At 34.4% G+C, this 143,076-nt stretch overlaps 12 protein-coding genes and 2 pseudogenes across 22 annotated transcripts in view; 9 read left to right on the top strand and 5 right to left on the bottom strand.

Annotated features, from left to right (window-relative positions):
* Window positions 1-1,781, top strand: part of LOC133688091 (mitochondrial uncoupling protein 1-like) — a 3,575-nt gene extending 1,794 nt beyond the window's left edge. Inside the window, exons 6-10 of the mRNA XM_062107481.1 lie at window positions 1-84; window positions 171-275; window positions 537-611; window positions 1,130-1,216; window positions 1,472-1,781. The exon at window positions 1-84 is cut by the window's left edge and continues 15 nt beyond it. Coding sequence (XP_061963465.1) covers window positions 1-84; window positions 171-275; window positions 537-611; window positions 1,130-1,216; window positions 1,472-1,507 — 387 coding nt within the window. The 3' untranslated portion in view covers window positions 1,508-1,781. The remainder of the gene's footprint in view (window positions 85-170; window positions 276-536; window positions 612-1,129; window positions 1,217-1,471) is intronic.
* Window positions 1,782-3,200: 1,419 nt separating this feature from the next.
* LOC133689748 (E3 ubiquitin-protein ligase HAKAI homolog) lies at window positions 3,201-6,731 on the top strand. 2 transcript variants are annotated; one of them, XM_062109758.1, is made up of 3 exons: window positions 3,201-3,610; window positions 4,370-4,428; window positions 5,369-6,731. In XM_062109758.1, exons 1-3 carry the CDS (start codon window positions 3,332-3,334, stop codon window positions 6,525-6,527), a joined length of 1,497 nt encoding a protein of 498 aa, XP_061965742.1. In that variant the 5' UTR covers window positions 3,201-3,331; the 3' UTR covers window positions 6,528-6,731. The 2 variants fall into 2 exon arrangements, with proteins under 2 accessions (XP_061965742.1, XP_061965744.1); XM_062109760.1 differs by lacking the exons at window positions 3,201-3,610; window positions 4,370-4,428 and adding an exon at window positions 4,453-5,156.
* Window positions 6,732-8,067: 1,336 nt separating this feature from the next.
* LOC133689174 (ataxin-3 homolog) lies at window positions 8,068-11,799 on the bottom strand (annotated as a pseudogene).
* Window positions 11,800-14,943: 3,144 nt separating this feature from the next.
* On the top strand, window positions 14,944-20,611 carry LOC133689665 (acetyl-coenzyme A carboxylase carboxyl transferase subunit alpha, chloroplastic-like). 2 transcript variants are annotated; one of them, XM_062109627.1, is made up of 12 exons: window positions 14,944-15,178; window positions 15,349-15,770; window positions 15,866-15,940; window positions 16,585-16,692; window positions 16,818-16,978; window positions 17,142-17,256; window positions 17,338-17,492; window positions 18,168-18,219; window positions 18,314-18,382; window positions 18,735-18,812; window positions 18,891-20,044; window positions 20,416-20,611. In XM_062109627.1, the coding sequence occupies exons 2-11, from the start codon at window positions 15,441-15,443 to the stop codon at window positions 20,007-20,009; spliced, it is 2,262 nt and encodes a 753-aa protein (XP_061965611.1). In that variant the 5' UTR covers window positions 14,944-15,178; window positions 15,349-15,440; the 3' UTR covers window positions 20,010-20,044; window positions 20,416-20,611. The 2 variants fall into 2 exon arrangements, with proteins under 2 accessions (XP_061965611.1, XP_061965609.1); XM_062109625.1 differs by having other exon boundaries at window positions 20,408-20,611.
* A 14,366-nt stretch (window positions 20,612-34,977) lies between these two features.
* Window positions 34,978-47,626, top strand: LOC133689395 (uncharacterized). Of its 4 annotated transcripts, none has more exons than XM_062109254.1 (19): window positions 34,978-35,304; window positions 35,520-35,704; window positions 36,805-36,943; window positions 38,288-38,439; window positions 38,758-38,841; window positions 38,937-38,999; window positions 39,552-39,683; window positions 39,773-39,982; window positions 41,190-41,303; window positions 42,301-42,350; window positions 43,234-43,396; window positions 43,514-43,651; window positions 44,818-44,940; window positions 45,033-45,131; window positions 45,388-45,477; window positions 45,617-45,701; window positions 46,117-46,247; window positions 46,430-46,584; window positions 47,163-47,626. In XM_062109254.1, exons 2-18 carry the CDS (start codon window positions 35,576-35,578, stop codon window positions 46,571-46,573), a joined length of 2,046 nt encoding a protein of 681 aa, XP_061965238.1. In that variant the 5' UTR covers window positions 34,978-35,304; window positions 35,520-35,575; the 3' UTR covers window positions 46,574-46,584; window positions 47,163-47,626. The 4 variants fall into 4 exon arrangements, with proteins under 4 accessions (XP_061965238.1, XP_061965239.1, XP_061965240.1 ...); XM_062109255.1 differs by having other exon boundaries at window positions 47,158-47,626; XM_062109256.1 differs by lacking the exon at window positions 47,163-47,626 and having other exon boundaries at window positions 34,979-35,304; window positions 35,523-35,704; window positions 46,430-47,047.
* Window positions 47,627-51,957: 4,331 nt separating this feature from the next.
* Window positions 51,958-61,256, top strand: LOC133689642 (protein DEFECTIVE IN EXINE FORMATION 1-like). 3 transcript variants are annotated; one of them, XM_062109590.1, is made up of 13 exons: window positions 51,958-52,293; window positions 52,397-52,507; window positions 52,606-52,688; window positions 52,763-52,880; window positions 52,970-53,130; window positions 54,409-54,989; window positions 55,107-55,177; window positions 55,386-55,642; window positions 56,354-56,535; window positions 59,734-60,017; window positions 60,110-60,227; window positions 60,311-60,493; window positions 60,584-61,256. In XM_062109590.1, the coding sequence occupies exons 1-13, from the start codon at window positions 52,160-52,162 to the stop codon at window positions 60,899-60,901; spliced, it is 2,601 nt and encodes an 866-aa protein (XP_061965574.1). In that variant the 5' UTR covers window positions 51,958-52,159; the 3' UTR covers window positions 60,902-61,256. The 3 variants fall into 3 exon arrangements, with proteins under 3 accessions (XP_061965574.1, XP_061965573.1, XP_061965575.1); XM_062109589.1 differs by having other exon boundaries at window positions 54,403-54,989; XM_062109591.1 differs by having other exon boundaries at window positions 52,166-52,293; window positions 52,425-52,507; window positions 54,403-54,989.
* Window positions 61,257-61,772: 516 nt separating this feature from the next.
* On the bottom strand, window positions 61,773-62,611 carry LOC133689152 (uncharacterized). Its single transcript, XM_062108928.1, has one exon. The coding sequence runs from the start codon at window positions 62,275-62,277 to the stop codon at window positions 61,939-61,941; it is 339 nt and encodes a 112-aa protein (XP_061964912.1). The 5' UTR covers window positions 62,278-62,611; the 3' UTR covers window positions 61,773-61,938.
* Window positions 62,612-63,663: 1,052 nt separating this feature from the next.
* Window positions 63,664-66,448, bottom strand: LOC133689442 (probable anion transporter 3, chloroplastic; annotated as a pseudogene).
* A 7,114-nt stretch (window positions 66,449-73,562) lies between these two features.
* On the top strand, window positions 73,563-83,461 carry LOC133688743 (uncharacterized). 2 transcript variants are annotated; one of them, XM_062108342.1, is made up of 20 exons: window positions 73,563-73,711; window positions 73,803-74,021; window positions 74,335-74,443; window positions 74,562-74,927; window positions 75,013-75,068; window positions 75,418-75,664; window positions 75,748-75,803; window positions 75,996-76,245; window positions 76,411-76,574; window positions 76,718-76,860; window positions 76,935-77,036; window positions 77,263-77,401; window positions 77,638-77,724; window positions 77,800-77,961; window positions 78,690-79,046; window positions 79,628-79,812; window positions 79,903-80,021; window positions 81,164-81,468; window positions 81,783-82,001; window positions 82,392-83,461. In XM_062108342.1, exons 1-20 carry the CDS (start codon window positions 73,658-73,660, stop codon window positions 82,887-82,889), a joined length of 3,837 nt encoding a protein of 1,278 aa, XP_061964326.1. In that variant the 5' UTR covers window positions 73,563-73,657; the 3' UTR covers window positions 82,890-83,461. The 2 variants fall into 2 exon arrangements, with proteins under 2 accessions (XP_061964326.1, XP_061964327.1); XM_062108343.1 differs by lacking the exon at window positions 73,563-73,711 and having other exon boundaries at window positions 73,895-74,021; window positions 74,354-74,443.
* A 17,990-nt stretch (window positions 83,462-101,451) lies between these two features.
* LOC133690168 (protein OCTOPUS-like) lies at window positions 101,452-104,436 on the top strand. The gene is made up of 2 exons (XM_062110385.1): window positions 101,452-103,713; window positions 104,090-104,436. The coding sequence occupies exon 1, from the start codon at window positions 101,588-101,590 to the stop codon at window positions 103,694-103,696; it is 2,109 nt and encodes a 702-aa protein (XP_061966369.1). The 5' UTR covers window positions 101,452-101,587; the 3' UTR covers window positions 103,697-103,713; window positions 104,090-104,436.
* Window positions 104,437-107,583: 3,147 nt separating this feature from the next.
* LOC133688514 (pentatricopeptide repeat-containing protein At3g09060-like) lies at window positions 107,584-109,487 on the top strand. Its single transcript, XM_062108012.1, has one exon. It carries the CDS (start codon window positions 107,706-107,708, stop codon window positions 108,216-108,218), a length of 513 nt encoding a protein of 170 aa, XP_061963996.1. The 5' UTR covers window positions 107,584-107,705; the 3' UTR covers window positions 108,219-109,487.
* LOC133688513 (uncharacterized) lies at window positions 109,032-110,088 on the bottom strand. The gene is made up of 2 exons (XM_062108011.1): window positions 109,709-110,088; window positions 109,032-109,590 (listed from the first exon to the last, which is right to left on the bottom strand). Exons 1-2 carry the CDS (start codon window positions 110,033-110,035, stop codon window positions 109,150-109,152), a joined length of 768 nt encoding a protein of 255 aa, XP_061963995.1. The 5' UTR covers window positions 110,036-110,088; the 3' UTR covers window positions 109,032-109,149.
* Window positions 110,089-112,413: 2,325 nt separating this feature from the next.
* Window positions 112,414-122,359, bottom strand: LOC133688591 (protein NRT1/ PTR FAMILY 8.1-like). Of its 3 annotated transcripts, none has more exons than XM_062108122.1 (6): window positions 122,131-122,359; window positions 120,939-121,056; window positions 120,613-120,830; window positions 120,079-120,093; window positions 113,969-114,504; window positions 112,414-113,436 (listed from the first exon to the last, which is right to left on the bottom strand). In XM_062108122.1, exons 2-6 carry the CDS (start codon window positions 121,039-121,041, stop codon window positions 112,605-112,607), a joined length of 1,704 nt encoding a protein of 567 aa, XP_061964106.1. In that variant the 5' UTR covers window positions 121,042-121,056; window positions 122,131-122,359; the 3' UTR covers window positions 112,414-112,604. The 3 variants fall into 3 exon arrangements, with proteins under 3 accessions (XP_061964106.1, XP_061964107.1, XP_061964108.1); XM_062108123.1 differs by lacking the exon at window positions 122,131-122,359 and adding an exon at window positions 121,566-121,645; XM_062108124.1 differs by lacking the exon at window positions 122,131-122,359 and adding an exon at window positions 121,470-121,488.
* Window positions 122,360-134,294: 11,935 nt separating this feature from the next.
* LOC133688286 (laccase-4-like) lies at window positions 134,295-137,464 on the top strand. Its single transcript, XM_062107721.1, has 6 exons — window positions 134,295-134,468; window positions 135,187-135,338; window positions 135,427-135,671; window positions 135,808-135,936; window positions 136,043-136,969; window positions 137,071-137,464. Exons 1-6 carry the CDS (start codon window positions 134,376-134,378, stop codon window positions 137,199-137,201), a joined length of 1,677 nt encoding a protein of 558 aa, XP_061963705.1. The 5' UTR covers window positions 134,295-134,375; the 3' UTR covers window positions 137,202-137,464.
* The last annotated feature ends 5,612 nt before the right edge of the window (window positions 137,465-143,076 follow it).

The following is a 143,076-nucleotide window of genomic DNA, read 5'->3' as shown; positions in this document are numbered from 1 at the left end:
CTCTGGACTGGGATTGGACCCAATGTAGCAAGAAATGCTATTATAAATGCTGCCGAACTGGCCAGCTATGATCAAGTGAAGCAGGTGAACTCAATATGCAACAATTTGATGCCTTTTCCACAATTGCATAGGATATTATGTACTATTTCTAACTCTACTATTCAATGCAGACAATTTTGAAAATTCCTGGATTCACAGATAATATTGTCACTCATCTTTTTGCTGGTCTGGGAGCTGGTTTTTTCGCTGTTTGTATCGGTTCCCCAGTTGATGTGGTAAACTGTCTTTATCTGTATAAACACTAATATTTCATAAGGATATTATATGCAATATGTGCTCAAATTATAACTAGTTCAAAATTAACCAGCATCTACAATGCAGTTAGCAACTTTTGTTTATGAACTAGTCTGGTCATTTACATTCCCACTGGTCTTGGCCTCTTGGGTCAATGACCTGTTTATTATATTCCTGCCAAGTATATTTCAGTTGCATGCCTTGTTTTAATGCTTTTTGTTTTTTCAAATTTATTGTTTTAGGTCAAATCGAGAATGATGGGAGATTCTGCGTACAAAAGCACACTTGATTGTTTCATCAAGACTTTGAAGAATGATGTATGATTGATTACCTTTCAATTTATATATCTCTCTTCTGGAAAGGAAAACTAGTTCTCCATTCATTGACATGTTAATAAGTTTACTACTAATTATATCATAAGCTAAGTACAAGTACTTTATGTTAGATATTATTGCATCTTAGATTCTATTTAATCCAAAATAACATTTATGTTTCGAGTAATGCTAGAGATGCTAAAAGTTTGCAAATAATCATTTACTAATTGTCAGCACATAGGAAAGTTGATAAAATCATGATGACATGGCCCTATCATATTTGTTCCATACTTGCCATAATCAAAATTGATTATTAATTTATCATCTCTCAGATGTCACTTTAGTAGTTAATAAAAGAAATTTAGCAAACTAGGTTAGCATCTCTAGCATATGCTTATGCTTTTAACTTTAAGGGGAAGCATTTGTTTTGCATGAATATTCTAGGCCATTTTATGTTTTCAACATATCTACATGTGCAAGTAATTAGAGCGAATTACTATAGAATATGATGTTTTTTGCAGGGCCCGCTCGCTTTCTATAAGGGCTTTATTCCAAATTTTGGAAGGCTGGGATCTTGGAATGTGATAATGTTTCTAACTTTAGAGCAGGTACAAGTTGTAGAAATTCGTTCTCCAATTGGTATTTGTTTCTCCTTTTTAATAGCTTGGTTTCTTTCAATTTCTGCGGTGTTTTTAATAATCTGGCCTGCGCACTGGTTTTCAACTTCCTTCAGGTAGCGTGTGTCTCAAACATATTCGGTCATTTCTTTATGTAATTATTTTCAGCAGGCACACGTTTGGTTGTTTGTCTACTATTTACTTTTAGTGGCTTAACACTTTTTTTTATTTTCATTCCTATGTCAGGCAAAGAAATTTGTCAGAAACTTGGAATCATCTTGAGCTTCAACATGATGGCAAAGCTACAATGCATGGGGATGATGGAAGTAGTCCCTATAACAATAAGTTCCTCGTCTGTCTTTGTCATTTCTCTTCTTTAGATGAGGAGTCCTGCAAGGGAAATCATAGTAACTCAAAAAACCTTTGAAATAATTTTTTGGTACTCGATTTTTCCTACTTCTTGATTTGCCCTCTTGGGTCCTAATTGTTTCCTTTTCGTAAAAGGATCGAACTTGGAATTATCATAGAATGAACTTGTTACCAATTTTATTTTTTATCGCTAGAATTCTTTTTTTATGTTCAATTTTATTTTTCCAAAATTTACTGTTCTCCAGCTAGTTTGGGTTCGAGGCTTTGCTGTTCTTCCCTGATCCCTCTCAGGCCTCTGCAACACCAACTCAGTATGAACCATTCCTCCAAAGAAATCTCTCTATCCAAGGAGATTGCTTATTTTCCTCACATCTTGGATATAAATCATAAACATATCTTTATCATCAAGCTCTTTACAAATCAAGATAATGATATTAAAGTGTTTGGATTTTTTTATTTTTGCAATTGAACGCATCAACTTTAATTTTTATAAATCGAGTTGTTCCTCTATTAATAATAGCACAATCAAGTGCCTTGATGGATGTATATTAATTATTACGAATTTGTGGGTATATCTGTTAAATGATCCATTCATATCTGAAACAGCCCGTTATTTACATAAGTCTGGATTGTTATCAAGTCTAATCTGTAATTAAGTTTTGGCCCATTCTTCCTGACACAAGACTTTGTTTCTGCTTGATTAATTGGGTACAATAATATAATATTACAAGTATATTTAAAAATGTGATTGGGATTTGGGATTAATTTTTAAAATATATATATTTTTAGAAATATATTAAAATAATTTTTTTATTTTAAAAAAATTATTTTTAACATCAATATATTAAAATAATTTAAAAATACTAAAAAAATATTAATTTTTTAAAAAAATTTAAAAATCGTTCCTATAACATAAAAACACACTGATCATATCAATTATCCAAGAACAGATCGATTTCACTTTGCGATTTCTTTTCTCCTCTGCCATGAACACCAAATCTCACACCTCAACAACACTCAAAATCTCACAGAACTAAATCGCAGATTTAATAATCCCTATCCTTTGTGATCTTTCTGATTCGTGAAACCAGAGGACATTATTATCTCCAAAGTAGGCTTAAGTGAATGGTGGTCTTAAACAAAATTATAAATGTAGCTTTTTAAAATATTAAAGATTTTATTTTTAATTTTTATATATATCTAATAATTGGGACTTTAGGCGATGTTTATTTTGTACTTGGAGTTTTTTGTTTAGTGAGGGCATTTTTTATTTTATAAAATATGATTAATAAATATACTTTATTTATTTTTAGAATATTTTATTAAATAATTGCCTTGCACAAATTAAAAAATAAAAATAGCTTTAAAAACTCAAAAGTTTTGACCTTCAAAAGAGAGGTTTTTTCTGTCTTTGTATATTTTTTTTGGGTGTCTGACTGATTTTGATTCAGAATAAATATTCATGATTTCCATGACTTGTTATTAGTTGTATAATTAGGATTTGTGGATCCTCGTTTATTTTTATTTTTTTTATTATTAATGTAATAACTGTTTTAAATTCGTTTCATCACATGATAAGAGGATTTTTTTTACTAGCTTGGCAGACGACAAGTGGCTGCAACCTCTAAATCGACACGAGCCGTCGTTTACAATTACTCAAAAAAGAATACAAAGAGCCTTCCCTATTGAAGAAAAATCCCAGTTGTCATTTCAGATTGTTTAGGGTTTGGTGGAAAGATGCTGATTCGACTTAGCAAGCCATCATCAGAAACTGGTGGCGGCGGTGCTGCTGGTGGTGGAGGAGGGTCGGTCGTGAAACCCTTAACGGCAGAAACAGTGACGGTTGCTTGCCCAGACCACCTTGTACTTGCTGATCTTCCCGTAGCAAAAGGCATTGGGAGTGCAACCGCTGCTACCGTTGCCAAGACTGTGGGCCGCAGATCACGGCGTCAGATTGGCGAGCGAGTCCATTTTTGCGTCCGCTGTGATTTCCCAATTGCCATCTACGGTCGCCTGGTAAATTAATTTTGAGTGTTCCTGTTTTGTCTTATTTATTTATGTTTTTGGTGACATCAATAATTAAAAATTAACAATTTAATCGAAACTGAATGGAGAATTTAGATAAAGAAATGGTTGAATTTTATGGAAAGGGGAAAATTGAAGAAACATGGTAGGGGGTAATATAGTCTTAGAACATTTTCGAGATTCTTGGCTGCTAAATGGTGTTGATATTCACCCATCTGAATATACATTTCGGGTTTGTAGTATTGATAATGGTACCAGTCGGAGCAGAAGTGTTGGCTGACGGCTGCTGTGCTCTTCTTTTGTGTGTCCTGAAGCTTTTTTTTTTCTTATTAATGAAAAATTTAAAGGGACTATAAAACAAGTGCAGTGGAGATGGGAATGTTAAATGGATGTTTGAAAACTAAAAGCATTGTAGGTAGGTGGAGGTGGCAGTCATTGTTAATACGTTGAATGAAGAGCCACTCAAAATGGTTTGGCTACTATATTGAACCATGAATTTGAGAAGGTAGTGCTTCATATGTGTGAGTTTTGAAAATTTATACTGTGTTCCAGTACGAAGCACGGATTGTCAATGCTCCTTTCAGTGCAATCTGTGCCTCGGAACAAATGGTCACATCTGTTTGTGCATATTAATCCAAGATCCTCTGTTTAATGCTAGAAGTGTTATAATAGCTTGATAAGATACTTATGTGTGTTGTGTAGTTATTCTAAGAGCTTGATGTGGGAGCTAACAAAATTATGTTTATGCAGAGTCCTTGCGAGCATGCTTTCTGTCTTGATTGTGCTAGGAGCGATTCAATATGCTATCTGTAAGGAGATTTCTGATCTTTTGTATACTTGCAACAAAGTTACGAGTTGTATAGTGCCACTGAAATATATGATTTTCAATACTTGTAGTGCGAAGTTGTTTCTGTAGCTTTCCAGAATTTTGAAATGTGATTTTAAGCTTCTTTTCTCAGAGTGATGATCAATTAATTTCATGTGAGAAGCTGAGAAATAATTCCTGGAGGCTTCTAAGAATTTATGTTGAGACTCCTTGAATTCTTTAGTAACTAGGAGTGAATCATTACAAGATGTCAGTTTTTCATGCCTCTACCTTTTTCAACCACAATCGGAATTTATTGGAATTTATAGTGTCTTGTAAATCAGATTTATGTTGAGTTTCAGCCTTGAAAAAAATCCCTAACTGTTTTACTGAGCCAAAAATTAAGAGACAACCCTTTTCTCCAAAAAGAACAACACACACAAACAGAGAGAGAGAGACAGAGAGAGTGAGAAAATTTTATTTCTTATGCTTTAATTGTGAATTTGCAACTCTAGCAACTGCTAATATCTTTACTCGTACATGCTGCCATCAAAGGGCAGGTCCACTCAAGTTCCTCTTGCAGCAAACCTGAAGATATGCTTGGTGTTGTATAGTTGTGTCTTCATTTTATTTCAGCTACATGATGTGACTCTCGCTTGTATATAAAAAACATTGGAGGATGATAAAGTCTGTTGATGCTGGACTAGCTGCGAGTATCTCTGTTTCCTATTGGTATATCTATAATGACCTTAGTTTGGTTTGCCTGCTATTGTCTTGATGAGAATATAGAACTATGCTACTATAACTGTAGTTATGTGGGGTAGACTTAACAAAAGAGAGCAATTTTTCTAAGGTTCATTAATTCAATCTATATTCAAATTCTTACCTTATCTATGAATTGATAGTGAATTCACTATCTGTTTCTGATCTTTCATGGAACACAGTTGTGATGAACGTATTCAGAAGATTCAGACAATCAAAATGATGGAGGGGATCTTCATCTGTGCAGCTCCTCATTGTCTTAAATCTTTCCTGAAGAGTTCTGAGTTCGAAGCTCATATTCATGATAGCCATGCTGACCTTCTACAACCAAATGCAGTGAAAGATGAGGGCAACGAGTATGAAGTTCAGAGTACTAAACAACCAACAGCATCAGATTCCACTGTTCGAGCTCCTCCAAGGCCAGTTATTTCACCTGGTTCAAGTTCTCAGCTTCTTGATTTTGAAGACAAAGCTCGTCGGCAGCAGCCTAGAGAACCACTACAAAGGCCAATGATGTCAAAACCGCCATATTTTGGGCAAGCCCAAAATTACCTATCGGAGCCTCAGCTAAATAATAACCATCCTCCAGGGTTTGACCGACCTGTCCAACAGAGTCATTTTCAACAGATCACACAGGGTCATCCACAACAAGAATCCAGCCAGTTTGCAGACAAGCAACAGGGAATGGTATCTGAGACCCCCATGCCTGAATACCCGCCTATGCATTCCATTCAACCACCAAACTTTGTTGTGCCAATGAATTCGAATCCTCTATTAACTCCTCAATTTGGTCTTCCTCCTTTCCAAACTGAGGGAGCTCAGCCATTCTATGTTGCACCCTATGAGATGGGCCAGATGGCCAGGCCAGATTCAGCACCAGATGGTGGAGCAGAACAAGGGTCTTTGTTGGGCTTCCCACCAGGCCCAGCAAGTGGTATGAATTTCATGGCAAATTATTCTCAGCCCTGGAATTCTGGACCAGCACCAGGGAGCCAGGGAATTCCTGATGCTTTTGCAAACTCGTCAGATTCTCAGGGAAATATTGCATTTTATCAAGGAGACTATGGACGAAATCCAGGAATTCTACCAATGGTCCCTCCTCCCCCACCCACTGCCAACAAGGGGATGGAAGCTATACATGCTGGTAATATGGATCATCGAGATGGCAAAGGTATATTGGCACCACAGCCCTTTAAACATCCACCACCACCTCCGCCTCCCTTGCCTCATGCATCACAGTCCAAACGGGGTAAATATTATTCTGGGGATATGGGCCATGAGGGACCTGATTTTGGATGGCAGCATGAGAACCGTGATGGTTTTGGAAGTGGGCAGGAGTAGAGAAATTGCTTTGTTTTGCTGCTGTACCCTGTATTGAATTTTAGGGAACTCTTGCTTGGACCAGCTATATGCCTATATAGCCTACCAGATTTTGCTTCATTCCCCTGCCTGTATTTGTTTTTCTCTATTATGGGCATTATTTGTGTTTATTTTTCTCCCACGGGAACTTTAGTTAAAACTATTTACCTGGCCTCCTTCTCACAATTGGTTGGATCAAATTTATATATATATAAAATGTGCAATAGTTGTCAATGTGTTTTCTAACGGGAAGAAAAATTTTGATTGTGGATTTAAAACTTGGTTTACATTTAATAAAATTAATTAACGCTTCTATGCACTAATAAATATTAATATTATCAGAATGTTTTTTTAACCAATTTAAATATTATGGTTTAAATTGTGTAAGAGTTGAATTAATATGATGTTTTACTTAAAAAAAAATACTTTACACGTCATTGTTGCACCTAACATTATGGTGATCTAGGGAAAAAAATTGTGTTGTTTGGGGAATAATGTGTAACTTTTTGTGTTGCGAGGGGGAATAATGTGTAACTTATAAAAATGGAGAATACCGTGTAACTTATAAAAATAAATCACCATTTATATTATGATCATTAAAAACATGAAATGGTCTTTAAAGTTTTGAGATAAAAAATTGATTATGCTAAATATAAAATACTATTACTTAAAAACTTATATCTAAGATAAGTTACATTATTACTTTTCTTTTTTTTCTAATGGTCTTTGGTGATTAAAACTGATGATTTATCTACATGGATGAGAATAAGTCTACCATAATAAGTTATAAATGTATAAGTTTGAATCTATTCATTCTAAAGTCTAGGTTATTTTTGTGACTTCCAATTGCTTGGTGAATTGATATATTTATAATTATTTACTCCGAATCAACATTTATTGTCACTTCTAATTGCTTAATGAATTGATATATTTACAATCATTTACTCTGAATCAAGACCTATAACTATTAATAATCTATCAAGTCATGATGATGAATAACTGAATGAGCATGTGAAGTCAGTACAACATTACCACTAGCTAATTCAACCCAACCCTCATTTTAGAAAAAGTTATCGTTAAACATTTTGTTTATGCAATAATAACTTACAATCAATAACTTGTTCAAGTTCATTTATCATATAATATCAAAGTTCATTTATAATTTTTGTTGAATGAGATTTTTTTACCCCGATTTCTAAATATCTAAGCAATAACTATTATAAATTGATTTACTTAGAGATACCATTAAGTGACACGAATGTTTATGACTTGCTAAGAAAATTAATATCTTTGATTAACACTTAGGTTATTCATAGTAAAAGTCAAACTCAAGAGATATGTCAAGGTTGTTCAGAATATACCAACAAACAAATAAAATATTAATAGAATTAAATATGATTTTTTTTGTTAATGATATGTTAAATTTTAATTTAATATTTAATTTAATGATATTATGAAATGAAGCAGATTTATCAGTCTATAAATCTATCAATGGATAAATTTATTACCGCCATGCTATAAATTAACAACAATAATTTTTCCGACAGATTGTTTTAGTTCTTAAACCTGTCAGTAAAATAAGTACTAACAGAAAGTTTTATCAATAAAACTATTCAATCTAGTACTGAACATTATTTTCTAACCAAATGTAAATTAAATTCTTGCCTATTGTAACTCAAAACCTTTTTGTTTGAAAATGAGTTTTCATTGCAAATTAAATGCAAATGAATATTTCTTATTGTGTGTTTTTGTCTTTGCTATCTTCATTGCCATCTTCGGTATCTTCCTCGTCATTTTGAAGACTACTGGTTTCCACCCTAGCCACGGCGTTGGGAAGATTCCATCTTGCTGGCAGCTAATGCAGCTTTCAAGTTCTGGTCTTCTTTTTTTAACAGAGTTTCTTGATATGCCTGTTGAGTGGAATCGATTGTCTGTGGAGACTCTGTTGTGTTGCAGGATTTAGTAATCCTCTCAGCATCTTCAGGAGACAGCCACTGTCCATAACCGTTGGGAGCTTCAGAGGATGCAATGGGAAACTCTTTTGGGAAGTTTCCTATCACCAGGAAAATGCTCCAGCCAGAATCTTTAAGAGAATCCATGCAGGCTGCAAGGTAAAACTTGGATAAGTGTTGCGGAGCTGCCTAGAGGCTGTCAAAGTTATACCCCTCCCCATTCACTTTCCTAATGCAGAACCAATGATCATGCAAATGACAAATAAATGCATTTCCTAGATCAGGGTCAATCTGCGCATGCTCAGCAACTGGACTGTCAAAGGCAATGACCTGCAAATCCCACACCTCTAAAGCCTTTTGTAACACCTGCAAACAAGAATTCTCACAACAAGTTAAGTTTGTACAACTCCATAGACATACCAGGAAATAGTCACCAGCAAAACAAGGAGCATACTTTATATGCATTTAAGTTAATCTATGTAAGTACTAAGTATGATACCAGTTTGTGGCTCAGAAGGGATGCATCTATGTAAGTAGCACTGTTCAATAAGCCCATTTATATGATTACATAAAAAGTTTTCGACTAGTGAATGACAACATGGACCATGCATGGTTAGTAATTAATAATTCACCGGTAAAACAAAACTAGAGAACATGAATTTAATCTATGACCAGGACATGCCAGTTCAGTAATTTCTTAAGGGATCTAAAGAATAAAAAGTGAATGCTCATCATACATACTGAACGGATACTCACACACATAACATGAATTCTAAAGGTTGCATAGTTGAAAATGAGAATTAGTGCCTGAATGAATGGCAAAACCTACAATGAAACTTTACATGCTCAAGTTCCCAGTTAATCTGCACTGTATGGTGGGTGTTTCCACCCTCATCTAAACCTCCAACAAACTTCCATCACTGAAACAGTTTTCCGGTGAGTCTTTCCTCTATTTACTGGTCCATAATTACCAGAACCGTTTAACATTTTGGTTCTGGTACAAGTTTCAGAGATGGGATATGCACTTTGATTAATTTACAGTGCACAGGGGGTAGAATGGTACATTAGTTCAAATGCTGTACACTTGGAACATTTTTTCGGTTAGTTGATGGCACAAACGTTATGAGGTAATAGTATAAAGGAAGAAAACTTCAAACAAAAATGTTGTTTTCATTTCTAATAAATAAGAGAATAGAAAGAACTTTAGTTATTTCAAATAAATTGGATTAATAAAACAAAATAAAGTAGGTTTGGCAGAATATAATTAAAAACCAGACCTGAGTGTGAAAGAATATTGGGCCAAAGTAAAACTGAAGGTCCAAACTTGTCCTTTTTACCAAGGCCAAGACTTCTCTTGTTGTTAGGTTTAATTATCAACATCTCAGCTGTCTTAAAACTGTCTTTCTCAAAAGTCAAGCATGTTTCTTTGTTTCTCGCCACCAGATGATTTTTTTTTTCCTTCATTTTTTTGTTCTTTCTTCATGGCTTCTCTCTCAGCTCTTTGAGGAAAATCTAGCGAAGTCAGATTTTTTTTTTTCAATTTCTTTCCATTAATACAGATTTTTGTTACTAAAAATGGATCACCAATTTTCACAATCCATATCGCAAACCACCTCAATCCCGTACATGAATGTACTGCAATCCAAAAGGTGTGATCCAGATCACCAAACTCGGGGGTTTACACATTTCTGGTATATATGAGCTGATCTCATATCTTCACACCATGACATGCACTTCATAAAAGTCTATCGAAGAATTTATCCACAAACACTGACAATAACCATATTGTTTACTCTAAGAGATTTAAAATATGGCGAGTGCTAAATCACATAACTTTTCCAAAAATTTACCATCTTTCCATTTCCCACCTCAAGCCACGCATGCTTTATAAAAGTATACCAGCCACCTGATTATCCATAAATCAACAACAATGGTTCCACTAGCCATATGATATATTTCACCAATACTAGCTGAATGGTCATAGCATCAATCTGAATCCCTACTTTTATGCTCCAAAGTAAAATAATTTGCACACTAATAAACTAAATGATTCATTATACCCAGCTACATCTCTCAAAATGCCTCAAATTTTGAACCTCTGAGGAAGGACTATAAACGTGCTAATACTTCCCTTCTCTCTAAACCATTTTTCGTCCTCCTCACTAAACACAGAGTTATTGCTAAAATTTTGAAAAGGTCCATAATTGTCCACCCAGGACATGTGGTTTTCGTTTGCTCTGATGCAATAATAACAAAACCTGCCGCAACTCACTCAATTTGAGTTAACTTCGAAACAAGGCAGCATAATAATAATAAAAAAAAAAGTACCGTCTAACATCAAACTTCTTTTCTTAATTCCAGGTTTCTCAGCATGGATAAGAAAAAATTGCACAATCATGATTGGCTTCGACTATAGTAAGCAAACAATACGTTAACCAAAGGCGTCACTAATGAAAATTTCTGATTTTTTCATTCTTAAACAATTAATGACTCGAACTAGTTGATCCAATACCCTCATCTTTTGCTTTAATTTTTAGAGAAGAAAAAACGTACAGCTTTAATAATTGACAAGAAAAAAACGAAGGAAAGGAAGCGAACCTGGATACTAAAATCACCGCCTAAGGACACATTATGGGACTCGGCGGAGAGGTAATCACCAACGGATGAGGTGAAGAAGTTGCCCTCTTGCATCATCTGGCGTTCTTTTGAATCGAGATCGGAAGCAAGCGCCGCCAAATATAATTCTGAAAAGAAGGGTCCTTGTAACTCTGTGTTAAAGCAATGTACGGCGCATAGCTTGGCCTCTTGTACCTCGTGGTACAACATCCCCCCCATTGCTCACTCCTTCCATTTCCATTTTGATTGATCGAATTTCGCGAGATTGGAAACCCTAGAACTCTCCTCTGCGTTTTTTTATATGAGGTTTTTGGATTGTCAGTTGCAGTTATATTAAGCTATTTTCTCCCATTTTTCCACTTCGCCTGGAAGTTGAATTTATGAATGAAAGTGTTAATAGCACGCGCAAAAGAACTGACTAACACGTGTAAAAAAAATTGTCACTTGAATATGTTTGGTTATCATCTCCAAACAGAAGAGACGAGAAGATACAGTCGAGATTTCATAGTAGCCCGCGCGCCTGATGAAATTTTTTCTATTTTCATGTTTTAAATTTGGCTAATATAATAATAATAATAATATGATTATTAAAATATAAAAATAAAAATAAAAATAAATATTAATTAAAAAATAAATATTTATCAATATTAAAAAATATACTTTCTATATATTTTAAAAATCTCATTTGATATCAAAATAAAAATTAAATAAAAATAAAATAACCTTATAAAAATAAAATAAAGGGTTCAATCATCAGCAAATCAAATATTAAAAGATGAATTGAAAAAATATTATAAAAAATAAAAGAATTTGACTCGAGTTAGTATGTCTAATTCACAATCTGGTTGTAAAGTCGAAATAATTCTATATAAAAAAATTAAATAAAATATTAGAGTTCAACTCTAAACAAATTTAAAAAATAAAAGGTAAAATATAAAACAAAATTCAATAAAAAATTGATAAAAAAACCTCAAGTTAATATGGGTTAACTTGAATAATTGTAACTTGGGATATGAGAATGAAATAATTCTATTGAAATGATAAAACTGAAAAAAATTACTTTTAAAAATAACTAAAATAAATATCAAAGTCAAATCGAGTTAATATTTGAAATATGTATATCATATCATGAGACTAGATTACCCTATATAAGACAAATAAAAAAAATATCATGAAGCAAAACTCTCAATCATCCAAAATATATATATACAAAATAAAATAAATAACAATTAAAAGAATAAAGATCAAATTTGATATAAAAATTAAATAAAATAAAACAATGAATGATGAAATTAAAATATAAAATAAATCAAAAAAATTAAAAAATAGAAATTAAAAAGTTGTGAATCAATTCTCGTATAAAAAATAAATGAAATAACATAATGAGAGATAAAATTAAAAAAATAAAATAAACCAAGACAAGGAAAAAAAATAAAAAAAAATAATTAAAATAATAAGAACCAAATATGATAGATAAAAAAATTCAAAATAAAATTTAAAAAAATTAAAATTTCATAAATTATCTAAAATAAAATAAATAGTAATAAAAAAAATTTAAATCAAAATTTAAAAAAATAAATTAAATGATTATTTTAAAACAAATACAAGGAATTACATGGAAATCCAAACAAAGAGAAAAATAGATAAATAAAAAAAATTATCAACACCAAACCAAATATTTTTTTTTCCACACCAGTCACCATAGAATTGAGAGGCCATGAAGAGAAAATGGACGTCGCTAAAAATTAGTTGTGAACTAGGCATGCATGCCTAACTTGTTAGGCTTATTAGCACTTGATTTTAAAAAAATATTAATTTTTTTAATTTGATTTTTAATCAATAATAACTTTTTTATATTAATTTATTTTTTGAATTATTTTTATAATTTTATAATACTTTAAATATATAATTTTAATTTATCATTAATCCCCCCCCTCAAAAAAAAAATATTTGTTGTATTTGCATGATTTATTTATAGTAACAAATATAATGTCTATAAAAGAAAATGTATAAAATAAAAATAAAATTCAAGATAAAACATTTTGATGTTTTTATTTTTTCCTTTATCGGTTTAGATTTTTTATTTTTGGGTTTATATTTTCCTTTTCAATATCATTAGGCTTTTCTAATTTTTGTATTTAAAGGAAAAATTCTTCTATTTTTATTTTCTATTTAGTATTAATAAGTTTTATAAGGCATAAAAATTAAATATTTTAGATGTTTCCTTGTAGTTATGGTATTCTTGATCTTTGACAGTTTTGATTTATAACAAATCTCATTATTTTTCACTCATAAATATGTTTAGTGATATCAGAGCTCAATTCTTTTAATTTTTTATTTGAAAATAATATATTTTTTTGTTGTATTTTTCTACTAAGTATTAATAGAGTTATATTTAGTTTTTTCATATAAAGAGTTGTAATAATTTTTTTTTTTTGATAAGCGAGACTTGAGACTTGGATGAATGAATGAAAATTTTATATTTTAGATATCTCTCCATAATTAAGGTGTTTTTATTTTTATTTTTATTTTTAAAGGTTTTGTTCTATAACAATCCTTTTTTTGTACTATGTAAACACGTATATTTTTCTTTTACTTGTCAGTTTCATTACCTTTTTATTTCACATTAAAAATTAGCCTCACTAGTTTTGTTTCTAAGAGCCTGCATAGTGAGTCGAAAATAACGGAGTTGCAGACGAAGTAGAGGTATTAAACTTTATGTTCTAGAAAATATCCATTTGTGGAATAAGTATAGATGTTAAATTTTCTATTCTATCTACAGATTAAATAATATGTAGGGTGGGACAGTTATTTTCCCACAAGAATGGCGTTTTTTTTTTAAAAAAAAAAAACAATTATTGCCAAAAAAAAATTCAAAATCATTCTGACAATGTTTTGAAAATGAAAAGTATACTACTTATTTTTTCATGTAAAACTTTTAAATTTATAAAAATAAAGAATATAAAAAAATAGAATAAAATCATCTTAGGCAACATTTGTTTTTATGTTTTAAATTGTGATTGGTGTGTTTTAAAAGTATATTTATTCTGGAAAAAAATTAAATTAATATTTTTTAGTGTTTTTAATAGTTTTAATGTACTGAAGTTAAAAATAAAATAAAATATTTAAAAAAATACTTTAATATATTTATAAATAAGAAAAACAACCGTACCAAGAACACAATTAGATTTTTAAAAAAATTATTACGGTAAATATAAAAATTTGACAAAACAATACAATTTCAAAAAAATTAGTGAAATACTATAATTTAATAATGTTATATTTCAAAAAAAAAAAAACATGATACTATGAATAAATGCTCAACAACTTGCTCGGCCCAATAATATTAGATTATCATATTGTATTTGCCCTCTTAAACAAAAAAAAATCAAATATGCATTAATCCATCAATTAGCAACATAATTTGTCATATTGATGAAATTAAAATCATCTGTTTGAATTTTAACTGTTAAGATTTAATTTCTGAGAGTTAGGAACATAAACTACTAAATTAAAAATAATTAATTTTGAGGGATATAGTTGAATTAGTTAGGGTATAGATTTGCTTTTAAAAAATTACGAGTTTAAGTTTTATAAATTTTAAAATTATTAAGATTTATATAATTATTAATTTTAGAACATATAAAATTAACTGAGAGACGTTGAAATTAACTTTAATATTTATATTAATAATAATAATAATAAAAAAAGAGAGGATGATTAGCTATTTAAGTACTATTCAATAACTCTTGATAATGTAATTATTAATCAAAGAGTTTTAAAAGAACACAGGTACTGAGTTTATAATCAACTCGAGTACATGTCTCTCTGTTAAGTCTTAACATAAGAAGTATCGAACAGAAAACAAACCAAACCACACAAACAAAGGCCTTCTCCTCTCTTCTCTAACTCATTGACGATCTCTACGATGTTTCCCTCGTTTTCCTCTGCTTTAAATAAATATTAATCTCCCCTCTCATTTCTTTAGTTGTTTGCCAAACAACCCTCTCCTTCTCCTTAGACCCCCCTCCCTCCCTCCCTCTCTTCTCTAGAGAGATCTCATTGGTAACCAGACCTGTCCTTTTCTCTCCTCTGAGTAATGTATTTTTAGTCCATTTTGTGTATAAAGTTGTGGAAACTTTTAGCAGTTTGTTTTTATTCCAAAACTACTACTTCCACGTCTTCTGGAAAAAAAAAGATGAACTAATATGTTATTTTCTTTTCTGTTTTCACAGATTAAATTGAGTTTACACGAGTCTAAATTTGGAAATCTGAAGATCTAGATTGAGATTTTTTTGAGGGGCTGACAGCTCTGGAGATTTTTGTCATGGCTTCTATATCGAACTCGGCAGTTGCATTTACTGGAACGACAGCTTCTGATCTTCTTCGAAGCTCGAAGAGTGGTGGTGCTAATGGTATTCCTCTGAGAACCCTAGGAAAAGCGCGATTCAGTGTGAAAACCAGGGATTTATCGGTGGTTGCGAAGGTTAGAAAAGTTAAGAAGCATGAGTATCCATGGCCTGAGGATCCGGATCCGAATGTGAAAGGCGGGGTTTTAACTCATCTCTCGCATTTTAAGCCTCTTAAAGAGAAGCCTAAACCAGTTACATTGGATTTCGAGAAACCACTTGTTGCTCTGGAAAAGAAGATCATTGATGTAATTCACTTTAAGCTTTTGTCCTAGTTTGAATTTTCAAGTTGCTAGTTTGTTACTGGTTGGTTTAAATGTTGGTGCATTTTTGTTTGTTGTAGGTGCGGAAGATGGCGAATGAAACTGGTTTGGACTTCAGCCATCAGATTGCCTCGTTAGAGAATAAATATCAACAGGTTTGCGAAGGCTGATTAGTTGATTTCGATACTGATAATATGAAATCTTCTTATGCCGTATTTGTTATGTTGCGGTACAGTGATTATGAAAATTGTTGGATTGAGAGCAAGTGTAACATCATTAATCTGATCATAGTATCATTTTAAACATGATGTGATCACAGCCAGAATGAGTGTTGATGGTTTCTAATAGTTTTGGATTTCATCATTGTGGTCCTGACACGCCCTTTTTTGTTTGTCTAAATTTCTGTTTCCGTGCTTCTGCTACTTTCTAAGTGGATAAGGTTGCGAGAGTTGTGGATTTAGGAAATGTGAACTGAAAATGAAAGTGATAAGCTATCAAAATTCATTTGGATGAGCTAGTCCATTGTTCTCTGTGCATTATGGTGAGACCTGACAGTTTGTGATGCTTTCCCCCAGAATGATAAGAATGTATGATTAGGAGAAGGGACGGAAATTAATGATAGGGATGCACATATCTAATGCATTTCTGCCATCTGCAGAACCTCTTTTGAAAGCAGGGAAAAAAAACACAATTCATTCTGCTTAATGCTGTCAGAGTCTTAAGGTTTTAGGCCTGGGATAAATTGGTAATGGATTCTGTTGCTTTGAGTATTTTCATGATTTTCAACTATTGATTTCAGGCTCTTAAGGATTTATACACACATTTGACTCCTATACAACGTGTGAATATTGCACGCCATCCGAACAGGCCAACATTCCTTGATCACATATTTAGCATAACTGAAAAGGTTTGCTACTCACGAGCTCATTTAACTTTTAGATTTTCCTAATTGCACTTGTTCTTAATTCTGAAATTTTGTGTTGATACTATAGAACTATCTTAGTGAATATCTGTGTATGCTTAAATGTCCAGTTTGTAGAGCTTCATGGAGATCGAGCAGGCTATGATGATCCTGCTATTGTTACTGGAATAGGAACAATAGATGGTAGAAGATACATGTTCATGGGTCACCAAAAGGGAAGAAACACGAAAGAGAACATCATGCGTAACTTTGGGATGCCTACTCCTCATGGGTATGTTCAATTACACATGCATGCATGTATCTTTAATATACTTTGAAGTGAGTTTATGATTTCTATCCCACACATTATGCGCAATCCACTTGGAGAGTTAAATATTTAGTATCTGTCAATATTTAGTATCTGTCATGGACTGATAATGTCTGCTTTTTAACAGCTATCGGAAGGCTTTACGCATGATGTATTATGCGGATCACCATGGCTTCCCTATAGTTACTTTAATTGATACGCCTGGAGCATTTGCAGACCTTAAATCTGAGGAACTAGGCCAAGTATGTGGATAATCGTACAGGAAATTTTTCAAGGCTTTCTTTAAATAGATTTAGCTAATTTGTCTGCTATTTAATGCACAGGGTGAAGCCATTGCTCATAATTTGAGGACCATGTTCGGCCTAAAGGTTCCAATTGTTTCTATTGTTATTGGGGAGGGTGGCTCTGGTGGTGCTTTGGCGATTGGATGTGCCAATAAATTGTTAATGCTTGAAAATGCAGTTTTCTATGTGGCAAGGTAATTCTAGTTTTGTTTCGCTCCATTTATTCCAAACTCTTAATGTTTGTGCAAATTTACTGTTGGACATTTGCTTGTCTTGTTGAAAGAGGGGGCTCGTGTAATCAGCTGTAGAAATTATCACCCTGTACCCTATAACTTGTACAGAAGAAAAGGATTTAGGAAAATATGTTTGGCAAACTCCCTTTGGCTTTCACTGTTAGTTGAGAATATGGTGGCAAAATTACCCTTAAGTTGTTCTTTCATTTTCTGATGGTGCTGAGGTTTGGTGGTTTTTTTCTGAACGACTTTCTTTACTCTGTTGCTTATAGTGAATTGTCAATTTGGAGGATATAACAATTTGTTATTTGTGGCATTGTGCACATACAGTCACTGGTGAGATGACTGTCTATTTTAACGCAGTTCTCACTTCTTGTCATGATTCTCCTGTTGACTTAGATTAGAAGTTGTCTGGTTAAGCAAGATTATATTTCTGGCCTAGGCAAGGAAGTGTGATGATTAACAACTTTATTTTATTTTGAGGCTCCAACTTTGCAAGGCATCAACTGTTCTCCAGATTCTCTCTTTTATAAGGATATGTTGTTTTATGCTCCAAATTAATTTTTTATTTTTCACACCAATGTGCCGATCAATATTATATTTCTTAATATTTTTTAAACTTTTTTTGTGTTACAGTCCTGAAGCATGTGCAGCAATTTTATGGAAGACTGCCAAAGCTGCTCCAAAGGTTTATACAGTCTTCTGACTGTTGGACTTTGTCTGTTTTTGGACTTCTAATTGATTATAATACCCCCCCCCCCCTTTCTTTTCTTCTCCTGCAGGCAGCTGAGAAGCTTAAAATCACTGGTCCTGAGTTGTGCAAGCTGCAAGTTGCAGATGGAATCATACCTGTAATTATATTCTTTTTAAGATTTTCTTTTATAAAGCTGTGATAAGATGTTAATCCATGATGAAATGCATGTTTCACAAATGATAAAGTATGCTGCGGGATGGGAGGGGTCGGGTGGCTGAATCCAGGAAGCTATGCATGTACTTATAGAGACATTCTTATTGAACTTTAGTTCAAATTCATGATGCTGGGATGCTACTTGTAAAACAATATAGGACTGCCTCTCTAGATATTGTTACCTTTATAAATAACAGCTGCTTCACTTTTGTTTTTTTCAGCTTTTGGATCTTTATGTTAGTTTCTGTGACATCTTGAAGAATTCTGTTTTTTTTTTTAAAAAAAAAATTTAACAGGAGCCATTGGGAGGAGCACATGCAGATCCATCATGGACCTCACAACAGATAAAGAATGCAATTAATGAAGCTATGGATGTGAGTGCCACTTGCAATGCTTCTTTAAGAATAAAATTTTAAATATCATATCCTAAAATTAATCTTGGATTTTAACAGGAGCTCAACAAAATGGACACAGAAGCACTACTAAAACATCGCATGCTTAAGTTCCGAAAAATTGGTGGGTTTCAAGAAGGGGTCCCGGTTGATCCTATAAAAAAAGTCAACATGAAGAAGAAAGAAGAACCCGTTGCAGGAAAGACTCCAGTTATAGAATTGGAGTATGAGGTTGAAAAACTGAAACAGCAAATTTCAAAGGCCAAGGAGTCATCTAGCAAGCCCACGGAGTTGGCTTTAAATGAGATGATAGAGAAACTAAAGAAGGAGATTGATCTTGAATATTCTGCAGCTGTTGAAGCGATGGGCTTAAAGGACAGGTTTTTGAATTTGCGGGAAGAATGTTTAAAAGCAAATTCACAGGACCAACTCATGCATCCAGTTCTAATGGACAGGATTGAAAAACTCAGTGATGAATTTAACAAGGGCCTGCCAACTGCTCCTAATTATACCAGCCTGAAGTATAAGCTTGACATGTTGAAGGAGTTTTCTATAGCCAAAAGCAACTTGGAGAAGAAGGGCAAGGGTGAGGAACTGAAACTGGATATCAATAAGAAACTCAAAGAGGTTATGGATCAGCCTGAAATGAAGGAGAAGATGCAAGCTCTGAAGGCAGAAGTTCAGAAGTCAGGGGCTTCCAGTGCTGCAGATTTAGATGATGGCACAAAGGAGAGCATATCAAAGATGAAGAAAGAGATAGAGTTGGAATTGGCGAGTGTCCTAAAGTCCATGGATTTGAATGTTGAAATTGTAAGGGCTAAGGAACTCATTGACCAAGACTTGAAGGCTAAGGTAGAAAGTTTAGAGGAGGAAACTAACAAGAAAATTGAAAATCTAATAAAGTCATCGGATCTTAAAAACACTATCAAGTTACTGAAGTTGGAAGTGGCCAAGGCAGGGAAAACACCCGATGCTGCATTAAAAAATAAAATTGAGGCTTTAGAACAACAAATAAAGCGGAAGCTTTCAGCTGCCATTAGCTCCTCAGAAATAAAGGAGAAGCACGAAGAGCTGCAGGCAGAGATCAAAGCGCTAGAAGGTGATGGAGGATTAAATGGGAGTTTGAAAAATGATGATCTAAAGGAAGCAAGTTCCAAGTATGATGAATCCAGGGTATAAATTAATTTGGGTGCAAATCGCAGCTTCACTTAAGAGTGAGTTCTTTGATTCTTACGTCTCCTTGTTCTCTGATGGATAAAGTATACATATAGCTCTCTCTTGTAAGTTTTGTTTAAGGGTACATCCTCTAGGCCGAGGGTGTTAGTTTCTTGATCCAGCATGTATTTGTCCTCTCTTTGATGAAGAAAACCAGTGTTCTTTCTCGAGGTGGACTCGGTTCAATTTGCATAATTCAGCATGCCTTTCCTTTGCTATGGCATTGCAGAGTTCAATTTATTTCAAAGAGTTAATTTAGTAAATAAATAGACTGCTATGTATTTCTGGCACTGAAGGGAATATATTTAATTTGCATAAACAAGTTGAGTTATTGCATTCATTTCACGACTCTTTCCTTCTAGGTATGCAGCTGGTGAAGATGGCTTAGAAAGAAGAGATTACAGCCTTTCATCGTAGCAGTCAGAACTGTACCATGCTCTTCTTATCAGAAGGCCTAGCAGGTCAATTGCTTGCCTAGCTCAGCGGCCATGTGCACATGGGCTTGATTTTATTAATGCGTACATCGAATATTTTAAAAAAATGTTATGGTAGACGAATTGATAGCTTGCCTGTCTTGTGCTACAAGTCGAGTTGATTTTTTTGAAGCATAAAAACTGCAATCTGGGTTGATTTTCTTGAAATGTAAAAAAACGATATTTAAATGCTGTAAGTGTATTTCAAAAAAGAGTGTATTTCAAAAAAGAAAAAAAAAAATAACTACTCTGTATTATAGAAAGAGAACTGAAAAAAATAATGATTGTTACTTCTCAAGAATTAAATTAATGAAAGATAAAATCAAAAGAAAAATCAATGAAAAAAAAGTAAAAATAAGATATAAGCAAATCCATGTGATGAAAAAATTAAAAATAAACTAAAATTTGATAAAATAGCTAAGAATAAAAATTAAAGATCAAAACATTATGGATGAAAATCTCAATTAAATATTGAAATGAAGGGCAAAATTAAAAATTCTTAAGCCAACAAATTCACAAAAAAATCCAAAACAAAAATAAAAATCAAATGAGTGAGGACTAAATTTGAATTTTTTTTAAAAAAAATTAAAAATTAAAATACATCATTTGATGCTCAAAATGTTAAACCTGACGGGTTGGCTTGTAACCCGAGGAACCTAGGGCTTAAGTCGGCTTAGCCCATGTTTCAAAAGTAATTGGAACAAAGCACAAAAGACATTTGATGCTTATAGTTAATTCAAAAACAAAAACCCTCATAAAAAAACTAAATTGAACAAAGCTCGAAAAAAAGAGCTCTATATAAAGTGTTTTTTTCAAAATAAATGAAAATCCTGTAGAAAATGAGAAAAAGTAAGAAAACATTCAAGGATGAAACCGAAAAAAATGAGCTAATAAAAGGGGGGTAACCAAACAAATGTAGTTGAACTTTTTAAACCAAAGTTAATCTCTTAAAGTTGCAAACTATTAAATTCCAAATATAAACTCAACTAAGAATGTTAATATAAAACAAATTCAATACTGAAGGGTGCGATAAATTAATTTAATTACAAAAAAATCTTTTTCAAATAACAAGATCTAACCAAGAGCACCAAAAAATCAAGACAATGTCAGACCAAATTAATATTGAAGAATGAAATAAATAATTGAATCAAATTAAAAGTAAGTCCTTCTAAAAGAGGTAGATCTAGCAAAGACAAAAAAAAAAAACAAAACCCTCCAAAGCAACCCGTGTTACTATAAAAAATTCAAAAAAAAATCCATAAAAAATGAGAAAATACATTGGATGATAAAACAAAAAAAAAACTTTGAGTCAACCCAACTTAACTTTTAATAACATGCGACCTAGGATATGAGATAAAGATAACCTCACAAAAAAAAAAGCAGAACAAATCACAATGCTCAAGGTTCAATAAGTCAATGTCAAATTATGAAAATAAAAAAAAACTTTAATTTTTTTAAAAAGACCGAACTTAAACATGGTTAATCATCGAAACTCGTTGACCGAGTCATGATTGTAGAAGACAAACATGAAAAATAACGAAGCTAAATTCTCAATCATACAAAAATTGAAAATAAAAATAAAAATAATGAGAACTAAATCTTGCTCACAAAATAATTGAAAGAAAATAATCAGAGATTAAATTGAAAAACAAAATAAACGAAGAAAATGAAAAAAAAGCAATAAAAAAATAGGACCAGATAAAATTAAATTAAATTCTAAAGGACAAAAAATAATAATGATGTAAAGGATAAAAAAATAAAAATTAAAAGAATGAGAACCAAATTGGATAAAAACAATAAAATAAAATAAAATATTGAGGGATGAAATTAAAATGAAAAAAAACTTCAAGAAGCACTAAAATAAAAATAAATAGAAATTAAAAGAACGAGAACCATTTTAAAACAAATACAAATTGGAGGACACAATTGATTTTTTAAAGGCTCAGCACGAACACCAAAGCATATGAGAGAGAAAAATAAGGGGAGGAAAAACTTCCATTATCATCAAACTACCGCGAACCAAACCAAACACGCCACTCCAACAATTGCACCACCACCTAATGCTTTGGACGAAATGTCAATAAATAGATTTTGACCATCAAAAACACCTCATGTGCCTCTAGTTTGGCGCAAGGGGTGATGACACGCTGACGCGTGCATAGCACGTGTTAGCCTTTTATATTGATTTATTAATATTTAAATATTTCAAATTAATAAAAATCCCTTAAAGATATCTTAATATTACAAAAAAAAAAAACATGCAACAAAGATGAAAATGCCCTCCCAAGCCAGGGTTAGATTTTTTTCAAGTCAAAGGTTAGACATCTCATTGAACTGTACAAAAGATGTGTAAAGACAAAACACCCATCTTTACAAGGTCAATACTTTTGAGGTTTGAATGATATCATCGTTCTTTAACTATGTAAATGAAATTGAAAATACATAAAAGTACTTGGACAAAAATCATATTTTTTAGCTTTTAAGGGCGACAAAGTGATTTTAATGTATATAAAAAACATTAAATGACTAAATTATCCCTGATCAATTGACAAATGACATTTTGATTCCCTAGAAAAGACGACTTTACCCCCACTAGCAAGACATTGATTCAGTGCAGTAAAGGATAAAATGGTTAATACACTGTCTGAATCTACAATGTTTCTCCTCACATGCTACAGGAAATCACTAAGCCATATTCGTTTTTTTTTATTGTGTCGTTTATTGGTTCACTTTTCGACCACATACAATGCCTTGGAAGTCAGGCAAGACATCAATAAGCCTAAAAAAATCCATTTCTCTCATCAATTTTTAACCAGAAACACCAAATAAACACTCTAGAGACCTCATTAAACCCGTTTGTAGTTTTAAGTCATCATTTAATTAGTCCAAAAATGAAATATTAACCTAGATCCTAAAAACTTCTCGAGCGCCAAACTATTTTTTCAAGGAGTATGAAGGGCAAACAACATCTCAAAGTTTATAATACTTCTAACTTTCCCAATGTTATTGCCTCTACCAAATTTTAGGAGGTATATTAATATATTTTTATACCTTTAGTTTAACCTCATGATTATCCCTTTTAAGGGTTTAGTTGCATGATCAAAAGGTCACAACTAGTTTAGCCAAACTCCAATTAACTAATAATGACTTCTTCTAAATGTATGTCTTTTAATTAGAATTTAAACCTTTCCAATATTGATTTTAAAGGTTATCTGGCTAGATATGGAAATACAACCAATACAACTTGTCACAATAATATTGTAATAGTTATCATGACCATGCAAATTATGGTTGAATAACTCAATCAAATTTAAAACGAACTTACATATAGTTAATCAAGTATTTTTTGTCTAAATATATAAGGGCAAGTGTAACGATACACTACCATAACCAACACTTCAATAGAAATGTTTGAAAGTCCTCAACCTCATGTTAAGTATCATATGCATGTACAACAAGCATCACATCAGATTTAACCCAACATAGACATGATCACTTACAAGATATCATTCACACCACAAATATATAGGTTACCTCATGGTAATAACATGGCTTAACTACTTTATGTACAACTAATACAACCTGATGAGGTTATAAAAATTACAGGGAATATTCTGGGATGAATTATTCCTAGAAATTCTCATATATCATTTATGATGAATTCAATGACCTCCACTTCAAGACCACGTAGGCTTCTTCTTGGGCAAATCTCTCTCTTAAGGGATATAAAACTCTTCTGGAATAAATACCTGTACAAAGTCCCCTGATTTTAATTGCCTCATGCAACGTAGAAGGGTAGAAAAGTAATCTTGTATGATTAAAATAATATTGTCTTATTGCTTGAACCATCATATCTAATTAATGTAAGCATGGACTGTTTGTTCGTATTTAATGAGAATGTGATAAGCATCATAATTATTAATCCAGGCTCAAGGTATGAGAGGCTTAGTATAGAGTGACCCTTCAATTACGCACCAGGAGAAAACGGGTCTAGTTCGCAATTGCACCCATTAATGATTAGAGACAGTCGTGTCACTTCTCAACAGGGGATTGGGCCCCTCACCCAACACGAGGTTGGACACGTCTAAGCCCAACAGGGGGTTAGGCACGGTTTTGTCCAGACCCATCGTGGAGTCGAGCGAGGACACGTCCAGGCGGACGAGCCCTCACCCAACACGGGGTTGAACGCGAACGCATCCAGGTCTAACAAGGGGTTGGGCACAATCATCCCCTTTCCCAACTTAAAGTTGGGCACCGAGAAATATATAATCACATTTTGGGTTATGACTTTCGTTTGGGCGCGGTCACGTCCAGACCTATCATGGGGTCGGGAGCGGATGCGTCCAGGCCCAACAGAGGGGTTGGGCACAATTATCCCCTCCTCAACTTATAGTTGGTCACCGAGAAAGATATAATCCCATCTTGGGTTATGACTTTCGTGTGTTGTCTTTTTAAATGGGGTTGATTTAAGAAACCATGACCCATTAGTAGCCCTTCAAGTTTGCTCATTTTTAAAGAAATGGGGAGACTTAAGATTAAAGAGATTTTTGACTAACCTTAGTTGATTCATGACCTTAGTTAGGGTGTCCTTTATGCTCCCCCTTTTAGAGCCTTACTAGTAGGGATGGTGTTCTTAGAGAGTTTGTTGTTCAAATCTTCAAAATATATTCCTAGTCCTTTTTTTTAGAAGCATTGGATTGTCACTAATGCCCCAGAGAAGTGGGTCTTAGATGCCATAGGGGTGTATAACCCTGTTTGGACCAATAGGAGGCGCTCCTATAGAAGGGCTGGCTTTCGCACTTCTTGATGTTGTAGAGCCTGGTACCTGTGTTATCCAGGAGAAATATAGGTCCTAGACCACATATAAGGTGTGTAACCCGAGTTGGATAGACGAGGTGAGCCTGATAAAGCTGCTCAACACTCTTAAATGCCACAAAGATTGGTCCTATGTTGTCCAGAAAAAAATATGGGTCCCACACCGCACACATGGGTATGTAGCCTGTTTGGATAGACATGATGAACTTCATAAGGCCACTCCAGTACTCTTACTTCCAACTAAAAAGGTTAGACAGAAGGAAAGGAGGGGGAGTTGAAAGCCGCCCTGAAGAGTGAAGCATTGATCTCCTACTATTGCCCCAAAAAAGTGGGTCCTAAACGCCACATGGGTGTGAAACCCCGATTGGTGATAATAAAGGTTGATGCTCACTTTGGGCTTTGCTACCATCCTAGAGAAGTGGGCCTCGGATGCCACAGGGATGTGTAACCTCGATTGGATCGGTAGGAAGTATTCCTGAGAAAGAAACATAAAATTAAATAAGAACAAAAATGGTAAAACAAATATTCTTAATTCATGTATTTAATAATGATATAACTTAAGGTGGCCTGAGTGCCACGTATGAGGAAAATCAGCCTTGTGGATCTTGCAGATGATAGGTGTTAACTCTAATCACCTGTATCACCCTAAAAAAGCCATCTTATTTTGGAGCTAGTTTTCCTCTACTCTCTCTATTGCCTGTGGCTTCCTGATTTCCCTTCACCGCAGCTACTCCTTTATTAGTTGGGAATTTAGGGTAAGATACTTAGTGCTGATTACTGCACTGAGCTAATGGAGTAGTGGCCTCCCGATAATGGCATTGTATGAGGATGGGTATCAATTACCATAAAAGTTTTTTGGAGAGTCACACAACAAGGTGCAGTTCCCATAGTGACGATCAACCCTGCTGCTCCCTCCACGGGCACCGCTGACCCTTCTATCCGATGAGGGGTGTTGGCACTAGAGTCATTCTGAAGGCATCTATGCCCATCTTTGTCATAGCTTCGGCTGATAGGATGTTCATTGAGCTACCATTATCCACTAGTATCATATGAACACTGTGTCCCTCCATTATAGTGGAAAAAACCAAGGCATCTCCATACGGGTATTTAATCCTTTGTCCATCAGCAGGGGTGAATGTGATGAGTTTATGCCAAAACCTTTCTTGGCCCATTGTAACTAGGTCTTGATCCCCTAACCTTGTTTTCTTATTGTTGGCAACACCCACATTGGTTGATGAGCCCCTCGGTATGACAAGGACCTCTGGGAGCATTGGTCCCTGTTGTCTCGCTTTGTTTCCCTCCCCTTCTAGAGATGGATCCTTTTTTAAGCATTGTCTGAGGTATCCTTGTGCCAAGAGTCTCTCCATTTTTTTTTATAGAGCATAACAATTCTCGGTGTCATGTCCCCTCTTCCTATGAAATTGGCAATACTTTTTGAAGAACTCAAGGTTGAGATTAGGTTTTAAGAAAGGAGGACACTAGAGCAAGTTTAGACCCCTTAAGGTCATGTAGATCTCTTTATAACTGACATTTATATGGGTATAAACCCTTTCGGGCTTGTTGGGAGGTTCCCTACAGGGCCCTTTCTTCTTAACCTTTTGTCGTCTAATAGGGGAATGATTCTTGTTGGGGGATTCGTCACTGATCCCTCCTTTATGGACTTGAGTGGAGCTTCTATAAGCAGCCAAGGCTTTCTCTACTCTTATATGACTTTTAATCATCTGTTTCACCCTCATGAGAATTTTGTTCCATAGCAGGTGGAGTTATTTCCACAACTTTTCATTTCTGACCCCCTTAATTAAAGCCCCGCAGGCTATGGGCTCTAGAGATCCTCCACCTGGAGCATTTCTTCATTAAATCTCCTCAGATAGGTCCGAATGGACTCTTTCTAGTCTTGGATAACACCAAAAAATTCAGCGGAGCTTTTTTTCATAGGGATGTTGGTATTGAAACATGCTACCAGCTTAACACATAAATCCTGGAAACTTAGAATTGACCCTGATTTCAGGCAGTTATACCATGTTCTCATGTTCCCTCTAAAGGTAATAGGCAATATCTTGCACATCACGCCATTGTCATGGATCACCAGTTCAAGACTCCCCCTCACATTCTGGAGATGGTCCCGAGGGTCTGTAAGTTCATCATACGTATCTAGGCTCGTCTTCACATATAAATACTCCTTAAGTATTTTGGCTTTCAGATATCTAGCCTTATATGTGTTTATAAAATATAAAGATAGTGTCGTTGTTAAGGTCTTCATTAATAATGGTTTTGCACTTAATGTATTGCCTTATCATATCATGGGTTGCTTATAAATTGACTCATCCCATATCAAGCACAACCATATAATGACCTATGATTACAATGGCACCCTTTAACAAGTACTTGGAAAAATTAAAATTAATATGGATATTAAGTCTCATTAATTTCTAATCACTTTTTAAGTAATTGATATCCAATCAACATACAACATGTTACTTGAAAGGCTTTAGTTGATATTCAATCAACATACAACATGTTATTGGGAAAGCCTTTGTTGTACTTTGTTAGGGTAATGGCCATTTTATTACATTAAATGGTTAAATACATAGCTAAAAGGTAATTGGTGATTGTAAAAGTTGAAGAACATTTAACATTGTTAAGGAATACATATGTCCTCTATAAATAATATAAACATTGTTAAGGAATACCTATGTCCTCTATATATAATATAAAGGAACTCACAATGGTAATTTGTATTTTTTTTAAATTATCAACACCAATTTGATCCCTAAAAATAAATTTATAGAAAGGTCAAAATTATCTTAAGCTACGAGGATGACAATTAAATGCATGGTCTAGAGCAAGATGGAACTTGAATCTCCCGATAGAGATGATTTATTCAAATTCAAGCTAGAAATATATAATAATTATTATTATTGATTTGGCCTAGGATTCTGACCTTGTTGAAAATATTTTCAGAGGATAATGGAGAAAAGGAAGGATAGAATAATGGCTAAAATGGAGAGACGTGAACCCAATGATCTAAAGATGGTGATTCCATATATCCAAGATATATTTCCTTGTTTGAGTCATGTCATCCAGCCATGTAAAAAAAATCATGGGCTATACTTTATATATGAAAGAATTAAAGCTGCTAGAGAAAGCTCTAGAGTTGTTATGACGCCACTATTGACCATCAACACGGTAGAGGAAAGAGTTGAGGCTGATTCATTTGTCAAGAAGTTCACTCATAGAGAAAAGTTGGGCAAATGAGAGGAAGAAAAAAAGGTTCCAACAATCATCAAGATGAAGTGATTCATTATAGCATTTCCTTAATTTTTAGTATTAGGGTTAAAATGCTAAAAATAAATATTTTGTATTGAACCTAGCTTTAATTAGGTTATTCTTATTGTATGGATATATTGTTTAAGTTTTTAAGTTTTAATAAAAATGTTTTCATTTCTATTTTTCTATTTTAGAGATCTTAAAAATGATCACCATCAAATATTCACATTAAAAATGTTTGGCATCTTGAATAATTAATCATTATAAATGAAAATGATTTGGAGGATAAGACAATTGTAATTGAGAAATTCATTAAGTTTATAGAACATTTAGAACATGTTGTTTTATCATACTAAGATGAATTAATAATAGACATTGGCACCAAAGAGAATAAACAAGAACTTAAAATAAACATTTTAGTTTCAACATAAGAAAGAAAAGGTTGATTGATTTATTGAGTTGATATTCCAATGTTTTTGCAAGGTCCTGTACTAATATGCTAGGATTAGACATTGATATTATAATGCACAAGATTTCTTTGCTTGTAAATTCCGAACCTGTAAAGCATAAATTAAGGAGATTAAGACTAAAACTACCATTAAAATTTAAGGATGAAATTCATACACAATTGAGTGCAAGTTTTATTGAAGTTATAAAGTATTCGTTATGGGTATCCAACATTGTGTAAATAAGACAAAATGATGAAAGGATCAAGATGTGTATGAATTATCATAATATGAAGGATGTAAACCTATAAGATGATTTCTTGTTACAATACATAAACATCTTGGTAGACAATATGGATAAAAGTGCAACATACTCCTTTATGAATAGGTTTTATCGGTATAACCGAATCAAAATGGTAGAGGATAAAGAAAAAATTACCTTAATTACTTATAGGGGAACATTTTACAATAAAGTTATGTCATTTGAATTAAAGAATGTCAGAGCTATATATTAAAAGGCAATAGTAACTCTATTAATTGTATGATACACAAGAAGATCAAGATGTAATTTGATGACATAATTGCCAAATCAATAAAGGATTAAGATCACATGCAAGTGTTAAGTAAGTTGTTTAAAAGACTAAGGAGGTACAAATTAAAGCTCAATTCAACCAAGTGTTTATTTGGAGTCAAATCTTGAAAGTTTTTAGAATTTATAGTAAGAGAAAAAGGAAATAAAATATATCTATAAAAAATCAAAGATATCTAAGTTTTGTTTGTGCCTACTGTAGAGAAGGAGGTTTGAAGTTTCCTTGAAATGTTTAATTATATTGTTAGGTTTATTTCATAACTTATTGCTATATATGAGCCAATTTTCCGATTACTTTACAAGAAAAACCCTGGGACTTGGGATAAGAAATGTTAAAAAGTTTTTGAGAAGATAAAATAATACTTATAGAAGCCACTGATATTGGTACCAATCGTACCTAAAAGACCTAATTTTATACTTAATAGTTATAGATAATGTTGTGGGTTGTATGTTAAGTCAAATCGATGATTCTAAAAGAAAAAAACAAGTCATTTACTATTTGAGCAAAAAGTTTACTAAACGTGAATCCCGGTATAATACTGTAAAGAAGACTTATTATGCTTTAATGTAGAGGGTGTTTGGCAGTGTGGTAGCGGTTGCTTTTCAAATAACTTTTTGTGCCGAAATGCATGCCAATAATGTTTTTTTATTTTTTAAAAATCATTTTTAACATCAGCACATCAAAATGATCCAAAACATACAAACCATATTAAATAGCAAAAAAAATTAAAATTAAATTTACAAACATATTCGTAGTGTACAAAGTGTCTCAGACAATATATATTTTATTACACCATGAAATACCTTGTTGAAAAATCTTATTTATCCAATAAATTTGCATGTTGGCAGGTGTCCTTAACTGAATACAATATTGCTTATATAATTTGAAAAGAAATGAAATGTTATTATTGATCACTTAATAGATAATACGGGTGATGATTACAAGCCATTGAATTTTGAATTCATGTTAAAGATATTTTAGTGTTAAAACCTAAACAAGGGTTAAAAGTGATTTGTAAACAATGTATTTCAATGGAGCTGTTAGTGTATCTAGAAATAGTATTAGAGTAATCATCATCTCTCTTGATAAAAAAACAGTATCTAGTTGCAATCAAGCTACAATCACTTATATTAACAACATAACTATATATGAAGAATGTTTTAAGGGTTATAAACGACTTAAAAGCTAAAAGTGAAGAAGTTAAAAATGTACGAGGATTCCATTCTAATTATATATTAAGTTAAAGATGAATGAAAAACTAAAGATGAAGGGTTAGTTTTTTTTACCATAAATACCTCACCAAATTAGAAAAGGAATTTGAAGAAATTGGGTTCACACATTTGAGGAAGGAAAAGAATTAGTTTGTCAATGCTTCATAATTGTAGCTTTGATGGCTCAACTCAATGATGGAGGTCCAAGTACAACTTTTTTGCATCGAATTAAAGAATTTTCTAGTTATTGATTGCGTCCACATTGATAAGGAAACAAAGGAGGAACTTTAGTATCATGATATCAAAAATTTCCTTAAGAATCAATAATATCTTGATAAAGCTACCAAGATATATAGGAAAACTATGTGCTGGTTAGCCATAAATTTCGACTCAGATGGAGGGATTTTGTACAAAAAAAGGTTTGATAATACTTTTCTTAGATATTTAGATAAAGTAATAGAAAAAATTCATGAAGGTGTTTATGCTACGCATGCTAATAGGCATATGATGGCATGATAAATACAAAAATGGTTACTTTTGGATAACTATGGAAAATGATTGCATCAAACATATTTATAAATGCCACAAATGTCAGGTGTATAATGATAAAATCAATACTTTACATATGCCCATGTGTAATATGGTGTCACCATAGCCTTTCTCAATATAAGGGCTAGACAAAATTAGTCCTATCAATTCAAAGGCTAACAATGATCACTGTTTCATTTTAATGGCATTGACTACTTTACCAAGTGGATAAAAGCATATTTTTACACTAATATTACTCAACGAGTGGTTAGTTAATTAATAAAGAATAACATCATTTTATCGAAAAGGTGCTCCATCAACCATCATCACTAATAATGCTAAAAATTTAATGGTAAGATGATTTTAAATTTATGCACCTGGTAGAAGGTGAGAAACTCAAATTTCTCTTCTTATCATTCTAAGATGAATGACACGATAGAAAAAAATAACAAAAACATTAAGAAAATAATTGAAAAGATGGTGATTACCCATAGAGAATGACATAAACGCTTCCTTGTACCTTGTTATTCTACTAAACAATAATAAAGACATTCACGAGAGCAACCTCGTATTCTTTAACTTATGGGATGAAAGCAATTTTACCTTTAGAGGCTGAAATCTCATATTTGAGGATATCAAAAGAAGCATAACATGATGAATTAAAATGGGCTAGGGTCCGGTATGAATAATTGAATCTGATTAGTAGAAAGAGATTCATTACCATTTATCATGATTTGTTTTATAAAAAAAGATTACCAGAGCTTATAATAAAATGGTATGTATTAGAGAATTCCAACTTAGGGATTTTACGTTGAAAAAAGATTATACCACTTCTTAGAGAAGTAAAAAGTAAATGGTCACCTGAGTATAAAGACATAAATGTCGTGAGGAAAGTATTTTCAAACTTAGGCAAAACTAGTAAATTCAAACCCAGTTAAAAAAAATTATACCTAATATTGTAATTAGTTTTATCCAAAAGCAATAAAAAAAACTTTATACCATGTCCAACCATTTTGATATAAATATATTGGTAGATTTTGTTTCCTCAAATATGCTATTTTTAGTGTTTTTAAAAACAAGAATGAGTTGTTCAACTTGTGAACCAAAATTGCTTACATATGCGTTCGTATACTATAATAGTTTGGTTAAAGCTAACATTCTCATCATATTAAGGATTTGCTATAATGTTTTATTGAGTTTTACACGTGTAGGTCTCCTTTTCATTTTTTATTATTAAGTTGGGGTAAAAGGGTGTAAATAATGATGAATAATATGGTAAAAGATGTTAGATGCATAGTCATAACATGATTAAGCTTTTAAACCAAAGCATAAAGCAAACATGATGAAAAAACTCATATTTAAGGGCATTTAAGTACTACAATACAAGTTCTATAATTGCTAAAAGAAGCAAGACATGATAATGAAAATCATGAGATATTCAGAAATTAACAAGCATAGATTTTTTTAGCTAACTTTATTAGGTTAAGTAGTAAACAAATCTGGAGTAAGAGCACACAATCAAAATTGGCATAAGCAAAATTCTAGAAACTTTCATTTCAAAGACCAACACAACTTAAATCGAAAAACCAACAACCATATGGAATAACTGAGCAATCATGTCTTGCGAATCTATGCTAGAACCATCCTTCAGGGCAAACCAAATCGGAGGAAAAATACCAAATCCATGTAAAAAAACCTTTATTTTAAAGGTCAAGGAATAAGAAAATAATAATTGCATTCGAGATTTTATAAAAACATATATTTCAATTTGACATGGAAGCTTTAATGAATTAAAATAATTGTTTATAGAGGACCACCACCATGCCGAAAACCTAAACAAAATAGCACATCTATCTACCAACACATCCCACCTAAAGAAACACAAAATTTATAAGCAGATTGTTTCTTTCGTTAATGATAGAGAAGGTGGAAAAAGAAGAGGAAAAGAATAGATTATGTGGAACCATATAAACACGAAGAAAATCCTAAAACATAAGAAAAATAAAGAAAAATAAAACCAAAAGAGGTGAAAAGCACGAGGCAAACAAACAGAACTATGGACCTACTTCTCCATCCAAGGTCATGTTAACTAAATCTAAAGAGAGGCTGTAAAACATGTGGGTTGTGTTAGACGATGGATTTGTTACAATTCCATAACAACCATTGATGATACCTTTGTGGGTTGCCTTTGATTGTGAATCCATATATTTAAAACCTGGAATTGCGATTAAATTTGAAAGATGTTTTTTTTTGTGTTTTTTATTGTTGATGTGGAAAAAGAACCATAAGCATATAAAATCTGATCGAAGTAAACTTTTACTATCTTCTAAGATAAGAACAAAGGGATGGTGGCTATTAGGAGAAAAGAAAAAAAAAAGGAAAACATGTCACAACATTAGTAATTCTCATACACTAATGTGGATGAAACCTAAGTTAAGAAAATATGTATAAATAACAACACAATTGGGCAACATGTAAAAAAGAAAAGAAAAGATGAAGAGTTTTAAAAAATCACAAGAATGTTGTTTCTATAATGAATGTATATCTTGTTTTTAGTTTTTTTACTAGATCATTGGTTTGCACGATGTTGCAGGTCAAATTAATTTTTTTAACATAAAAAAATCAAAGCGTTGCTAACATGCTTTCTAATAAAAAAAATTAATCATGAACTCAAAACATAATGCATGTTGGACAACATCTTTTTTAAATATTGATACAATCACATATTGGATGACATTTGTTTTTCAAATATGGAGATGATGATATATTGAATTGACCTGGATTAATCTATCAAATCTACAACCCATGTAATAAGACAATGATAGCCTTGTAGAAAATAAATCAAAATAAATTATAAAGATCAATTCATGATTAACCCAATGTTGAAGGATATAATTGAAAAAAATATTAAATTAAAAAATGACAAAAAAATATTCAAATCAACCTGTGTTAACTTGCTAAACCCACAGTTCAGATCATGTGATTAGGATAATATCATAGAAAACAAATAAAAAAAATCACAAAACTCAATTTCTAACTAATCCAATATTAAAAAATAGAGTTGAAAAATAAGATCAAATAAAAAAAAATACCAATTCAAGTTAACCAGGGCTAACTTCATAAAAATTAAAAAAATAAATTATTAAACTCCATTTCTAATATTTTCAATGCTAAACGTTGAAATTAAAAAATAAAATCATAAGACCACAATAACTCTATACAAAATAAATTAAGAAAAATTATAAAATATAATTTTTAAAATAACATAATATTAAAGAATGAAAATAAAATAAATTAAATTAAATTAAAAAATTATATTGTTAAAGGGTAAAATTAAAAAAGAAAAAAATCTAAATAACAAAAAAACACTATTTCATGAGTGTGGCAATCCTTTCATTTGTTAATTAATATTAATAATTGTTAATATATAACTTTTGTGTTTTTCCATTGAAGCACGGCTGAATAATAAAATAATCCCAGTATTTTTCTATTTATTTATCCCCTTTAATACTTTAGCTCCGATTCGTGAATTTCGTCTCCTCTCTCACTCGTGATGTCTCTCTCGACATGGGTTTGATAATTAAATAAAAAAAAAGAGAGAGAAAACAATTTCGTCTCCTCTCTCTCTCTCTCTCTCTCTCTCTCTCTCGTGATCTCTCTCTCGACATGGGTTTGATAATTAAATAAAAAAAAGAGAGAACAAAACAAACACATCTTCACTTCGCCCTGTCTCTCTCTAAGCCAACAAACCCCACCCCTCTCTTTCTCTCTAGGGTTTCGAACCCGAAAAAGATTTCAAGCAGAAACGTACGCATACAACTCCTGCTCCATAATTCTAGGGTTTTGACCGGCCGAGACTCTGTGCCACACCTACTTAACCTGCACTGTCTAGTCCTTTAGACCCTGATTTCCTCGATTTCTTGATAATGGTGAGGTTCTGAACTCTTCTTCACTTCTCGCTTTCTACAAATCCTTTCCACTCTCTGATTTTATTATTTAGGGTGCAATCAGTTGGTTTAGAAAAAAAAATTATAATTACTCAAAAGGAGTTAGGTACTTTTGTTTTATTAGATTTTAGGTCAACCTCAAAACTTGATACTTAGTTTAATTGGTGATTAAATATGTTAATTTGGTTTTGCAACAGTAGGTGCTGCTGTTATAAGAAGAGAATTTGATATTTTTCATGCTGGTAAATGTTGAATGGTTGTTACCATGGATTTAAATGTGTCGCCGGTACCTGAAGGCGACGAAGATAATTCTGAAGGGCACGTAGAAGAATACAGTGCTGCTGGTGAACGGTCAGAGTCTGCTGTCGAAACTGCCCGCAGGGTATTTCTAAATTCTATTCTTGCTTTCTGTTTCCAGTATTTTGCATTAGAAGAATCGACTTTTGTTCCAAATTATGGCGTTACTTTGGTGAATGATAATAATCAGGAAAGATTTTATCAGAGCTTTGCTATTCTGGAAGAATGAAATATATTGCTGTGGTGTTTGTATCTGGTTTTTTTACATGATGGCTCCTTTTATGACTCCTAAGTGGTTTGGTTATATGTAAAGAATCATTCAGTAATCTGAACAGTCATTCCAACCTTGTGGCTGCTATATTTTATCAGGAAACAGGATTTGAACTTTGAAGTTGCCGTCGCCGCATGGAACTTTGGCATTGGGCCCCAATTTGTTATATTATAGCAACTGGATTAAGTATTTTGATTGAATCTGGAGATCATTTTAAGATTTTATGAAGTTATAAATCATATTTTTGTTGTTTTCTCTGGTGATTGGCACTTTAATACTGGGAATGGGTTTGTGCCGTAGGATGCATTACTTTTCTGCTTCAGTTGTTGTAAGTCTTTAACAGTTGCAGGAACTTGAGGATGAGGATCTTATAATGTAATCAATTTATCACTTTTTCCTGGTTAATATACAAATGCAATTATGCAAGCACATTAGGAACAAAGGTGTGGAAATTTAGCTTCATTATGGATATAATGGCTGTTTAATCTTAAAGCTTGGCAGATGGAGAGAAGAGTGTAAAGCTAGTAAACTTAACAATTAAAGACTTGTTTGTGATCATCGAGTCCCAAAGGAAAATAATGACTATTCTGTAGCTATAGAGTGCACACAAAACTTCCCTTCAACTAACATGTTGTCATTACTATCTTTAGTGCTGTGAAATGGAATGCCTTGAAGTTTTTGAATACTGAAGCATAGGCACTCTCTATTTGATTGGGGTTAAATGTTTTGAGTACCAACATATTTTGTGGACTTGTGTGTAAGATGACATTTTGTTTCCCTCCCTTGCTCATTCCCACATCTGGGTTCTCTTTTTTCCTTTTATGTTTTTTTGATGATTAATATAATGGCATTGGGGCATTTGTTTGTCTTCCATTTATATGCATGATTGTTGATCTTATGTTCATCTTGATTAGGAACGTGAAGAAAGACGTAAGCGTTTGAGAAATGAATGCTCGGATGACAGACCTGTACATGTGTCTCGGCAACCAGTGCACGATCAATTCTTTCCATCTAAACACTATAAATCATATGATAAAAGCAAACTTCCTCCTGGTAAGTTTCTTGTCTAATTGCTCCATGCAGAAATGGTTTATGTGGCTTGCATTATGATGGTTTTAAATGGTGTTTACTGAAACCATTGTTCTATGGAATTAGTTATCTATTAGAGGTGTATGATACTGCCTCACTACATTTCTGAATATCAATCTATTGTTGGATTGTTTGATGGTTAAATTCGTAACCTGGTGGATCTGGCTTGCTACTGAAAATGAAAAAAGGGCTATGAAACAATTGTCATTTTTCTTTTGATATTTATAAGCAGTGGGGTATTTGTGGGTACCTTTAGGCCACCACAACTATTCCTCCATTGTTTGGGATTGGCCGCAGGATGGGAGTCTCAGAGATCTTAATCATTAGCTCTTCACCAATTTTGATTTCCAAAATGCTTAGCAAGAAGGTGGTTTACATGCAACATTTGTAAGATTGCTCTTTAGTTACATGGTTGTTTAGAATCTTAGATGTTAGGCATATTATTTACTTAGGAGTTTGGCTTTATTTCCTATCACAGTAGTATTAATTCAAGAATTCATTTTTTTCCTATTCAGTATTGGTTGCTTCGATTTTCCTCTTCAGGAATTCTTATTTCTATTTGGTTTAGTTTTGGCATCCATATAAGAGCACATCCTATGTTTAAACGGAACTTATTTAGTGATTGACAATTAGCTGTTGACTATTGAAAGAACTTGACATTTTCTTCCTGCTCCTCTGTTTTATCACTTACATTTCTTTCCGTATCTCCTCCCTTACCTTCTATTCCCATCCTACATTACCAAGGTAATAACAAGACTGTGCTGTGCTTTTTTTTTTATTACTACTACAGACATTGATTTCTCAAAACTCGAAATTAATGAATTAAGTGTACTGGAGATGATTATGCTTATGAGCTATTCCCTGGAAGTCAGTCATAGTTTTGTCTTATATTACTGCGGTAATTCCCTTGGCTGAGGACCCTTTGTTAATAAAACATAGTTTTAGCCACAAATATTAGAAAACTAGTTGTCATCTTGTATTGTTGATACTAGTGAATGGTTCTGCTGATGGGTATTTGGCATGGTAGTATTCCTCATTGCAAAGCTGCAGTAGGGGAGGATTGGATATTGTCTTTGTTAGCTTAAGAACTCAGAGAAGGGGGGAAAAGAGAGTAAAAAGATATTATTGAATGGTTCTCTGAGCTGTGGTCTTCTTCCTTTATCCTTTTAACCCTTCACTATATCTCTAAGCATTTGATTAGTCTATGTTTCTGCAGTTTTTCATATGCTTTCCTTAGTTTAAGGACACTGTTTGTTTCATCTTAGGTATCATTACTTTCATTCAATAATTTGCTATCCATAACTGCAGGCTGGTTGGACTGTCCTGCGTTTGGCCAGGAAATAAATTGTATCGTTCCTTCTAAGGTTCCACTCGGTGAAGCTTACAATGACTGCATTCCTCCTGGTAAAAGATACTCCTTTAAACAAGTCATTCATCAACAAAGAGTTTTAGGAAGGAAAGTAAGTACTTTGAACTTAAAAGTCATTTTTACCTCCTTTGCTTCCTAGTAAATCTCTTCTACTACCAGTGAGAAAACTAGTCATGACCACACAATTAATTTCTCAATAACCTGGCATTTTCTGAATCATCTGTATCATCTATCTATAGAGCCAACTTAGAGGAAATGTTCCACAATTTAGCAGGGTTATGTTGCTACACAATTAAGGTTGCAATATTTGTAATTTGCTACCATAAGGAGTAATGAAGAATAAATTCTTCTCTGCAGGAAAAAAGAATATTATCTTGAATAATTCTAAGTTTATCCACTGATTTTTCAGCTTGGTCTGGTGATTGATTTGACAAATACTACTCGCTACTATTCAACAGTAGATTTGAAGAAAGAAGGTATCAAGCATGTCAAGGTGAATTGGCAATGACAATATTAATTTTCTCCAGTCTCCAATTTTATTGTAGAGTTGCTCACCTGATTATCAACTTCTTTTCTTTGATTTTCCAGATATATTGCAAGGGGCGTGATGCTGTACCAGAGAATACAGCTGTAAATACCTTTGTTTATGAGGTATGCTTCTTTTACAATACCTTCTCAGGTTTTTTCATGTTTTTTCCTCCCCCGGACCTTCTTGTAGCATATATGTATTTTCCCAAATTTTGTGTGCTGCACAGGCCATTAGCTTGGTTTCATGGTAGTTTTTAAGGTTTTATGTCTCTTTTATGCTATTAAGCTATCACTGCTTTGAACCTCTAGTTGTAGTAAACAATGCCAGGATAGAGCATCATATGCGAACCGAGAATCTCATATGTGAGCACAAGTTTGCTTTTGAACATGCCATGTGCATGTGTGTGCTTGCATGCCTATGCCTCATATGTCCATATGTGCACATGTTGCAAGCAATGGTTGCTTGTGATTCTTTCTTGTCACCAAGTCAAACCATCACCCTCTCCCTCCCTTCCCAACCAAACAGAATCAACAATACCCCAGTGAACTGGGGTATTTAGTGATCCATGTGAAGGCAGCATATCCTTATCTGAGGAACCATTCATACCTAAACACACAATGTTGAATGAGTGTAATATTGTACTCAACAGTCCTGCATGTGCATCATTTTTTCAGGTCATGCAATTCCTCTTGCGTCAGAAACATACAAAGAAGTATATTCTTGTTCATTGTACACATGGGCATAATCGTACAGGATATATGATAGCTCATTATTTAATGCGTTCACAACCAATGTCTGTCACTCAGGTAAGTTTCCAATGTCTCCTTTCACGTGTATCTCAGTTGGTTTTATTCTACAAGTCATTGTTTTTAAATTTCTTTTGCTAATTGCGCAGGCAATAGACATATTTGCTGAAGCACGTCCTCCAGGAATATACAAGCCAGATTATATTGATGCCTTGTACTCATTCTATCATGAAAGAAAGCCAATAACGGTTGTTTGCCCACCAACTCCAGAGTGGAAGAGGTCTTCTGAATTTGATCTCAATGGTGAGGCAGTGCCTGATGATGATGATGATGATGGAGGTTCAGCTACTAGCGTACATGTATGCAAATTCTTTGATGTAACATCTAGTTGTCATATTTTTCTGTGGTGGCATGATATAAACTGGTGTTGTTGTGGAGAGTTGTTTTGCGTGTATGTTGCTGTTTCTTCCTGAGAACTGATTTTGGAACTATTGCCTTCAGCATTAGGAGAACTATTATTATTTAGGCCCACAAAGAAAAATGCGGCAGCAGACATAGTGACAGATGTATTGTTGGTAATTGCTCAATTGTACTTGACTACATGTCAGTTTCAAACTCTCATTTGGAGTTGGTTCTCATTTGGAGTTGGTAACAAGTCAGGGAAAAAAAGGGCCTTAGTTATAGCGACTCTGAGTATCCTAATATGTGAAATTGATTCCAAAGCCTCTGTGTTGTGGAATATTTTTTTTTGCTTTGCTTTGAGTTTTACTAGCATTTAAGAGTTAAATGACATGTCTTAGGTTTCAAGTCGCATGGGGATGTTTTTCTTTACTTCATGTATTTTAAGGGAGGATAGCTTTTATGCCTGCCCGAAGGACTCTTGAATCTAGTGAACATTTTAAAATGAGGTGCTTTTATAGTTAGAAGGTTCTAGTTTGATGGGGTTTTTTTTTACATCAATAACATAATGGGTGTCTGATGATAGGCGAGTACATGTTATTCTTTATCGCATGCTTAAAGTTAAGAAATGGCAATGCTACATGTTATTGAACTATTTCCCATAATTTTTCCATGTGGTTTTTTGTATGTTCTGGATCTATATAGTAAGGATGATCAAAAAATTTTAAAAGAGTTCTTTTTTATTCATTTTTTTTTTCTTAAGAAAGCTCAGTTATTCCGTTTAGGAAGCTGTGAAGTGGATGTTCTTGCTCTATACTAACTTCATACTGGCAAGAAAATGTTTGGAGGTTGCAGGCATTAGAGACCGATGCTGAGTTTAGGTTGAAAGCTTTGTTGTTAATTATTTTTAGTTTTCTGTTGGTGTTATTCTTCCTTTAGAAGTCAAACATAAATGTTTCCAGCTGTAAAATGTGATCTAGATAATTTTTGAAATGAAATATGTGGTGGTAGTTTATTGCTATAATAAGTTGACAAGGGATTCATGTCTTTTTCTTTTTCTTTTGCTTCATGAATTCAGAAGTAATGCCTCTCATTTAGCTTAAATTTCCGTAGAAAATTGCAGTGTCCTGTTTGTTTAGATTTTGCACATGCCATTTGTCATTTCAGGGCAATCATGAGATGGCTGTCATAATGACAAATGACGATGTTCTGGGGGATGAAATACCTAATGACCAGCTGGATGCACTGCGGCAGTTTTGCTACCAAGCACTTAAGTTGAATGTAATATTTCTTTGCCTCTGTTCAAGCTTTGTTGTATGCTGCTGCTCGTTTATTTGTGATATCTTAGATTTGGTGTGGCACCCATGTTGTTTAACTCCTCCAGTTACATGTATGCACAAATGTATTGTCTTGATCATGACGTCCCAGAATTCATACGACATTTTGTTTCTCGATTTTTTTCTTTGTTCCAAACCATTCTTTAAATTCAAACTCTTTGTTCTTTGTTTTTTTTTCTTGATTGAGTTTCTTTATTCAATATTGAATTTAATTTACAGTTACGAATGAAACATAAGGGCTTTTATTGGAATCCCTATCCAGATTCTCAGTAATAGGTGTGCGGATTAGATATATCTTCACATATAACTATCCTAACATTACATTTATGCATTCCTTTCTTTCTTTAACATAAGCCAACCATTTGTATCTTGGATTCAGTCAGATTTTAAAATCATTTTTAGAAACATCTATAAAGGAAAGCTGACTTATAACGATTACATGTATTACATATACCTAGTTTGATCCCACACTTCTAAAGAAACCATTTTCTCCTGAATCTCAGGTTTTGTAAACCTTATCTTTTTTTTAACAAAAAAATTAGCATTATCCCAAATGGATACAATCAGTCAAAATGGGTGAATTCCGTAGTCGAAATTATTGCATAGAAATATAAGTCTTTGGTTCTTCTAAGTTCATGTAATTTATTCTTTATCAATATTTTCATTTGGTCATCTTTGAATTGAATAAAACTGACTGAAATGGGATTCGCTCTATTTTAGTTTTCTTTGTTTCACATCCTGCACTTCCTAGGTTTTATGTACAAATGCCATTAATTGTCTTTTAATGTTCACATAAAAAAGGTTCAAAATTTGATTTTGGAATGTGTCCAGATCACAAGTGAAAAAATATGTTGTTCATAGCTTTTTAATTGTTAAAATCCTGAACTTGAAATGTCTTCATTCAGACTTTAGTTTGTAGTGACTTTTTTCTTAAATTTCAGGGAAGAGGAAATTCACAATTCCCAGGATCACACCCTGTTTCTCTCAGCAGGTTAAACTGCATTTTCTTCAATCATTGTTATTTTGTGTTGTTTGTTATGCTTTGCTATATGTATTACGTAGAGGTGCTTCAGTTTGTTAAGTTAGGATCTCTACGACTTGGAATAAAGGTGCCTCAAATTGCTAGCTCTTAAGCTATGATTTAGATGTGCAAGGATATATATATAAAACCCTAATATCTATGCCTATGGTTTAGGTTAAAAACTTGAAACCATCAAATATGATAATTTTCCATGGTAGCTATAAATCTTATAGTAATGAAGAAGCGAAGCTAGAATGTTGTAGAGCAATTGAAGTCCTGGCATTACGATCAACAACTGAATAGGTTGCTCTCACTTGTATGTATTACAACAAGAATAATATTTAGGGGAAATAGATAATGAATGATCATTCATAACTCGGTTCACTTCATATATAAGATATATTTTTGTTTGCTTCCACTTTGGAGTGGCTTGAATATGTATCTATCATGGTGGAAAAATGTCTAAAGATACTGATGCTATATGATATCTGACCTTTTCTTTCAAGGGGGTGGGCAGTGGGAACTGCAAAAGTGGGCCGTGTAGACCTTTCCATGTGCTTAACTCAAAATGGCTGTTTATGTTGTGGTTGCGACAAGGAAATTTGTGTTTTTTTGGCTTTACCATGAATGCAGTGAAGCCTGAATTTTACAGCAGACTGATATTGAATTCAACAAATTTTTTTAATCTTTTTTGCCCTTTTCAAATTAGGAATTAATAGACATGGTTTTGTTCACCGGTCATTATAGTTTATTCCAATTCAGCTACAGTGCTCCTTGAGCTTATGGGCTGTTTAATCAATTTTCTTCTCAGTATCACTTCATAAGAATGGGATTTCAAATTTGTGGCATGCAGGGACAACTTACAGCTGTTAAGGCAGCGTTATTATTATGCAACATGGAAGGCTGATGGAACAAGATACATGATGTTAATTACAGTGGATGGGTGCTTTTTGATAGATAGGAATTTTAAATTCCGAAGGGTACAGATGAGATTTCCCTGTAGATACACCAATGAAGTATGTAACTATGCATTTCTTCTTCTAGGATGGTTTCTCGCTTCAAGACTCATCATTATAGTTGGCATCTTGTTCGGATGATCTTTGACATGACTCCTTGTGTCTTTTTTTGTTAAGGGTCCAGCTGATAAGATGCACCACTTTACATTACTTGATGGGGAGATGATTATTGATACTATGCCGGACTCACAGAAGCAGGAGAGAAGATACCTTATCTATGATATGATGGCAGTCAACCAAGTGTCTGTCATAGAGGTTAGATTTACAATGATATTTATGGAAATTAACATTATTTCTGCAGACAAAGTCATTTATTGTTTTGTTTTCATTCTTCCCTAAAGCAATGCACCATCACAGGCTTTTTGTGAGAGCTATTTATTTCTGTATTTTAAGTCAAGTGCTGGGAGCAATATTTGGTCATCTAACGAGGGCTAAAATCAATCTTTGATCTAGTGGTGAACTACATGAAAAATGGTGTAATTTGTGGGGGCAGTGGGGAATGTGGACTAATCTCCCCACTTTGGATCTGCCCCTGGTGGTGCAACCCTGATTGATATTGTGCAATCATGAAGTGCATTCATGTGCCGTTGGCAGAAATGCTTAATTATTTATACCTTTCTGTGGCAACCTTTTGTCAGTTCATTCTTGAACATCATCCCCATCTTTGGCTTACTTTTGGGGATGCACTGATATTTTTAGATCCAATATGGTATAAAGATATAGGTTTACTTGCCTGAAATTTAGGGATGATTTGAAGGGGAGAGGATTTTTCTATTTGTGTATTTTAACATTAAAATCAGCACAAAGCAGGGCTACATGAGGCTTTTGTTCAAAGCTGGCTGATGGAAATGGTTCTCACCCTGTTGCAGCTTTGTAATAAGCTTCATTTTGTTTGGAATGGCTTAAAAAAATAAATGCATACTTTTTTTTATCCTATCTAGACTAATTGGGTCGGATCTCTCGAGTGCTGATGCTAATCATTTGCTACAAGTGTAACAAGTGATAGGAAGCAGGTTAATTAACTACGTGGGCCCCTACCAAACAACACGAAGAATAACTGGGAATTTGGAGAAAGCTGTTTGTATGCTAGTCCTTTGATAACTTTTTTTAATTGATCAGCAAATGTTTGGCAATTAATTTTGTTTGCCAGGAGTAAAAAGGAGGAGCAAATCATACTCAAATGGCCTTTTCTGTTTTTATTTGGAATGATCTCTTCTGAATTATGTTTTACTGATTTTCAGCTATATATTTTGGAGTATTTTGAGTAATTAGAATCATACATTTAGATGAATATGCTGTGCCTGTTTCAGGAATACATACCACAGTATACTGTATACCAGCAATCTAATTAAATGCTTTTCCCCTAATGTTCTTCATTCCATCTACTAATTATGAGCTTCGTTGATCCATAATTTCTGCAGCGGCCCTTTCATGAACGATGGAAGATGCTTGAAAAAGAAGTGATTGAGCCCCGAAATACTGAACGCCAAAATATTTACCAGAGTCGAAATCCAAATTATAGATATGACCTGGAACCCTTCAGGGTATGAGAAGAAGATTTATTGAATTTGCAATATATGATGCTTTTCCTCTTTTATCTTATTACCTAATGATGTGTTTTTGAATTGTTTACCAGGTGAGAAGAAAGGATTTCTGGCTGCTTTCTACTGTTACCAAGGTCCTAAAGGAATTTATTCCAAGGCTTTCACATGATGCAGATGGTCTTATTTTTCAGGTGATTAGGATTGCTTGTGAACTTTTTGCACAACCCATCCACTGGAGATTTTCGTTCTAAAATATTTTTAGAATTTTGATCCAATATTGAAGCTCGTGGTCAATGATCTAACAAATATCATGTACAATCACCACCTGAAAATTGTGAACATTACACCTCTTACATATCATACAGGGAAAGACTTGTCATGTCATATGCTTTTATAGTGTAATTATTCTGGTGTGAACAAGAGATTACTCATGATATTGTGTGCCAGGGTTGGGATGATCCCTATGTTACTCGCACTCATGAAGGCCTTCTGAAGTGGAAATATCCTGAAATGAACTCAGTTGACTTTCTATTTGAGGTGTGTCTGTCAACCTCACCACCAACCTAGCTGTTTATCTTTGATGTTTTGGTGCTTTTCCATCTTCATCCCTTTGCCTTATTGACTGGAAATTCTCATTTAATGTTTTCATCCTGATGTGAAAATACATGTGTTGCAGGTTGATGATGATGATCGTCAGTTGCTTTATCTGCACGAGCGAGGGAAAAAGAAACTGATGGAAGGCCACCGAGTTTCCTTCAAAGGTTGGTGTGATTTTTCATGCCTCCAAACTTTCTTTTGATGTCATGTGTTTCATTCTACTATCAAAAATCATGAATATATGCAACCCTTGCATTAATACTGAAAACACTGGGATTTCAATTGCTAACCTAATTCAGCTGTTGCTAATCATATACTTGGTCTTATGTTTTTGGATAGTGGTAGTTTGCCATTCAGATTGGTAGTTACTGTATCTCTTGTTAATGCAAGCAATTTGTATTGGTGTCCGTTGCTTTGAGCTGAAATCCATTTTTCACATATTCTTGTATCTCTTCCTCTGTGCATGTTCCTGGCTCGCTATATGTTTCTACTTTTTCTTCTTTTCTTTTTTCTTGGTTTTTTCTACTGGCTTTCCATTTTTTGTTTTCATTCTTGATCTCAAGACTTAAAAACATGCAGATGCTCTAGATCCCTCTTCATACTCTGGGAAGATAGTTGAGTGTTCTTGGGATTCAGAGGAACGTGTGTGGGTCTGTATGCGGATCCGGACTGATAAATCAACACCAAATGATTTCAACACCTACAAGAAGGTCTGTTCTATCACCTTTATATGCGATCATGTCTGTATGTATAAATCAATTCTTATTTATGTATGTCTCATGTATTTGCCATGCTTTAACCTATATGCTAATATCATATCAATTTCACACTGATGCATTTGATGAATTCCTCAAGTGGACTAAATGAAGCTTCTTTCTGATGCACAACATAGGTGATGCGAAGCATCAATGACAATATAACAGAGGATGTGTTGTTGAATGAGATTTATGAGATCATTTGCCTGCCCATGTATGCTGATAGGATCAGGATTGAGAGTAAAGCTCAGCAGCATGCAAATGCAGCACGTCGTAAGTGATGGACAGAATGGTGAGTAGGCACTATGCTTAAAGTTGCTAGCAGAAGTAGAAGAACCCAATACTGGACCTTTGATGCTTGCTTGCTCTAGGTCTTTGCTGGTTTTACCTGGTTGAGTTTGGGTATGTACTGGAGCTTATCAACTAGAGGGTCACTGTGATGTTATGTAATTAGCTGTAGCTCTAATGGTAACCACCTAGTGGGTGCTGTGCTGGTGAGTTATATGATGCACTTAGTGCACTAGAATAGTTTTCAGCATCAGACCCAAATTATGTCTGTCATAGTTGCCCAGATCAGGAGAATTAGGATAATAGGATCTCCGTGTATATTCTTCTTTTTTTTTTTCTTTTTATGTAGTGATTAATAAGTTTTAAAAAGGTAGTCATTTTTTATTAGTAGAAACAAGTTCCCGGACATGGTTTTCACCTCTTCTCTTGATGTGAATATGTTTTGGAATGTGGCGATGGTTCTCTCACTTGTGCTATTTACCCCTTCATTTTGCTCTTTCCGAGCCTGAATGGTTGGCCGCAGTTATTCCTTTGTGTTTTTGGTAGGGCAGCTGATGTCGCTTTGTGTTTTTGGTAGGGCAGCTGATGTCGCTGTGCTAAAACAAGACATGACAAGCAGCTGCTACTCATGACACTACCATATTGGGTCATGAGGAAGATGGGCTGTCTTTCTGCCTCGCTCTCATCCCCGACCGTATGCCTTCATTCGAACCACAAATTTGATGGGGCCATTCAGGTGATCAATGTTGGGAGGAGGATTTGGGAGATCTTGGTTTTTGGACGCCGTGATTGGGAGGGCAAACAAAAGATCGGTTAGACAAGGGAGCAGGATATATAGGAAATCAAAACTCAAACCACCTTTTACATATTCTAGTTAGAAAAGAGGGGTGGAAAGAAGGGATAATATTAGAATTGAAAATTTTAGAGAAAACTCGCTAAAATTCACGTTTTTTTTAATATTTTATTTTCGGCTGACACTTTAACCGATTAAAATAAGTCGGATTGAAAAAGGAATTGCTTGAATGGGAAGACGCATGGATTTTCATCACCCTTATTCGGCTATATGTTGTACGCTCACGTGGCCAGTTGAGATGTGTCTTATATGCAGGGTTGTCTCCTCCAACTGGGGACTGATTCATAAACAGTTTGGATTACTGTGTTATTGATTAATTTAATAACAATAATTTCAACATAAAACCTAACTTCGGTTAAATTTTAGATTCTATCTAATCAGGATGAATTTAACAACTATGCTTATATGCCACTTTGTTCATCCTAGAATCTTTCAAGTGATATGAAATTTTCACAAACAAGAAATTTCCTTTAATTTTGTTAGAGATATACAAACCAAAATGATTGTAAAGTTGCAATCTCTTGATGTTATTGAAAATTTTGAAGAAAATCATTTTTACAGCGAAAATATCAACAATTTAGTTTTATCCTAGTTAAGTGCCGAGTTACATTGCAGATAAGATTTCAAGTTAATTTCTAAACCAAAAAAATAAGATATAGGTGCTGTGAGCATGTTTTTAATACCATAAGATTTTTTTAATTGAAAATTGTAAAGTTGATGTTTGCGTTTAGTAAAATAAATTGAAAAATATATCATACCAATAAATCATAAAAAAAAGAGTTGCTAATGCTAATTATATATATAAAAAAAAAGAGCTTAATGATGTATTGTGCTATGTAAGACGAAACATTGTGGATTCAAACATTATTTTTTTTTATATTAGCACATCAAAACGATTCAAAACATACAAATCATATTAAATTTTAGCAAAAAAAATTGAATTTTTTGGGAACGCGGTGAACACTGGATAAGTATTGAACACTTTTTTTCTTGCAAACACCAGGGACTGAATTGCAAGGGAAGGGGAGAAATTCAATCCTTTTTTTTTTTTTTTTTCAAGTTGATCCTTTTATATTGATTTTTTATTATTATTATTAGAATTGATAGTTTTTCTTTTTTTTTTCAGTTGCCTATACATAGGGATCCCATGATATGATGGAAAAATTCTAACATGTGTTTGATACTTTGATGCTCAATTTTGCAAAATACAATTTAATTTTATTAATTTAAAAAAACTAAGGCTTGAGGATTCAATTTGACACCAAAACAATTCCACATACTAAAAAGAATAGGTGTGACAAATTTTTCGGTGTGTGCAACGCACACGCTAATATGTGTGAAACTATTATACTCTAGCGGCATGTGCAACTTTGTCTAGTTGGAAATTGTGCACCAATCTTTTTAATTGTCTGACGTGGGTTGGTGATTGATTGGTCGCGAGACTCTAACAATCTTTTATTTCTTCTTCTTCTTATTTTATCTTTCCTTTGATTAGGATTCATGTTGGTTATAAAAATAAAAGGTGTCCGATCATTTTTTTTTTGCATCAAATTTTATACCTTTTTTTTTATTACTATTTATTTTGTTTTGAATCTTTTTTGAATTGATTTTTGTTTTCAATTTTATCGCTTGACATTTAGTTTCATTTAAAATTTATATCAAATTTAATTATCATTCTTTAAATTGCTATTTGTTTTGTTTTAGACCGTTTTCTTAATTGAGCTTTTTTTTCACCCCTTAACATTTGATTTTATTTTATTTTTATGTCAAATTCAACCCATATTTTTTTTATTGTTATTTGTTTATTTTTTTAATCTTTTTTTGATTTTTTTATTTCATCCATAAGTATTTGGTTGATTGAGAATTTATCATCATGATTTTTTTTAGTTTGTCTTTTAATGAGGTAATCATGGTCTTATGACCCAAATCATGGGCTTGAAAAATTAGCTCGAGTTGACTTCAATATTTTTTTTAAAGTTTTTAAAATTAATTTTTAAAATTTTATTCTTTAATATTGGATTAGTTGGGGAGTGAGCTCTGTCGTTTATTTCACTTTTCTTTTTTATAAAGTTACTTTGATCTCAAATCTTAGATTATGAGCTTGACGAGTTAGCTTGAGTTAACTCAAGTCTTATTTTTTTATTGCAATTTTTAAACAATGATTTCTTTTTAATTTCACCTTTTAAAATTAGGTTAAATTGAGAATTAAGCTTTGTAGTTTATTTAATTTACTTTCTACAAGTTTATCATGATTTCACGACCAAGTTACCGATTCGACAAACCAACTCAAGTGGACTAAGTGGAGTAAAAAATTGCTTTTTTTGTTGTTTATCTCGATTTATTTACCGTTGTTGTCTATTTTTTTAATCATATTATTAAATTAATTGAATTTATTGAACTCAGTGAAATCAAAAATTCAAGTCTTAGATTTTTCTTACTTCTTTGAAAATGCTAGCAATGCTTGAGCATCCTTAATGTTAGGAATAACTTGGCCTAGTCAACGACATAACAGGAGATGCCTATGGACATGCAAATATTTTATCTCATGCCATACATATTTTTTGTATTTTTTACTTAATTATATGATAATAAAAATTGATTTTTATAGGAAATGTAATGATTTAGATTCAGTATATAATATATATTTTTTAGTCTAAATTCTCCTTTTCTTGTTAATGTATTTTTTTAACAAAAAAACATATATTTTTTAGCAATGTGTTTATTGCATAGAAATTGAAAGCAATTAAAATAATTATATGAAAAAAAATCTCAATGATTTGAGATAAGGAGAAAATAAAAGTATTTTTTTAACCAAAATCCCTTTGTGCGTTCCTTTCACTTGACAAAATGTTCTTTTTATTTGAAATATTGTTTTCAAATGGAAACTTATCATGATTTTAAAAGAAAATTTTAATAAAAGATAAAAAAAATCTTGAATTGATAATTTTGATGCGAATGTATTTAAAATATAAGAATATAATTTTTTAAAAAAATATATAAAAGATTACAATAAAAAAATAACAAAATATGTTTCATGGCATTGAATATTTATGAGTAAATATTTTAGAAAACTATGCATATTAAGTTAGTATGTAATTATTTAGAAAGTAATATTTACTATAAAAATGCTAATATTATTTGAAAACATTTACTTAATAGAATAATTATCTATATATCATTTAAATTAAATTCTTTATAAAATGAAAAAAAATAAAAAATTAAATGGTCATTATAAAAAGGAGTGTTAGTCGCATGTGAGCTAGAAGAATAGGCCAGCGCATCTAACCCATCATTAAAAAAAACCCAAACATGCCTAGTATATTTTTTCTTAAATGACAAACAGCTATAAATTGCCTCTAATTTTTTTTAATTGAAATAGTAGTGTGTTGCTTGCTTGAAAAAATGAAGCATTGTCTTTTTTCAACTTTTGTTGGTTATCAGAGGTGAGTCTAGTTATTTTAAAAATCAAGATTAAAACTTTTAGACCCATACCTACTTTTTGGTTTTCTTTTTCACTCAATAGCATGAGAAAAAAATCTTGTAAATCTCTAAAACTCAATTTTCAATAACAAAACATATTTTAATTATCTTAAAAACTCAAAACCAAATCAAAATTTAAATTTTAATGAGCTACAATCTATTTTTTCGAGCATCATTACAGATGAAAACCACCCCTATTAAGATCATTTCTTAATATCAAATCCATAAACACTAATATTAAAGCTATTAGTAGACGAGAGCTTGCTTTTTTTTTTAACGATTCCGATGACTCTCTCTCTCTTCATTTAACCTTCAAGGATTGAAATATAAATAAAATTTAGGACCAAATCATAATAACATGGAGAGTAAGGATGTGATGTGAAAAAATTAAAACTTGAGGGACCAAATAAATAACTTTTGCGTGCCTTTTTGTGGGAAAGAGTTTTGTTTCCTCCAACATGTACATCTCTCAGTTCATTTTGAACAAAAACTAAAACTCTGTTTCGTAAAATTGGTCATGAATTTAATGCTAGATAATTTAACGAAACATCAATAAAAAAAATTAAAAACAAAATTCAGCACTCAAAACCTTGAAAACATAACTTCAAGATATGAAATTGAAAAGAAATAAAGTTCAGTAATTGAATTATAAACTGTGCAAAACTACAGGGATCAAGATGTAAGAAAGTGAAAAAAAAAATAGTGAATTAACAGTAAAATGGAGTGCGTGCAGTGGTTTTTGAACAGTTAATGCTCATCTAGTTGTTTTTGGTTAATTGTTGCTTTTCTCCTTTCACTATATTTGAGCTACAGAGTGGAGAACAACTCTCCGCCTCCGCCCTTTATTTTAAAAAAGCAAAAAATAAAATACTCTCAGAGACACTGTAGTAACGTAGCCGGGAGCATAAAAAATCAGTTGACCCCCAATCCTCTTAATTAAATTAAATACTACCTGCATATAATAATAGCAAAGTAATAATAATAATAATAATAGCAAAGTAATAATAATAATAATAATAATAATAATAATAATAATAATAACAACAACACAACAAAAAACCAAAGGGGCATTTCGAAAATAAACATTTAAATCTACTCTTCTCTTCTTCATCCTGAAAACTCATTAGATCCCACCCATAGAAGGAACCCTAACCAGGGCAAGGCGCAGGGCTTATCAATTCCTCATTTCTGCTTTCTGTTAAATCCAGAAATCGTACATTCATTGAAAAACCAAAAACACGATCACATGGAACCCGCAGCGCTCAGGGTTCTCTTGGTCTGCTTCTTATTATTCACCTCTTCCATCCATGGAGAGGAATCCAGCAAGAGTAAATTTCGAGACCGAGAAGCTACCGATGATGCCCTTGGTTACCCTCACTTGTGAGTTCACATTTCAATCCTTTTCTTTTTAATGAATTCTGCTAAACTGATGATAGGCAGATATACATATAATTTTGGTTAATTTGAATTCGTATGTGTTTAGAGATGAGGATGCTTTGTTGAATACGCAGTGCCCTAGAAATTTAGAGCTGAGGTGGCAAACTGAAGTGAGCTCTAGCGTTTACGCTACTCCGTTGATCGCCGATATCAATAGGTGATAAAAGCAACGCCCATCATTTTGTTTATTTATTTACTTTATCTTTTAAATTATTATTTGGATTTTAATGTTAATTTGTATGCATTTGTTTTTAGTGATGGGAAACTTGATATAGTGGTTCCTTCTTTTGTTCACTATCTTGAAGTTCTAGAAGGTTCCGATGGAGACAAAATGCCAGGTAAAGTTTCGTTTATCTTGGATTGGATCACTTTGATGCTATGAATAGGAGTTAAACTGCAACGTTTTCATCAGGTTGGCCTGCATTTCACCAGTCAACAGTGCACGCAAGTCCTCTCCTGTATGATATTGACAAGGATGGTGTGAGGGAGATTGCTTTGGCTACCTACAATGGAGAAGTTCTCTTTTTCAGGCATGTTTGTACTAATGCTATGTTAATGGCTTAGGAAATTTTGTTTTGGTGTGCTCGAGCTCACTTGTCATTTATGTTTTCTATTCTAGGGTGTCAGGATACATGATGACTGATAAACTGGAAGTACCTCGTAGGAGGGTTAAAAAGAATTGGCATGTGGGTCTGGATCTGGATCCTGTGGATCGTTCTCATCCAGATGTTCACGATGACCAACTTGTCTTGGAGGCTTCTGAGAAGAAATCCGAGTCTCGTAAGTTAAATGTTGGATTCATAACAGTTTGTGCCTCTGGTGCTGCTTATTTTATTTGCTTTAGCGTCAATCTTTTACTGGTCATCTGAGTAAGCTGCCTGCGGTCCCTGTTTTCTTTATCTTTTGAAGCTTTGCTGAGCTGGTTTGATCTTCCTTTATATATATATATATATATATATGGCACAGAGTCCATAAGGGATGCCAATGGTTTGAGCTTGGAATTTGAACTTGGAGGTCCTGAGTTCAAATCTTTTAAGGGGGGAGTGTGAGGGTTTATGGATGTGGGAAGGGCTGCTCCCCATTGCATGGCTAAAAACCCCACGGAATCTTGAAATGTACCTAAAGAAATGAGACAGCGTAGAATCACACTTCATGATTAATTAGAACCAAGACATTACATTCCATTTGTCTACAGGCACATTTGGTAACCTAGAATGATGGATAGGGAATCTGAATGCAAATGAGTGGCGTTAACGTGCATGGTGTGAAGAACTAGGAAGGAGATTAGAGCTACATGACATCAATAATGAATTTGACTGTATGATGGTAATGACAGCCTTAGGGAATAGGGGTATTGACCTCTAGGGTTGGGGTGGGGTAGGGGTGGTGGGAGTGGATGTTACAAGTGTAGTGGTGTGGATGTGTCATTGGCCTTGGTTTTAAAACCTGGATCCTGTCAGTGGTTATAAAATATGGAAGAATGTCTTTTCATTTCTTCTCTACTTCGCATGCCCATTTTACTATTGTGTACCTAGCACCAGGGATGTGAACGAATGAACTTTCCTATCTATTCTCATTGCTAGTCTTCATTCCAAGTTGACAAACAGGCCCCCCTTAAGGATGACAGTACTGAAGATGCTGAAATCATAATTGTACCAATTATGTTCTTATTAATTTGGAAGGCAAAGGAAAAACATAATCACATCGTTCAATCCGGTAGTAATCTAAGCATAGGAGGAACTAGAAAGCAGCAAAATATGGGTGATAATCTCCAATGTCTTCAACAGTTTACCAAGCTTCAATTGGCTCCTTATACACATTTAGGCCTGGATGCATATTGTGCTGCCATTTCTTGTATTGATTTTTATTTGAGCTTGGTTCAGGAGTGCAAGCAGAATATCAATTTTTCTTTTTCAAGGAAATTCTAACATCTATATGATAACCTGAACCCTGTCCAGGTGTATTTGAGTCTGATCTGGCATTTTATGATGGAAAAAATCCAAGAAACTTTGAGAAACTGACTTTGTTTGGTAAATGTTGACTGTTTTTAAGTTGCAGACACAACTGGAAGTACACATCAAAATACACCTGAAACAGACTCTTTGATTTCTACATCAACAGAGAATAGTCATCCAGCAAATGCATCCAGTGAGACTGAAAAGAAAATGAACGAGAATCAAACGGAACCAATTATCAAACTGCCTTTGCATGTGGATAACTCTTCTCTAGGTGCCAGGTCAAATGGAACCGATAAAGCTGTGAGTGGAACCAGTAATGCGCATAATGGAACCAATACGGTAGATAAGGGAACCAATAATGCAGAAAATAGAACAAACACTGGGAGAAGGCTTCTCGAAGATGAAAATTCAAAGGGTTCACAGGAAGGTGGCTCAGAATCTAAAGAGAATGACCATGAAAATGTTCATGCAGCAACTGTTGAAAATGATGAAGGGTTAGAAGCAGATGCTGATTCATCGTTCGAGTTATTCCGTGATAGTGATGAATTAACCGATGAGTACAGTTATGACTACAATGATTACGTAGATGAATCCATGTGGGGAGATGAAGAATGGACAGAAGGGCAACATGAGAAATTGGAGGATTATGTGAATATTGACTCACATATCTTGTGCACACCTGTGAGTCTAAAACCTAATAGCAGTAATGCATTGCAATAGATGAATTTTGTTCACAGATGCAAGTAAGATGTAGTTATAGCAATCAGATGACATTTTTCTCTCTCTTGTTTTCACCAGGTGATAGCTGACATTGATAGTGATGGAGTAGCTGAAATGATTGTTGCAGTTTCATATTTCTTTGATAACGAGTGAGTTCTCTTTATGGTGTCACCACTGTATATATTCTGTATTCTTATATAGTGAAAATCAGATATTAATCGTGCACTGGTTTTTTAAATGAACTTTAGCAACCTAATTGAATATTGGAACAATGACCAGCCTTTCGCTCTCAGTCAATGAAGTAATGTTGATTTTCAGTCAATGAAGTCCATGCGAATGGTTTTATTTGATTGACAGGTATTATGACAATCCAGAGCATTTGAAAGAACTCGGTGATATAGATGTTGGGAAATATGTTGCCAGTTCTATTGTTGTATTCAACCTTGATACAAAGCTAGTTAAGTGGACTCGAGAACTAGATTTAAGTACAAATACTGCAAACTTCCGTGCGTATATATACTCTTCACCTTCAGTGGTTGATTTGGATGGTGATGGGAATTTGGACATTCTTGTTGGGACTTCATTTGGCTTGTTCTATGTTCTGGATCATCACGGTAAACTCGAGTTTGTGTCCTTCATTTTCTTTATCATTTCCTCTTTGTATCATGTCATCCTATCTTCTACTAAATGAGCTTTCATTGATTTTTTATTTTTATCTTCCAGCTTTATCAGCTATGTTATTCTTCATACAAAATCACTTGAGTACAAATTTTCATGTGATATTTTCCTGTTCTAAATGCAACATAGGAATTGGCATCCAAACTCTCTTATCATGCCTATTTTTCTCTGGAATAGATTGTGCAACTCAGCTTCATAGGCATTTTATGATCGTTTTCACTTTTTTTCTGGTTGCTGAGTTGGAATGTGGTTGTTCAACTGATACATTCTTTTACTTGTCACTACATGGATCAATTTATTATTATTTTCCTGTTTTAGAGTTCTCTGAGGGAATTCAAAGTGGTTTGAAAGATGAACAAGAAAAATCTGTCTTATATCAACACTCTTTGCTTTTCAATTTAAATGCATGCAATCCAACTATTAATCTGTGCAGTATTTAGAGAACTATTAAATTTTACCTGATATTTTTTTAGAATGACATGAGAAGGGAATTTCTGATGTTTTTACTTTTGAGCTTCATGCCTTACAAACAAAATAATGTTTATGCAGAAATCTGAGAGTATTTTCTTCCATTTTAACTGGCTTATCAATTGTGGTGTTCCAATTCTCCAAATGAAGTTAGAATCTAAAGTTCGTCTTTTATTCAGGAAATATTAGGGAAAAATTCCCTCTTGAAATGGCTGAAATTCAAGGTGCTGTAGTTGCAGCTGATATCAATGATGATGGGAAAATTGAACTAGTGACCACTGATGTACATGGAAATGTTGCTGCGTGGACATCACAAGGAAAAGAAATTTGGGAAAGAAACCTTAAGAGTCTTATTCCCCAGGTCAGTTGGATCTCTATTTCTTACTTCCTTCTTCTTATGATGATGTCTGTATGAATTAAGTATGATCTCCTATATGTGATGTCCACTAACTGTATTTCATAGTTAATATTGGTCTACTGGTGGTACAATTGTAAGATTGAGCAATGGGTGCTTCATTGCTTGATCTGGAAGGGGTCTTGTCTTGTTCCAGATTTAGATTCTTGCAAAATCTGGCAAAAGTAAGGTACTTTGTTTCCACATATTACATATATAGAAACACACAAAATCACCGAAGAAATTGTTATTGTATTATGGGTGTAACTGTGCAAAAACAAGTGTCATGATGCTTTATTACTTGCGGTAGAGGATGTGAAATTCTAGAGCAATAGAAACTTCATTCCTTATCTTGTAGAAGCAAGTCATGCTCGTACAGGAATTTGTCATTCAATGCAAAAATTATGATTCTAATATTATTTGCATGGAGGATATGCTTGTTTGTCTCTCCTTTTTGTGTATGAGCATTGTCTAATATTATTCTAAAGTTATGATCCTAAAATCATGCTTGTACAATATAGATTGGAGTGGGGGTAGGGGTGGTGATGGCAATCATGCTTTTGACCTTAGGCTCGGCACAAGAAAAAAAATAATAATCAAACATTGTCTATACTTTGTAGATGGCATGGAGGTAGGTTTTGAACCCAAGACCTTGCCCCTCTTCTTTTGGAGAGCACTGCTAGGCATGACAACCATCACTATAATTGTCATGTCTACATTTATTCATGTAATTACATATCTTAGGATGATACTTTTTGTGTTTACAACGGTTTGAATGTGAAACTACGAACTGAATCCCAGCTTGTGTACGATCTTCTATTAAATTGACGTGACATGTAGCGTGAATACAAGCTAAGGTTCTCATGCCCTAAGGCTACAAACCTAAGCTGTAGAGAAATTTAGAGAAAACTCTTGTAATTTATAAAATCCGAATAATAATCTAAATCTCAATCTCAAAATAAATTAGATATCCTTATTTATACTAGTTATAGACCTAAAATCCTTTATAGGAAAAGATTTCTAATTAAAACTTACCTAACTAATATAATCCATCTGGCATTGGGATTTCTAAATAGTAAAATAATAATTAAACTAAAATTCCTAATTTAAATAGGAAAAAGAATCAAAATACAATAAGGTAAATAAAGACATTCCCTCATAGTAACTTCTAAGCCTTATTTGAAGGTCTTTTCGATCTCCGATCATCATGAAATTTTAATCTAATAGGAAACAGAGCTATCAGAATCTTCTGTTAAAATTTTAGCTTGATTCAATAGTCAGATTAAAAATCATGCTTGATTTACCATGGACTCTTAAACTTATCAAAACCTAAGAATCTTAACCATTAATGACAATGCAATGAACATTATTATGCCAAGAATAATGAAGAAATTTCTCTACGTCAGTCCCCTCTACTTCCAAAAAACTTGCCCTCGAGTGATTTGTCACGAATTGAACTCTTCCACTTCAAATAAACAAATACTTCGAATATAGCAATGAAGTCAACACGTTCATGAAGTAGCATGTCTTTGACTTGTGAACTCCAAAATTTAATTTATGATGTGTGTATGCAAAAGAAAAATCCATATTTAATGTTAATACTTTATGTTCCTATGGAGTCCGCTTGTAGTTCATTTCCACATTCTTTTACTTCAAACTTGAGTTCATCATCATCAATGACCTCTAATACTTTAACCTTTGTATCTAAAAAAACTTAAAGATAGTCTTTCATAATATCTTTAGAAGAATTGTCAGAAATTATCATATCCTCCATTTCCTTGTTTGCAAGATCTCTAGAATCACTACAAGATACTAATTTATGAGCTTTCTAGATTTATTCTTCACCATTAGTAGATGAAACATCAACAAGTAGAGTAGTATCTGTAGCAATGTTGTTGTCTCTATTGTGATGTTGAAACCGTCTACTTTGAAGATGACATCTCCTCCCTAATTTCCTTCCTTGCTATTTTAGAAGATTGAATAAAAGACAAATAATAACAATCGAATTGCTTATCTATTTTATGTAAAATCTCTTCATAATCATCCTATATAAATTCCAAAATTAATGATCGTCTCAAATCTTGTCAAGATGGGATTAAAAACATACCAATACGAGTTCTAAAGTCTAGAAATTCAAACCACCACAAGAAAGTTTGTGTGCGACAAGTCTTATCTTTTGATGATAAGGAACCTTGTTGAAATAAAAGTAAGCTTCCAACTCTGTCTCAGTTAATAAATCTTTTTATTTTTGAAAATCTCCCATCATAGAATGGAATATCATAAAGTTCATGAATAGGTTTGGGGTTTGGCCTGCCTTGAGGTAAGTCTCTAGGCAAATTCCTCTCTTCTTTTTCATGATCCCTATTTGTGCCTCCCATCATTCGAATGATATGTTCCAAATTAGTCAATATTGCCATTGTTGTTTGCTCAAAACAATCTAGTTTCTGCGATTGGTTCCTTGCCCTGCCTTCTGAGCCCTCAGATGACCTCCACTACTGCATCGCAGAATGGGTTGCTATTGTCTTTTTCCATCAAATAGACCAACTGCTCTAATACCAATTGACACGGCGTATAACGTGGATACAAGCTAGAGTTCTTAAGTCCTAAGGTTATAAATCCAAGTTGTAGAGAAAACTTTATAGTATTTTATAAAATCTGAATAATAGTAAGAAACTCAATATCAAAATAAATTAGACATCCTTGTTTATTCTAGTTTTACCTAAAATCTTTTATAGAAAAAGATTCATAATTAAAACATACACAACTAATATAATTCATTTGACATTAGGATCTCTAAATAGTAAAATATTAATTAAACTAAAAGTCCTAATCTAAACAGAAAAAAGGATCCAAATACAAGGTAAATAAAGATAATCCCGGACAGGAACTTCCGAGCCATATTTGAAGAAACCTAAAATTTTTAACCATTAATGAAACGATGTAATAAACATTATTATGCCAAGAATAATGAAGAAATTTCCCCAATTCATAAATGAAGATTTTAGCAAAAAAGTGCTCGAGTGTTTGATGATAAAGTTATATGACAAGACTGTTTGATTCTTGGAATGCATGCAACTTGTGTGCTATCTTCCTTTGTTTAAATAAGATTTAATTGCATGCGTGTTTGATAATGAGTGATCTAACATAGATTGCGACATTACTCAGGGTCCAACTATAGGTGATGTTGATGGGGATGGTCGTACTGATATTGTAGTTCCTACTCTATCAGGGAACATATACGTTCTTAGTGGCAAGGATGGTTCTATTGTTCGGCCTTACCCATATAGAACTCATGGGAGAGTGATGAATCAAGTTCTTCTCGTTGACTTGAGTAAACGTGGGGAGAAAAGCAAGGGACTCACACTTGTTACAACATCATTTGATGGTTATTTGTACCTTATAGACGGACCAACTTCTTGTGCTGATGTTGTTGATATTGGTGAAACTTCGTAAGATATGCTTGTATCCTTTTTAAGTTTTGGCTCTTCAATTTATTTATTGCACTATGTGATTTATCTTAAACATGTCTCTCTTTTCTCAGATACAGCATGGTCTTGGCAGATAATGTTGATGGTGGAGATGATCTAGATCTCATAGTCTCAACAATGAATGGGAATGTCTTTTGCTTTTCAACTCCTGTTCCACATCACCCTCTCAAGGCATGATAGTTGTGAATCTATATTTGTGGTGACTTCTTGTATGTTATATGCTTTAAGTATTAAGCATATTGTGCAATTCTCAGGCTTGGAGATCTTCTAATCAAGGAAGAAACAACGTGGTGAACCGCTACAACCGTGAAGGGGTTTATGTTACACCTTCATCAAGAAGTTTTCGTGATGAGGAGGGAAAGAGCTTCTGGGTGGAATTTGAGATTGTAGACAAGTATAGATTCCCATCTGGATCTCAAGCACCTTATAATGTCACTGTAAGTTGCTCCTTGTACATTTAAATTATGGTTTTCAACAGCAATCCAAAGAGCTCCTTAAAATTCCAATTTTCATTTGGAACAATGCAGACAACCCTTTTAGTTCCTGGCAATTATCAAGGTGAGAGACGAATAAAGCAAAGCCAAATCTTTGACCGTCCAGGAAATTATCGGGTAAAACTTCCAACAGTTGGAGTGAGGACTACTGGAACGGTTTTGGTGGAGATGGTTGATAAGAACGGACTCTATTTCTCAGACGACTTCTCCCTTACATTTCACATGCATTACTATAAACTGCTGAAGTGGCTCCTAGTCCTCCCAATGCTTGGAATGTTTTGTGTGCTTGTCATCCTTCGTCCACAAGAGGCCATGCCCTTACCATCATTTTCAAGGAATACTGACTTGTGATAATCATCTTCCACTCAATACCTGTAATGTGCCAAGTTGACCACAGGGGATGATAGTTTCAGCCGAACAAAGGCCAGAAACTAATGGTGGCCGAGAAAAAATAATTCATGACCATGAAAAAAGTTTTGGGGGCTTATATCACAGATTATTGGCTATGTTGAATATCAAAGGAAGTGAGTCTTGGTCTATAGGATGTTGGAACTTGTAACATACTTGAACTGAGTTGGTGAATTGAATTTCTTACACCAAAACCTGGAGAATGAACAAAAATGTTCTCTTCAAAATCAGATACGAGTTCTGAAGGGTCAGGTCACAATCCTTGAGGCAATCAATAGATTATTTACTTTTGAAGCTCCCTAGGTAATCGCTTTATTCTCTTTCCGGCATTGTATTACGTATTAGTTAACTGCATTACATTACGAGGGGTCGGAACATGCTGCCCACTATCCTGTTTTATCCTGTTTACGGTGGTGTGTAGCCCGTGATTTTTCATTTCCTTTGCCTAGCAGTAAACAAAATGAATCGCGGTGCCAGGATGCGAGTCCTTTACACGATGTGAACTAATGCTAGCCTGCATTCCCAACCATCACCAATATGCCAAGTAAAGGATGGCGGTTAAGAAAATATTGGCCAAACTGGATTAGCTAGCTACTTAGGCAGCGAGGAAGATGATTAATTTAGGCAACCAACAAAACAATGGGTATTGATAGAAAGATCGACTAGAAGCCCATCTTCAATATTGGCCACTGATGATGACGGTGGTGAATTGTAGGTACGGGAGTAACCGTACCGTGATTCAAAAACACCAAACTTGCATGAGAAGGTTTTCGCTTTTCATTCTCAAAAGACCGAAAAAATAAAAACAGAGGGGTTCGATTCTGCAATGTACACATTTCTATACTCAGAGCATGTAATTTAGACACATGTTTACATTAGAGAGAAACAAAGAAACAGTCAAAAGGCGGCAAGATTGGGAATGGAGAATTTCCATGCATGATTATTTCTTTGGTAAAACAGAAAAGGTGTTTACAACATAATCAAAATCCCTGCAAAATAGGCCTCTTTCCGAGCCTCTTGATTTCTCTATCCATCTGACCAGTAAGCATCAATCCAAACATCTTGCAATCACATCGAAAAGACCATACTGGATGCCCATAACTTGCAGGAACGTTCCCTTCCACAAAGAAATGGCTGTACCAAGCGAATCCATACCCAACCAGCGGCACAAAGAACAAAAACCACAAATTGAAAACAAGAGAGTAGAGCAATAACAGTATACTTGAAAGCGTGCCCACAAAATGCCAGCGTCTTGTTGATGGTTTTGAATGTTGAGTCACATAGAAAGACCAAAACTCTTCTAAGCTCCTGAAATTCATTATCTTCGACAAGCAACAAAACAAGGAGAACCAAGTTCACGAATCTTGATTGCTTTGACTTGTAGCTCAACTTCTTGATTGGTAGATGATCTTTGAAATCCAATTATGAAACACAGAAAGAATTCTATCTGGGCTTGGTGTGGCTACCAAGAGACAAAAGAGGGATGCAGCCTTGTGAGGTGCTGGGTAAAGGGTATAGGCTTCGAAGCAGAGACAATAATAGGAAGCAGAAAGCGAGGGATTTTTTTTGGCGGAGTTGACTGTAAATTCGAGCGAGAAAGTTTTCAAGATGGATTTTGGAGGAGTCTTTAACTCCCCACCTAGCTTATATATATATATATATATATATATATATATATATATATATATATATATATATATATATATATAATTGAAGATCCAACAACCAATAAACATAAGTTGAGTGGTTTTTTGAGTTTGAAGGGTGTATAGTTGCTGTCTGTCTCATTTTTATTAGTGGAGAAATCAAAGTTGGTTCGGTGCTCATTTGGGAAAAAATTATGTGATGGAGAAAATTTGGCATAAGATATCCAACCAAGATATAAGCAAAAAAAAAGGTAAAATAAAAGGAGCTAATGTTTGTCATCAACTACAAAAAGAGGGAGACGTTCTTCTGTTTGCTACAATATTGCCATTGGAGTGTTATTGTCAACATCTAACACTCCAAATCGATAAATTTTCTATTTACCGACGGTGTGAGATTCTATATTGACATGCTGTCTTCATCTTTTTGAAAAGCTTTAGATCGACTGATGGGTGGTGAATTACAGAATTATCACTGTAGTCTGACAGGTCTTCCAAAGACATGTAGGGCGAACATGAACGACCTTCAAGGATGAGAAGTTGGACTGAACTTCCTTGGTTCTCAGCCGTGAGCAATCTTGCATTCGAACCATGTTTGCTGAAATCAATTATTATGAAATTTATCCAGTAATGTTGTTAGGAATCGGCTCCATAGGCCTTCAAGGCACTCCAAAAACCGAAACGTTGGCTGTGCATAGCAGATTTTGAAATCGGAATCGAGCACTTGACTCTCCAGTCCAGTATAAACAAGAAGTTACAAAGATGATTATTTATGTTGCGTGACACTAATTTTGTCTTACAGTTTGATATTGTGTACACTAATTCCTTGTAGAAGTTCATTCTAATGGACATATCGAAGTGAAAACCAACCACTAAAGAGCACAAGGAATGCATTAATGCACGTAGTAAATAGACTATAATATAAGGAATAGCTCAATTGTTCAGGTTTTGGCACGAATTCGAGTACTCTTAGGACCATTGAAGGCTTAACTTCAGGGCCTGTGAAATTAGTCGAGGTATACACAAACTGATCCAGACATCCATGTTAACAAAAAAAAACAGACTATACACCACCAATTCCCTCCATTCTAAACATTTCATGCCTAGATTGATTTGACTTAAGATTTTAACCTGCATCAACTCATATTCTTCACCCTTTTACATAGATATTATTCCTAGTTCTAGACCTGAGCTGTTTCCAGAATAATGGAAACTTCACTTACACTCGAGTCTAGTCTAGAAAACTCGCTCTCCTGTAGCAAACAAGTTCCAAAAGATGGCTGTAACGAAATAGAGCCCTGCAGTGACTCTGAGGAACGCCTGAGAAGATCCTGACAACTCAACAAAATAACCTGTTCCAATCGCGCTGATTATTGTCATTAGAACAGCTGCAGCCACTGGTGTCTTGGCATAATTTAAGCAGAGCAATGAAACACCAGGTCCAAAGAATCCAATAGACTGCACATTTAAAAATTAATCAGCCTAGCAGTCATATGAAAAGGTGCCTGCCATATCAAGCGAGTTAAAATTTTACTTCAAAACCAATGTATAAGATCTGAACTTCCACGGTTTGGTCTTCCAAAAACATACCTAAGATAAGAGAGCTCACTAATACTGTGATTTAAAATCAATTCAGCTCCCCCTGCTCTCCTTTTCCTTTTTATTTATTTCTTTTTCTGGTTATTTTCCAATTAAAACAAGAATCACAGGCCAAGTATGTAAGGCACACTTTCCCTTGATGAGTAGAGGAATTACCTGCATGATCTTTCGGACTACCGTCAAAGAGTAGCCAGCCTTGATCAACGAATCGGATTATACCCCTGCAATGTAACCAGAAATCGCCATTATTCCCCATGGAACAGCGCTAAACCATGCCGCTTGCTTCAAATTCACATTAAATACCTGCATTCAAAAAGAAATTTGCGATTAACTAATCATACAAGTCTTAAATATGCTATTTACTGATTCAAAATAGCATATCGTCTCGTCAGAGCTTTTTTTAAGCACAAAGCTCTCACCATGATCCTTCGACGTTAATAAAATAAAAGATAAGAGGTAATAATAACTTACAGTGTTGAAATAAATAGGCATCCAAGATAGAAGAACAAAATATCCCTGTAACTTAGTGCGTTTGATAATAGGAGACGTAAGTGGAGGAAGCTGGCCACTATTATTTGCTGGAGAATCAGTTTTACCAGCTTGGATTAACCTCAGCTTTGATTTGCTAACAAAAGGGCCATCTCTTGGATCACTGGTGACCCCTTTCGCCCATCTTGTTAGCCATGGAGACGAGAAGAGAACAAAAGGGCCAGAAAATCCAATTGTGGGCAACATAATTGGAGTTAATAATAAGCCTACGACATTGCCACGATGAAATCCAGCCATTGAAATTCCGACTGCACTTGCTCGTTCATGGCTTGGGAACCACATAACCACAGATAGACAAGGACATAGTTAAGCATCACTGATTTTATTTGAATGGAACACATGTATGCAACACGCGCGGGTTACATACTAGAATGGCATTACCATGATGGCAAAGCAGCACCCTCAGTGAGTCCGAAAAATGCACGAATGGCCAAGAGGGCGACGGTGGAGTGGTTAGCAGCTCATGGAGTAAAAAAAACCTTTTTTTAAAAAAAAAAAACCATGAAAAGTGTTTTTTTTTTAAAAAAATTGAAAATACATGAAATAAAAAATAAAAAAACAAATAGGCTAGGCGTGTAAGCCTATCCATATACCTGGCTAATGAAAAGCTTGGCTCGTGTACCATTAACTATTCCTTTTCAACCAATAGCTATTTCATTGTGTGCCAACAGAAATACTTGATTCCAAAACTTGAAAGAAGCAGAAATAAAATATTTTACAACAAAAAATTTCATTTGACAAAAATAATGATGATTATCAGAAAAGATGAACACAACTAGAGGCGACTCTATTTGTTTGAATCCATCACATTAATGACAATAACTAAGCAATAATTTTAAGAACTCCACCACAAACCATGAGTATTAAAGGAAACAATTTCTTTATGATGAAAAATTAGCAAAGATGAACAAATATATACTCGTAATGCTCGTAGGGGCAAATAAAGCTTCAAACAAATACAGCATAAAAAACAAGGGGTCCCAAAATTAGATCGCTTAATTACTCATAAATTGAATTTAAGCAAAAAAAGTGAGCTTAATATCATTGTCAGTAATGTGATCTGAAACAACTATTTAAGGTGACGCGGGGAAGTTTGTGCATTTCATTGAGTTTTTCAGTCCGCCTGACATCACTTGCATGTGGTTAAAAAAACCCAACGAAAGATGATGGTGGTACGGAATAAACTTTTAAAGGAAAATAAATTTAGACAATTCATAACTTTTACCACAACTAAGCCTCGATTATTCAGAGCTTTAAATTACATTCCGAAATTCTAATTCTTGAATGACAACGGTGGTGGCGATGGGTAATCTGAGCTGCCTCTACTAGGCCCGGATGGAGGAATAGGAGTATATTTAGAGAGTTGTCCAAAGTTCCAACCCTTAAACAAGGAAGTGGGAGGTGGTGGTGGTGGATAATCTGAGCTTGTCGTACTAGGCCCGGATGGAGGAATAGGAGTATATTTAGGGAGTTGTCCAAAGCTCCAACCCTTAAGCAGTAGCCTTGGAGGTGGTGGTGGAAAATCTGAGCTGCCTCTGCTAGGCCCAGATGGAGGAATAGGAGTATGCTTGGGAAGTTCTCCAAAGTTCCAGCCCTTCAATGGCGATGATGAGTCCACTTCAGCAAGGCAAAATGCAAAGCTTATTGCAAATAAAAGGATGAAGGATATCCATGATGGATGTTGACAGAAAAACACCATCGTTTTTCCTATCGTTTTGGACGGAGTCTGTAACTTCTTTATCTCTCGTTTTACGGCCTCATGGTATTCTGATCAGTCCCTTTAAAGGGATGCCAGAAACTAAAATGGGCATACTTTATTTGGAAGTTTGATGCTATTTAAGAAAAACAATAATTATTCGAACCAGAAAGGGAAGCAAATCTTGTTTCCTCGTTTTCTTTTTCTCTTTCTATTTATTCACCTTGGTATTACTGCATATCCTTTCCTTGCACACGGTTTTAACATATATGAATGGGATCATTTAATTTCCATAAATAGCATTATTGAATTACGGTCATTTAATTTCCATAAATAGCATTATTGAATTACGGATCATGATTTGCTTAATTATTGAAATAGATATTTATCTATAAAATAATTGAAAATTTTAATTATATCAATCAATGCTAAGTTAGTATTTTCTTTTTACAGCCTGTTTCAAGATAGAAAAGACAAAACCAATAAAAATAAAAAGTACTATATTTTTCTATATTTATTGTTTTGAGATTTTTTTATCTATTTTTGAATTTCTTGTCAAGGTTAGTCATTTAACCATTTAAATATATTTTTAAATTTAAGGGTTAAGATTGATCACCTAATAATTTTGATTCTTTTTTAAATTTCACATAAATATTAGTCATTTAATATTTTTTGACTTGTTTTTTAAAAGTTAAAATTGATTATGAGATCGTGATAAACTCATAGTAAAAAAATTAAAAAAAAATACGAAACTTAATTTTTAATCAACCTAATGATAAATGATGAAGTTAAAAAAAAACAAAAAAAAAACAAGAAAATTACCTCAATTAACTCGAGTTAACTTACTAAACCTGAGTTATAAGACTAGAATAACTCAATAAAAAATAAACCGAAATAAATTATTAAATCTAATTCCTATTAAATCCAATATTAGAAATTAAAGTTAAAAAAAACATCAACTAAGTTTCAACTTAAAAATAAATAATAAAAAAACCTCAAAGGACTAAATTAAAAAAAAACAAAATCACTACTTTGTATTATCATGTATTCATGTTTTTAGGCTTTTAGCACGAGGAGTCAAATTGTTTAACTCCACATATTTGAGAGATGGCACAATAGCTCTTGAACTCTTCTTGTAGTGGTAATTAGGTCCTTGTTCGGGTTGTAATGGTAAATAAGTTCAATCCATCTCTTGTTCTGTTAATTATGAACCATTAATCTCCTGACTAGCTAACTACCGTTAATACTGAGTTGAGCACAATATGAAGGAGATGTTATTCTCAGTATAGGATAGAATATAACCTATCAATAAAACTTTTAATAAACATGAAGTGGGATTAACAATTCATAGAGTGAGAATAAAACCACCCTTTAAAAATTAATAGAAAGAGTGTATGTATTTTGTTTTGAGAAGTCTATATGTTTTTTCATCTTGAAATAATTCATTAATAAAATAAATTTCATTATGATTTCTTTTTAATATTCTACACGTAGTATTCAAGTTAAAGATAAAAAATTACATTGAGTCTGCTATAGTTTAATCAATTTTTCACTTTACCTCTATAATTTGTGAAATTACACTTTACATCCTTAATTTTAATATTTTATAACACTTTACATCCTCCAGCTTTGATGCTAAAAAAACATCAATAAAAAATATTAGAATAGTTACAAGCTTGTTATTATTTTAAACTTAATAACTAAAAAACTAATTTCACTTAAAAATAATAAAATTACCATCACGTGACCGCTGGCAAATATTTTGAAAAAATAGCCCTTTGACAATGACTTTATATTTATAAAAAGCCATTACGTTCATGTTTATAACAAAGTCAATTCCTTAACATTTCCAGTAAACACAAGTCATCAAATTAAAGAACACACCAATAAAATTTTCTAAATAGTTATTCACCATTTCAATTAAGTTACCCAACATCATTACAACACAAAATCCACCATTGTATTAGTGCAATCTAACTCCCAAAACTTAGTACACATATTGCCAACATAAAATTTAGCTCACTTACAACTAATAATAGCCCACAACACATATTGCCAAAATAAAATTTAGCTCATTTAGAACTAACGACAATCCAAAATGTACATCGTCAACAATAACCCAACATTTATAGCATATGTTGTTTAATACATGTCATCATATTCATCAAATGTTACTAGTCTATAAGTTTAAAACAACTTGGATTGATTAAAGTTCAATAATAGGAAGTGCAAATATATATATATATATATATATATATAATAATAATAATAATAATAATAATAATTGTCAGGATATCGAAATCAGATGCAAATAAAAACAAGTTATTCTACAAATATGATGATAAATCGTGTGACTATACATTCATTTCTTGATGCAAACCTATTAATGACAATGAATTAATTGTTAGAGTAAGAGAAGGTCCAAATGATATCAATAAAATACTAGATAAAATGAAGAAAATTAAAGATGAATTATATAGAGTTTTCATCAAGAATCACAATATGAAGACTATCTTTGTAATTATAAAGCTGTTATTGATAGTTAATTTAGTATGTTTAATTTTAATATTTCTAACTATGATACTATTCATTATGATCAAATGAAATGAATAACACTAGAAAATTTGTATTTGAGTTGCACTAAACATAAAGTAAAATCTAATGTTGGAACATTCTATGACATCAATAAATTCATAAAATATTATTCACAGTATCTAACTACAACCCAAGATAAAACCCATCAAATCTATATGTTCTTATACATACTTCAATCAATACACCTAGTCGGGTTAGTGTTGAGATGATAAAGCTCCAACGTAAAAATTCATCCTTGTCATTGCTTATTTTCCATTCATTCTTTGATTATCAAGCAGTATCAAACTTTTACCAAAACATAAATAACCTTTTAAACTATCAATTCATTCATTTTTTGTTTTGTTAGTAAATTTCAAATCCTTTCTCATCGGGTGGAATATAGTCATTATCTTCCTCCTCATCATCATCTTCCTTGTATACACTACAAGTAATATCAAGCCTTTCACTTCTTCCATTACTTAAATTGCCAACATCAATCCTTCCACTTTTTTTTTCAGTACCAAAACTGTCATCATTTATATTCATGCCAATATTATAAACATTTATAATGATGTCAACAACAACATCACCATTAAAATCCAAATCATTTGCATTAAATTTAAAAATAACTTTGTTTTCAACATCAACGTCCTTAAAGTAATTTTTTCTAGTTTTCTTACTATCATCAAACTTGCCTATGAAACACCTTGGCATCCTCATTGTTAGATAACCAACAACATGATGAACATCAATATAGATATAAATCTCATTTTTGCCTTTGTGAAAATTCAACATCTTTAACGTTGATGCATCATTAAATATTCAATTTCCTTTGTCATCCCTTATTTGAAAACCATACAAGTCTATGCCAAAGAATTGCTTGTACATGAACAATATGTCCATATAAGCAATATAGTCATAACATCAACTTTTTTTCAACATATAACAAGTTGTCATGGTGAGCAACAACATATGACATTTTGTATCCTAAAATGATAAACAATGTAAAATTACATATTGTTAAACAATGTTTAAAACATGCCTAATTATCTTAAACAATGGTTGAACATAGACTATAATAGGTTTTAACATCAAGTGAACAAATTATAATCACATATTATTCAATTAAGGTTTAATGAACAATAACCAATCACCTATAATTTGGGGATTTTTAAAGTTTTAGGGTTAAACTTACTTAATCAAGTTAAAAAATGAAAAAAAAATGTTATCTAATGATTAGATATCAATTAATCACATTTTGCATCAATATTTTAAAATTAGGGTTTGATGAACCAAGTGACCCACTAGCCTAAACATATTTTGTTTTCTCAATATTGTCATTATCCAAGAAAAAAACGAATTAATTATAGTTTATTAAAGGTTTAGTCTGTACTCATCAAATCCCTAGGCATTTTGCAATTTATGGTTAAATCAATTGAGAATAACACATGTATTAATCAAGTGACTATATTTAACATAAACAAAATACACATCTAACAGATTTTGATATCTCAATTTGGTTAAAAAAATTTGAACATACCTTTTAAATAATCTTAGACTTTAAGATGAGCTTCCAAACATCTTAAGAGACGACTTGTTCTTCTTCAACCACAAACATCGTGGGATTCTAAGAGATTTGATTAAAAAAAATCTAATTTGGTTAAACAATCCTTTTCGATTTAGGTTTTTTAGTTATATGGAGAGAGAGTGTCCTGGTGAGAGAGAGGGAGAGTTAAGAGTGAAAGTGAGTGTTTTGTCATTTTCTTAGGTTTGCAATATATTATTTACACGAGTAGTAATTTCATTTAACATGGTTTGAAATTTTAGTTTGACTAAGAATATGAAGTATAATTTTTCAAAATACAGATGCAAAGTGAAAAAACAATCAAACTATAAGAAACTCAATGTGATTTTTCCATTAAAAAATCATTTTGGTTATTTAATTTTTATTAAAAATTCTTCATTTCTCATCCAAAACCTTTCATTCCTAATAACCAAACAATAATAGAGTGTCAAAGTATACAATGAGCACATGATGAGTAAATTTCCCATTTAAAAATTATTTTGATTCTTTAATTTTCATTCAATTGTCTTAATTTCTCATCCAAAACCTTCCATGCTTGATAACCAAATCATATTAGAGTGCTTAGAGTGTATAATGCATATGATAGGTAAAGTTTCATCTAGATGGGCTGTTATTTTAAATCATCACCTTGCACTAGTAACTATGTATACTAGGAGAAAAAGAAAAATAAATATTATATTAGTTTTGTGTAAAAATATTCTTTCACTAAACATTTTCTTTAAACATTTGCTCACTTTGCTAATTAAGAAAAGTGAGGAAATAATTTATTCTTGAAGAAAAATATTGAACTTTTAAATTATGAGAATTTTAAAAAACAAAACTAATAGAGGTCGATCTTTCACCGTGTATCAAGACACATTGCATTATAGATTAGAATAGTATAATGACCATTTTACTTTTCAAAAAAACCAATGAACTAACTATTGATGGTAATGTGATCTTTTTACAAGGATCCATTAATCATTATCATATTAATAAGGGATAAATAAGTTTTTTTTTAACTTTTAAAAATACACTAAAATGACTAAATTATCCTTAAAATCATTTTTTAAACTAGTATCTAAGGGTTTTTTTTCATAATTTTATTTTTTAAAGTACAATGAAATGACTAAAAAGCCTTTAAAATCAAAATTTATTTACAAATAATTTTTTATTTTGTATTTTCATCATAGTTTTTTTTTTGTTATAATCAAGTTGAATTAGGGACAATTTTATATTTTAATAAATATAAATAATATTATTTAAAATGTGATTGATGTGTTGCACTCGTCAGAATGTAGGTTGTTGTCATGCCATTCGGGAAGCACATAAAGGGGTCTTCAACATACAAATAATGGTTTATGGGGCAACATTGGAATCGTCTCAATGGCCTCTCAATTCTTAGGCAACACGTGTGGCCAACTGACCTCCAGTTTGGCGCCAGTGACCTTTCTCCCCTTTCTTTTCTCTTTTATTCTTGATTTTTACACTTGACCTTTTAAATTTTCAAAATAACCATTCACTTTATTTTTTCAATGTTCTTTTGATTACTTGAAATAATATATAAACTTGGAATTGTTTTCTATTTTTTTTTTCTCAGATTTGATCCCTATTTTTTTATTGCTATTTGTTTTATTGAAGATATTTTTTTTATGATTTCATCATCCTTCAATTTTATTTCCTATCAGATTTGATCATATTCTTTCCATTGTTATTTTTTTCACCTTGATAAATTTTTTAAATTGTTTTTTTTCTAATTTCATCATTCAACATTAAATTAGTTGGGAATTGAGCTTTTTAATTGAGTCATGATCTAGGATTTCATGGGTTGTGAATTTGGAAGATTAACTTAGGTCTAGGAGATTCACTTGTGTTTGCTTTTTTCTTTACTTTCTTTTTTTAAACTAATGTTTTCTCAGTTTTAGCCCTCGACACTTATTTAATCAGAGATTGGACCTCGTTATTTGTTTTTTTTATTTTATAGATTTTCACTAGTTTTAAAAATGACTCAGGTTATATTGAGCCTTTTTATTTGCCGTTCTTTCTTAAATTTAGTTTTTTAAAAAGAAACCTTGTTTTTGAATTAAATTAAATTAAGTTAAGTATGACATGTCCACTTCATGATATTTTATTTGGTTTGCTTTTTAGGTCATTGCTTTAACGGTGCGTGCGTCTTTTTTTTGGTATCATCGCGCAGCCTTTCACGGTGGTGTTAGAACTATCTTAGTGAGCATTTTCTAGTGGTGGAGCGATGTCCACATCAAAGAGATTATGAGTTTCCAATGAGTTTTTTTTTCTTCTCATCCTGATATGATATTAATAACTTATTTTTTATTGTTAATTATTGTAAAAAAAAATTTTCTTGCTTTATTTACTATTAATGATTTTTTTTATCATATTATTAATTTAATCGAATTTATTGAACTCAACCAAGTCAATGACTAGAGTTATAGATTTTTCTAGTTTCTTTAAAAATACTGGCATTGATTAAACATAATTGTTTTATGTTGAAAAAAAAAAAACTCAACCATGAGATAATGTGAACTTTCTATATAGTACTTTCTATATTGAATGAGAACACAAAATATAATAGAATGATTATTTATTATGACAATAAATATACATGTAATAAGAAATGTTAAATATTTAGAAAAATCTAGAAGAAATTACAGTACTAATCTAATAATTTATACATATTCTTAATTGTTTTTTAATATTTATACCTGCTCATACGTAATATTTGTATATTCTTATACATTATCTTTTTTTCATTTACTTGTTATAAAAAAAACTTATTTTTCATACAAAATAAACATCAAAAAAGAATTTCCAATCATTTTCTGAAAAAAATTCTATCTCCAACAAACAAACGCAATTTTCCTGAAATATGTAACGCATAATTTAATAAAAACTCCTCTCATTTACAATTTTGAAGAGAATTCCCGCTTCATTCCTCTTCAAAAAGCCTAACGGCTACGGCCTACCCTGTAAAATCTCTCTAGTCGTCAAAAAATCTCTCTCTCTCTCCCTCTCTCGCATCACGATTTTCTTTTTCTGAAAATAATATAATAAAAATGAAAATCAACAATCGCAAACTCAAGAAATCAGAAACATCGTCATCTTCAAAGGTAAGAACCATTACTAATATTATAAAGATTCCCTCATAATCCCCAACTTTTTTTATAAACCCTAATTCTGGCGTTTTTCAAAAATTTTCAGCTAGTTTTGGAAGAAATTATTGGATTAACAACGAAGAATGCTAACGGACTAGCTTCAAATACATCAACGGCAAGATTTGCTTATGTTGCAGGATGTGTTGTGGTTGTTTACAATGTGGATTTAACTACTCAATCGCATCTCTTGGTGTCTCACAGACCGCCCAAACCCTTGACTTGTGTTGCCATGTCACGTGATGGCCGGTTCATAGCTGCTGGAGAGGTATAGAAATTTGATTTTTTAATTTGAATAGTTTATGTTATTTGTTTAATTATCTTGTAATGGATTACAACCAATTAGACGTGATTGCGAATTGAATTCGAATTTTTATGATAGTAGGAGGAGCTTTCGTGATTTTGAATGAAAATTAAGTGATCATAATGGTATAAATTGGTGATTAAAAGTCCGGGTTGTAATCGGATAAAATATTATGTTTAATTCAAGATATATGTGTTTAACAAGTTTTTCAAAGAAGTTAGGTTGTGATTTAAGAAAGGTGTTTTTCTATCTGTATGCATCTGATATGATTTTGCAGTCTGGGAATCAACCTGCAGTGTTAGTGTGGGACTGTTCGACCATGAGTTTTGTATCTGAACTGAAGGGTCATCTTTATGGAGTTGAATGTATTGCTTTCTCACCCAACGGTTAGTTCCAATCAATCAATTTGATGCTTTTGTTTCTCAGTGGTTCCTGTCACAGACTCACAGCTTATTATAAATTTTATCCATACGTGTTTCTTGTTTTTTTTTTGGGTATTTCAAGGAGAACATGTTGTTTCGGTTGGAGGATACATATATCTTTGGGATTGGAGAAGTGGGATTTTGGTGACCAAGCTTAAAGCAAGTTCATCTTGTTCTGCTGTTACATCTGTGAGCTTCTCGTCCGATGCGAAATTCATTGTAACTGCTGGAAAAAAGCACTTGAAATTCTGGACAGTTGGATCTTCTCCAGGGACTCGCTTAAGTAATGGGACAGGATCACTTGCAATGCATGGAAAACCTGTTAATCTTGGACCTCAGAAAGGAAGTTCATTCATTTCTGTCACATCTGCAATCAGGATGAATAATAGTCCTGCCACAGCTGAACAAGTTGGTGATTTGTTTCCCATTTATGTGTTGACGGATGAAGGTTGGATTTCCTATACCATCACTCTATGATGTTTAATGCACTGGAGTTCTTGATGTTAGTCCAATTCTGCTTCTTTTATTTACAGGTACTTTATGCCTTGTGGATTCTGGGCTGTCAGTAAGAAAGACGGTGGACTTAAAGGTGTGCTTACATAATTATCTCATACATTCATGATGGGTTCTAGATATCACCTTCTGTCTTAGCAAAGGTAGATTGTGATTTGATTCCCCAGGAGTTGATTCTGATTGTATAGAAGCACAGGGGTCACAACCTAATAAATTCTTCATAGACCTAATTTCAATTTTTCTATTCTGAATGCTGTGTTGTGACCCATAAATTACAATGGCTGGATTGATGGTACTTTAAGTTTTGTATTGATAGATTAAAGCTTTCTGAATGGGAAAGAATCAAAATTGCACAATGTCTGTTAAATACATCATTCTTTCTGATTTCAGCTCTTTGTTTTACAATTTTAAATCTTAAATTGCAGGTAGAACAAGGCTATGCACTATCTGCATCCGATAAGCTCATTGCTTGTGCTTGTTGTAATGGAATTGTAAAACTCTTTACTAGTGAGACACTCAATCATGCCGGAACTCTGCTATATTCAAATGCCAAAAGTTTCCAGGGGGACACTAATTTTAATTTTCAGACGACAGAAGCTGAAAAGGATTCTCAACTTGTGCCTGCTCTGCCTGATGCAATTGCTTGTCAATTCTCTACCTCAGAAAAGTTGGGTAAGCGTTTAAGTGTTTATTTTCTTGTTAGTGTGAATCCACCTTGATTGCAACTTAAAATAACCACTCTTTGTGCTTTGTAGTGGTTGTTTATGGAGATCATACTCTCTATATATGGAATATTCATGATATGAAAGAGGTAATTGCTTAATGTATATTCTTGGTTCTTGTAGTTCTTGTTTATTTGCTTGAAAAGCTTATACATTTCATTTATTTTCTGTTCCATGCATGTTGATTGCTTCTTGCTCAAGTTCGGCTTCCAAAGTTATTTTAATGGAACTTGTACATAGATTGCCAGCTCATTGCAACCTAACCTTTCTTATCCTTCCAGGCAACGAGGTGCTATGCATTAGTTTCACACTCTGCATGCATTTGGGATGTCAAGAATCTTTGTTGTGAAAACATGCACGATCCATCTCTAGCATGTGTTGCAAGAGGTTGTTCTGGTGGAGTTTCATTTGCAACATGCTCGGCAGATGGTACTATTAGGTTGTGGGATCTTACTTTGCAATCCAATTTGGTAGAGGATGATGCAGATCATCAATCCTTGAAGGCCAAACAAATGGGCGGCACACGTTTAGGTAAATTTCCAAGATTGCAATGCCCATCACACTTCTTTAAAAATGTATATGCACAGATGCATGAACAATGTTAAGATCATGTGGCAAGCCTTATACTAGTTACTTGTTGAACTCATCTTGGTGTTTTTGCCTGGACAACTGTCTCCATTGTCCTTGTTGATGCAGTAAGTTCTGGGATTTTGGAGCGAGACACTGCAGAGGCAGGAGTTGACACTCAAGGGTTTCGGTCAATGGCTGCTAGTTCAGATGGAAAGTACCTTGTTGCTGGTGATTGCGAGGGAAATCTTCACATATATAACCTACTAACTTCTGATTATGCATGTTTTCAGGTAAAAATTAGGCACCTAACTATCATTTTGGAATGCTTACTTCAAGAAATTAATCAATATAAGCCAATAAGTTATGTCTTCGCATGAGAGGAAGTTTAAGTACAGTATGACTTAGGATGAATAAATATGGGCTATTCTGGCAGGGCATTCATGATGCAGAGATCCTCTCATTGAGCTTCAGCTTGTCAAGCAAGAAACATGTTATTTCTGGAGATGTGGTGGATAGCAATTGCTTCCTCGCATCAGGGGGGCGAGATCGAATTATCCATCTTTATGATGTCGAAAGGTTAACTTTACTTAGTTCATGATCTTTTCAGCCTGTTTGTTCTCTTGGTTGATTAGGTTTCCTCTACTTTTCAGGAATTTTGATCTCATTGGAAATATTGATGACCATTCAGCCGCCGTGACATCTGTAAAACTCACTTTCCATGGTCATAAGATTCTCAGTTGCAGTGCTGATAGGTAGGCCGCTACATATTCACTTTTTTATATGCACTAAGAAACCTTTGAAACTTTAATTTTCATGAGAGCTTGCAAAAAAAAAAAATGGAATGAAATCAATCTATTTTGGCATTTGAAATTAACTTTTTTTTTCATGCATTAGGTCAGTTTTAAGACAAATTATGACTGCTATTACATTTTTTAGCTGGTGCTCTTTCATAGTTGACCTTGTTGTTTCTTTCAATAGGTCACTGGTGTTCCGAGATGTTTGTGTTGCGGAGAGCTGTTGTAAGATCTCTCGACGTCATCATCAAATGGCGTCTCATGGAACCGTGTATGACATGGCTTTGGATCCAGCAATGGAGTTTGTTGTTACAGTTGGGCAGGTAACTAACATTAAAAGTTTCCTAAACAGAAGTGAATTATTTTATGATGAGTGGGAAGTGGAACTTCCAGTGTCCACTACCGGTTTAAGTGCACCCAATCAAACTGCTCCCCATGTGTTTACATTATGCAAACAAAGCATCTGTTGATTTAGCAGCCTATGACTCAAGTAGCAAAGTCCTCTAATTTTTGGATGCCAGAACTTGCATGGTTATTGATTTAGTTGATCTCCTAACAGGATAAGAAGATAAACACATTCGACATTGCTTCTGGGAAGCTAACTAGATCATTCAAGCAGGATAAAGATTTTGGAGACCCAATAAAGGTGAGTTACATTAATGATTAGCTTGGCAATGCAGCATCATCATGTTCAGAAGCTGAGAGTAATCATGTTTTACAGGTCTCAATGGACCCAAGCTGCAGTTATTTGGCATGCTCCTACTCTAACAAGTCTTTGTGCATGTATGATGCAATCAGTGGAGAGTTGGTCACACGAGCTGTGGGACATGGTGAAGTAATAACTGGTGTGATCTTTTTGCCTGACTGCAAGCATGTGGTATCTGTGAGTCCTTATCATGCCTATTAGTTGTTGATTAACATGCATCATGTCTATGGAATCTTCTGTACTCAACCAACTCATAATTATGCATATATTTGTAGCTTCATCACCATGAGTCATCAGGCTTCTATAATCTAATGATGCAGAATACTGCCTCTCTCAACATAAATCAGTTCAAATTATAATCATATGACACTTTTCTGGTTCATGTTAGAGGTTTACCTGATTTGAAAAGCATCTATATTGGATCGTCATTGATTGAATAATCATATGACACTTTTCTGGTTCATGTTAGAGGTTTACCTGATTTGAAAAGCATCTATATTGGATCGTCATTGATTGAATAATCATATGACACTTTTCTGGTTCATGTTAGAGGTTTACCTGATTTGAAAAGCATCTATATTGGATCGTCATTGATTGAATAACATAGCATGAGGATAAATAGGAACCGTTCCTTCTGAACTTTTCTCATTACTTGCACATAGGTAGAGATCTAAGGGTAGACAGGAAAATTCATTCATGTTGGTATGGCAAGACGTGTGGGCTTGCATGCATGCGATTCGTTAGCTGAAGACCTTTTTGACAGCACCATCCAATGATCCCCTTTAAGATCACTGATTTTTATTTTTCTGATTAGCAAAAATAATTTTTTTTTTTTTTTTTTAACATGGCTTTTGCATAGCCTTTCCTTTCTCATATGATGCACGCATCCCTAACTTTGTTGTCAGGTTGGGGGCGATAGTTGTATTTTTGTGTGGAAACTACCGAGTCGTATGTCTTCCAGGATGCTGCAGCGAATGAAGGAAAATGCTGTTCCCTTGTCCCCAAAAGACCTGGGCCCACCATCTGCTTTTAATCAAATCGTGTTCTCTGAAGCAGAAGACCAGCAATGCACATACAATGCTGAAAAAATACTTTTGCCTGAAAACTCCAATCAATTTGGAGAAAAAAAGTTTTATCAAGGAGAGCGGTCTCCACGGATCTCAATGTTTAGATTTAGCATTTCGAGACTTCCAAGATGGGCACAAGCTAAAGTTGAAGGCTCTAATAGTGTTTCAAAAAATCCAGATTTCACTTCATTTCAGGTAATTTTATAGGACCTCAACATACAAATATGAAAACATGTGTTGTTAGGTTTTTTGTTTGTTAATAAAATCAAATTTCATATTCCTTTTCGCACCTTTGCTTGCATTATAATATTTCACTTCAGGATTTTTATCCCAACATGTTTCATTTTAGCACACTTTTAAGCGAGACTTTTGAACTTCATTAATCTCCAGAAATAATTTTTTTATATATAGAATTTAAGAATGTACTGGATAACGGATATCTGTGCTGGTTTGAGATGTTTAAGAAAACAATGGACCATACTTGTTATGGCATCAGTAGTAACTCACAACATTATAAACATTAGGACTTCATATACCATGTATATTCAGTTAAGTTGTTCATCAATCAAATGCTGTTGATTCCGCTAAATAAAAACTCTTAAACTTTCAGTTGGAATTATTTTCCAAAAGTAAATCCCTTACTTTATCTGTTCAAGAAGTTTGTACTCATTCTTCTAGCTCTATAGCAAGTTTCATGAAGTGTAGATATTCTGTACATTTTTTATTCTGATTGCTATCTTCTCCTTGATGGTTCCTACTGTTGATGCCTACCACAGCAGCAACCAGAACTAAAAACTTGCCCTCCGGATGTTGACGGTGGGGAAGGTGGTGCATTGTGCCCAGAAGTTCAAAGTCCACTCGGTACTGTTGTGGGAAGCAGGGATTCATACATCAGTAGCTTATCTGGAAGTTCTGCTAGTGAAAACAACCAAAGCTCACCAACGCCTCTAGATACTCTTAGGTAAGCATGCAGTAGTGATGTCAATTAACTATTTGTTGGAAATAGTAGGCACTCTATTCTCTCCTTCTCATTGCCACATTTGTGCTTCAGTTGCTTTGCCATGGACAAACGTTGGCTCAACGTTTATACTGTATGTTTGGATCCACTCAATTCTCCGGAGATGCCTCATTTAGCAGATCCGAACATGCTAGTTGCCTCACCAAATTCGAGTAAGGCTGATCTTATTCTCCCACATGACATCTTAGTCACTTTTCTTGATGAACAAAGCTGGCACAGAGGATAAATATGACAGTTTTCAAACCAAGCCTACCGTAACTTCTCTAGGAAATATTATGTTGACCAGAGGGGATACAGATATCAAGTAGCACACTTTTATGACCTTAAGTTGCTTTATGCATCACCTTGTCATGAATTCACGTGGTTGTGTCAACATTCCTTCACTGTCTCCTACTCAGTGCTTGTCAGTAAATGTGATTTCCCAACCCATTAGGATAGTTATTTTTATAAGAACCGCAATATTATGGAGCACACTGGTACTAGTTATTAAGTACTCCAGCAGGCTACACAATGACTTTGGAGGAAGCATATTTATCCGGTTTGTCTCGAAACACTGATAAACTCAATGGGTGCTAGCTAGGTGACATCATTGTCTGCAAATTGAGCCATTGTGTCATCGCTGGTTTAATTTACAGTAGCAATTCTTTCGATCATTAATTGAAGTAAAATTCTATCTGGTGTATTGATGAAGTTGGTTTGATAGACCTTTTGCCTAAATAATCAAATTTGTCTGTGTTATGATCCTTGTGATTGTGGAAAAAAGGTTCTAGGTGCAGAGAGAGCTATTTTTATTGCCCCCACTTTTGCATTTCTATCACATTGTTCTCTCTTTCGTTGCTACCTGTCTGTGTCATGACCCTTGTGGTTGTGGAAAATACTAGCTATACTTGCTTGAATCATGTGCTAGGGGATTTCATTTTAAGCTTGATATTGCTGTTTGTTGGAACATTTGTCTGGTAAATACTGGCCATCCTTTTGTGTTGCTGACATGGAAAAAGGATTGGCTCGGAGTTTATACCTTTTAATTTGAGGTAGATCAGTTCCCCCTCTTGTTTGTGATTTAATATTTTGTTTTCATTTTAGCTTTCTCACAGAATCTACTAAATTAAGCTAAATGGTGGTGCTGTGATTATAATATGATACGCATCTCCTGACTAGGTGTTTTGCCAAGCATCTATTGAAGGCCAAGTTTATAGAACATTAAAAGTCCATGATTAGAGATTGTAAGTCATTCCTGTTTTAAAATGACTTTCTTCTTCTTATAACTGGTTTGTTGTATGAAAAAATTCAACAGAAATACCAAGTAATGGTGAGTGCTCTTCCACGCAAGCTAACCTTGCTGTAAAAGAGGAGCGCAAAGCTAGTTCAAAAAGACATGCCTGTTCCAATAATTATGGCTTTCTTGGTGAAAATTTATCTGGCATCCACAGTACAAGTAAATGCCATAAGGCAGTTGCTGGTCATGTGACAGAGCAGTTGCATTCACATAAATCGGGATGCCAAATTCAAGAAGCAATGGAAGTCGAAGCTGATCATATGAAGTCAGAAGGAAGTGATTTTTTCAAGCATTATTTTGGCAGTTTATCAACCACGTGCAAGGTTGGTACTATTTTTTGCAGTATATGTGGAAAATATTTCTACTTATTTTGGGGACTGGGCAGGGGTTTTGGTATGCACAAATGTTACAAACTGCTACATGATAAGGAACAGAGATATTTTGACCACTTTTTTTGAGAATTGGATTGTGAGAAATTAAACTGATAGGTATTTATCCAAATAGAGTTCGATGACATACTAAAATAACAGGACAGAGGAAATATAATACAATACCACTGTTTCGTTGACCCAAATAATTAGGACGTGAAGCTTTACAGATTTACAGTGATATTCACCATGTAATATCTTGTTTACAGGTGGACGGAAGTAACCCTTTTGTTCGAAGAAGGTACTCTGCAAAATATGTGGTGCGCCAGGACTATGCTGGAGGAGGCAAGAGCCTGTTTGACACACCTGTTCAAAATCTTCACAGTAAAATCTCGACCTACAAGGCAGAATCTGTCCCGCATATTACCTTAGAGGATCCAATGACCCAGAATCCGGAAGAACAGAAAGAGAGAAAATCTTCTAAACAGGTCTGTCTTTCAATTTGTTTCAAATCCTCATGGTTCATGTTCTTTTGTTGTACTTAAATTAACAGACCTTGGAAAAAGTGAAAACTAGAAAGTAGAAGGTAAAGGTTTTGATGATTACGTGTGGGGTTTTGTTTTATTATATCTAAGAAACAATATTTGCGTTTTTTTTTTCTATGGATAATTCAAGTACGATGTGTTGAAGATGGATATGTTTCTTTTGGTTCAATGTATTATCCAGACAAATTATGAAGCACTTAATCAATCATATGAAAAGAAATTTCGACGTTTCAAGAACAGCTTCAAGGAATTAATGTGTTCTTACTTCCTACAAAGAAAAGACAACCCCAGATCGCTACATTGAATTGTTTTGACTGTTTATGCCTCTTGCAGGACATAAAGAACTCAACACAGGGCTTGCTGATCTCAACTCATGCTCTCTCACAAGGTGAATTAACTAACTGCGATCTCGCAGAAGATTCTTTAAACATGAAATTAACAGAGGCCATGGATCAAAAGGAACGCACTCCTGAAGCTGAAGGAAACAATCTGCAACAAAGACTAACTGCATGCTGGGAAGCATTAATAAATTTGGACAATGCAGCTGACAATGCAGTCCATTTATTTTCAGAATTAGGAACTATGGTCTCCACAGAAGAAATATCAAACAGTCCCGGAGCTAAGTTATATGGCGACGCAGGGAAGCTACTTCCATCAATCGCCAATAAGCTCAATGCAATTGCTGAACTGGTGCAATGTGGGAGCCACATTTCATGCAAGAGTAGGGTTGAAGTTTCAGGACTGGAACCTTTGTTAGGAACATTTGCTGAGAGTCTATCCGAAAGGGTAGTTGAGATACTGAAGAAGAACCTAACCAAGAGCAAGGATTAACTTTTTCATCCTTCAACGTCGCAAAAGTAAAGGTTCTAGACCCCACAACTTGAGGAGAGAGCCCATGTAAAAGACGAAGGGTTCAAATTGCGGACCAACTGCCAACTCGGCTCAAAGAAGAGGTGGGCCTGCTAATGCTTTGTCTGGCCCATTGACAGCCTCATTGCCACAAGTTTTGTGAATCCATGATCTTGTTGCACTGGAATCAGCAAGCCGAGATCCATCTAAAAGGAATGGTGAAAGATTTTGGATCTTTCTTGCTTGTACATTTCATGTACATGCTTTTGTGCATATTTCATGGGCCTCAAGACTTTAAAATAAAAAAAGAAAAAGGGCAAAAGCAAGGATCATCTTTACCTTTTTCCTATCTCTCACCCTTGAGAATTAGTTCTGCTTGTGATTTTTCGTGCGATTTTAATATTAAACTACACGACTTGGCCACCTTTCTTGTAAGTTTCAAGGCATGTCAGTCAATAATGTAGCTCTCCTAGCACTAGCGATAACACTAGCAGAGATATGTTGGAATATTTGTAAATCCCTATGAAGGTATGCCTGGAAAATATGTTCTTGTACGTGTGTATGACTTTGTCTTGCTTTAGTAACATGCCAAACTCGCAATTCTTTCTTGGGATTCCTTCACTCCACATGAATAATTACCACAGGTTTTTCGAACCTATGATTGCTAGAAGTTTAAGGATTAGAAACTGTGTTCATGTACATCTAATCCCTAAAGATTAGGTTAATCATGGCCATTTTAGACTCTATAAAGAGGCCCGTAGGAACGGCCGATACTATAACTCATGTACAAGCCCAAAAAACAAATCCCAGAATAAAGTACCGTGAAACAGATTGACGAGACAGGTCTGTACTGGGAAGGCATCAAGGATAGAGCCATCCCTGTATTTCTATGGGGAAGATGCTGCACGGAGTAAATTGCGTCCTTGTCCTCCCTGAATAAATCAAGATTAAACCCTAGTGATGGGCAAAATGTGAAGAGAGTGTTGCACTGGCACTGGTAGGCATGCGGGGTCCAAAACAGAGGCATTGTTTAAAGTGGACTATCATTTGTTACATTGTTTTTAAACTGGGAAAATAAAAAAGGCTCTGAATAAATATGAGCTGTATGTCTGTGTGGGGTAAAGGGCTCTCAATTAGACTGTCCTTTTTGCGTTCATATTTCTTTTGTAATGATGTGCTTATTACCTTTTGCTCTTTTATTCACAGTTGAATGTGGTATTTATTTGCAAACCCATTTTCTTTTCAATCCTCCTCTCCTAAAAGACGAAGAGGAAATCGGTTCAAGTAATTATGGACTATCATGTTTTAAGCCTTCCAGTAAGACAACATTATTGAATATAATGGCTTTGGCGAGATTTGTGGAATCTATTGGGTGCGCACGTTTATCTTTGCATTATTTGACAGGAGATGTGCCAAGCTAAAGCCACTCTTCATGTCCATGATTTTAAAGGCGAGCTCCACAGCTCCAAAGCCTGCTATCCATTAAAATAACCTAGTTCTACATGGAAAAACACTGTAGCTCCTTATCTGGATACACTGTTAAACTGTTAACTGAAACAGTATAGTAATAGTTTTATCTCTCCACTAGAAAAATAACAATAACTTTCAACGGTATTAAAGTTTTTTCACATGATTATTAGCCCGTATCAAATTGACCGGGAATAGATAAGTATTTCCGTATTTTAATTTCACGGTGAAGTAATTAAAATTGATCTCAACAGGTATTTTTATATTTTTAAAATAGTTTTTTCATTATTATAATGTTAGTCGAGGGACAATTTGGTATTTTATCAAATATAAAAAATAATAAACAATTAAAAATCACAGTAAAACGATTAAAATATCATTAAAAGCAAAAATCTTAAAACTAGAGTTAAGATGTTTTTTAATCTTTTCACAATGGTTTTTTCGTTATTATTAAGTAAATTCAGTGATAATTTGATATTTAGCTAAATTAAAAAAAATTAAAAAGGATAGACAAGTGTACAACACTAGAAGGCGCGTGGGAGGCACCCAAGTATTTGGAGCGGTGCATGTGGCACCTCTTGGCATCCAAAAATGCCCTTGTAATGAAATTTTTTTCCTTCAATTTTTATCCTTTAATATTTGATTAATTGAAAATTAGATTTCATGATTTTATCAAATAGGATGTTTTAGGTTTAATGACTTGGATCATGAATTTGAAAAGTTAACATAACTTTATATGTGTGTGTGTGTGTGTAATGTTTTATAATTCTCTTTAATTTTTTATCAGGTTATTTCAATTTCATGATTTGAGTGGTGAGTTTTGCGAGATATCTTGGTTAGCTCGATTCTAATTACTAAAATTACAGGTTTGTCATTATAACTTGGGTTAACCAGGATCGGTTTTTTTGTGTTTTTTTCTTTTCTCATTTCGTTCTTTTTTATTTAATAATCTATGAATTGTGATACATCGTTTATTCTCTTATCTTTTTAAATTTAATTTATTTATTGTTTTTTTTTATCTAATTGAAATAAATTAATCTCGTTTATTCAATTCAGTTAAGTCTCTAATTCAAGTCACATATTTTTTTTATATAAAAAAAACATTTATAATAGTTGAACATCATTTTTTGCGGAAAAAAAGTTTAGCCCCGCAATGAATGCACCAAGACAAGTCTCTTCCTATTTAATTTTTGATACATTTTTTTTTATTGAAAAATCACCGGGCGTTTTCTATAGCTTTGACATCATTATATTAAATCCATCTTAAAACAAATGAAAATTGATATACATTTTTTTCAATTCAAATGCACTTGAAAAATATTTTCATACACAGTCGCAGGCTCGCAGCCTTATTATAGTTCCAAAAGTAAAACTTGAAATGAATGAACCATAAGAATCAGATACTCCATTTAATCATATGTATAGCAGCCCCTATAAAGAGCAAGAACTGTACATAGACGATCGAGGGATGATGAATTAATCAATGGTGTTACAGTAGAAGCACTATATATATATATAGTGTCATCATAATTTCGAGTAATGTAAGTAGCATCACCCCTCGGTGCATGCTAAAATGGATCATACTGTGGTTGTGAAGGATGCTTATGATCATTATTAAGGTTCTGTGTGCAAGAGGGATAATGAATTAATGATGTAAGGGAAGATCCACAGCATAATTATTGTACGTAGAATCCCAGACTCGAGTGATTTCCAGTAAGGTAGTGATGCCCCCACAATAGACCTTGTCATGTGTGTGTTTTTTATAAGGTTTTGCAGTGCTATATTTTGTTGAGGTTTGATTTTGCATTTCATTTAGAAAAATAGCAAAAGAAAAAAAAATTAATAAAGAAAAAACAATTCTCACTGCATAAAAGCCTGGGAGAGGCAGGATTATAGTAGTCTGACTGCAGAATCTTCAGTTCTCACAAAAGAACAGAGAACAAACTTAAAAAATTTGTCTTCCGAAATCCAAAGGTGCATGTTTCGGATCCTCCTAATCTTCCGTTTGCATGCTTGGACAGTACTAATCAGCTCCTTTCCATGTCATCTCAAGGAAAAACGCGACACCATGTACAGAAGAGAAACTGCCCTTTCATCAGACGTGAACCCTCCAGTGCATGGCTTAACCTGCTCTCTATCTCCCATACCCACGCGAGCCAAGGCACCATATCGATCGCTAGCTATACTACTCCATTAATTTTGGCATCTGATACTGCGTTGTAATTATGCGCAATGTTGCAGGGGAAGTACAGATTAAACAAAGACGACATTGTTCTTGTTGCAATGACAATAATAATACACTAACATATGTCCATACTGGACATCAACTGGTGAAGATTAAGCGACAACAAGAATATATCAAGTAATAGATGCAATAATGCAAACAATATTTCCAACGACCATAGCATATAACACAATGATTGATTGGAGAGAGACAGGCCGATTGCCAAGTTGTCTAATATACATAACTTTTGGTGGGGGCTATGTTGGACTACAACATGAACTAGCTACGCAGATTAGAAAACACATACACATCATACATGGATAAAGCTATTTGAAAAAATAGCTACAGCTCTTCTTCTTTTTTTGGGGGGGAGGAAAATGACTTTGAAAATGGGTGATGGGATCATATGGGCATGGGGCCACAAGCCACTAGGGAGAGAATTCTTGTCCCAAATCTTTTTATTCCCACTTAAAAACTTTCTTGGCACATGTCCACTTCGATACATGAACAAACAAAACCCTAAAAAGACAAACCCCTAAAGAGGATAACAAAGAGAGACAAACCCTTAACCCTTGTTGTTCTTTAGATTAATAAATCGGTTGTGTTGAGAAAACACGAGGATAAAGGTAGAGGACAGGGTTTCGCTTTACGAATCATTCCACGCACAAATTAATACAATTCCTATATGTTTGGCCTAGCTAGATCCCCACCACCGCCATCACCAACAACAAATTGCATGGACCTCTCCCACATGCTTTGCTCACTTTTCATACTCATATCATATCCCATCAATCCTTTATATAGACATTGGAGGTGCTTGCTTGCATTATTGTCATCAATTAAAATCTACTTAATAAATATATAATTTCGTTGTAATTAAACATGATGTAAGTTTCAATCACTTATTATGCCGCTTACAAGCATTTCTTTATATAGGAAAAATTATACAGAGAATAGTGTACTGTAGAAACATAAATCCTCCTAAAATATCATAACACCACCATGGAAGCCTCAGAAAATGTTGCGGCTGTATATAGTTTTTTGGGTTTCTCCTCATTAATTGCAAGTGCCAGGGTTTGTTTCTGGGACCCTCGTGATGTGCAACCGAAAGAGGCTGGCGAATGGACCCATAAGGGAGACATGTCCACTTGCTAAGTGAAGTAGATAGCTGGAAGCTGGAGCTCTACTTAATAAATAAAGTTGCCGGGCTTATCTCGTGACTCAGCGGCGGGTCGCATCACCTTCAAGGCTTCAAGCCCCCCGCGCATGCATGTCCTTCCATTGAAGATGCATCTACATTAATCGTTCGTTATGTTTTACGAGAAGTTAACACTGATACTTGTATACTGCACTAATGATATTGGTGAATCAGTCTTTCTGCTGCTTCTTTTTTTCCTCCTTCTGTTTTTAGAACGATGGTGAATATCATTCTTGAACATTCTTCAATCAATATTGATGGTTCTAATCAGTAATTAAATCTTAAAAGATTGTGATTAACTAGAGTGAATATATATAGCCTAGTGCTTAAGGGAACCTTCCCACCTATTCTTGTTAGGATCATAGCGTGGAATGCTGCCATTGATGGCACATTGAAGCAAAAGAAATCAAAGAGTGCATGCAACAGCGGTATCCTGCTCCCTGTGAGTTGAGTTAAATGGATCTGTCAAATTGTCTGTTGTTAATTGTATAGAACCGAGATATTAAAGGAACTTTTTCAGACCCTAGTTTTCCTACAATATGTAGGTAATGGTTTTGTATTCGATTTTCATGTAATCGATCTTACTTTGATTCATGTTTTTGTGGTAGGATAAACTCCAGTTTTCTTTTGATCAATCAAAGCTAATTCATTTATCAAAAGAAAAGGAAAAAAAAAAAAGTCTCGCGGTTAAGGGTTGGTTTTCTTTCCTTTTTCTTCAAGTTTTTTTTTTAATTATTAACCATTTGTTAAATTTAGGTTTTTGAAAAATAATTTTTTATATGGTTGCAAAGACATATATATTTTCGTCCAAAAAAGAGACAAAAGAATATACAAAAGAAAATATGAATATATAAAGATATAGGAGAGTAGTACTGGAAAATAATTTAAAATGCTTATAAAAGAATTTTGAGTAATTAATATATAAGAGTAGATGTATCAATTAACCCTTAGATTTGAAAATCCTACTAGCACATCTTGTTGGGTTGTTGCCATTGCATGTGCAGCAAATGGTTGGCACCAACCATTGACTATTGGCAGCCACCATTGTTGAATGAGCTGGAGTTTGGCAGCCACCATTGTTGAATGAGCTGGAGTTTGGCAGCCACCAATGTTGACAACAAAGTAAGAAGAGCTGCCATGAAATGCCTATAAATAGAGGCATTATGTGAGAGCAAAATGTGAGAGTTGGGAGAACATGAAGAGAAGAGAAGAAGAGAGAAAGAGGGGCTGCAATGGCAGCAGCCTTGCTGCCATTGCAGCAGCTGCAAATGCAGCAAGAGAGTTGATGAGTTGAGTAGAGAGGATGTAATCCTCCTCCTCTACATGTATTTATTGTATCCTTTCTCTATCTCTAATAAAATAGACCTCTCCCGTGGATGTAGGCGGATTTGCCGAACCACGTAAAATATTGTGTCAGTGTGCTTAAGCCTCCGATGAGCAAATATCAGAACATCACCGGTCGGAATTCCCAACAATTGGTATCAGAGCTGATGGTTTAAGTGGTGTTTGATTTTTGCTCAAAAATGAAAGTTGTCAAAATTGTGTTTTGACCATACCACTGTGTAGAGGAGGCTGAGACGAAGCCACTGGTGAAAACGGCGTCAAAATCGGACGTCGGAAAACGGCCGCACGGGCCGACAAAGAGACTGCCCAGTCAGCGTGCCACGTCAGCGCCAGTCAACAGACACGTCAGCGCCCGTCAACAGACACGTCAGCGAAAGTCAGCAGACACTTCAGCGACGGTCAACAGACACATCATCGACCAGTCAGCAGACACGTCAGTAACGTGGGACCCACCTGCCACGTCATCAGCCGAGCCGAATTGGAGCCGAGCAGAGCCGCGAGCCGAGGGACAGGATCCAGTGTAGCTGATCCTACGTGCAACCGGATCTGAGATTGAATCTGAGCCGTTGATCAGGCCAGAATTGTTTTGATCAAAGCTTAGCCGTCTGAAGTGCGATTTGGACGATTTCAGACTTATTTCCAGCTAATTTGATCATTCCGGATGCAATGGTATGGTCCGATCATTGAGATTTGAGACCGAAAGTGGTGGTGGTGAATTATTAAAGAGAGATTGCCCGATCAGGAGGCATCTGAAGGTCATCATGGTGGTCGTTGAAGAGAAGAAGAAGAAGGTGCACATGTTTACCCAATTACATGTGCTAAACTGCTAAGTGGGGAGAATTTTAACTGCCTTGAGGGAAGGCAAAATTGGGACACTTTGGACACCCGGTTATGTGGACAATTTGAGGTGAAGAGTGAAAATTGACGAAGACCAATCTTGACGAATCTAAGAACTAGTAGTCTCGCTAGATGTTGAGAAATCATGTATTAAACCATTATATTCCAGATCACTTGTAAAGGAAAGCCGCAACAAAGCTAGCAAATGGTTGTATATACGGAAAGACAGTACGATGGATAGATATGGCCTGAGAAGTTCTGTCTAGGAGATTGGGTTTTAAGCGGGACCAGTGTGACCCCTCCAATCTTTCCTGGGAACTTGCTTGGTGGAAGGATTATCCATACGGTACTATTTTTGTATATATAGCAGTTTGTAATGAAACGGTTGAAGACTAGCAGGATAACGGCACAAGGGAACAGTTGGGTTCCGAAGGTTCAAGGATCTGATGAAGTGGTGATTTCTCCAAAGAAGTTAGATTCGGTGACTGTGATTTCTCGAGGGGAGAATTGATGAAGACCCTAATAATGGAAGAGAAATACAGCAAGGGGATAAAGATTGGCACCCTATTTTGACTTGGACAGGTGTTGTGATAGGATGAGCTGCTGTCAAACATAAGCAAGGAATACGGAGAAATCTGGAGAACAGAAATTGCACGAGGGCACGCAGAGATTGTGCACGAGTACCCGTAGGATCCAACGAGGTACTATTTTTGAGACAACAGGTGCAAGGAGAAGAAGTGTTCCCAGATGAAGCTCAGAGCAGAGACTGTTAAAGTTTGTACAACAGGAAGTCTCTTATGCTCTTGATGAAGACAACAAGCGAAGACATTTCCAATGCATGCAAGGATGGAAAGAGAGCTGTTGCAGAGGCACCTAATTGAGGGGGTGCAAACGCCTGTGATAAAAGGCGACCGCCTATGACGAAAGGCGAAGACACCAAAGAGAGTTGGTGTAGGTGGAGCTGTCAAGCAGAAAGGCATAGAAGCTCCAAACATAGAAATCGAGGTGGAGGATTGCAAGGAGTATACCGCAAGTTTCTCTTTCTATGTGATTAGTGGCAGCTATCTCTCCCATAGTGCACATGGTGGTAGAGAATTCTGGAGCCACTTTGAAGCATCTCAGCTGAAGGAGGATGCGACCACCTATGAAAGGTGAAGACACCTTAGATGGAAGGTGTGTGAGGGCCGTGATAGAAGCCTCAGTTTAGACCGCCGCATGACGACGAGCGGAGACACCTAAGGAGAAGGTGTGTGGGCCACAATGTAAGCCTAGTTCAGAACGCCCCAGAGCCAATGTGATGGCTAGATATGAGTGGACAGGTATATAGCCAATGAAGTGGCTATGATGAGTATGGAGACAAATGCAGGATTGACTTTCATGGATATTGCCCCCATGCTAAAGATCAATGAGCTAGAAGACATTTGCCTTGGACAATAAGTGTGTGACTTGTGGAGCACTAAGACGCGGCTGCTATGAAGAAGCAGAAGGGCATGCGCAGGTTCCGGGAACGAGTTGACTCTTGTCAAGGTGGTGAGCTCGGTAACGGCATTGTAATACTCAGAGTATGAAGACAGATATGGATCAACCTTTAATGGGCTGCCCCCATAGGTGAAGGTGGAGAGCTACCTGGACTCTTACGACTAAGAGCGAGAGACTCACGGAGAAGTAAGGCGTGGTTCCTAGGGTGGAACAGAGGGCAGACGCAACTCCTGGATGAGTAGACTCTTGGAAGAGTGGTGAGCTCGTGATCATATTGAGATACTCAGATAATGACTGTCGCACTTGGAAATAGAAATTTCTGTTTGAGGGGGTGTTGTAAGCCTTGATGTAAGGCTTGATGAATCATTCCGAACCGAGCATGGTTGATACGCTCGAAGGGGAATGTTGTGTTCCAGAGACAAGCGTTAACACTCTTCAGATGTGATGTGGGAGACCATCTGGTTGTAGTGATCCTTTTGTGTGAGAAAAGGTGTGCTTTGGTGACTCTGATGAATGAAAGGTTTGGCGAGTACCTGTAAACTCGGCCAAAGACGCTCTCAAAATGGTAAGCTTGGAAGAGCTGCAAGATGCAAGCCTGTGCTGAAGAAGCAAGAGGACAGTTGCCCCACATGAATGGCAAAGGGGGTGATTGTTGGGTTGTTGCCATTGCATGTGCAGCAAATGGTTGGCACCAACCATTGACTATTGGCAGCCACCATTGTTGAATGAGCTGGAGTTTGGCAGCCACCATTGTTGAATGAGCTGGAGTTTGGCAGCCACCAATGTTGACAACAAAGTAAGAAGAGCTTCCATGAAATGCCTATAAATAGAGGCATTATGTGAGAGCAAAATGTGAGAGTTGGGAGAACATGAAGAGAAGAGAAGAAGAGAGAAAGAGGGGCTGCAATGGCAGCAGCCTTGCTGCCATTGCAGCAGCTGCAAATGCAGCAAGAGAGTTGATGAGTTGAGTAGAGAGGATGTAATCCTCCTCCTCTACATGTATTTATTGTATCCTTTCTCTATCTCTAATAAAATAGACCTCTCCCGTGGATGTAGGCGGATTTGCCGAACCACGTAAAATATTGTGTCAGTGTGCTTAAGCCTCCGATGAGCAAATATCAGAACATCACCGGTCGGAATTCCCAACACATCTTAGGTTCAAGCCTTTGGAGGGATTGAGTGTGATACAGGGACGTGGGGGTGTAATTTCTACCACTATATGCATGATGATACTGGTTTTTACGGTGATATTGAGTTTTTTAAAAAAAAATTAAATTTTTTTAAATTAAATTTTTTTTAATATTTTTAAATTATTTTGATATGTTGATACCAATCACTACTATATAGTCAAAATACACTCAATGAGCTTTCAATGAATTAAAAAGAAAAATAAACCAGCAAAAAATGGGGAAGTTCCTACTGACATTAAGGAAATAATTAAATATATGATGTCTAAATCTTTTAATTTCTCAATTTAAATTTACGAACATAAAAAAAAATCTAATAAAGTGATTGTGTTAAAATCTATATGTTATATGCTGATAAGGCCATTAAAAATTGAAGTATAGCATGTTAACATGGTGCATTATGCATGGATTTTTCAATTTATTTCTAATTCAGTGTGCATTAATTATTTTTATTTTTTCTATTTAATTTAATGGTGCATTTTTTCCATCAAGTTTAGATTTAGGTATAGTTTAGAGGAAAGAATTTTTTCCATCAAGTTCAAGGCTAGTGCGAACATTTCCCATTAATAACTTTTTGGTACGTAGTAAAATATAAATTGTTTTTGAATTTAATTATCTTTCTATTATTTATATTTTTCTACATGAAGAATTTGCAATAGTAAAAAATTAAACCAGCAAATACTAAATAAAAGATTTATTCAAATTAAAAAATAAAAATAATAGCCAACTCGTAGTTAATTAAAAAAAAATTCATTAATTCGATTTTTATTTTTTTGAACAAATTAGCCACACAAATCTTCACAACTGATATAATTAAAGGAATATACCATGATTAATTAATTATTCTCATAAAACCAATAACTCTAGTATATAGTATATACAAATCTATATGAAGATTCATTGAAGAAAAACTCACCATTCCATTAATGTTTTTTTGCTTATGTCGCATCATCAAGACCAACATCTTATTCAAGAAAGTAAAATCATAGCAATCAAATCCAGTAAAATCTTTATTATAATTATTTTTATTTTTCTACGTAGTCAAAAATGACGGGTTCAGGTGAACATGGATGGATACAGTACTCTCAGCAATCGAGGCAATGTTATTAGGGGTGGTTTGATTAGGGGAAATTAATGATGGCTTTAATTTTCTGTTTTGGTGCTAATCCTGGCATATATCTTCTCCTCTATGCAAGTTGAGTTATGGGATTTCTTAATTATGCCTGGCAACCACTAGCTAGGCTATCAGAAGGTCAGGTTGATTCGGTAGTGGTAGCCACCGGTTTGTTTGCTGCAGTCTGCAGAGGAGGTGTTGATGGTTGATACCGTCGCATGAGATGATCTTAAAAAGGGATGGGGATGTCTCTGTAATCTTCATGAAGGCGATTGTTTAGCGGCCGGACTGGCTTGCTAATGACGCTCGTGGCTTGGAGTTAGGAGTTTATTCTTTTACTAACTACCAAAGGGTCTCTCCTCTTTACTTTTAGTTCATCATACTAGTTAGTTTGTCCGCGTTAAGAGCTCGTCTGGTTTTTTTGAAAAAAAAAATTTAACGGCTACACATCTGAGTAAACGAACAGAAAAATATAGTGATAGTTAATTCCTAGAAATCCAAATGATAAAAAATAAAATTAAAAAAATCAATAAATAAAAAAACTAGAAAATCAAGGTGATGAAATTGAAAAATAAAATCAAGATTATGAGTCCAATGATAAAGTAAAAAAAAATTAAAATTTGATAAAGGTGTCAAGAATAATTTTTAAAGGATAATTGAAAGATAATAATTAGGGATTAAATTGAAAAAAATAAATGAAAAAAATATTTTAAAAAAAGTAATAAAAAAATGAGGACCAAAATTGGAAACAAAAAAAATTAAATTAAATTCTAAAGGACAAAATAAAAATAATAATGTAAATGATCAATAAATAGCAATCAAAAGAATGAAGACCAAATTAGATATAAAACTTCTATGAAATAAAATACAGAAGGATGAAATTGAAAAAAAAAACATTTAAGAAGCCTTAAAATAAAAACAAATATAATCAAAAGAATGAGGACCAAGTTTAAAACAAATACAAACTGAAGGACACATCTGAATTTTTAAAGGCTCGGCATGAAAACCAAAGCACATGAGAGAGAAAAGACGGGGAGGAGAAAAAACTTCCATTGCCACCGAATCGCCACCAATCACGCCACACCAACAGCTATGACGCCATCTGACGTGTTGGATGACACGGTGGTTGGTAGATTTTAGCCATTGTAATATGTCTCATGCACCTCTTGTTTAGCGGGAGATGATGACATGTCGACGAGTGCGCAGCACACATCAACCTTGTATATTGATCTATTAATATTTTAATAATTAAAATTACTAAAAATCCTCCAAGGGCATCCTAATATTACAAAAAAAAAAACATGGCAAAGATAAAAACACCATCCCTTACCGGGCTTAAATTTTTAAAAGTCAAATGTTATACATGTTATTTTACTGTAGAAAAAAATAAACAAAGACAAAAAAAATCTCTCTGCAATGCCAAAATTTATGAGCTTTTAAGGATATTATTGTCCTTTAATTATGCAAATAAATTTAAAAATACACAAAAATCCCTGGATAAAAAGCTTATTTTTATAGTTTTTAAAGGTAACAAAGTAATTTCATTGCATATATAAAAATATAAATTTACTATATTTACCTCATTAATTATAGGTGAAATAATGATAAAAAAATGCCCTCATAATAAATGAAAAAAAAAACCATTAATAGAAAGGTTGTGCTTCTAACATGCACAGAGAATTTATATGCGTGAAGGTGTGCATCAGTCGGTGGTGCGCAATGCTCGCTTTGGTTTCTTGAAACCAAAGCGATTCGTAAGGTGTATGCTCGGAACATAGTATTGAATCGCTTGTGTGATGAGTCGTTGCGGGTTGAATTGTGCAGGCGACAACTAGGATTTCTTGTCACCTAGGCCACACCCGAACGACTACAATGTCATGTCGTTCGTGTCTGGCCTGGAGCGATGGTTTATCCCGCTAGACGGCGTCGTGTCCTTTGCCACACGTGAGAATACTATAATACAACTTTCAAATCACATGCATCTGCATAGCTTTCAAAATATATAGATAGATGGATAATTGCCCCTGCCATCAAGCAGGTGAGTATATTATGTGGGCCTATGTTTTATGGTGTTTGGATACGGAGACGTGACTACCACACGCTCTGTATAAATACTCCGTGATCCTAATCGATCTATCTCAATCTGGAATGACAAGAATAACTTATACTATACAAAATAGTATACTCCTCTATTTTAAAATACCACTCCTGCTGCTCTGCAATATGCGTAGACAAATGTACCCTCTTATTTGCTTATTATTCTTTCTATATACGGTATTTTCTTGCCCAAACTTTACTGCCAGCGCACCGTTCCAGCAGGATTCTTGTCGGATTTTTTTTCCACTGAGTTTTGCTTGTCTGGATACTACGTAGTACATATATATAAATGTACAACCATAGAAATTTTTTTGTTTGAACATGTTTTTGTTACTTATTCATATAGAGTTTCCTTCCTTCCGCACAACACATTTTCATTTTTTAGTTTTAATAGATTGATTTGATAATTAAGAAGAATTTTTATATATATAATAAGGCTGATCTCTCATCTATATATTCTAAAAAAAAAACAAGAAAAATATATATCATTAGCAATCAAGCACATATCATTTCTTGCACTTCACTAAGTGTTATCCATATAACTAAAAGAATTAGGGTTTTACTAGTAAGTGAGCTAGGAAACCTTTTTTTTTTCCTCTAATTTCCTCTTCCTTTTTTTTATTGATCTTTTTTAGTTTTTAACAATTTTATTCTTTAGTATTTGGTTGATTTTGAATTGATCTTTATAATTTATTAAACATGCACTTCTTATGAGATTATTGTAGTTTCAAACAAACATCTCAATATTTAGTTGGTTAATTAATTTTATGAACGTCTATTTTTGTTATCATATCATTAATTAAAAAATAATTTTAAAAATAAGGATTATTATCAAACGAGGTATGAAATGCACTCACAAAAATCAGTTATTTCTTTAGAGATATATGCCTCAACAAGTTGCGGACACAACACAAAGAGAGGCTCGAAATGAATATCATCCAAATAATCCGTAAGCTTGACATGATATTCCCTCTATCTTTCTTAGACTTAATAAAACATCTACCAATACATATACCGTTCGAGGTAAAAATTAGAAGTGCAATCTAATATAGATGGATGTTAATTTGGTTAGTTTATTAATATTAATGGATTTTTCTTTTACAAATTTTAACTACAAGGAAACAATTTGAATGAGATAGAGCTGACAACGTTATTGGAATGAGGATTTGAGAGAATCACACTGCAACTAAGTAAGATTGGAATCAAGATAAAAAAATTTAATCATTTTATTCAATTTTATTTTTCATTTATTAACAAATAATTCATTTGTGTCATATATGTTGCGTGATTTTTAGTATGAGATGCAAAAAAAAAAAAAAAGCAAAACAAATACGCAAAACAAATATAGCTTCCAGGCTATAAGGAGATGGTCGTTTGAAAGGATTTCAGACCGCAGTACGTCTTGGAGGCCGTGTAGGCGGAATATATTCAACACATGATGTATGAACATTTCATGCAATGATCACACTCTGGTGCAGACAATTGAAACTAGTGTGTTCTCGGTTCTCTTACCACGCATACTAGTGGATCCGTTTTGTTCGTTTTGTATGTGAAGTGAATTATAAGATTATTTTTTAATCACATCCATTTTTTATTTGTTTTTTTATAAATGTATTTAACCAACAATAATTTTCTCTTGTAGACTATGATTCTTGGACGTGAGTCAAGCCCGATTGAGTTATTTGTGGAAACACATGTTCGGATTGATGACCGTAAAAAAGGGGTGTAGCGGCTCATGGATAGCCAAGCTCATCACTTTGTGGTATATTGGTTTTCAACAATTTTTTCTTAAGTTATTATTTTTTTGAATTTGCTGACTTATCTTTATAGGATACATGGAACACCCGAATGAATGAGAGATACGGTGATGATCCTTTGACCAATCCGGATCTCAATATGAATTTATGGTTGGAGGCAAGATTGTCTGGTGGACTCGAAGAAATCTGGTGTGCGGTCTTTAACACTACAGTCGAGGACTTGCGAACAACTCATAATGTTTCAACTAGTCGATGCTCACAATCGATTCCGAGTACTTAAATTTCAGAGTTCGAGGTGATTTTAGACTAGTGAGTTCAAGCTAGGACAACTCATCTTGCTCCTGATTATGAACGACTTAGTGTGAAGACGACTAGATAGTTATATGTCACAACCATTGTTTACTCACCAACAGAATATATAACAGACGATCTATTTGATGGATATATGCCAAATTCATTAAAGGAAATACTAATGGACAAAAAAAAAACCCGATGGAATGACATACAGTTTTGCTGTTGATTATATATTATATTTTTCAATGGAAATACTGACGGAATAAAGCAAGTAAATTTTTTTATGTGCTTTTTCCATCATTAAATCCATTGATAAATTTATTACCGACAAACTACAAATCACCGACGAGAGTTTTCTGACGGATTATTTTTGTCCGTGAGACCGTTGGGAAAATTTGTGCCGATGAACTGTGAAAATAAATATCAATAAAAAATTATGTTGGTAAATCAAAAAATTCTGGTAATGCAATATGTTGTTGTCTCAGTATTAAAAAAAATCATCTTAATTTTTTTTTTAAAGTCAAACCATGCTTTTTATTAGTTCTTAAGGTTATTTTTGAACTCGTCAAGTTGACTAAGTCACATTAAGACAACTCTTATATAAGTTAATTTTAAACCGGACTAGATAAGAAGTTGAGTTAAGAGGTTTTGATCGATTCGATCGAGTTTAATAACAATACCAAAAAGTTCATAGACAGTTTTTTACATTAAAAAAAGTTAATTCGACCCGTAACATGGTGTGGTAACATAGCGTGAAACAATATACTTATCATAATGTATAATATAAATTGTGCTAAAATTATAATAAAAAAGTATAAAACTTACTAAAAAAATGACGAGTACCACTACATATCTCAAAAGATCGTATTAATATGATGTGTGTCAAAAATCATGTGAATTAAGATCTAAGTGATCAGAATATAAAATGAATACATATTTAATAGAAAATCTAGTTCTTTAAATATTATTCTAGCTAGGTGTACGTACTCACTAAAACAGTGAATCCAACCAAATTAATCAACAAACCAAAGTTGTTTTATAAAATCAATTGAAAACGTTTTCTTTTTAAAACTAAATCTAACCATAAAATATATGTGCAACGAGTTAATTATTTAGCATATGAAAAACACGATTAAAAAAGAAGAAGGAAAGTGATCAAGAAGCGACAGAAGCAGTGTAAGAATGGCATAACATTGACATCAAGAAATTAGATTTTCGTGAGATGTATGTTTATTCTTCACATTTCAGCTCTTTATTGGATTATCTGAATGTCAGGAATTTTAGTTTTAGGCGTTCCTCTTGTAATGTACTGAAATTAATAGATAATTTTTTTCCCCTTCTTCCCAGATCTCAATTGTTCCTATCTAGAACGGAGCCCCAGAGCCGGTAAGCTGGCTTAGAAATTGGCACTTTTTTTTTTCTTCTCCCTTTAGTAAAAGGAGGAAGACACCTAGTAAAATATACAAGCTTTTGTTTGCCTGCGAAAATGAAGTTATCAGCCACAAATGTTGATTCCATCGTCGCTCTCTTTAATTGACTTTACAGATCCTAAAGAGAAGCAAGAATTAATCAATTATTATATATTTTCCTCAATTAATTAATTAATAGGATTTACTCAATCATGCATGCATGCCAAGTTGTTGTTTTTAGAAGAGTCACAGGACGGGCCGGATTTGATTGGAATTATATATTTTCCTTCCGGAAAAAGGAGTGCTTGTTTTGGAAAGGCAAGTTTCCCACTGGAAGAAACGGGCTGGGGAGCCTGAACGTAGCTCTCGCCTAGCATGCTGTCATTCCTTATTCGTGTATTTGATGGAGCCCTTGTACGTAAGAAGATGCACCATTTATGAATCCTTTTTACCGAATACAAGCTCAGAGTGATCAAAGCCAAGCTCAAAAGCTTCATTTCTCCAACGAAACCAGTATGGAAATCGAGAGGAAAAAAAAGGGGGGGCAAAACTACATCTATTTACGTACGTACATGGTTTGAATAATGGAAGGTCCAAATGCCAAAGGAACTCTGTTTTGGTTCTTGAGACTGACCATCCTCCTGTCTTGGTGTCTCTTTCGTGTAAGAGCATGACAAGGAGAGTACATAATTCGTGCACGCACCCAATGGTGAAACATACAGGTTGGTGGCACGAAATAAATCCGAGTGGGAAAACCATAAGAAAAAACAGATTTATCAGCATGTCTGGGAGAAAAAGAAAGCAGCAAAAACAAAAAGAGCCACAGACAGGGAAAAAAGAAAAAGTGAAGATGGAAAAAAAAGAGAGAAAAAAAAGAAAGCGAAATATGAGAGAGAGAGAGAGAGAGAGAGAGAGAACACACACACACACAGAGGCCACAGCCTCTCTCTCTTTTTCACCACCTCCCTCTAGTGATGGCGTGGTTTGCTTTTGCTTTTTCTCTCGACAGGAATCTTTGAAAATCGAAAGGCATCCTTTAAGTAAAAAAAAAAAAAAAGGGGGGGAAATATCCCGATAAAAGAAAAAAAAAGAAAGAGTTAAAGAAATTGAGAATCGAAAGACATGATCCCGTTCATGGTACTATGTTTGATCGATCAAGCATCCGAAATCATGATGGGTTGTTCATTGATTTTCTGAAAGCTTGCAAAATGGAAATTCAAGAAGGGTTGCTATGATACTGACCTGATCTACAAGTATATTTAGATATTGAATTTTGATTTAATTAATCATTTCTTTTACTATTTTAATCACATTTATTGGTTTAACAAGCACCCACTTACATGAATCTTCTCTTAAATTTTTATCTCAAAGTTCCCTAAACAAAGTGTATATTTTGTGTGATTATGGTTTTTGCTGTTTTTTTAAAATATTTTTTTACTTAAAAATATATTAATTTTTTTATTTTTTATATTAATATATCAAAATTATTAGGAAAATTAAAAATACCATCAATTAAATACCTTTTAAAGCCAAAAAAAAAACTTTTAAAAAATACTAAAAAACATAAGCAGAAACACTTCAAAAAAAGAAAAAAGAAGAAGAAAGAATGATAGCAAATTGAACTAGAATTAGAAATATCATGCTCAGAAACCCCTTATTTTTCATCAATAATTATTACAAATTGAACTAGAATTCAAACCTAAAACTTGATATTAACAAGGTTGCATTATCTAAAAGAAGGATGATGGACGGTCCTAGAGCTCCGAAATGATGAGTAATGAATAGAATTTGGGCATGCATATGAGCTAGCTAGTCCCTGTGATATAGACACGGTGATCAGGAATGGAATGCTCTAAAGCTTGATTAAGAAAAGAGGTTATCCAGGATTTAACACTATCAGAACCAGTTGTCAAACAAAACTGAACCTGGACATCTAGACAGACTGACATGAAATTAAGGATATAGAGTAATAATAGCCCCAAAATAGTCCTTTCACAATCGAGTGCCCCTAGGCTAGAGAATTTAGAAAAAATAAAATATAAATAAAATATAAAAAAAGACTGTCTGAGTGGGGCATTCTAAATTCGTCGCGTCGATTTTCTTTTTCTTTTTCTTAGCATTTCTTTATTTTTCCCGTTGATTCCATCATTTTTTCTCACTCTCCCCCCCCCCTAACTGTCCGTTGGAACCAAACAGAAAATCCCCCCCTCGCTCTCTCTTTCTCTCTTTCATTCTAATATGAGCAGAGGGTGCATTACACACCACCACCGGTTATGAATACCACCACTGAACCACCACAACTTCAGCCACCCCAACCACCGCAACCCCACCGTCATTCCACTTCTTGTGACCGTCACCCAGAAGAACATTTCACTGGTTTTTGCCCTTCATGCCTCTGCGAGCGTCTTGCCGTGCTCGATCCCAACACCTCCTCCGCCGCTTCTTCTTCCTCTTCCCGCAAACCCACTGCCACCGCCGCCCTTAAAGCCATCTTCAAGCCTTCTCAACTGTCTAGCTCCAGTAATAATAATAATAATAATAACAATAACAAGTCGTCTTCATTTTTTCCTGAGCTCCGCCGTACTAAATCCTTTTCTGCCTCTAAAAACGAAGGGTTTTCCGGGGTTTTTGAGCCTCAAAGAAAATCTTGTGACGTTCGAGAGAGATATACTCTTTGGTCTCTCTTCACTCAGGACGACGAGAGAAACCCATCTGTTAAAAAAGAGCCCTTTAAAGGAGGACCTGAAATTGAGGCTGTTGAGCCCAGAATTTCTTGTTCTAGTGTTCGAGGTCCGGTTTTTGAGTCTAAAGAAGAAGAAGAAATCGAAAGCGAAACCGACACTGAAAATGAGAATGCGAATACCAGCGTCAATGTTAATATTGGTGGAGATATTTTGGTTAATGGGGTTTTAGAGGAGTCTAATTTGACTGCGAGAAATTCGAATGCAAACCCAATTGATGAAATTATAGAGGAAGAGGAAGACGAAGACGAAGACGAGGACGAAGAAGAAGGGATTATTATAGAGCCAGAGCCAGTTCACGAAACAGTTTTGGAGGAGCTTAAGACTATGAAGGACCATATAGATCTTGATTCGCAGTCTAAAAAAACCTCAGGGAGGGACTTGAAAGAGATTGCTGGTAGTTTCTGGTCTGCTGCATCGGTTTTCAGCAAGAAATTGCAGAAATGGAGGCAAAAGCAGAAGCTTAAGAAGCAGAGAAATGGCGGTCCTGGTTCAGCTACGTTGCCTGTAGAGAAGCCAATTGGGAGGCAGTATAGGGAGACTCAGTCGGAGATTGCTGATTATGGGTTTGGTAGAAGGTCTTGTGACACGGATCCGAGGTTCTCTCTTGATGCTGGGAGGATTTCTTTTGATGATCCTAGGTATTCTTTCGACGAGCCTCGTGCTTCTTGGGATGGATATCTGATTGGAAGGACATTTCCAAGAATGCCTACAATGGTATCTGTTGTTGAGGATGCTCCTGTTAACGTTGTTAATGTTGTTTCAAGGTCTGATACTCAAATCCCAGTTGAGGAACCGCCGCGAATATCTATGAATTCAATCAATGAAGATGATGAAGATGAGACTGTCCCTGGTGGGTCTGTCCAAACTAGGGATTATTACTCTGATTCTTCATCGAGGAGGAGGAAGAGTCTTGACAGGTCTAATTCTATTAGGAAGACTGCTGCGGCTGTGGTGGCTGAGATTGATGAGTTGAAGGCTGTTTCCAATGCTAAAGTGACACCAGCAACTGTGGATTATATCCATGGACCTAAGCTGGTGGTTCCTGATAGGGATTTTAGGGATTCGAACTCGAATTCTTTGAGGGATGATTGCTCTGAGACTTTTGACATGGGGTTCAGAGACAATGCATCTGTGGTGGGGAATGGTGAAAGGAAAGGGGTCAAGAAACCTCGGAGATGGAGCAAGGCGTGGAATATTTGGGGTTTTATACACAGACGAAGTGTTAACAAAGATGAGGATGAGGATAGGTATAGCAGAGCAAATGGGGTAGAGAGGTCCTTTTCAGAGTCTTGGCCAGAATTGAGAGGGGAACGAAATGGAGATGTAAGGGGGGGTTTTAATCCGAAGATGTTGAGGAGCAACAGCAGTGTTAGTTGGAGAAATTCACATAATTTTGGCGGTGGATCTTTTAGCAGTGCAAGGAAGAGCAGTGTTGAGACTAATGGGAATGGGAGAAAGAAGAGGGATGAGTTTGTGTTGGAGAGGAACAGGAGTGCAAGGTATTCACCAAACAACATGGATAATGGACTGTTAAGGTTCTACCTGACGCCGTTGAGGAACAGTCGTCGAAATGGTTGGGGGAAGAGTAAGTCCAGTCATGCACAATCCATTGCAAGGAGCGTATTGCGATTATACTGAATCGGCAAGTCCATAAGGTGTTTCTTTGGTTTAATGTTAATTTTGATGCATTTGTTGTGTAAGCGCACATGCCTAATGTATTCTTCATCTGTTGGTTGATTGGTTGGATAAAAAGCACCCCTAAATTTGTTGCCTTTACTGTGAATTGCATTGCTTCTTTTCAATTATTCTAATAACAAGAGATTTTTAGTGTTTTTTTCTCAGTGTCTCCAGTCACGCTCTTGTTAATTGCTGAATTCTTTTTCCCGTCTCGCGTTTTGTTATGCTGATTTGTCTTTTTACCAGAACTGGTTAGGACAGAGAATATGCGTGCCTCTGCCTATTTGTGCAGATGTTCTTGCGCTTGAATTTAATTGGTTTTTTCCTTCTTCTTTTCATCCTTGTCCTACATAGCAAAGATTTTGCTGATGGACTGTGCGAAGGCTGCGAGGCTGTTTCAGACATCTTACTCAAATATTTGGCATAGTACATATTCTTTGGGACAAAAGAGTTTCATGATGTGGGCTCATGCTCCCTTTTGTCACTGTTTCCAAATCAACCATGTACTGCCAATTCATTCAGTATTGACTAACCAGGCAACTTTTTGTAATTTCAGTAAGGTTTCTCTGATTTCTTTGTTATGATCCTGGAGCTTCAATGGTCCTCTGCGCTGATAATACATTTGCATGAATGGATAGAAGATTATGTCAACATTTATTAAAAACATTTGTTGTTTCTTTCTTCGTTTCTTATTTTTTTCCCTTATATTTGAAGTCTATTCCTTCTGTGCTAAACGTCATATCCAATTCAACTGACATGACCATCTTTTATATCCTGTGATTTTGTTAAATTATCCCCCCATTGGTGGTTGAGTCGGAACTTAGGATCCCTTGGGGTTTGTCAAAAGATAGCAGATTTTCCTGTAATGTAAGTGCATGAACTTGTTGTGAAGTCATTACAGTGTTTTTTCTCTCCCGTGGAAAGCTGTACTCACAGTTTAGCTTGTGGTTTTGCTGTCTACCATGGTGGATGAGTTCCAAACAAGTATGCCTTGCACAAGCGTAGGAGTTTATCTAATTACACTGCGCAGTTTTTTATTCCATTCTTTTTCTGGCGGTGGCTGTTCCTTTCTGAAGTTGGAATTGTTCCTTAACAAAGCCATGGAGAGAGCTTTAAGTTTCTGTGGTATTCCCTTTTTCCTGCAATTTTACATGTGGTTTTACTTTTACCATCTGCATTATGTGAATGTCAACCAACCGTCAATCCAAAGCCTAAACTTGCAAAATGAAGACAAGGAAAGAGCTTAATAGCCCTTTAAATTCTCTGTGAAGTATTGCCAAATAATCCAGCCATAACGTTTACTAGTGGTGGGCTACACAACATGCCCCTTGAACATCAGTAGGGCTCAAATCCCATTACCAGAACAGAAATCAAGCTAAGCAATAATTATTTCATATGATTTACAAGATTTTTGTTCTCGTATTTGGACATCAAACGGTCTACCCGATCAAATCAAATAAGATTGAGATCATGCTTTTCTGCTTTTTTCTCTACATCCGCAAAAGCTCCATGATCAACAAATTTGCCTCTAAAGTCAAAAGGTAACTAGAAAAACATCCCAGCATGTTCTCCTTCATGGATGATATAAAGAAAGAAAGAGAAAAGAAGGGAATGGCTCGAAACCCAATGAAATATCAAGTTATTACTTCCCCATTGAGGCTTAAGTTTGAAGTGGGCAGTGACACTCGTAATTTTTATATATTGCTTCTCAAGAATTGTGGGCTGTAATGGGTAGTAGGTCATTTTGTCAACGGTTTTATACAGCCATTATTGTATAATTTTAACGCAAAAACATGCACTTTATTTTTCGTTTTCTTGTGATGTTTTTCTTCAACTGGAATTCGGCTTTTTTTTTTGTTTTTAGTGTACTTTTAAAAAGATATTAACAAAATAATACAGTTGATTTTTTTTTAATAAAATAGCACAATTTATACTTATTATAATTAAAAAAATATAATTTTTATAGCTATCGCTATTTAGAATAATCATATTTTTTAAAAAAATATTAAATGACAAGAAAAAAAGAAAAGAAAAAAAAAAGATCTCAACAACAAATTCAAACTCTAATAGCGATATCATTGATATCATTAAAAAGATCTTGATAAAACAGGTCCAACAACACTAAGAAAGTCATTAATGGTGACTTGAGTGGGTCACACTTGCCACAAAAAACAAGTTTGTCCCTCTCATGTTATCGTTATTTAATATCACTAAATTCATCTTGTTGAGATTTTTTTAATGGTAATGGAGGTGTTGTAATATGAGATTCGGTGTATTTTTGTTTTTTCCCTCTCTTCTCTTTTACTTATTTAATATTTTTTTAAAAAGATATTACTATTATAAATAGCAACAAGTTATAAAAATCATGTTTTCTAATCCTAACATGTACAAACCATGTTATTTCATAATTTTTTTTTTATGTGTGGTCTTCCATCAATATTTTTAATTAACTGGACTTTATTTCTAGTTTTATTGATACAAAATTGAAAAAAAAATAAGTTTGAGAAAATTTAAAGTTAGTATTTCTTACAACTCGTTTTGTTAATTTTTCTATAATACAAAATTTTAAAAAATAATTAATTAAACCAATGTTATGTTGAGTTTTGAAGAGTTAAAAGTACTCATATTCTTATATATGATTTAGAGTTTTTCAATTCTCGATTACCAGTAGCATGCAATACGATGAAGTAATTGGATGGATTATCTCGACTCACCTTTTTGTGAAAAATAATTAATAAATAAAATTATAATGTCAAATAAATACACGTCCTGAAATGGGCTCAGCTCACTGGCAAAAGCATCTTATCTGCAATGGATTTATTTGGCATGTCAAGCCCATCTAGCATCTTTCACACGATCTCTGAGGACAGAACGTTGAGATAGCAAAGAATGCCGTAGGGGTTAACTGGGCAAAGCTCATCATGAAGCATGCTCCCATAAATTATTTGAGATTCGCCATAAAATAATTATGGCACTCATCATTTTAGATGATACTAGAGGTTGCTATTTCTGAAGAGGATAAACAAAGATACCGACCAAGAAAGGGTAGAATTGCCACGAGTTAGATCTTCATATATTAGAGTAAAATATATTTTTTATATTTTATTCTATCTTGAAAAATACAGTTATTTTGTCGACCAAACAAACGCTACTAAAAGCTTATGCAAAAAACAAGATGCCAAACCAAGCCTTATATTGCTTTAAGAAATTGGAGGAGATTTTTGGGCGCAAGCATGGAATAAGATCTTACAATGCTTTTATCAAAGTCAATCAGTTAGAAAAAGCAGTTTTTTTTTCCGATTATTTTGAAACAGTGGGTATCTTGCCTAATTTGCAAACATATAATATTTTGATCAAGATTTCTGTTAAGAAGAGACAATTCGTCAAGGCATGGATTGGATGTGGGGTAAAGATTTAAAGCCTGATGTGTATAGCTATAGCACTATGATTTATGAGATGGTTTAAAATGAGGGTTTGGTGCGTGCACTTGAGGTGTGTGATGAAATGTTTGAAAGGGGCTTAGTTCCTGATGTGATGTGTTGTATTATAATGAATAATGATTGATCGGTTTTTCAAAAGATGAGAATATGTCAAGGGGAAAGAGATTTGGGAAAGGTTGGTTAAAGGGTCCTGTGTTTATTCAAATGTGGTTACGTATATTGTTATGATTTATTGGGTTGTGTAAAATGAGGAGGATTGATGAGAGCTTGGAAATGTGGGAGAGGATGAAGACGAATGGATTCGTTTCAGTATAGCAGTTTGAAATGTGGGTTATGTGAGGCGGGAAATTTTGATGGAGCTGTGAAGATTTATAAAGAAATTGGGGGGGGGGGGGGGGGTGTCTACTTTTCAAAAGAAAACAACTTTGAAGAGTACTCTATAAGGAGAGTTTTGAGTTGTGGGTTATAACGAGGAAGGAGAATTGTCGCAATGTTTAGTTACAACATATTTCTTAGAGGATTGTCTGAATATGGGAAGGTTGAAGAAGGGGAGTGGAGCTGATTCTACTACTTATGGAGTTTTGATTCATGGGTTGTGTAAGAATGGTCATTTGAATAAGGCGTTGACAATATTGAAAGAGGCAGAAGATGAAAGAGATAAGCTGGATGCTCTTGCACATTCTTCGATGGTTGATGGGTTAAGCAAACAAGGAAGAGTAGATGAAGCTTTGGGCATAGTGCATCAGATGGATAATCATGGCTGTAAGTTGAGTCCTCATGTTTGCAATCTATTGATTAATGGGTTTGTCCGAGCTTCCAAACTTGAGCAGGAAATTCACTTTTTCAGGGAAATGGAATCCAAAGGTTGTTCTCCTCCTCTTGTCGTCTATAACACTCTTATAAATGGTCTGTGCAAGGCAGAAAGATTTTGCCATGCATATTCTTTTGTAAAGGAAATGCTAAAAAGAGACTGGAAGCCAGACTCGATCACTTATAGCTTATTGATAATGGCCCTCAACTTGTGGCGCCAAGCTCTTGACTAGGGTTTGGAGCCTTATGTAACATTTTGATGCATGGCCTTGCTCTGCTGGGAAAATTGGAGATGCTTTGCTGTTCTATTCAAATATGAAGCAGTCGAATTGAACTGCCTTCCCAATCTTGTTACCCATAACACACTTTTGGACGGGATTTAAAAGGCCAGCGAGTGTGAAAAGGCATCAGTGATGTGGGCTTGCATGTTCAAATATGGGTTTCAGCTGGACATAGGCACTATGATTACTTTAATTGCAGGTGATGTTGTTTTCGTGTTGTCATGGCAATACTTGCAGATGTGATTGGATCTTCCTCGTGACAAACCTGAACACAACCTTCAACCATCTGTTAGGCAAACAGCGAGCATCCACGGCCCAGATAGCCTATCTAGCCCTTCAACGTTTAGTTTTTGCTTGATCATTTTAATTCAGGGCCCATAAATCTTCCTTTTCATTATGGATGAGTAACGTTCAGTATCGAACATTTTGACTCCTAGAAGTCCCAAGTATGTTATCTTTCTCCTAGACCTTTGAATTCTTATGCTTCTTTTCTCTGCTTTGCTCAGCATATATATATAAACAATTAAAGCAATTTCACGAAAGTGCTTAGCCAGAAAGATAGCTGTACAGCAAAAAGTATTTGAAGATGATTATAAAAATTTCTCAGAAAATGGTCACAACAACGTGAGTACTACGGCTTTTTGGCTGTTTGGATACAGTGATAGGAAAGTTAGCAAAGCATCAAAACCCAGTTACTTGGATATTGGTGATGCAGTAATATCACCAAGATCAGATGTAGATGATGCAAAAGAAAATAGCTTGATGTATCAAATCCAAGTTGGAAGTTTTCACTTGGGGTTATTTTATCATGCTATATTCATTCAAAATGGCATGTCTAAGATTTCACACTATAAATTCCTTATACTGAGAAAAAAGGAGGACTTTACTTTTCTTTGTCTGTCTGTTCCTTTTCTGCTCTTTCTATGTCTGATGCTAATCTCTGCTCGTAGCTGAACTGAGTGATCAAACCCACTAAAATTGCTCCGAGAACTGCAACTTTTCGCCAATCAGGTGCAGAAGAGAGGAAGGAATCAGCAATTACTATGGCTAGTACACCCATTAAAGCAAGGTAAATGTTCTTCCTGGTTTTTGACCCTGCTTTTGCGTTAGTCAGATCTTTAATCTTCTGTGCTTCCTCCTTAGCTTTGGTTTTATCAACTGGTGCTTTCTGGCCAAGGCTCTTGAAGAACATCCCCTCATTCCGGTCGTTTTCCATTTGAACTTCAAAATCTGCTACCTTATTATCGTTCTTCTCAATTTCCGTTCTGTTCAATTCTGCAGATTCCTCAAAAGCTTGCATCTGGCTCTCTATGTTCTCCATTATCTGCTAAGCATAAATAACGAATAAGAAGCAGGTTATCAACAGAGGTGCTAAGCAACACCATTTTGTTGTTCCTTTAGCATTTCATAATTTGCATTGAGAATGAAGGAGTTGAACAGACCCTGGCACCTGCGTCATCAAGTCCTTTTAGAGCATCCTCTCCAATTTTATCAAACTCAGCATTGGCTTCTTCAGCAAATTGAGTTAGATAAGCTGATCTCTCGTCCAAGTAATCAGTGAGACGGACCTTTTGAGCTTGAAGCATGGCTATCTTCGCAAGCAGTTCTTGTTTTTTAGTATCACCTTCAGGTGGGGGAGCCTCAGAGTCGGAATCATTTGACTTGCAAAGGAACAGGATGGAGTTCTTTGTGTTGGATGGCTTTCTAGTGTGGAAAAAACCATGATTTGTAGGAGCAAATGAGGTGTTGATGGCTTTGAGGGAAAACATTTTTCTTTCGACTTCAGAGGGGGAGAGATAGAGAGAGCAGGAAAGGGGAGGGACGTTATATGGGCAGTTGGTTTATTTTGGGCCTTTCGTTGGGTGGACATTATCCCTTATTTACGAGTATAATATTTGTTCAAGTTTGCCCATTGACTTTCGAAGTTGTCATTGCAATCTGGATTTCTTTTTTAAATTAACAGTTAAAAAAAAGGAAAAATAACAAAATAAAAAAATAATTTAGAAAAATAATATAGATCGATAAATCACATGTAACATCTATAAACTTGTCAATGGATGAAACTATTTTTCTAGTGTCTAAACTCCCCGCCATAAAAAAACCAATCCAACAATTCTTAATCCAACACTTATCATAATTAAAAAATCAATACACTTCTCGATTCACATTTTATTAAAATTCATAATTCATAATTACATACAATTCACAATTCATTTTATAAATTTAAACTATATTCATAATTTTTATAACATTAAAGCATATAATCTAATTATATTTAAGAATTATCATAACTTATGAATAAATTTGCATCATTTTAACTCTTCCAACTCATTGATAGGTTTGAAGCATTCGTGAAAAGATCAATACTAAAATCACCCCAGCTTATAAACAGGTTTGGAATGCTCATGAATAAACCTATGAAGGACCTACCTACCTAACTAAGTGTTCTTGTTAAAAAAAAAAAAAACCAATCTCATTATTCACTAATGCCATTTCGAGAAGCTCTGCCTTCCCAGCTTTCTAAAGTGCACTACAACACAAATTGATGATATTATTGGCAGGACACATACCATCTTATCTACTTCTTCTCCCCGAGCCTTCCATATTAAATAATACATTTAATACATACATAAAGAAAATTAGAAATCATCATCTATATATAATAATACGAACCAAAGGGCTTAGTCCAGAAACACGAACAAGCTAGCTCCCTTGAAGTTAAAACAGTTAAAATAAAACAAACTTAATTATAATATAAAAACTGCCAACAATTGCATAGCTCAAAGCACACATCATTTTTTAGCTGGTCAATCTGCTTTTAGCAATATGAAGAACTCAAATAATTAATAACATCAGCTTCAGAATTGTGATTAGCCTACTTTAATATTCTAGTAGAAAGTGTGTTGAGCTTAATTAGCAAGCCAGTACTTAAATAAAACTACGTTTTGATATATGCGCGCCAAGGCACCCAAATGAGATTGTGCTAGTCCACTTTACTCCTCTATTCCTGACATAATCCCATGCACTTCTTAATGGTAACGTATAATCAACAGGGAGCTTTCTGATAACTTCATCATTTGCATCAGGAAAAAGAAAAATTATTCCTCATGAAGTCGGAATAACTTTGAATTAGATCTAGGTCTTTCTATGTCTCGATGGGTTGACGTGGTGATTGGATTTGGCCACTAGTTTATGAGTCGATGCTATCTTGCAGAAAAAAGTCTTCTATCATAATGAAAAACGTCCCTCCGATTAGTAGATGTAACAGTAAAATAATGTATAAGATGATAGTGTGAGGAGCATAAGTACGGGATCAGGAGAGTGTGAGGAGTAGGGGAGGAGCATGATAATGTGGGGAGAGGAACGTGGGTTGCTTTGCTTTGTGTTATTCTCTGTTGCCTTGTGTAGGTGGCATTAGGTATTTATATCCATGGCTTTTGAGACCAAGTGGTCTCCCGGACGAAGGAGTCGGGGATCGAGAAGAGATACCATTTTTGCACAGCTGGTAATCGTAAAATGAGTTGATGAGTGTAGGCGTCACTCACTAGACATGGTAGGCATTGTACTTACTATTAATGGTAGTTATAGGCAAGACATATAGGCTGGTGATGGTAGCTTTTCGTGAGACTGGTAGGTCTGTGATTGCCATTGGCGAAAAAGGTAAGTGCCGCATTGACCTTGTATGCATTGGTAGGTCTGTGGGTGGTGCATGGCACTGTTTTGACTTTTTAGAACTCGTAATCTGAATTGTGATCTGTGTTAATTGTTGGGCCATGATATTGGGTCGAGGCCCAAATGAAATATTTGTTCTTAGGTTGGGTTGAAACAAGCCCTTTGGGTTGGCCTAAACAGATTGGCTTTTTTTTTAAAAAATAAAATAATATATTGGTATCATCATTCCATCTCCTTCTTGCTCCTCGTCAACTCCAATCACCACCTTGAATGACCTCATGAATTCTGGCATCAAGAGAGGACCGTGAATTTGAATGCCATATCTCTTAAATAAAGGACCATGTGGGTGCCAGCAATCCCGCCACAAATTAGTATTTGTCCCTTGACCATTTTGTATACTTGATGAGATCTCAAGCAATTTCTTTCCACCGCACAAGTTTCCTCCAGTCATTTGGAGTTTTGACGAGAAAATAAATTCCGTCAACTTATTCCTCACGATTCCAGCAAACATGGGAAAGTAAAAAGTATTTTTTCAGGAAACCACTTCCTCACAAACAAACAAATAAGCCTAGGTCATGGACAACAACAGGCCATCCATCTATGATGTTGCAAAGAGATGTAACAAATTGAAATGTGATTCCTGCACTGTCCACCAACCATTCTGTCTCAATGAGGACGCTCTGTAGATTTCTTGTAGGCATACCACTTTGAAATCCAGAGATACGCAGTGAAGTTCAGGAAGCTGGGAATTGCCAAGAGCCAGTAGAAGTAATCAAGATGGCCCCTATTCAAATTATCAGGGATCCAACCAAGCTTCCCACCTCTCGTTGTAACTTTAGTAACAATGGTAACAAGCAGAGTGCTCAGGTAATTTCCTAATGCGACAGTAGTAAGAGAGAGAGCTGAGCACAAACTTCTCACAGCATCAGGTGCCTGGTCATAGAAAAACTCCAACTGTCCAATGAAGGTAAAAACTTCTGCACATCCTATGAGAAAGTACTGCGGTACTTGCCAGAAAATGGTCATTGGGATGTACTCAAGATCATAGTAATTGTTCTCTCGGACAAACTTTAGTCGAACAACCTCCAATACCCCAGCAACGATCATGGAGACAATTGATATGACGAGGCCAATGCCCATACGTTGGAGCTGAGTAAAGCCTCGTTCATGACCGGTGAACTTCCTTGCGTATGGGACAATGATACGATCATATACAGGAGCCCAGAAGATGACACTGAGGGTATCAAAGAGGGAGAGCGATGCTGATGGAATCTTGAAATGAGGACCCATATGTTGGTCCATAGTATTTCCTTGCAAAACGAACATGGTGCTCATTTGACTGTATACAGTTGCAAAGACTATTCCAGATGCCCATACTGGGAGCAACCTGATAATGGACTTGAGCTCTTCAACTTGAGTTACTGTGCAGAGTCTCCATGGGTTTGATAAGCCCTTGATATTGTCAGTTTGGGTTTCCACAGCAGCCTTGTCAAAGAACCTGAAACTTAACAAATTTCGATTAGATCAAGGATAGATAATGAGAATCAGCCTAGGAGTATTTCAAAGAAAGGTTTGCATTTGGGAAATGCAAGTGTAAAAGAAGATAAAAAGTTGCTCTTTATGCTTGTAGGCTAATTAGCACAAGTGTAACTCTGACTGGGAATATGGGTGAAGATTCCCGTTAGTTACTTTTGTTGCAAAATACAGCCTTCTCCATTCATGGTGCAAAGTATTAACAACGTTGCCTGGTTTCTTGGTCATATTCAGAAAAAACACTTCTTAAGTACCCCAAACATCCGTTGTCTGGATATATGGATTGCAACATAAGATTTATTGACATGCTTATTCTTACTATAAACTTGTACGAGCCAATTGATGAAGGAATTTCTTGAGCTAGGAATAAAATCAACATGGACAATTTTGTGGATCGAAAAAAGAAACAGAAAAATTCAGAAGTGACTAAACTTGGACCTCTGGATTCAATCAACTTGCGTTGTAAATCTTAAAATTATTGGCTTCAGGGAACTTACTTGAATTTATCCGTGTGTTCAAGCTTACGACTTCCTTGGATTTGACTTTCCTCTTCTGCAGTCTCATAAAGAAGAGATTTATCAGCAGGAACTTGAACATGGTACTTTCTGAAGGATGCAACTATAACCTGGACAATCCTTGTAATGGGACTCCCACCAGGTTTTTGAATTCGGTATAGCTTACTTCCCAAGAAGAAAAACACAACTGCTACAGCCATCGCAACTGCAGGGATTCCAAATCCCCACCCCCAACCAACATTCATTTGTATCCAGACCAAAACAGAAGATGCAACAAGTGCACCTATGTTGATTGAAAGGTAAAACCAATTAAAAAAGGAGCTCTTCTTTTTCCTCTCTGTCTCATCTGTTTCATCAAATTGATCGGCTCCAAAAGATGAAACACATGGTTTGATTCCTCCAGTTCCAAGAGCAATAAAGTAAAGTGCTACAAAGAATGCTGCAGTTTGTCCTGTGGTCGGGTGGCAAGAATCCTTGTCACAAGATGGCTCTAACCCAGGGACTGAAGCAGACAATGTTAAGAGTTGTTGTGCATACTGGATCGAAAGCAAACACAAAAATAACACAAAACAAGCAAATTTACGTGGTTCCCCAAAACCGGGTACGTCCACGGAGGCAGCAGATTGTATATTAATGGAGGAATGATACAAACACTCAACTCAACCCAGTACAATCCCACAAAACCCAGTGTTTCACTCTTCACTCGGTGTTTCTCTCAAATCTACACTTGCACTCTCTCTCAAAGTTGCACTGTCTTCTTCTCTCTGCACTTCACTACACACACTGCACTCTCTTGCACTCTCTTTATAGGTGAATGGAGAAGCATTGGCAGCAACCCATGTGCAGAACCAACTACTACAATGACAAAAGTCATGGTGGTTGGAGAAAGGTTGACAAAAATGTTGACAATTGCTACAAATCTCCACCTTGGCAAGATTTTTCCATGCAATCCTCGTGATCAATCAATGCTGCCTCTAACGCGCCATATGGCGCTGCACCCTGAAGGTGCTCAACACCGAGAGATGTTGACCAAGTCCAAACAATGTTGGAACTTGATCCCTGAGACACATTTTGTGAGCATGTCAGCTGGATTATCTGCGGTACCAATCTTCTGTAGCAGAATATCCCCTTCATCCATAATTTCTCGAACAAAATGAAATCGAACATCGATGTGCTTGGTGCGGGAATGATGAACCTGATTCTTTGCAAGACAAATAGCACTTTGACTATCACAATGGACATCCACGTGCTCTTGAACAATTCCCAAATCTTCAATCAACCCATGTAACCAAATAGCTTCCTTGAAAGCTTCCGTTACTGCCATGTACTCTGCCTCAGTTGTTGACAAAGCTACTGTTGATTGTAACGTTGACCTCCAACTTACAGGCCCTTTAGCAAGTGTAAACACATAGCCTGTTGTGGAACGACGCTTGTCTAAGTCACCAGCATAGTCTGAGTCCACATAACCAACTAAATTTTGTCCGAGTCTATCATCCCTCTCAAACTTCAAACCAATATCAGTTGTGCCATGAATGTACCGTAGAATCCACTTAACTGCCTGCCAGTGACCCTTTCCCGGATCATGCATATATCTGCTCACCATACTGACAGCATGTGAAATATCTGGTCTCGTACAAACCATTGCATACATTAATGCACCAACTGCATTTGCATAAGGAATTTGAGCCATCTGTTTGCGCTCTTCCTCTGTGTGTGGAGACATTGAAGCACTTAGCTTAAAATGAGGAGCTAAAGGTGTGCTTACAGGCTTGGTCTTACCGTCTACCCCAAATCTCTGTAGAATTTTCTTCAAGTATTGGGTCTGTGTCAAACAGACTGTGCCTTTTCTTCTGTCTCTCTGAATCTCCATGCCAAGAATCTTCTTAGCTTCTCCAAGGTCCTTCATTTCAAACTCAGTTCTCAGTTGAGCTTTCAGTCTATCAATCTCCACCTTGCTCTTCGATGCGATCAACATATCATCCACATATAAGAGCAAATAGATGAAAGAACCATCAAGAAGTTTGAGAAAATATACACAGTGATCAAACTGACTCCGTGTGTATCCATGTTCTGCCATGAACTTATCAAATCGCTTATACCACTGGCGAGGAGATTGTTTCAATCCATACAATGACTTCTTCAGTTTACAAGCCCAATTCTCTTTCCCAGTGACTTTGAAACCATCTGGCTGAGACATGTAAATTTCCTCTTCCAAATCTCCATGTAGGAAGGCAGTTTTCACATCAAGTTGGGCTAACTCCAAATCAAACTGTGCAACCAAGGCTAACAGAATACGAATTGATGAATGCTTAACAACTGGAGAGAATACCTCATTATAATCTATCCCCTCCTTCTGAGCATAGCCTTTTGCTACCAATCTTGCTTTGAATCGAATGTTGTCTTTTCCAGGATTACCTTCCTTTTTAGCATATACCCACTTGCAACCAATTGTCTTCTTTCCTTTAGGGAGTTGTACCAAATCCCAAGTCTGATTCTTATGGAGAGATTTCATCTCTTCATCCATTGCCTCTTTCCATTTTGCACTTTCTACACTCTGTACTGCTTCTTTGTAGGTGTAGGGGATTCCATCATCAATCACCGGAAGTGCATAAGCCACCATGTTACAATACCGAGCAGGTTTCTTAATAACTCTTTTCGGTTTACTCGTTGCAATGGATTCTTGTTATGTGGTTGCTGGAGTTGTTGCATCCTCTTCATCTGAACTTTCATCTGGATCTCCTTCAATAGGGATTGTCTGAACAGTCTTTACAGGAATGACTGAAGTCTCCAACTCCACCTGTTGTGCATCACCAGACTGTTTTTCCTTCTCCTGTGATTTCTCTTGCTGTAACATGCCAGACTCATCAAAAGTGACATCTCTACTCAAAATCACTTTCTTTGATTCAGAACACCAGAGTCTGTAGCCTTTCACTCCTCCACTAAAGCCCAAAAATATAGCTTTCTTGGCTCTAGGATCTAGCTTAGACTCAGTAACATGATAATATGCTGAGCAACCAAATATACGCATAGAGTCATAATCATTTGCAGGAGAGCCTGACCATACCTCTAAGGGGGTTCTTCCATTTAATGCTGCTGAAGGTAGCCGGTTAACAATATGACGAGCATAGTTTAATGCCTCGCCCCAGAACACTTTGCTTAGTCCCGAATGTGATAGCATACATCGGACTTTCTCCACCAATGTGCGGTTCATGCGTTCTGCTACTCCATTCTGCTGTGGTGTTTTGCGAACAGTAAAATGTCGCTTGATCCCTTCATTCTGACAAACTTCAAAGAAAGGATCTGAAGTGTACTCGCCACCATTATCTGACCGAAGAGTCTTAACTCTCCTTCCAGTTTGAGTCTCCACCATTTTCTTCCATTTCAGAAAGATATCAAGGACCTCATCCTTGTGTTTCATCATGTACACCCATACTCGTCTTGAGAAATCATCAATAAAAGTAACAAACCAACGATTACCTCCAATAGATTCATTCTTTGAAGGTCCCCATACGTCTGTGTGAACATAATCTAGGATCCCTTTTGTGTTGTGTACTGCAGTGCCAAACTTGACCCTTGTTTGTTTTTCAAGAACACAATGCTCGCAGAACCCATGCTTCCCAGTCTTGGCGCCTTTTAACAGACCTTGCTTGACTAATCCTTGCAAAGCCTTTTCACCAGCATGCCCTAAACGCATGTGCCAAAGTCTGGAATTATCTGCTTCATCATCTTCTATGCTTTTGGAGACAGCTGCTGTACCAGTAACTGTAGATCCATCCAGGAAATATAAGTTTCCTTTCCTCGTGCCTCTTAAGACAACTAATGCACCACGGATTGCTCTTAAGACTCCACCATGCATGATAATCTTATAACCACTGGATTCTAGGACTCCAAGTGAGAAGAGATTTTTCTTCAAATCAGGTACATACCGTACATCTGTTAGTGTCTTGACTACCCCATTATGCATCTTCAGATGGATAGTCCCAATCCCTTTGATCTCACTAACATCATCATTACCCATCAACACAACTCCTCCATCGAACTCCTCGAGTCTCGAGAATAAGTGCTTGTTAGGGCACATGTGATAGGAACATGCAGAATCAAGAATCCATTCACCATAATGGTTTTCTGGTGATGAGACCATGAATGCAGAGTCTCGTTCATCCTCATCTCGTGCAACGTTCACAGTTGGTTCATCTTTTTCCTTGTTGCCCTTAATTGGACAATCTTTCTTCCAATGCCCTTTTTTGTGACAAAAGGCACACTCATCTTTTGCAAGATATCGTCTGTTTGATGATTCTTCTTTGGATTTTGAGCGAGATCTCCCTCGCCCTCGAAATCTTCTGGGGTTTGTTCTGCCTCTAACTGTCAATGCTTCTGACGTTGACTCCTTGTGAACAATCTGGTCCTTCTTCCGATACTCATTGTTCACCAAAGCATTGGACACATCAATGAATTTAATCTTTTCTTTACCATACAGTAAAGTGGTGACAAGATGTTCATATGTGTCAGGCAGTGAATTTAATAACAGTAGAGCTTTATCTTCATCATCAATTTCCACATCTAAATTCTTCAAATCAGCTATCATTTTATTGAAATCATTCAGATGCTCATTCATAGAAGTACCTTTCTTATGCTGAAACCGGAAGATCCTTTTCTTCAAGTAGAGACGATTCTCTATACTCTTCTTCATAAACTTGTCCTCCAATGCTTGCCATAATTCCTTTGCAGAGTTTTGTTCTGAAAAGGCGTACTTCTGATCCTTTACAAGACAAAGTCGGATGGAACTGCAAGCCAACCGATTTATCCTTTCCCAGCTTTTATCATCCAGATCCTCTGGTTTATCTTCTAGAGTGAAATCTAAATTCATTTGGACAAGCATATCCATGACTTCACATTTCCACATGCCAAAATTACCTTTCCCATCAAACTTCTCCACCTCAAATTTGGTATTCGATACCGGGATGTATTGTGGAGGTATACTAGCATTCCCCACTGATTTTTCTTCTGGAATATCAGCCATTATGACGTCTTTGGATTACAAATGGAATCCCGAACTTGTTAAAACACACACTTTTATGCTCAAAAGTGCCAAAACAGTAACTTCGGTATGCTGTTTAACAAAACGGACACCACGGTTGCGTCCGGAATGGTTGAAAATGCTAGGAACCAACTTGACTCGGCCAAAAACGGGTCAAAAAATCACTGAGTTGGCCAAAAAACCAATCTGACCGAGTTGACTCAGGAAAGGAATATTCTGTCTCTGATAAAGAATATTCTGTCACAGGAATATTCTCTTACTGTTAACGGAATATTCTTCTTCTGTCAAGAGAATATTCTGTCACTGTTGGATGACGTGGCTGATGACGTGGCCGATGACGTGGCGATGTGGACCCTCTGTTGATGACGTGGATGCTGACTCAGCGCCTACGTGTCGGATGACGAGGCTGTCTTCTCAGGCGAGAATTCCGGCACTGACTGGTTTTTCCGGCAGTTTTCCGGCGAAACTTCGGCGAGCTCTACAGGGCTCGTTTCAACTCCGATTTCGACGATCTTTATATCGCCGGACTCGTGTCGACGAGAGGAATCTCCGCAGCTGGTCAAAAGCAAGATCCGAGAACTTTGAAAATTCTGCAACTTTGAACAGAGAGCTGAAAAACGTGTTTTTTCAGTGTTTAAGCTTCCCTAATGCTCTGATACCAATTTGTTGTGCATACTGGATCGAAAGCAAACACAAAAATAACACAAAACAAGCAAATTTACGTGGTTCCCCAAAACCGGGTACGTCCACGGAGGCAGCAGATTGTATATTAATGGAGGAATGATACAAACACTCAACTCAACCCAGTACAATCCCACAAAACCCAGTGTTTCACTCTTCACTCGGTGTTTCTCTCAAATCTACACTTGCACTCTCTCTCAAAGTTGCACTGTCTTCTTCTTTCTGCACTTCACTACACACACTGCACTCTCTTGCACTCTCTTTATAGGTGAATGGAGAAGCATTGGCAGCAACCCATGTGCAGAACCAACTACTACAATGACAAAAGTCATGGTGGTTGGAGAAAGGTTGACAAAAATGTTGACAATTGCTACAAGAGTGTCATTCCCTACAAGAAGAGTTCATTATTTCCACATATACATAGTTTCGAAAGAAAGTTCACGATATATGACCAAATTTCTAGGATGGCTTAAGACCGTCAATCTACTTTTAGAAACAAAGAGAAAATCTCAAGAAAAATAAAACCAAGCTTGAGAATATTCTCTTAAAATATCCAAAAGAGACAGAAGCAGGAAGTGTTTATGGTGGCAAAGGTACAAGAAAAATTAAGATTTTTTCAACCAAAAATCTTTGCAAAAATGCTGTTAGAAAATCAATTTTGTGGAACCAAGTTCTGAGAAATTAACAAATAAGTATTCCATTGACTATAAAATGTCTTGATAATGTGCAGACCAAGTCAAACTTTTTGCAGAGATGACATTTTAGAATGGCTCAAAATGAAGAGCATAAACAGAAATGAAACCCTTGATGCAAACTGACATAAAAAAAAACATTGATCAAAGACATGGGAAAACTCAGTTTCTTTTAATTTACAGGTCAGATGGAACTTGCTCTAAAGCAAACTTACAATAATATAGATGACTACAAAACTCGCAATTGTCCAGTATCTTCCCAAGTATGAATCGGCTAGAAAAGCTCCAATCAGTGGTGTGATATAGCAAGTTCCAGACCAATTGGTAACATTGTTTGATGCAGCGACATTTCCCTGGTTGAGACGGTCCTCAAGATAATTCACTAGATTGGTACTCATCCCATAGTATGCCAACCTCTCACAGCATTCATTTCCTGCAAGGAAATTATAAACAATTTTAGTGTATGGATACAGCAGGGAAACCTGAAGTCAGATACGATACAAGGAATTTGGCCTAGAAAAGATACGACAAAATATCATACCAAGAATAAAGCGGCAAGCCTTCCAGTTTCCAGTTTTCTTTTTATTTGCTGGATTTCCTTTGATATCCACCGTCCCATCGTTTGAGTAATCATCTTGTGCCATAATTTTTTTGGTGACCTGCATCACGCTTGCTTAGGTTAGACTTGATATTTAATATAAAATTAGTAGATCGTCCTTAAAATCAAACATGAGAAATTAAGACAATATTCTAATGCTTAAAATACATTGCAGGATTGTAATTATTTCTAACTCCAATTAAGACAGTGAATACTAGCTCAGCCATTTCAATAAAATGCACTCATACATTCATAAACCAAATCTTTTTTTCCCCTGACTTCACAAACAGAGAACATAATCTGCAGATTTCACTTGCTATATATTCAGAATTATAAATTCATTCATCACACATAACTAGTAATATTTTTCTTTTCCTTCTTGCCAAGTAAACTAATTCAGAGCTAATTCTTCAGTTTACTACTGAGAATCTGATTCACAGGAACTCTAGTTGAGAATAAAAATAAAAATTGTACTCGTAGTCGTAGATTTAGCACACATCTCAGAAATCATCCTTATATAAAAGAAAAGAAAAGAAAAGAAACAACAAGAAGAAGAGATCAGAAAATAACCAAACCCAATTAAACCAAATCCCATTCCATTATAATTGGATAAAAAAAAAGAATTTCTTTTATTTTTAGACAGATAAAAAAGAATAATGAAGGGTCATCTTTATCTGATAGATAGCACTAGAAAACAACAAAGAGATAACCATAAATCACCATAGAATCCAGGAATAATTACCTTTACATAAAATAAAAAACAAGAGAGATACACAAATACAAAAAGTTGCTTTAAACCATGCCAAAAGCAATTGGAGAATTTTTATTTCAATGTAAAGAGCAAAACCCATCTGGCAAATGGAAAGACTAGATGAGGTGATGACTCTCAGAAACCAAAATCCCAAAGTTAACATAAAAAACAAAAATATCATAGCAAAAAAATAGAAAAAGTCCTCTTGTTTCTTTTATGAGAATCATAGAAAAAAAAAGTCCTCAAATTTACCACACAGACTCTCAAGAAAGCAGAAAAGGATCAGTCGTCATTAATACAAAAACAAAAACAATGAAAAAGATTCTAACAAGACTACGCTGAAAAAACTACATGCATTGGATGCATGCAGAAGAAATAACTTACCAGAGAGAGAGAGAGAGTGCTGATCAGTGCATGAGGAGGGAACAAAGTTTTCTGGAGAGAAATCTATCACCTCTCTTTTGTCACTGGTCGTTGCAGGTAAGGTAAGATGATTCGGGTGGTAATGGGAATATAAAAACACACACACACACATAAAAGGCAAATCAGAAAGAGATTCGACACAAAATAAGAAACAAGGTCCGATTCCAACTCGTTTTTGCACCTGTACAAAAGAGAGGAGTTGGATGAATCTCTTTTGCCGTCTGACAATATTTTAATACTCTCGGAGGGTGAATATTTTTATTAAATTACACTTTAATACCTATACTCTTAAGAGACTAACAAGTTAGTATCACAAGTTCAGAAAACCACTTTTTTAATCCTCATATCTTCTTAACATGCTGAGCTGGCTTCGGTTTGTGAACAAGTTACTGTAGAGGAGAAAACAAAGCTAAAAAGAGAAGGGGAATAAAATTGATATTTCGAAAATTAAAGGGCTTTAAGAGAATATAGCAAGCAGAGATCTGACATTAAAATTCATGAACTGGCAAAACTCCCTATTTATGGTCGATTTTGTAGCAGTAATTTCCGGATTTCTTACCGATACAAGGACTCAATTACTTATTACCTCTTCTTTTTATTTTATTTTTTGAAGAATTTGGTGGGATCTTAGGACATTCAACAATGTCCCCGCATTATATTTACATCCATTATGAAAAAGCAAGCAGTAGGAGTATTAGAATTGCTGCTGTATTTAAATTCAATGATATCGATGACTGTTGGTGTTATAATATCAAAAGTATAAGGGTATTTTAGACTTCCTCAAGTATGGAAAAAAAAAAAAAGAGAGAGGAGAAAGATATTAAAGTGTGAACATTTCATTGATTTGAGGCACACAATTGATAGTTTTTTTTTTTATTCAATGACAATGATTAAAATCAAATTTTCTTTTGTCATGATTTAATAATATGCTTAACTAACAAGTATCTAATGATAAAAATATGTAAGTTGATTGGACATCATCACGAATGGAGCAGCTTGATTTGCCGTTTGTGGTCAAATGCGTGTTTATATTGTGGTTTATTATGTTTTTTAATTTAAAATATATCATAATTTTTTTTTAATTTTTGTAATTTTTTATACTAGTATATTAATATTATAAAAAAACATCTAAAAAAGTAATAATTTAATGTATTTTAAAGTTAAAAACAATTTAAAAATAAATTATGAGCCTAAATTCAAGTATAGTCTAAATCATGTCATCTATCTTGCTTATGAATTTGGATTTGTTAATCTCATTATCCTTAGTAAAAACAAATTGTATATCTAAAATAGCATCAATATATTTATTTTGTGATGATGATATGAATAATAAAATATAATTTTAAAATAATCATTACATATAGGTTTTTATCTTTTACATATGATGAGAATCTTTATATTTAAAAATAAAGTTAGTACAGTATAGTTTTTTTTTTTCTTTTTTTACTTGATTCAATAATTTGTAACACTTACAAGGTCTAACATTAACATTACTTGCTTATAATTTTCATGATATATTTTGATCTTGATTAATATATATAAAAAATAAATTGGTTTACAAAATAATTAGGATTATAACTCACTAAACAAATCGTACAGAAAAATAATATAAATTAAACCCAATAATAAACTCTAATAAAATCCAATAATAGAAGAGTGGCAGGAGTATTTTTTGGATGACCACCGTAGCTGGAACGTCAATGGTGAAGATATATAAGCAACCATTTCCAAGGAAAGGCAAAAACACACAGCAAGTTGATCTGAGTCATGTACAAAGCATAGCGTACAACAAAAGTTTCAGAGTAAGGTCCGTTTCTGATATCTTTTCGCGAACTCAAATTTACGTATAAATTTATGTTCTTTTAAAAATAATCAAGACATAGTTTTACACAACATAGATAATATTAATTTCATTATATAAGTCAACATCTTAATACAAAAATTAATACAAATTTTATAATTGTAAAGCTCTAACTAGACATAATAGATAACAAAATTTACAAATAAAAAACAAATTATAAATAAAAGAGTAGGTTCTATAAGTTCAATAAAAATAACATGCTAACAAAGCTATAAGCATGAAAATAATAATAATGAGATGACGAGTTTAACAACTCAATGAATAAATAATGTTTAATATACATATAAGAGAAAATATGGTAAAGAAAAACATTTATAATTTTGACTTTAAACTTTTACAAGAAAGTTTTACAAGTAAGTCATAATAAGAATTATCATAAGATAAGACACGTTAGAAAATCAAAATACAAAAAGCATGACGTTCTAGACTATGAGATGATCAATCGTTATAGATTGGTAACTTTCCCGACCAGCTATAGTTCGAATACGATGTATATAAGAACTAACACTTTCCTATTAGTAAGAGTATTTTAATTGATATTAACATATGAAAGAGTCATATCATAATCAAACAAATAAAATTATATCTCAATCAAATAAGAATATATTAATCAAATCTTAAAGTCAACAAATGATCATACTTTATCACATATAATTCTCTCATTTATTTTCAAAACATCACAAACATATAGCAACTTGAAGCTAAAATGGAAATCAATGTGCGACTCATTGAAGACTAACTAAAAGGAAAAATGAGCAAAGATAAATTTCTTCGAATGCCATCAATATTAATATCTGAATGATACAAGGGGAGAGGTGGGGGAAGAATTAGCGATAAAAAAAATCTTGCAGGATTTGTTTCTTATGAAGTTTAAGTCTGAATGCGAAGCTAAGTTAGCATGGAGGATTTAAATGGAAACCTTTAAATGTAGTAGTGGGAAAGGATAGCGGCAAACAACAAATAAAATCAAAATTACAGAGTGCAAAGCATGGGTGTAGTAAAGCTTAGAAAACTGGAAAAATCGGTAGTTGTCAAAAAAGCACTGTAAGCCCAACCTTTACCAAATACCAATTCAGCTCAAACACAAAAGGGATGAGAAGAAACTATTGTTCAGCCACCAAAAAAGCAAAAAAAAAAAAAGAAAAGAAAAGGTGGCAGTGGGTAGCGCAACAACAACGTCTTGAAGAACATGACAACAGACTGACTGTCTGTTTCAACTGTTTTGATTATACTGAGTTTTTGTAAAGAAGGGTTGGAAAGAAAACATGAAAAGGAAAAGGAAAAAGAAAATCTTTGAAAATAACAGCAAAGGGTGGGTTATTGGAGGTTCAACGCATGAAATGGTGACGAAGGAAGAAAGGTGGAAGAATCTTTTTACACTGGTGATGGAATTGAAGGAAAACTTTTTTCAAAAAGTGAAGAAAGAATACTCCTGCAAGTTTTGGAACTCGCATGCAGTCTTACATATGCAAAGTGAAAGTTACATTAGCTTTCTGGAAGGAAAAAAGAAGAAGAAGAAGAAGATACAACTGTAGTGGTAGTTAAGACAATGGAATGTCAAAGCGCATCAATATACCAAGTGATAGACTAGAAGAATGAAGTGTCAAAGTGTTTAAAGAATTTCTTAGCATCACAAAAGTGCATGAAAATGCATGCAAGTTCCCAGCGAAACAGAGTTAGATTTGGAAAACTTGGAAGAATTAAGTTGAAAATCTGCATAATGACAAATGAAGTAGCTAATGACATAGCTCAAAAGTAGGTGTCTCTTAGCCAGTGATCAAGACAACTGCTGTAAAAAAACGAAAGCAAGCAGAAGCAACAGCAAAACAGAAAAGACTAATAGATTCTTGATTGCATGTTTTTGAAGCCTAGACCACGAAGAAGAAAAATAGAAAGGGTGTTCAAAAACAATTGACTAAAAAAACTGAAAAAACTAAACTAAGAAAAAAAACCCAATTAAAAAACAAGAAAAAACATTCAGTCAGGTTTGATTTTGATTTCAAAAAGTTAAAACCGATTGAGCTGAATTGGTTCAACCAAACTTATTCAACTTCAAAAAAAAAAAAAACAAGGATATATAAGGGAAGTTTCACCGAATCCTAAATCACTACCCGTTACTTAGCGACACTAAAGTCGCACTCCACTTCTCCCTCTCTTCTCTCTCTCATTCTCCCCCGTGGCCCCGTCTGCCTCAGCTTGACAATTGCCATGGCAACTAAATCTGATTGCTTGTTCGGTGTGGTACCAAATTAATATCTCCTTTTCTCTAATTGGTCAAGGGCTTCATCGAGATCCACTCTAAATTCAGTTCACCGAAAGCTAAAGACAACGACACCCTTTATCTCTAGTCTCTATCTCCCTGATCTGTCAATATCAAGCTCCGGCAGCCTCCATCACTGGTTTCTGCCTCTCTTTTCCTCTTCGATCTCTTGCAATTACTTCTGAGATTTATGCTAATGCCCCCCTTTTTTTTTTCCCTTTTATGCGTGTTATGATTATGCTTATGGATAATTTTTTTTTTCGTGGTTATGAATTAGGTTGAAGTTTGTAAGTAAAGAACTTATATAACCTATTTCCTTCGCAAATTTGATTTTGATAAACAGAGCATGCACTTCTTAATTGGCCAACCAGGTTCTCGCCACTTTCTATTTCTTCGTTATTAGGGATCGGAACTGGAGAGTTTGAAAACTTGTGTGTTCCAGGCTGTGAAGAGTAGGTCAGCAGTATCAACTTCAATGCTTAGATCTTTTGTTATGACTGAAATATATTCAGTGCTTAAAGCCTATTTATTTAGCTTGAAAAAGTTGTGTTTTTTAGTTGTATCTTGAGGGTTTCTTTTGCTCATCTTTCTTAATCTTCACTCGTTTATTTGTAAACAAAATGATGAATTTGATTTTGTTGAGGGTTCAAAAAATCTCCATAAAAAAGAAATGTGCATTATGTCAGATAGTGTGATAAAGTTTGTTTTTTATTTTAAAATATGTTAAAATAATTTTTTTATTTTTAAAATTATTTTTAATATTAATACATCAAAATAATCTAAAAAAATTAATAAAATATTAATTTAAAATAAAAAATAAAAAAATTCAAATTTTTTTTAAAATACTTTCAAAATACAATACTTATGTTTGTTGAATATCTTTAGTTTTAGTTTGCAACTTGCTTGGATTTTTATTGCTTGGGTTGATTCGGTTGTAAATCTTTTTGCATGTCTTATTTGTAAATGGTAACTTTGATATTGAATGGTTTTCATGAATGAATAATTCAATTTGTTGTTAGCTGACAGGTAGAACACCACTCCTTTCTTAATGAATTTGCAGTTCTTGGAATTTAAAGGTATTGTATAAAGGGTTGGATGGAGTTGGGCTTCTTTGTTTAAAAAGCCCTATACAAAAGGTTTGTCAAGAAAATCTAAAAAATCTAAGCAAATAAAAAACTTTTAAAGCCTAATTTAAGATAGGCCTATTATAAACCTGAAAAACAAGCACATTTAAAAGGCATTGGGTTTTTTGGTTTTGAAAGAAAAGAATCGAGTTAGACCGGTTCAATTTAAACTGATTTTCAATTTAGTTTGGGTTAAAATTTTAAGAAATTAAAAAAAATCCTGGTTAGAATTTTTGTCCAAAACCAAATCAGACCGGATCATGAACACCCCTAGTTTCTCATAATATCAGGTGGGATTTGGGCTTTCAACTTTTATCAAGCATAATTATTGGCGTGCATTTAGTATGCATCAGAATATTATTAACTAGATTTTTTTTTTCACAATATTATAGGTCGAGTCAAATTTTTTCTAACATAAAATTAAAAAGGTCTAGGTGATGATAATCTGAGTCAATCCGGGTTAACTTAACAAACACATGAGATATGAGATTGGGATACCTTGTAGAATAGAAGGTGGAAAAAACCATAAAACTCATAGCCTAATAATCTAATCTTAAAGAATAAATTTGAAAAACAAAATCAATTTTTTAAAAAAAAGTTGAAGAAAAAAACCAAAGTCAACTCGAGTTCATTCTACTAACCTGCCACTGGTGATAAGAAATCAAAATTTAAAAATCATTTTAAAAAAATAACCTAAAAAAATGATCAAAGTAAAATAAATAAATAAAATCATTGAAAAAAAAATTGGATTCACCTTGTGTTAACTTGACTAACTATGACCTGGGATAACCATATAAAAAGAAAAAGCATAAAAAATCAGAAAGTTTAAGACTTGATAGCCTAATGTCAAAAGATTAAATTGAAAAAAAAATTAAAAGCAAATCTGTAACAACTCAGGTTGACTTGACTAACCTATGACTTATGATAACCCTATAAAATAAGAAAATGATAAAAAAACAATTAAAAACACGAGGACTAGAATTTCATAAAAAAATAAATGAAATAAAATGTTGAGGGAAAAATCAAAAGGAGAATATATATATATATATATATATATATATATATATATATATATATATAAGAGGACAACAATTGAAAGAAAAAATAAATAAGAAGGCAACTATGGATCTTGGCTTTTCTAGCTCGGATTTCAAGAAGAAAGGAGAGAAAAGAGGAGGGAAGAGAAAAAATCTCATCAACATCAAACCATCATGAATAACCATCATGAATTGTACCACATGCATCACAGCTACACAAGTATTGCACGTATCAAATGACGTAATGGTTAGATCTTTTTAGCTGCAGGAAGACTTTGAACGCATTGCTAGAAAAGCGCGAGTGGTGTCTACTTGCTTGGGTGTGCTATGCTCGTGCCAACTAATTTTTTTATTTGTTAGAAGAACACTTGATCCCTAATTAAAATAGATTATAATGAAAAAAACCATGATAAAAATACCAAAATACCCTTGATCTCCTATTTAATTTTTTTTACTTGAAAGGCAATCAAGTAATTTTACTATTTTAAAAAATGAAATGACACAAAAGGCCCTCTTATAGTTTAACTTTTTGTTTACTTTTCAAGGGCATTTATATCATTTTATTATGCAAAAAAAGTTGATAAACCATAATACCCCAAATAATTTTATGATATCAAATTAATCGTTTGAAAAAGACCATTTTACTTCATGAAAGGCCATCTAATTTTTGTAATGAAGGGTAAAAATGTTATTGCACTGTAACAATCCACAATACAATGAATCTAACCCCATAGTAAAAAACTGATGAGATTCAATATTTTGTTTTTATAATTTCAACACTAGTTTAGATACTAGAAAGTATGCCCGTGATGAAATAATTTTGAAAATTTAATTTTATTTAATTTTATGAAAAAAAATATTTATAAAAAAAATAATGATTTAGATTCTAATGCGTGTGTATGTATCAAGCTTGGGAGAATTGGCCTAAGCGCTTGGTCCAAAGACCTAAGGCATGTTCTGTAGGGCAAATAACACATTGTTCGCCTGGCTAGAAGACGTGTTGTTCAGAAGTGAATTCTCCTTTGACGGATAAAAAGTTAAGGTTCAAGTTTTAGAACCTAAAAATCTAAATTTCAGTTTATTTTTATATATATGAAAAAATCTCAAAATATATCCTCTAAACCTTAATATATCAAATTTTTAACCTAAAACACCTTATAATCACTTCAAAAAAATAAAATTTATCTAAATCCTTAAAACTTCATTGGTTTGTTTAATTTTTCTAGCATGTTTGAAGAAAAAAACTATTATCTCTATTAAAAAAATTTTAAGACAAACCCATTGAAATAAGAAAAAAACTTTTTTTATGGTTAGAATATGGTCAACCAAATCCTTTTTCTATGTTGTGTCATCATTCAGGGATTTAAACATGAAAAATAAATTTTAGAAACAAAACATTAATTCATAAAACAATAGAGATCAACATGTTAAAATTAAAACTTCAAGGACTACACTAAGTTTTCCATGTCTTTTTAAGAGTAAAAATAAAAAAAGGCACTATTTGTTTTTATTAATTTTGATGATTCTTCTTTCAATATTTTTCAACTCTAATCTAAAATTTTATTTCTTAATATTAATTAAATTTAACACTAGAATATTATAAAACACTTCATGTACAAGAGGCTCTATTTGTTTCTATTATATGATATATCAGTGTTAAAAATAATTTTTTAAAAGTAAAAAATATATTATTTTAATATATTTTTAAATAAAAAAACCCGACATAATTCCGATTCATCCTCGTGCAACCATGAAATGAGTGTGAATGGGACCGATTACTGAACAAAGCTGGGCATAGTCTGCTAACCAACCTTAATTTGTTTTCAAAAGTGAAGCGACTTCTTATGAGTAATACGCCAGTCGACGACGGCGGACTCATTTGTCTATTTGATGAGATTAGGAGTATAAAACGGATAAAATGCTGTTCATGGATTGTCTCCAACAATATATATAAAGAAATAAAGTGGGTAAATTTGGGGGGATATTGGGTTGTTGCCTACCCACCGTTGGTTTAATCTTTGCTTTCAAACATGCCATGAAGTTTTTGGGGTTGCCATCGGATGCATGACATGAAAGGCATTTCTCAACCGTGTATTCTCTTAGGCTGCAAGCATCCCAAAATTCAACTTGGAATTTTCTTTTAGAAATTCTTCATCTTGGAATGTGGCTAAAGTAAACGATCTCCTCTCATTAATTTTTTTTTTTTAAAAAAAACCCTTCAAGACCATTACAATATGTATATTTAACTAGCAAAGAAAAAAAAAATCTCAAAGCAGAGCTTGCTTTTGATTAAAATGGAAAGATGAACTTCGGTAATGTTTGGAAACGTAGTTCAAATTGTTATTTGATAAAAAATTAATTTTTTATATATATTTTTAGATCGTTTTAATATATTAATATCAAAAAATAAATTTTATAAAATAAAAAAAATCCTTTTTATCAAGAATCATTATATTTAAAATCTTGGAATGTGGCTAAAGTAAACGATCTCCTCTCATTATTTTTTTTTTATAAAAAAACCCCTTCAAGACCATTACAATATGTATTAACTAGTAAAGAAAAAATCTTAAAGCAAAGCTTGCTTTTGATTAGATTGGAAAGATAAACTTCGGTGATATTTGAAAACATGGTTTAAATGTTATTTGATAAAAAATTAATTTTTTTAAAATATTTTTAAATCATTTTAATATGTTGATATAAAAAAAAAAAATCACCTCAAGAATCATTATTTTTAATATAGTTGCAATTTGTTAATCAGCTTGGTGCTTGAATTTCTATAAACAAAAAAGAATATATTGTTGATGATTTTAGAGTGCTTGTTAATTAACCGTTCAAGTTAAATGAATTCATTTTCACCCCAAACTATAAATTCTTTTTTATTTAAGTTGCTCAATGGGAAAATTACCGATCACTCGGTGGTAAAACATAATTGAATGGAGGCCACTCTTGATCATTTCCAATTGAAGACGGGAATAGTAATATATAGGTATCATCGTTTTCTATTTCCTGTGGAAAAGGTGCTCGATCGGAGGTTTCAATGGAGGTTTCGAGAATTTATTTTGTTTGTTTTACATTATTTTATTTTATATTTTTCAATTATTTTAATATACTGTTATAAAAAATAAATTTTAAAAAAATTAAAAAATAATATTTTAATAAATTAAAAAAATACTTTAAAAAATAATTATTACCACAATCTCGAAGAACTCAATAAACTTGTTTTTATTACCAAAGATAAAAATCAAAATGCAAGGTTAAAGAAGTGCATTGATGCTAGATGCGGACGAAATCAACAGGGGAAAAATAGCAATCACAAGGAGCACAAAACTTTATCGAATACATCACCAAAGGAAACTTTTCATTTAAAATTTAATTACTAGATATTCTCTTCTCAAATAATTTATTTTTTTCTAAGAAATTTATAATTTTTTAAATATATAAAAAAAACTGACCTGAAAAAACTAGTAAATTAAAAAATAAAAAATAAAATTTTTAAACAAACTAGACAATCTAAAAATAAAAAAATAACAAAACTAATTTAAACGGTACCTTTTGGGCCTAATATGGAGGTCTTCTAGACCTTGGCGGTTTATAGTGCACTACTGCATCACGTTCTGTTAAACATGGCAAAATATAACCATCTAGGTGGTGGCCTAGTGGTAAGAGCTTGGGACTAAGGGGTTTGCTCCCTCTTAGGTCTCAAGTTCAAACCCTATGGCTGCTCATATGATGGCCACTGGAGGCTTACATGGTCGTTAACTTCAGGGCCCATGGGATTAGTCGAGGTGCGCGCAAGCTGGCCCGGACACCCACGATAATAAAAAAAAAAAAAAAAAAAACATGGCAAAATATGGGCAATTGCAAAAGCATTGAAGACCTGAATTATTGGATCAGAAATCTCCATTGACTCTGGAACTTAAGTACACATTTTGCAGGAATAATTGTAAGATTTGATTTTTAGGATTAATGGCTTCACCAGCTTTTATTATAATAAGGTAATTTTTCAATTTGGTTTTATGTTATTCTTAAATATATGTTATATTTATAATATATTGATTATTTTAATATCAAACAACTAGAATTAGTTAAGTAATTTACATACAATTATTTTTTGTTTCTAAAATGCCTCTACAAGTTAGAAAAATAGAAACTTTTATGTCCAAGTCATATGACTGACTCCGGTGATTTAGCTTGAAAAACTTGCTAGAATAATAGATTAAAAACTTGTATACTCAAGAATAAAGTTAATTAAATTAAGGATATAATGATCGATTGAAGAATTATCTTTTAATATAATAACAAATAAAGAACTAACCTAAATTTTTAGGATATTTATGTCAAAGAACTATGTTAACCCAATAGCTTAAACTATTATGTGAGGTTTCAAGATATGATTTATATTATTCTTTAACACATTCTCTTAAGTGAAAACCTTTTGGTTTGAAACTTGCACAGACCCAAACTTACTTGTGCTTAATTTTTATAAAATAAATAGGGATGATGGGATTCGAATTCGTGACCGCTTGGTCATCAAAATTCTTATACCATATTAAAGAACCAATTCAACCGAATAACATAAGCTATTAGATGAAGTTCCAAGATATGATTTATATTATTTTCTAACAATCTAGAGCCTATTTCTTTTTGCATTTTAAAAACGCTTTTAAAAATGCTAATTTTTTTTGGTGTATCAATTTTTTTATATTTTTAAATTGGTTTAATGTGTTGATGTAAATAAATGAGTTTTAAAAATAAAAAAAATAAAATATATTTTAAAAAATAATTACCATCACAAAATCATACCTTCCTTCACAGCCTTTGCATTGTATTTTTACATAATTACATCTACAGAAGGCCAGATGCATGTGTTCGCTGAATTACTGCATGAACCTAGTGTGGCTATACACTAAAGCAGAGCGGGAGAGGCCGATACATGGAAACTTACTGAAGCTTCTGAAGTGCGAAGCTAATCATGCTAAAGAAAAAAGGGTCATAGATGCATAATTTAGAAAACTTTTGAATAGCTGCACATCACTACTACTGATCTACTCTTCTGGTAGTGTAATTAAGTAGTAAGTTTGTTACCCCCCAAATTTTATTAAGCTTTTCTACTTCCTCAAAAGAACAACTCATTAGAGGATAAGACTACGTTACAAGCAGGATTCTTTCTCATCTTATAGTTAGGAAACATTTGTTATTGTGATGCATGAAACTTTTTAAAAGTTCTTTTTATTTAAAAATATTTTAAGATGATTTTTTTATTTTTTTTATTTTTAATATCAAGACATTAAAATTTAAACTTGTTTTAAAGATTAAGCATGTGGGGTGGCTATACCCTGATGGTGTTTTTTGAAGTCTTCGTTTTTATTGGGCTTCTTGCCCCTTTCTTTAGAAAAGAAAAGGTAGAAAGAAAAACACTAGCATGACTTATCACATGTAATTTAATTATTTCTGTCTAGACCAATAGGTTCTTTTATTGTGATTTTAATTTTTTGGGCACAAATAACCTATTAGGAATCTAGAATTTTTCAACTAGTGGAGTAAATAATCGGCCAAGAGGATGTTTTCAAGATTAATATCCAATTCTAATAATTTTTTAGCACAGATTTCCACCAACAAAATTTCCATTAAGGTTTTAAGTAGACGAAAATGGTATAGGCGCGCCGTTTGCTTACAAATCCACGTCGATCCATAGACTTTATGTAACATGTAAGAAATCTAGTGAGATTTGTTATCAAATTCTTGTTTTCCAAGAATCTACACACCCACCTAACTACGAAAAAAACGACATGGAAGCAATTCCTCAGTTCCCTTATAAGGTTCAGGTGGCCAGTCACGCAGATGAATACAACAAAGTCTGAAAGCAAGAAGTAAGAACCAATAGCAAGAGAGGATTGCAAGAGAAAGATCAGAAAGTTGGCGATATGGAGTACGCTTGCTGGCTCCGATTTATGCTTCTTGCTGTCTGCCTCTTCCCTGCTTTGGTCCAGTGCAGGGTTCGGCATTACAAATTTAATGTAAGTATAATATTGCTGTAGAATGCCTTCATCTGACAAAAGCTTGAAATGCTCGAGGCTGAGGTCATTTGTCTCAGTCACAGAGAACGATTCTTGAAAAGCATTTCATTAATAGAAGACAACTATGTTTTGCACGATGCATTGTACATCAAGACATGATCACAGCCTTAGGCTTAAAATCATGCAACTATAGCTTTTGCCTGACTTGTCCATGATTAGAATGAATCATAAAGTTCCCCACCTATAGCCACTATTTTAAATACCAGGAAAGTTTGTTCTTATTTATACTTTATTGGGTAAATAATTGCAGCAGAAAGCTCTCATAATCCATCCATACATTCATGCAACTAGTCAATTAGTAGTAATAATAATAGTAACACAATAAGTTTACAGAAATAGCTGAGTACAATTGCAGCAGAAAGCTCTCATAATCCATCCATACATTCATGCAACTAGTCAATTAGTAGTAATAATAATAATAACACAATAAGTTTACAGAAATAGCTGCGTACATGGTTAAAATGGGGCCAACTGAGAGATGAAAGATGAAGTTCGACGACATGTAAGTAACCATACAGATAAGAAACAATAAGAGAATGAAAATCTCAAATTACTACAGAGCTATAATGACATATTAATAGTCACAACCAATATGAACACCTTTGAATTATATACATTTAATGTAGAAATGAGCTTAATTTAACCATCATTTCAACAGGTGGTGATGAAAAATACTACCAGACTATGCTCTAGGAAGCCGATTGTTACCGTCAATGGCCGCTTCCCAGGACCCACTCTGTATGCCAGAGAAGACGATACAGTTCTTGTAAAAGTTGTTAACCATGTCAAATATAATGTTTCTATTCACTGGTAAGCTAACGAAACAAACCCTGTATAACAGTTATACTTCAATTGATCATGAATGATTCCGATGCGGATTCTTCTTGGTATTCGGCAGGCATGGCATTAGGCAACTAAGAACGGGTTGGGCTGATGGACCAGCATACATTACACAATGCCCCATTCAGCCAGGGCAAAGCTATGTCTACAATTTCACAATCACTGGTCAGAGGGGCACACTTCTTTGGCACGCACATATTCTCTGGCTAAGGGCCACAGTTCATGGTGCCCTGGTTGTCTTGCCTAAACGCGGCATCCCCTACCCATTCCCAGCTCCTCATAAAGAAGTGGTTGTTGTATTAGGTGAGCAAGATACATAATAGTTATTTCTTTCACTAAAACTTTTGAAATTCTGTGCATTCCGCCATAATTCAAATCTTTAAGGTTCATGGTTATTAAATATGTAACCTGAGACTAATGTGGTGACGTGAAATTGCAGCTGAATGGTGGAAATCAGATACTGAAGCTGTGATCAACGAGGCTCTTAAATCTGGATTAGCTCCAAATGTCTCTGATGCTCACACAATTAACGGCCATCCAGGAGCTGTCTCAGCTTGTTCCTCACAGGGTATTCAACTAAGATTAATGACCATAAGATATACCTGAGAGTTCTGGCTCTCAATGCTTGCTTTCTAATAAAGGTCTGATACAGAAAGATTTTTGGATTCATGCAGGCGGTTTCACGTTGCCAGTCAAAAATGGCGAGACCTACATGCTACGGTTGATCAATGCAGCACTCAATGAAGAGCTCTTCTTCAAAATTGCAGGGCATAAGCTTACAGTCGTCGAAGTTGATGCCACCTATGTTAAACCATTCAAAACCGATACAGTCCTAATTGCCCCGGGCCAGACCACCAATGTCCTTGTCACAACTAACAAAAATACAGGCAAGTACTTGGTCGCTGCCTCCCCGTTCATGGATTCTCCAATTGCGGTGGACAACATGACAGCGACAGCCACTTTGCAGTATTCAGGAGCACTTGCTAACTCCCCTACAACTCTCACAACCCCACCTCCAAAGAATGCCACTGCAGTTGCCAATCAATTTACCAATTCTCTCCGCAGCCTTAACTCAAGAAAATTTCCTGCCAAAGTCCCATTGAACGTTGATCACAACCTTTTCTTTACAGTTGGTCTAGGAGTTAACCCATGTCCAAGTTGCAAAGCTGGTAATGGCAGCAGGGTTGTTGCTAGTATTAACAATGTCACATTTGTGATGCCGACCACTGCCCTGCTCCAAGCACATTTCCTCAACATCAGCGGTGTGTTCACCACTGATTTTCCTGCAAAGCCACCGCATGTTTTCAATTACACTGGCACTCCACCTACAAATTTACAGACCAAAAGTGGAACTAAAGTTTATAGGCTGAGCTACAACTCGACAGTCCAACTTGTTATGCAAGATACTGGGATCATATCCCCTGAGAACCATCCGATCCATTTACATGGATTCAATTTCTTTGCTGTCGGTAGGGGAGTAGGGAATTACAATCCCAAGACTGATACTAAGAAATTTAACCTCGTTGATCCTGTTGAACGGAACACAATTGGAGTACCTTCTGGTGGATGGGTGGCGATAAGATTTCGCGCCGATAATCCAGGTAATTGCTGTTTAATGTTTTCGTTTGGAAGTACAGAGCTTGGCGTTTTCCAGTTTGTTTAATTTCATGTTCTCTGATTTTCTTCTTTGCATCTCTTGTAGGAGTTTGGTTCATGCATTGCCATCTAGAGGTGCACACTACATGGGGACTTAAGATGGCGTTCTTGGTAGACAATGGCAAAGGCCCTAAGGAGTCTCTTCTACCGCCGCCAAGCGACCTTCCAAAATGTTGAAATCAGATCAAGAACTATACTAACTCGAGGGATAGAAGCCATACTTTATCAGGAAACTTGGTCCCGGTAGAAACATTCTATGTTCGAAGAGAGCAGAGTGTGTATATATATAATTTGAGTGTTAAAGATCCGATTTGTTTCTTGAGTGAATTGGAAGATTTGCTCAAGCGAGTTCGAATAAAATTTTGTGAGCGGTATAGCTGTTTCAATTCAAATGTTATTTTTTCTTGAATAAATATATCTATTGAAGATTTGATCACAAAGCCATTCATGATCAATAAAACTCGTATGTTCTATATATGTTCAGGTGTCGGGTCGGATTAGAGCTAGATCAGGCCGATTAATTTTTTCTAAACTATATTGACTCGAGTCTAGCCAGAATCGATACTTGGGCTTTCAGGCCCTTCAAGAAATAAAAAAATGAAGGCAAATAATAAATGTTAGAGTTCGATTAGAACTAGTCTTTTTATTTTTCCACAAGTATCAAAATTGTTAAAGATTAAGGAAGCGAAGTTTTTGCACTGCAAAACAAATATTTATATAACACGGCAATGATCAGAAATTCTAGCAATGATTGCATTTCTTAAACTCAAAAGCTGTATGTTTTAAATATTTTTGATAGGGTAATATTAAAAATTATTATTTTAATATATTTTAAAATAAAAAATAATTTTAAAAATAATTTTTATCACACTCTCAAATAAACATTAGATGAAGATAGAAAGATAGAAAGAGAAGGGAAAATTATTGTTTTAATATATTTTAAAATAAAAAATATTTTTAAAAATAATTTTTATCACACTCTTAAATAAATATTAGATGAAGATATGAAGATAGAAAGAGAAGGGAAAAATACAAACTGGCATGGAGTGACTAGTAATTTAATTTTGTAGTTTATTAAAATAAATTAATTAATTATGGTTGTAACTATATATTTACTCTCTTTGTTTTTAAAACCATTTATAACTTAATATTTTTCATCCATTTTATGTTGTTTTTCTAATTTATTTATTTATTGTTTTAAAAACATAAAAAAAAAAAGATAAACTAAGAAGATTGATAAAATAGAAGAATTTTTTTTTCCAATATGCTATAGCTAAAACTGGTTAGCAAAATAGTGTAGTTGCAGATATATTGGCACTGTTCACCAGAACATTCTAATGAGGTCTTTGTCTTTTTCATCAAAAAACTTATAACTAGTTACCTGGGACATCAAAATCTTTTGATGAGGCACATTAGTCATTTCTAAATTGACTAGGGGCAATTATGTCTGTTTCAATTTAAAAAATACAGTGAAATTTATAAAATACTATTAAAAGCAAAAATTTCAATAGTGGCATCAAAGGATAATTTGGTACTTTTAAAATGGTTTTTTTTTGTTATTATCGTAAGATGAGGGCAATTTTGTATTTGAAAAAATATATATAAAAAAATCAAAAGTATAGTGAAATGATCGAAATGCCATTGGAAGTCAAAAAATAAAAAAAAATGATTTTAAGGAGCTTTTTCCAAAGGTTTTTTCATTATTAACATATAAAATCTTGGGTGATTTGATATTTGAATAAAAAAAAAATTTAGGCATATGTACGATACTATGAGGCATGCGGGAGGTGCCAACACACTATGGGTGTCGTGTGCGACGCCTCCACGACACCTTTCATTGTCTAAAAATACACTTTCATCACGTCATTGGAAGCACTGCCATGTTTTTTTCTTGTTGGTATGATGCATGTTTTTGGTGGTGATTCAGTTTGTCGTCGATAGGCCTTTCTATTCTTTTCTTTTTCCTTCTCTTCTCTCTCCTCCCTCAAAAATTATACTTTGTGTCACAACTCGAATCCCGGATACATGACCGGCACATAGGCAAGGTATCCCTTCAAGATTCCATACCTATGCGAACCCAAACTTACATACAAACTTATCCTTCAGAACTCAATTAGAGTTCAACGTAGCACTAATAACAAAATAAACTTCATAATATAATTTGATTGTATTAATACAAGAGTTCATATAATTTCATAGTTTTGGAGCACTAACTAGACGAAAAGAAAGGTACAAATTACAACCTAAAGCAGGTTCGGAAGGTTTAACAAAAATAATCCACTAACAAGCTATAAGCCTGAAAAGGTATATAATGAAAGAGTGAGTTCAACAACTCAGTAAGTAGATAACGTTCAATACACACACACGAGGTAATACAACAATGAGAAATATATATACAATTATGGCTTTATGTTCTTATAGGAAGGTTTCTTAAATAGGCCATAACAAGAATATCATATGATAAAACTCGTCAGAAAATCAAAATACAATGAGCATGAGGCTTCGTACTATAGGATGATTAGTCCTCACAGGCTGGTGACTCCCCCAACAAACTAAGATTCAGATACGATATGCACAAAGACTAACAATACCCTGTTAACATGGGTGTTCTGACTAGCATACTATAGGTTCATAATCATAATCATAATCAAACAGACATATTCATATCTCAAGGCTCAACTCATGACATCAATCAAATGAGGAGCTATCAATTCAAAAGTCAATTCAAATATATATTGGTTCATATCAAGAATTCAGATTCAACAACTGATCGTACTTTATCATAACAAGGATAATAATCAACATATATATTATCAAGAAGAATGATCAAATTCCTATTAAAAAATCAAATATTTATAATAATTCTCATGCATATGGAAAATTATCCACTCACCTGACTCGAAAGCAAACAGAACTTAAAGCTGATACCGAAGGAAATCCTACTGACGTCCCGCCAGTAGAATATCAGGATTATCTGAATACAAATGAGACATATTCAAGAATGACTCAAAAGAATATGTCGCACCCTCCCGAGAGCTCGACGTCGCGGCGACCCATCCTTCGTTTGCGGGGGTCGATATTGGGGTCTTTCTGTTTTGAAAAAGGGAGTCGCCACCTAGTATTATGGTCACTAGGAAACCTAACTGGTCTTTCAGAGATTCTAAGGCAAGGGACTGGTTGCGTAAAGGGAAGGTATTAGCACCCCTAGTACGCCCTACCTAAGGTAAGCTGCTTGGTGTTTGATTTGCCTTATAAATGTTATGGTGTTGATGTTCTCTAATCCCATCACTTTCCTAAGATAAGTCGGCTCTGATGAACGAAATCTAGGGTGCTTTAAAACCTATTTTTTTTGTCTTAGTATTTTATACTTTCACAACTGGTAAACCGTGGAGTAAAAAAAAAAATTGAAATGTCCTCGATTATAATCAAGGCTTCTTTCAAGGATATGTGCGGATTTATTATTCCTAGAAAATTATTTTGGATATTTACCACTCCGGGTTTCTTTATCCAAATATTAACAGTGAATAATAACAAATTATCCCCAATAATATTTTGGATATTCGTCCTTTAAGGATTTCTTTATCCAAACATTAGTGGTGAATAATAACAAATTATCCCCAATAATATTTTGGATATTCGTCCTTTAAGGATTTCTTTATCCAAACATTTGTGGTGAATAATAGATGAATTCCCCCAAAATAAGATTTTTATATTTTTTGGAATATTGGCCAATACCCTTTGGAGTTTTACAAACATGTTGTAAAATCCAGAAATGCAAGAAAAATGATTTTTGTTGTGTTTAAGAAATCCATGCGAAAACACATTTTTGAAACTTCAAATATTTGTTTTTTAGATAAAAGACGTAAAAACAATGTTAGGGTATTGGCCGTATGCATGAAAACAAAACATTTTTTTTTTAAATAAACATTTTTTTTTTGTTGACGAAAACCGGGTATTTTCATACCGGATTTGTATCTTTATAGTACAAAAATACAAACTTGCAGAAAATCACAGATTTTTTGAATACATATTTGAAGAAAACTTTTGAATGGGCCATACCCGGCCCAAAAGGAAAATGGGCCGAAATCAGCCCAACAACATGGGCTTACTTTCTACAGGGCTGGACTCAGCCCAGCAGCATGGGCTGGGCTGGGGTTCCAGCCCAAAACAAGTATGGGCTGGTTACTGTACACCAGAATAGTAACCGGGGTTACTGTGCATATGCACAGTAAGTAACTAGTGAAATAGCATTTCACTGTTCAAGTGAATTATATTGCACTTGAACAGTGAAATGCAAGGAAATGGTGCATGCACAGCGACGAGAAGGAGAAACAAACCTGGTGGCAGAAGCGATGTTGAAGACGATGGCGAACACTCCCTGTGATGCTGGTGCCGGTGGAGAGGCAGCCGACGAGGTCTCCCGGTGGTTCTGACGGTGGCAGTGGCTGAGAAGCTCAATGTCAGCAACTGCTTTTCTGCAGTATTTCTTCTCCTTTATGCAGATGCACCCGCCTCTATTTGCCTTCCTCCTTTGCTTCTGTTTGGTTCTTCTTCTCTTGATCACGGGTGTTTCCTTCTGTCAGCTGTTCGCCCTCCTCAATGTACAACGGTTTCACTCAATGGTGGCGCGGCGTGTGGGAGACAGATGATGAGCTTTTCTGGTTTGTCTTTGGCCAAGGAAAAGAGGGAAAGAACGGCGCTGGTTTAGGTGGGGTGAGAGGCTGAGAGTTTCGGTCAGCTGTTGTGGGGAAGAAAAAAAAATCAAAAGCCCAGGGGGAGGGGGTTGGAGCTGGCGGCCGGCGTTGGAAGTAAAGGAAGAAATCTGCAGAAATTGGGCGAAAATGCTGGTTTTTTGGCTGACTTTGGACCCGATTTTCTCCGTCCCCAGGTCTTCAACAGAGATTCTATTTATAGGTGGTGTAAGAGGGTCATATTGTCTATATTGGGGAAAATTTTCAGCCCTTGATTCGACTCGAGGAATCCAAACCGTTGGTTCAAAGTGTGCACCTCGAGCTGCCAAATTTGGCAGCTCAAGGCTGTGAACTGCCCGAGGTGGCCACTTTGAGCCACTCAACGGAGCCGTTTATAAATTTGTCGACCCGACCGGACCATTCTCCGGGATAAAGGGGTTTCAGGTGGACATGTTGGCGCATGTTTTGTCGGATTTGAAGGCCAGACGAGCCGGAAAATGCGCCTGGAAAGCAGCCACTCGGGCAGCTTTTTGAGGAAGAAAGTGAACAGTAACAGGCGACATGTCACCTGGTTTTCCCTGCTCTGTTTTCAAATCAGTCCTCCAGTTTTTAATTTCTTCAATTTGGCCCCGGATCAAATCCAATACAGCCCCTCTGATTTACGCGCCTTTTCCAAATTGGTCCCTGGTTTTAGATTTTCTCAATTAAGTCCCTAATTGGCCCTTAAACTTCAATATTTATGCAATTAAGCCCCTGATTGGACCTAATAAATTCCTAAAAATTATAATTTGGCCCCAGAACTTTAATTTCTTCTAATCAAAGCCCAAATTGACTTAAAAATCAATTTTTCTTGCAATCAAATCCTCTATAAATTCAAAAATAAAAATCCAATTAAGTCCATAAACATCCAAATTTGGGCTTTTCTCCTCAAAATTCAAATTTTCCTTCTCAACAGGGCTCTCATCCTTCAAGAATATACTGTCAAAAATCAAATCTTTGTATTTTTAACCTCCTTGACCAATTTTCCGACCATTTTCTGAGCGCTTCTACCTCCTGTTATTTTTTCTAACCTCCTTTGGCTTTTTATTTTTATTTTTTTGTGGGGACCCAAAAATGGGTTACAACAGATGCCCCCTCTTTATAATGCTTACGGAGCAAGGGTTTTGCGCAGTAAGTTTTATAAAGATAAACCCAAAACGGAACTCCCGAAACGGATCTGGTCGAAGTTGGATTGATCTGAAACTTGTCTTTTACAGCAATCCTCCTCAGCCCCCAAAAATAATGATCAAAATTTAGTCATCTTGAGATCCCTTCTGGCCATCTCCTTTGAATTCTCACTTCAGTTTGATCAATATGGAATT

This window comes from Populus nigra, chromosome 3 (genome assembly GCF_951802175.1).
Source record: "Populus nigra chromosome 3, ddPopNigr1.1, whole genome shotgun sequence".
NCBI classification, from domain to species: Eukaryota; Viridiplantae; Streptophyta; class Magnoliopsida; order Malpighiales; family Salicaceae; genus Populus; species Populus nigra.
Note: the sequence above shows the minus strand (reverse complement) of the source record. Positions and strands in the feature narration are given on the sequence as shown.

Coding starts and splice junctions, on each gene's coding strand:
- LOC133689665 (XM_062109627.1), top strand. CDS start 15,441: ATGGCTTCTATATCGAACTCGGCAGTTGCATTTACTGGAACGACAGCT. Junction 15,941..16,584: donor TAGAGAATAAATATCAACAG/GTTTGCGAAGGC, acceptor TATTGATTTCAG/GCTCTTAAGGATTTATACAC. Junction 18,220..18,313: donor CTGCCAAAGCTGCTCCAAAG/GTTTATACAGTC, acceptor CTTCTCCTGCAG/GCAGCTGAGAAGCTTAAAAT.
- LOC133688514 (XM_062108012.1), top strand. CDS start 107,706: ATGGGAAGGTTGAAGAAGGGGAGTGGAGCTGATTCTACTACTTATGGA.
- LOC133689748 (XM_062109758.1), top strand. CDS start 3,332: ATGCTGATTCGACTTAGCAAGCCATCATCAGAAACTGGTGGCGGCGGT. Junction 3,611..4,369: donor TTGCCATCTACGGTCGCCTG/GTAAATTAATTT, acceptor ATGTTTATGCAG/AGTCCTTGCGAGCATGCTTT. Junction 4,429..5,368: donor AGCGATTCAATATGCTATCT/GTAAGGAGATTT, acceptor CATGGAACACAG/TTGTGATGAACGTATTCAGA.
- LOC133688743 (XM_062108342.1), top strand. CDS start 73,658: ATGAAAATCAACAATCGCAAACTCAAGAAATCAGAAACATCGTCATCT. Junction 74,022..74,334: donor GGTTCATAGCTGCTGGAGAG/GTATAGAAATTT, acceptor ATGATTTTGCAG/TCTGGGAATCAACCTGCAGT. Junction 76,246..76,410: donor AATGGGCGGCACACGTTTAG/GTAAATTTCCAA, acceptor TTGTTGATGCAG/TAAGTTCTGGGATTTTGGAG.
- LOC133689152 (XM_062108928.1), bottom strand. CDS start 62,277: ATGAATTTCAGGAGCTTAGAAGAGTTTTGGTCTTTCTATGTGACTCAA.
- LOC133690168 (XM_062110385.1), top strand. CDS start 101,588: ATGAATACCACCACTGAACCACCACAACTTCAGCCACCCCAACCACCG.
- LOC133688591 (XM_062108122.1), bottom strand. CDS start 121,041: ATGGCACAAGATGATTACTCAAACGATGGGACGGTGGATATCAAAGGA. Junction 120,831..120,938: donor GGCTTGCCGCTTTATTCTTG/GTATGATATTTT, acceptor ATTTCCTTGCAG/GAAATGAATGCTGTGAGAGG. Junction 113,437..113,968: donor GAACACACGGATAAATTCAA/GTAAGTTCCCTG, acceptor GTTAAGTTTCAG/GTTCTTTGACAAGGCTGCTG.
- LOC133689642 (XM_062109589.1), top strand. CDS start 52,160: ATGGAACCCGCAGCGCTCAGGGTTCTCTTGGTCTGCTTCTTATTATTC. Junction 60,228..60,310: donor TTCCACATCACCCTCTCAAG/GCATGATAGTTG, acceptor TGCAATTCTCAG/GCTTGGAGATCTTCTAATCA. Junction 60,494..60,583: donor AAGCACCTTATAATGTCACT/GTAAGTTGCTCC, acceptor GGAACAATGCAG/ACAACCCTTTTAGTTCCTGG.
- LOC133688286 (XM_062107721.1), top strand. CDS start 134,376: ATGGAGTACGCTTGCTGGCTCCGATTTATGCTTCTTGCTGTCTGCCTC. Junction 135,339..135,426: donor TATAATGTTTCTATTCACTG/GTAAGCTAACGA, acceptor GGTATTCGGCAG/GCATGGCATTAGGCAACTAA. Junction 135,937..136,042: donor CTCAGCTTGTTCCTCACAGG/GTATTCAACTAA, acceptor GGATTCATGCAG/GCGGTTTCACGTTGCCAGTC.
- LOC133688513 (XM_062108011.1), bottom strand. CDS start 110,035: ATGTTTTCCCTCAAAGCCATCAACACCTCATTTGCTCCTACAAATCAT. Junction 109,591..109,708: donor TTGATGACGCAGGTGCCAGG/GTCTGTTCAACT, acceptor TATGCTTAGCAG/ATAATGGAGAACATAGAGAG.
- LOC133689395 (XM_062109254.1), top strand. CDS start 35,576: ATGGTTGTTACCATGGATTTAAATGTGTCGCCGGTACCTGAAGGCGAC. Junction 36,944..38,287: donor TAAAAGCAAACTTCCTCCTG/GTAAGTTTCTTG, acceptor CCATAACTGCAG/GCTGGTTGGACTGTCCTGCG. Junction 39,684..39,772: donor AACCAATGTCTGTCACTCAG/GTAAGTTTCCAA, acceptor CTAATTGCGCAG/GCAATAGACATATTTGCTGA.